Source organism: Stegostoma tigrinum, chromosome 1 (assembly GCF_030684315.1).
Source record: "Stegostoma tigrinum isolate sSteTig4 chromosome 1, sSteTig4.hap1, whole genome shotgun sequence".
Lineage (NCBI taxonomy): Eukaryota > Metazoa > Chordata > Chondrichthyes > Orectolobiformes > Stegostomatidae > Stegostoma > Stegostoma tigrinum.
The window spans coordinates 183,272,486-183,416,664 of NC_081354.1; the positions used below are offsets into that span (position 1 = coordinate 183,272,486).

The 144,179-nt window shown below is 44.0% G+C and overlaps 1 protein-coding gene and 1 long non-coding RNA gene across 2 annotated transcripts; one reads left to right on the top strand and one right to left on the bottom strand.

Moving 5' to 3' along the window:
- Positions 1-1,893: 1,893 nt before the first annotated feature.
- On the bottom strand, positions 1,894-44,844 carry LOC132210456 (uncharacterized). The gene is made up of 3 exons (XR_009446592.1): positions 44,523-44,844; positions 43,020-43,086; positions 1,894-2,810 (listed from the first exon to the last, which is right to left on the bottom strand). It is a non-coding gene; the product is annotated as an uncharacterized LOC132210456 (long non-coding RNA).
- Positions 44,601-99,185, top strand: pcgf1 (polycomb group ring finger 1). The gene is made up of 9 exons (XM_048538965.2): positions 44,601-44,723; positions 51,778-51,883; positions 72,091-72,243; positions 73,045-73,116; positions 75,929-76,034; positions 83,779-83,818; positions 90,573-90,662; positions 90,744-90,824; positions 98,119-99,185. Exons 1-9 carry the CDS (start codon positions 44,637-44,639, stop codon positions 98,167-98,169), a joined length of 786 nt encoding a protein of 261 aa, XP_048394922.1. The 5' UTR covers positions 44,601-44,636; the 3' UTR covers positions 98,170-99,185.
- The last annotated feature ends 44,994 nt before the right edge of the window (positions 99,186-144,179 follow it).

Consider the following 144,179-nt stretch of genomic DNA (forward strand, 5'->3'; position numbering starts at 1 on the left):
CAACCAAGTGGATAAGGTTGTTAAGAAAGCAAATGGTGTTTTGGCTTTCATTAACGGGGGGATCAAATTTAAGAGCCGCGAGGTTATGCTGCAGCTCTACAAAACCCTGGTGAGACCACACTTGGAATATTGTGTCCAGTTCTGGTCGCCCTATTATAGGAAAGATGTGGAGACTTTGGAGAGGGTGCAAAGGAGGTTTACCAGGATGCTGCCTGGACTGGAGGGCTGGTCTTACAAGGAGAGGTTGACTGAGCTCGGCCTTTTCTCTCTGGAGAGAAAGAGGAAGAGAGGTGACCTGATCGAGGCGTACAAGGTAATGAGAGGCACGGATAGAGTTGATAGACAGAGACTTTTTCCCAGGGCAGGATTGACCGCCAGGAGGGGTCATAGTTTTAAGGTGTTAGGAGGAAGGTATAGAGGAGACGCCAGAGGGAGGTTCTTCACCCAGAGAGTTGAGAGAGCATGGAATAGTTTGCCAGCGGTAGTCATGGAAACAGAGTCATTAGTGACATTTAAGCGACTGCTGGACATGCACATGGACAGCAGTGAATTGAGGAGAATGTAGGTTAGGTTATTTTATTTTTGGATTAGGATTATTCCACGGCACAACATCATGGGCCGAAGGGCCTGTACTGTGCTGTACTGTTCGATGTTCTATATCAATACTCCTACGGGTTCTGCCATTCACTGTATAATTTCCACCCATATTAGACCTTCCAAAACACATCGCCTCATGTTTGGCTGGATTAAAATCCATCTGAAAGTTGGAGATTACTATATAGCTGAGATAACAAGAGAGTTTTGCAGCTTGAAAGTATTAAGTGGTACACAGTTTTAGCTGTGCAAGACAACTTTGCTCTTGGAAAAATGGGATTGTTGCTTTATTGAAACCGAGCAGCACCAGGACTCCTTTTTGTGAGTTAAGGAAAAAAAAAACTGCCTGATGATAGCCCTTGGATTGATTGAGCTACAGCTTGCTCTAAAACTGTAGGTGCAGAACAGCCAGAGATATCCAGAACCTGAGAACAGAAAACACCCTGTTCCCCGTCCCCCCACCCTCTCTATGCATGTGTGTGAAAAGACAAAAATGTTTCAAAGAAATCATTCTAACAAGAAAAGACCTCAGTCCATGTCGGAGTTCAGGGATATGCAAGCTAGGTGGATGACCCTTTGGCAATGCAGAGGTACAGGGCTGGGTCTCGGCGGGACAATATTGGGAGTGTTAGTGTAAACTCAATGGGCCGAAAAGGTCTGCTTCCACGCTGCAGCGATTCTATGATTCTCTGACCAGATTAACTATCAAAGTGATGAACAACCGTCACTTTACAAACAACAATTTGTCGTCATTGCTTGAAATCAGAAGCAATTAAAAAGGAAATGTAAGAGACAACTTAAACAACACTTGTGAGTTTGAGTTGTAATCTTTAGAATTTTGTTTCCAGTCTTTTTTCACCCCAATATCAGTGTTAAATTGCCTGTCTTTTGTATGTTTTAATTGTATGAATGTGTGTGCATTTAGGGTTTTCAAAGGGTGACTCTCTCAGTCACATAGTAGTAATTTGCAATCCTTGTTTTTCTTTGCCGTTTGTTATGGTTAAATGTGTTGCAATACGTAGTTATTTTCTGTTAATGACAAAATCTGATGTGATTTGCTTTTGCCCTGAACAGCACTTTGCCAGACAAAATGGTCGTCTTGGTGATCTATTGGGATATCTATGCATTTTATGATGGCTTGTGCACCTTGATTATATAAACTGTAATAATTCATAACATTTATGAGATAATTTAGTACTGTGGGATACAATTCTAGTTTAAGCTTATCCCACTTTGTTGCTGTACGTACAAGGAGGATTGAAACAAGGTTAGGCAATCTTTATCTTTATTCTTGCAGGTTTTTGATTACTTTAATCAGGTCATGGACAAATGTGATATTTGAGCGTGGAATCTTCAGGGTTTTAACTGATGCATTCATGTTGCAACTGATGCAACTTATGAACTGTTCACTGATGGAACAACTACAACTGGGCTAGTCGTCTAGTTGTTTCATCATTCAGAAGGATTTCTGGTGTTCATCCAAAGGAGCAAAATTTCCAGTTAAGGCATCTAAGGGGAGGCAGTGACCTAAACGGTATTACCACTGGACTGTTAATCCAGAGGCCTAGGAAATATTCCGGGGACCTGGGTTCCAATTCTGCCACGGCAGGTAGTGGAATTTGAATCTAATGAAGACCGTGAATCCGTTGTCATTGGGAAAAAAACCATCTGGTTCACTAATGTCCTTTAAAGGAAGGAAATTTCCATCCCCTCCTGGTCTGGCCTACATGTGACACCAAATCCACAGCAATGTGGTTGACTCTAAACTACCTTCTGGGCAATTAGGGATGGACAGTAAATGCTGGCTCGATCAATGATTTTTGATTTGATTTATTTTGCCGTTGTCACATATACCTAAACACAGTGAAAAGTTTTGTTTTGCTTGCAGTACAGGCTGATCGTAACATACAAGGAAGTACCGATCATAGGGTGTTTAGGCAGAGTGAGGCATACAAGGTTATGGCCATCCAGGAGGTGCACAAATGGAAGGTCAACATTAGATTTGAAATTAGAACGGCCCATTCAGTAGTCCAAGAACAGTTAGGAGGAAGCTGTTCTTGAACTTTTTAGTACATGTATTCAAACTTCTGCATCTTCTGCCTGACAGAAGAGGTTGGAAAAGAGTATTAGCAGGGTGGGAGGGGCCTTTGATGATATTGGCAGCCGTTCCATGGCAATGAGAAGTGCAGGTGGACTCCATGGATGACTTTCAAGTCCTGTGAATGAAAAAACAAAAAACATCAGACCATAAAATGTGAGGCTGGATGAACACAGTAGGCCAAGCAGCATCTCAAGAGCACAAAAGCTGACATCTCGGGCCTAGACCCTTCATCAGAGAGGGGGATGGGGTGAGGGTTCTGGAATAAATAGGGAGAGAGGGGGAGGCGGACCAAAGATGGAGAGAAAAGAAGATAGGTGGAGAGGAGAGCATAGGTGGGGAGGTAGGGAGGGGATAGGTCAGTCCGGGGAAGACGGGCAGGTCAAGGTGGCGGGATGAGGTTAGTAGGTAGGAGATGGAGGTGCGGCTTGGGGTGGGAGGAAGGGATGGGTGAGAGGAAGAACAGGTTAGGGAGGCAGAGACAGGTTGGACTGGTTTTGGGATGCAGTGGGTGGGGGGAAGAGCTGGGCTGGTTGTGTGGTGCAGGTGGGGGAGGGGATGAACTGGGCTGGTTTTGGGATGCGGTGGGGGAAGGGGAGATTTTGAAGCTGGTGAAGTCCACATTGATACCGTTGGGCTGCAGGGATCCCAAGCGGAATAGGAGTTGCTGTTCCTGCAACCTTCGGGTGGCATCATTGTGGCACTGCAGGAGGCCCATGATGGACATGCCATCTAAAGAATGGGAGGGGGAGTGGAAATGGTTTGCGACTGGGAGGTGCAATTGTTTATTGCGAACTGAGCGGAGGTGTTCTGCAAAGCAGTCCCCAAGCCTCCGCTTATTTTCCCCAATGTGTCAGACCAGTTGTGTGCGGATAGCTCGTCCTATGTTGGTGGCACCACACTGACTAATTCCTGAGTCCATCTCACGTATGATGCATAAAAAGACGATTTTGACACTTGCATCAATATCAACATGAACAAAGTAAAAGCTGAGCATTGCTTTTGGGGTATATCACTTGACAGGAGGTAAAGGCTTCAGCTTTTCTGGACGTTGTCCATATGGTGTGTTGAATTGATCACTGGATAGACCGGAGTATAAAAGTTGTGACATTATAGATATTTCTTGGATTTCATTCACATGCCAGCATGCCATTGATGGAATTTTGGGAATGACTGTGATATGATTTCTTGGTTGATGCTTCTCCACAAACTGCACTTCAGTTTTGTCTAGACAATTGCGTTTTGTGCATGTTTTAGCCTAACATACCCTTGTAGAAAATAGTTTGCACACGCTGTGACATGCTGGTCTCTGTCTTCACTGACCACATTGATGGCTGCAACAGAGTCAAGCACCTAAGATTTGGCTGGGCTGCATCAATGGCTTCAAACATGTCTATTTGCTTATAATGCACGGGCCCTGTGTCCTTTGTGTTTGTCTAGAAGAGATTTCCTGGTGGATTTAGAACATAGGACATAACAACACAGTACAGGCCCTTCAGCCCTTGAGGTTGTGCCGACCTGTCATACCAATCTCAAGTCCAGCTAACCTACACTATTCCATGTATGTCCATATGTTTGTCCAATGATGACTTAAATGTACCTAAAGTTGGCGAATCTACTACCGTTGCAGGCAAAGCGTTCCATTCCCTTACTACTCTGAGTAAAGAAACTACCTCTGACATCTGTCCTATATCTTTCACCCCTCAATTTAAAGCTGTGCCCCCTCGTGCTCGCCGTCACCATCCTAGGAAAAAGGCTCTCTCTATCAACCCTTTCTAACCCTCTGATTATTTTATAGGTTTCAATTAAGTCACCTCTCAACCTTCTTCTCTCTAATGAAAACAGCCTCAAGTCCCTCAGCCTTTCCTCATAAGACCTTCCCTCCATACCAGGCAACATCCTAGTAAATCTCCACTGCACCCTTTCCAAAGCTTCCACATTCTTCTTATAATGCAGTGACCAGAACTGTACACAATACTCCAAGTGCAGCCGCACCAGAGTTTTGTACAGCTGCAGCATAACCTCTTGGTTCCGGAACTCGATCCCTCAATTAATAAAAGCTAAAACACTGTATGCCTTCTTAACAGCCCTGTCAACCTGGGTGGCAACTTTCAAGGATCTGTGTACACGGACACCGAGATCTCTCTGCTCATCTATACTACTAAGAATCTTACCATTAGCCGTGTACTTTGCCTTCTGGTTACTCCTACCAAAGTGCATCACCTCACATTTGTCTGCATTAAACTCCATTTGCCATCTCTCAGCCCAGCTCTGCAGCTTATCTATGTCTCTCTGCAACCTGCAGCATCCTTCGTCACTATCCACAACTCTACCAACCTTAGTGTCGTCTGCAAATTTACTAATCCATCCTTCTACACCCTCATCCAGGTCATTTATAAAAATGACAAACAGCAGTGGACCCAACACTGACCCTTGCTGTACACCACTAGTAACTGGTCTCCAGGATGAACATTTCCCATCAACTACCACCCTCTGTCTTCTTTCAGCAAGCCAATTTCCGATCCAAACTGCTATATCTCCCACAATTCCATTCCTCCGCATTTTGTACAATAGCCTATTGTGGGGAACTTTATCGAATGCCTTGCTGAAATCCATATACACCACATCAACCGGTTTACTCTCATCTAACTGTTTGGTCACCTTCTCAAAGAACTTAAGTTGTAGAGGCAATGACCAGTACATGAGCCTTTCAGCTCAGTCAGCGTCAGTGGAATCATACAGCTGTGGCACAGATAGTGAGACTTCTGTTTAAACAACTTAATCTGTGGAAGTATTGCAGTAAGGATGAATCATAATGAAAAGAAATGGTCACACAACTGTAGAGTATTGGCAGCAGGGTGAAGGAGAGAGCATGTGTTCTCAAAGTGATCGACCTAGTCATTTCAAATCATAAAGTTGCTTCATCATTGGTGCCTGCTACCGAGCACTATCTCACTGTGATTTTGTTGAGAATCTCAAAAGGATATTTTCAGTTCTGTAGTTGCCTTTGAATGCATCAGATACGAAGCAATCGATCAGATAAAGGCCCTCACACAAAACAAGCTCTTCACAGAATTATGTTCCCATGTATCATATTTCATTCTCCATTCCCTCCCTCATTCCAACTGTGCAATTTGCTCCTCTCCACTTCCGAATTTTTTTAAAACTAACCATCAACAGGACATGGGCATCATTAGCACAGGAAGAGGGGGAAACCCTGAAGCTGCCATGTGCCTCAGCCACCAGCAAAATGGATGTCAGCTGTGGCTTAGCACTCAGAGGAAATTAAGGGTCTAATCTAAGCTGATACTGCAACACAGAACTGAGGGAGTGTTGGGAATGGAATGTCTGAGACACTTTCTTAAGGATATGACATCAACCTCAGGCTCTGTCGGGCCTCTCAGGTAGTCTTAAAGATCCATTAGCACTATTTGCAACACAGACAGGACACATTATACGAATTAGATATTCAAGAGGAATGTTGGGAAACATTTCTACACATTCAAAGGGTAGCAGAGGGTTGGAACACTCTTTCACAAACAGAAGTGCATGCTAGATCAGTTGTTAGCTTTAAAATCGGAGATATATTTTTCCTAACAAGATATTAAATGATTTGGGCCAAAGGCAGGCATATGGATTAGGCCCTCAGATCAGCCATTAAATGGTGCAACAGGCTATAGGGGCTGAATGACCTACTCCTGTTCCTATATCTCAAAGTTTTTTCTATCAATCCCTTTTACTCAACCAACATCATTGCACATGGCAATACCCAGTCATTGTCACATTGACGACCATGCGACCATCACTGTATGTGTAATGCCTAGATAACAAAGCGTGGAGCTGGATGAACACGGCAGGCTCGGATTCTACAGCATCTGCAGTTCCCATTATCTCGTGTAATGCCTATCCCGGTTCTTAAATTACAACAGCAACGTGCATTTTTACAGCATCTTTAATATATTAAACTGTCCCAGGGTATTTTATAGGAATGTTATGGAAGAAAATGTGATTCTGTACTATTAGTACATTTTAAGGAGTGTCTTAAAAGTGAGATACAAAAGGGACTTAGGAGTCCTAGTTCAGGATTCTCTTAAGGTTAATAGGCAGGTTCAGTTGGTTGTTAGAAAAGCAAATGTAATATTTGTAAAAACAGAAAGAACTGTGGCTGCTGTAAGTCAGGAGCAAAAACAAAGTTGCTGGAAAAGCTCAGCAGGTATGGCAGGATCTGTGAAGGAAAAAACAGAGTTAATGTTTTGGGTCACTGGACCTGAAATGTTAGCTCTGTTTTTTCCTTCTCAGGTGCTGCCAGACCCAATGTAGTATTTGTGTTCATTTCAAAAGAGCTAGAATACAAGAGCAGAGATACACTATTGAGGTTGTGTAAAATCAGACTGTGTCTAGCACCATCTTATTTTTGACTTTTTGTAATTATCTCTCTGCCTCCTTTAATCAAATTATCGGTTATCCCTCCACTTGCTATTCAGCTGCTGACACTTTACTCACACCATCTGACCTGCAAGTACTTGTTATTTAGCTGGTCAACACTCCAATCACACTATTTGCACTATCTAAATTACCTGGAATTATTTTGCAAAGATCTCTCCACCTACAAATTCTGTGCCTGTGCACCTCCCTTCACTTCACCTGATGAAGGAGCAGCGCTCCAAAAGCTTACGATTTCAATAAACCTGTTGAACTATAACCTGGTGTCATGTGACTGCTGACCTAGTTCAAAGATGCACAGGTTAGATGGGTCAGCCATGGTTAAAACCCCTTGTGGGGTATTGGGGATGGGTTGGGTCAAGGTGGAATGCTCCTCAGAGGGTCAATGCAGAGTCGATGGGCTGCATGACCTCTTTCTAAATTGCAGTGATTTTACGAAATTCAGATAATGTGGAAAAGGTCATCGACCAGGAACATTGACTATTTCCCTCCTTAAACGCTGCATAACCCACTGAGTTTCTTCAATTTTGTTTACAGTTTTACATTCCCAGCACCTGCTGCATTTTGCTTTTCTTAAATCAGTCTCTGTTTAGCCCTAGGGAGTCTTAACACTAACAATGTTTTGCTTCACACTTATCCAAAGTCAGAAAAAGGAGTTGTCGGATGAGCTCAGCAAGTCTGGCAGCATCTGTGAAGAGAAGTCAGAGTTAACTTTGAGTCAAGTGGCCCTTCCTCAATGCTGCAAAGCTGAACTTTCCCAGCGTGGAGCTGGAGGAACACAGCAGGCCAGGCAGCATTAGAGGAGCTGGAAAGTTGACGTTTTGGGTCAGGACCCTTCTGAAACCTCAGCTTTCCTGTTCTTCTGATGCTGCCTGGCCTGCTGTGTTCCTCCAGCTCCACAGTGTGTTATCGCTGACTTCAACATTGGCAGTTCTTACTGTCTCTGAGCTTTCCTAGTAATTTCTGTTTTTGTGTCTGATTTACAGCACCTGCATTTCTTTCGGTTTTTATTGAAGAAAACTACAAAACTGTGGCTAAAAATGAAAAAAAAACACAAACAAACAAAAAAAAACTCAAAACAAATCTTCAACTCTCTGTCAACTGGGAACTGCTCAGGCCAGTGAGGAAATTGTTACAGTTTACTGAAGGTGTTCACTGCTGTTAACGTGAATGATCTTTTATCCAGGTTTTGTTTTGTTGCCGAATGTGATCTTCGAAAGCACACGGGTCAAACCCTCGAGTGTGTGCTCAAGCATGTGAAAAACAAACAGCGGAACTCAACATCCTCATTTGTGGCCACCAGAACTAGACCAGCTAAGCAAACCCATCTGTGGAATGCACCTCGGAGTCCTTTTGGGAGTGGTGCTGGCTCTCACCAGATTGCACGGGAACGTTGGGCTGCAAAAAAAATTTTAAAAGCCACAAGATTAAAATAAACGGATTAAAGAGGAATTCTGTTTGATGTTCAGGGTACTTTAACCTTCGTACATTTTCCCAAGTGTTTGAAATTTAATCTAAATGCAAGGAATTCACCCTCAGCACTTTTACAGTTCAGGCCACACTTGGAATGACAAGGTAAGAGACAAGTTCAGAACGGGTTAAAAGGAAAGTTGTTTTCCCCCTCAGACACATTGGTGCAGTGGAAGTGTCCCTACCCCTGGACTAGGAGGTCTGGGTTCAAGTCCCACCCGTTCCAGACGTGTGTAATTACAACTCTGTGCTGGTTGTTTAGGGAGGGGAAAAAGGAAAAATAGGTCAAATTAAAACCCAATCACATCAGGTTTGGGAAACTGCATGACAGTGATGGGTTATGCAGAATGAGGCCACCAGTAGTGTGTGATGGAGAGACAGGAGAATTAACTGGGCTGAATGGTCTTTCTTATCTGTGTGGATCTTTGTATAAATTCTTTTCATTTTTTTTAAAAAAAAGCTTCAACTGATAGAATTGAGAGATTGGTCTTGCAGAATTTAGCCAAGAGAGAAAAAGCAGGATGAGTGTTGAAAAGGAGCTGAGCAGGAGGTGGGGCGGGTGGGACCTGGTGAGATTTTGGGCTGACCTGATAGAGGGGGTGGGGTGCAATACCAGCACGAGGTGGACAGGAGCACAGGGAATGGGTGAGTAAAATCAGCAGGACCAGACAGATAAGGGTGTAAATGGAAAATGTGTGTGTTCGGGACGGTATTGGGTTGGGTAAGAGAAGGGTATTACAAGTTAGCACAAGGCAAGCTACAAGTTGGCAAGATAGGTACTAGGGATTGGAGAGGGTAAGTGAAGGTCGGAATAGAGGGTACATAATTACAAGCAGGAAAACTATAAACCATGATGGAATGAATGTGAACATGACCCTCCACAAATGATAAACAAAAACAGAAATTGCTGGCAAAGCTGAGCAGGTCGGGCAGTATGTGCTGACAGAACTCAGTTAACATTTCAGGTCAAGTGACCCTTCCTCCACAAATGATCTTGGCATATCTGAAAGTGAGGTTTAAAAGGATCTGCTGTACAATGTTATGAAGAAAATTCATACTGCACTCAAAACATAAATCGGCATTGCCTCATGCTCCCAAGAGGAGCTCAAACAGTTCATCCACTTCACCAACACCTTCCACCCCAACCTTAAGTTCACCTGGACCATCTCCAACACATCCCTCACCTTCCTGGACCTTTCTGTCTCCATTTCTGGCTACCATCTACAAACCAATGTCCATTCCATGCCCACCGACTCCCACAGTTACCTAGAATATGCCTCCTCCCACCCACCTTCCTGCAAAAATTCCATCCCTTGTTCCCAATTCTTTCACCTCCATGGCATCTGCTCCCAGCATGAGGCATTCCACTCCCGTGCATCCCAGATAGTCTCGTTCTTCAAAGACTGCAAAATCCCCACCCCCCGCCACAGTGGTCGAGAACGCCCTCGACAGTGTCTCCCACATTTCCCGCACCTCATCCGTCACACCCCACCCATGAAATAACTGCCGCAAGAGAATCCCCCTAGTCCTCACATACCACCCCACCAACCTCCGGATACAACGCATCATCCTCCGACACTTCTGCCATCTGCAATCTAACCCCACAACCAAAGACTTCTTCCCATCCCCACCCTTGTCTGCCTTCCAGAGAGACCACTCTCTCCGCGACTTCCTTATCCGCTCCATACTCCTCTCCAACACCCCACTTTCCCCTGCAACTGCAGGAAGTGCTACACTTGCCCCCCACACCTCCTCCCTCACCCCCATCCCAGGCCCAAGATGACTTTCCACATCAACCAGATGTTCACTTGCACATCTGCCAATGTGGTATACTGCATCCGCTGTACCCGTTGTGGCTCCTCTACATTGGGGAAACCAAGCGGAGGCTTGGGGACCGCTTTGCGGAACACCTCCACCTAGTTCGCACTAAACAACTGCACCTCCCAGTCGCGAACCATTTCAACTCCCCCTCCCATTCCTTAGGATGACATGTCCATCATGGGCCTCCTGCAGTGCCACAATGATGCCACCTGAAGGTTGCAGGAACAGCAACTCATTTTCCGCTTGCGAACCCTGCAGCCCAATGGTATCAAGGTGGACTTCACAAGCTTCAAAATCTCCCCTCCCCCCAAAGCATCCCAAAACTAGCCCAGCTCATTCCTGCCTCCCTAACCTGTTCTTCCTCTCACCTATCCCCTGCTCCCACCTCAAGCCGCACCCCCATTTCCTACCTACTAACCTCACACCGCCCCCTTGACCCGTCTATCCTCCCCGACTGACCTAATCCCTCCCTACCTCCCCACCTATCCTCTCCTCTATCCATCTTCGGTCTGCCTCCCCCTCTCTCCCTATTTATTTCAGAATCCACTCTCCATCCCCGTTTTCTGATGAAGGGTCTAGGCCCGAAACATCAGCTTTTGTGCTCCCGAGATGCTGCTTGGCCTGCTGTGTTCATCTAGCTCCACATTTTATCTGGGATTGTCCAGATCTGCAGTTCCCATTATCTCTGCTTCTCTCTCCACGTTGCCAAACATGCTGAGTTCCTCCAATGTTATCCATGTTTCAGACTTTCAGTATTCGTAGAATTTTGATTTTATTCGAATACAAAGATATCAATGCTCCAAAATTCTGGCCCTCAACACTTTTGTGATGCTAAGAGATAAGAAAGCTGAATACTTCACTTTTTAAAAAGAGTGAGGTAATTGAAAGATGATGCAGAAGACTATAGTCAGCTCCCTGCTGTGGGCAATGATTCAAACCAACGAAAGGTTGTGGAATTCTTCCTCAGAGCGAGAGCAATGAGGTCTAATGGAGGTGGTAGATTTGAAATTCTGGGACCATTTAAGAACCATTGCAACACTATGATGGAGCAAACCCTATGGGAGGGCGGAGGCAAAACTGGACAATAGGTTTTCTCATCTCCATCAAAACTGTGATCTTTGATCCACTCCACTTTACATACTGCAAACGTGAACCTAGCAACAGAAAGCTTTACACTAGCAAACTGTATGATTTTATGAAATAGGAGGAGTCGACCATCTGGCCCCTCAAGCCTGCTCCACCATTCAAAAAGATTATGGCTGATCTTTCCGTGGAGTCAGTTCCACTTACCTGCCTGCTCACCATAACCCCTTAATTACTTCACTGTTCAAAAATCTACCTATCTTTCCCTTCGCAACATTGACTGAAGTAGCCTCAAGTGTTTTACAGGGCAGGAAATTTCACAGATTCACAATCCTTGGGGAGAACAAGTCCTTCCTGAGCACAGTCCTCAATCTGCTTTCCCTTATTTTGAGGTTCTGCTCCCTAGTTCTAGTTTCACCCACCAGTGGAAACAACCTTCCTGCTTCTGCCTTACCTATTACCTTCATTAAGATTGTTGCAGTATCTCTATGCACACTCAACTTAGTCTGAAGTATGGTTTCTAAGTTTGGTCAGCCGTAGTTCAGCTGGTAGCACTCCTGCCTTGAAGGTTGTGGGTTCAATTCCCACTCCGGGACTGAGACACCCCTGCATTGTTGCAAGTTCTATCTTTCAGCTGTGATATTCAGATATAGACCTGCCTGTAACCTTTCAGGTGCATGCAAAGATCCCACCAGGCTCTGAGGAAAGGCAGGAGAATTCTCACCAGTGTCCTGACACTATTTCTCCCTTAACAAACATCACTGATAAACCCCAGAGAATGGGGCAGGTGACGGTGTAAGCTTGAGTGTACTTTACAGGTGGTGAAACTAGTCGTGGGTGCTGTAGCTGTGCAGTGTAAGTGTGAGCTATCACTCTGACTCTGCTCTATATGATGAGCACACGGAGAAGTAAAGAAAGATTAAAGTGTGCCTGCATAATGCAAGAAGATGAAAAGGAATGCAAGAATGATTTCAGTGACAGTGAGATACATTATTGATGGTCTCTAAGATATGGATTCCTTTAATCTGTCCTTGGAGATGGGTCCAGTGCACAAAGCCAGGAAAAAAAAACTCAACAGCAATAACCCAGGGTAGCTTCAAAGATGCCGTTATCTCCTACCTCTTGTTACAATTTATTTTGTTGTTCCAGTTGCCTTTCATATTTTTTTTTTGCTGTCTTATTAATCACCTCTGCTTTGATCTGCCGGTAGTACTTAGCAGGATTGCAGTCAGTACTAAGTGGCTTCAGATACAATGGTTTAACAGCCCATGTCTTCAGGTTGCTTTCGAGATGCTGTTTGTTCCAGAGACAACCCCCACTTCCCACAGGCCTTGCCCGCACCCAACGAATGCTGATGAGTGCAACCACACCTTCCCTTGCCTTTGAACGTGGATCCAGGATCGATAAGGCACAGAAATTCTTGAGTCCTTTCTAGCTTGTTTTTGGGAGCAAGACTATCACTAGATCCAGGACTTTCACTGGAATTAGACGACACAGTTTAAGCATAAAGGGAATTCCCATTTAAGATGGTGATGAGGATTTATTTCCCCTCTCTGGAGGATTGTTCATCTATGGAATTCTCTTCCCCCCCAAGACTAATGCAGGCTGGGTCATTGAATATATTTGTGGTTGAGATGTATCGTCTCCCTTGTCAGTCAAGAGTCTGAGATCTTCAGGGGTACACTGGTCACAAATCAGACCGGCCATGATCTCATCAGAAAAGGCTGTAAGGGCGAAATTCAGATTCGTACAATGCAGAAGAGATCTTTAGGGGTCATTTTAAAAACAAAAAAACCTGAAAGAACTGCAGATGCTGTAAATCAGGAACTAAAACAAAAGTTGCTGGAAAAGCTCAGCAGGTCTGGCAGCAGCTGCAAAGGGAAAAACAGAGTTAACGTTTCGGGTCTGGTGACCATTCCTCAGAACTGTTCCGAGAAAGGGTCACTGGAGTGGAAATATTAACTTTTTTCCACCCCCCCCTTCACAGATGCTGCCAGACCTGGTGGGCTTTTCCAGCAACTTTGTTTTTGTTCCTTGGGCTCATCAAGTCTGCACTAACATAGTGACCACCAAAAGTGCGCTAATCCCAATTTCCTACATTTATCCGATATTCTTGAATGTTATGGTATTTGAAGTACTCATCCAAATATTTTTTAAAGGTTGTAAGGTTTCTGGCCTCTGCCACCTTCACACCACTCAGAGTGAGAAGAGTCCCCCCCCCCCCCCCCCAAATCCTGTCTGAATCTCCTGCCCCTTACCCAAAAACTATTCCATCTCATGACTGACCCCTCAACCAAAGGGAACAGATGCTCTCTATTCATCCTGTCCATATCCCTCAATCTTATGCACCTCAAATCATGCCCCCTCTTGGTCTTCTCTGCTCTAGTGTCTCCGAATAGCTGAATTTCTCCACCCCAGGCAATGTCCTGGAGAACCTCCTCCATACCCCTGCCAGTGTTATCACATCCTGTAGTGAGGTGACCACAACTGCACACAGTACTCCAGCTGTAGCCTGGCCAACATGCTGTACGACCTCAACATTACCTCTTTGCTCTCGTGCTCAATGCCATGACTGACAAACGCAAGGGTCCCAATGCATTCTTAAGAATTCTATTCACGTGCTCTGCTGACTTCAGGAATCTGTGAATAATTACTCAAACATCCTTTGTGCACCTAATGACCTAAATTTGATCCTAATTTCTATGTCCATATATATCTATGCCTTTATCATTTTGTACGAATCTACTGGATCATCACAACCTCACAAGGATCAAAAGTAATGCAAGATTTTAACATGAGCCCCATTTTGGTGAATCGAAACAGTTGCTTCTCCAAGATCAGTATATCCTACCTGAGGTGTGGAGCCCAAAACTAAAACTCAAATTCCTCCAGGTGTCTCTGTAGGTCACACACCATCCCTAAGCAGACATAAAAATACTACAGATGTTGGAAGCCAATACTGGAAACAGAAGATATTGAGAATAGTCAACCCCATGTGATGGCAATGGGTACAATTCCATGCTCTTCTCCAAGGTGAGAATTTGACAGTTGAGGATCATATTGCATCTTATCACCTCAACCCCAATTGTATACAATCCTTCCCACCAGTGACACAACCTTCCTGCTCTGTAAAAGCCCAGTTGAAGGCCTGATCTCCCCATCATTGCTATTAACTTAATAAAAAGAGGTCATGGCTATCCACGTGAAGACCACAACAGGCAAGCTCTGGGATACTGACTTGCAGGAATTGTGGCAAGGGCTTCCCTTGTTTCAAAGGAATTCCAGTGTCTGTTTGAGGTTATTGGTATTGGAAAGGGGAAGCCTGTGTTAGCCAGCTTTTGCTGCTGATGTGTCTTTGCATCTCCCACCTGTAATGCCCTTCCTGCCATCACTCACATCTGCCCACCTCTCTCAATCCAAGGCGGAGGATGGTAGTACCAGCAGCCATCACTCACCTCCTGGCACTGCCAAGCCCAGGAGAGTTGCCAGCCTCTGACTGGTCTGCTGCTAGAATGTGGTGGGGCTTCCAACCTTGTGGTCCTTAATCCACTAGTTGGCCAAGTGCATGAGAGCTACAGGGCGTCAGGAATATTTGCTAATGGAGGCACAACATGGGGGTCTCTTAAACCTACCAGTTAATTGGCACTTAAAGACCCCTGTCACCATGAGCTCTCTTTCATGAGAACTGGAAGATGACGTGAAGATGTGGAAGCAGACGTAGGCCACTCAGCCCATCGAGTCTGCTCTGCCACTCATAGCTGATCCGGTAATCCTCGATTCCACTTTCCCACCTGCTACAGCCATTGTTTCCCTCACTGATTAGAGAAGTTGGAAATGCAACAGGTTTGAAAAAGAACACTCACCTCCTCAAGGGCAGCTGGGGAATGGGAATATATGTTTACCTGATGAGTGTAAATGAAAAGAGTGAGATATTTTATCTAAGAAAAAACCAACAACATCTGACCAAGTCTTTTATTAAAAATAATTTTCATGAGATTAAAGTGTTTTTAAAAGCTGCAGTCCATCTCATGTTGGTCACCCACAGTGCTGTTAGGGATGGAAACCCAAGATTTTGAACCAGTGACATTGAAGGAGTAGCGACATATTCTAAATCAAGGCAGCATGTGGCTTTTAAAGGAAACTAGCTATTAATGATATTTCCATGCATCTTGGTGGTGGGGGTCATGGATTTGGAAGGTGTTTGTGAAGAAGCCTTGATGATTTGCTCTGGAGCATCCTATAGATGCTTTGCATCAATGGTGAAGAGAGAATGTTGAAGATACAGTAAACAGACTGCTTTGCCTTAGATGATGTTGAGCTTCTCAAATGTTGTTGGAGATGCATTCCTCCAGGTGCCCTATAGGTCCTTGTCAGGCTCCGAGGAAAGACGAGTTACATGACACAAATTCCAAGTCTTAGACCTACTTTTATAGTTGTTGTATACGGATAGTTCTCCTATAACACGATAGTTATGTTCTTGTGTGACCTTGCACTATAGACAATTGCGCTATTGAAAATCACCATAGAAAACTGCGTTATAGGGAAATGGCTACAGAAAAATTACTACACTGTACAGTAGAAAGTTTGCATTTTCCAAACAGAGTCCACTATTCATCAATTGTGTTGCAACCAATTTGTGTTAACAAAACATGTTATAGCAGAAGTACCTGTATGTAACTAAACTAAATTCTGTAACACACCACGCAGTAGGTTTGTTGCCATCACCATCTTTTAGTATAGGGATCTACAGGGCCTGCTTGTCTACTGTGGTGGAACAAAACCATTTGGTTGTCTAAGTAGAAGAGTCTCTTGCATGTGAGCAACTTGTTACACGTTACTTGATATGACGGACATTATTACAGACAGCATGAAGAGGACCTCGATATTAGGCATCACACATTTGATGAGGGGTATCGCTGGCTAAGCAGCATTTATTGCCCATCCCCAGTTACCCAGAGGGAAGTTGCTGTGGATCTAGTCTCACCTGCAGGCCAGGCCAGGCAAGGATGGCAGTTTCCTTCCCTAAAGGGCAATAATGAACCAGATGGGTTTTCCCCCCCCGACAATCGATTCTTGGTCATTGTTAGACTCTTAATTCCAGATCTGCCACATCTGCCATGGTGGCATTTGAACTAGGGCCCCTAAAACATTTTCTGGGTCTCTGGATTAACAGTCCAGCGATAATGCCACTCGGCCATCACTCCCCTACGATCCGAATACATTCTGTGACCTAGTCTATATGACATGATAATATTAAGTGGTGTTAAGGCACACTTCTGAATTAACCTATTCAAAAAAAATCTTTGTATCACAATAGTATTTATTTATCTGGGCTAGTTGTATTTCTGGTCAACTGTAACCTCCAGGATGTTGACAATGGGGGAATTCAGTGATGGTGATACAACTGAATGTCAAGGGTCAATTGTTAGATTGTCTCTTGTTGAAGGTGGTCATTGTCAGTCACTTGTATGGCACAAATGTTACTTGCTATTAATCAGCCCAAATCTGGATATTGTCCAGGTCTAGCTGCATCTGTTTCAGTATCTGAGGGGTTATGAACAGCGCACAGTCATCCCCACTTCCAACCTTAGGATGGAGGACGATCATCGATAAGGCAGCTGATGAAGGTGAGGCCCAAGACTCAATACATCTGAAATATCATTCACTGCTCTTAACTGGAGATAAAGTATAGCATTAACCCTTTTGATAATGTTCAAAGTGATTAAAAAGAGACAAGACAGCACATATTCTGTTGCATCCCCTGAGAAACCAGAGATTCATCACAGCACTCATCTCCCATGTTGCAGAGAAAGGACCACATGTACCAGTTTGTTGACTTTCTCTTTTTTTCAAAAAAAAAAAATTGTTTCTTTCCCTTCAACACACAAACAGCAGTTGTGGAAAAATCTCCACAACAAACAATGCCCACATCCATGAATGAATAAAAATCTTTCATTGGGAATGGGGTGTGGTTAAGAAAGTGCAGTTAGAGCAAACATAGATCAGTACAGGGCAGCAACATGCCCTTCAGCCCATCCACGTGTGCACCGGCCAAGATGCTACGCTAAACTAATCCCATCTGCCTGCACATGGCCCATATCCCTCTATTCTCTGCTTGTTCTTGTGTCTTCTAAATGCCTCTTAAATACGTTATCATATCTGCTTCTACCACCTCCCCTGCCTGTTACAGGCATCTACCATTTTCTGGGTAAGTATAAAAAAACTTTTCCAAACATCTCCTTTAAAATTCTCACCTTATGCCCCTAGTATTTGACATTTCCACCCTGGGAAAGAGACACCAGCTATCCATCATTTCCATGCCTCAATTTTTTAAACTTCTATCAAGTCATCCCTTAGCCTCTGAAACTCTAGCAAAAACAATTCAAATTTGTCCAATATCACCTTCTAGTTAATACACTCCAATCCAGCAGCATACTGGTAAACCTCTTCTACACCCTCTCCAAAACTCCTCCTTATTATAGTGTGGCAACAAGAACCGTGCAATGTACTCTAAATGTGGCCTCACTACATTCATATACAATTGCAACAGGACTTAGCGACTTTTATAGTCGCTGGAAAAGTTCAGCTATGATATAATTAAATGGCAGAGCAGAATTGATGGGCCAAATGGCCTGCTCTTGCTCTTTGTAGAATTTTAAACACAAAGAGCTAAGACCATGATCTTATTTAATGTTGGAAAATGGCCAACTTCTACTCTTTAATTTGGAATAAGATGAGCCAATGGCCTAGTGGTATTAAATCGCTGGACTGTTAATCCAAATACCCAGATAATGTTCTGGGGACCTGGGCTTGAATCCTGCCATGGTGGGTGGTGGATAGTGGAATCTCAATTCAATAAAATAAATTAAGAATCTAATTTTCGACTGTCAGGAAAACACCTCCGGTTCACTAAATGTCCTCTAGGGAAGGAAACTTCCATCTTTGCCTGGCCTGGCCTACATGTGACTCCAGACTCACATCAATGTGGTTGACTCTGAACTACCATCTGGGCAACTAGGAATGGGCAATAAATGCTGCCTGACCAGGTACGCCCCTGTCTTGTCAATGAATAAAAGGAAAAAAAAACAAAGTTTGTGCTCCTAAGATGCTGCTTGGCCTGCTGTGTTCATCCAGCTCCACACTCTGGGAACTCTGCAGTTCCCATTATCTTTGGTCATCCCTTTATCACTTTACATACCATGAGGGAAGGTGATATCCTTGTGGTATTAATCGCTATACTGTTAATTCAGAGATCCAGATAATGTTCTGGGGACCTGGGTTCAAATCCCACCACGGCAGATGATGGAATTTGAATTCAATAAAATACCTGGAATTAAGAATCTAAAAATGACCATGAATCCATTGTCAATTGTCAGGGGAAAAAAGAAATGTCTGATTCACTAATGCCCTTTAGGGAAGTAAACTGCCATCCTTACCTGGTCTGGACTACATTCACAGCAGACCCACAGCAATGTGATTGACTCCTAACTGTCCTCTGGACAATTAGAGATGGACAATAAATACTGCCTAGCCAATGTCCTCATCCTGTGAATGAATAAAGAAAAAAAAAACCCATATCCTGTGAAAGAAGTTTTTTCAAATAAAAAAAGCAGATTTTCAATAACAAAAGTTTGTCACCAACTCCAGTGCAACACCTCTGGAGGTACTGTCTTTCAGCCAGTACATTACATCTACATAGCAGGTGCCATGATTCAAAATATCCCACGTATTTTGAAAATATATGTCGTCACGACTGACATTCATTCTGAGCCAATATTTCCCCCAGGGCATTGGAGGCGGAGGAGGTTTATAAAATCATGAGGTGTATGGAGAGGGCAAATAAACATGGTCTTTTTGTCCCCCTGGGTAGGGGAATCCAAAACTGGAGGACTTGGGTTTAAGGGTGAGAGGGGCAAGATTTAAAAAGGGACCTAAGGGGCAACGTCTTCATTGAGATTGAGTGTGTGTGTGTGTGTGTGTGTGTGTGTGTGTGTGTGTGTGTGTGTGTGTGTGTGTGTGTGTGTGTGTGTGTGTGTGTGTGTGTGTGTGTGTGTGTGTGTGTAAATGAGTTGCCAGAGGAAGTGGTATAGGTTGGTACAATTGTAACATTCAAAAGGCATCTGGATGGGTACATAAGTAGGAAAGGTTTAAGCGGGATATGGGCCAGAAGGTAGCAAGTGAGAATAGATGTATTTAGGATATCTTGTTGGCATGGACGAGTTGGACCAAAGGGTCTGTTTCCAAGCTATACATCTTTATGATTCTATCTGGTCATTATTTCACTGCTGTTTATGCTGACTTGTTCGAAGAAAATTGGCTGGTGCACCACTTTTATTATTTATTCATTCTCATGTTATTGCTGTTGCTAGCAAGGCAACATTAGCTGCCCATGTTCTGAGAAAGAGTCACCGGACCCAAAACGTTAACTCTCCCAGACCTGTGGAGCTTTTCCAGCAACTTCTGCTTTAGTTCCAGATTTAGAGCATCTGCTTTTTTTCCCCAGTTTTTAAATCAGTTGTCTATTCCCAGTTGCTCTAGAAAAGGTGGTGTTGAGCTGCAATCCTTCAAGAGCTGCAGTCCATGTGGTTTGCATTCACCCATGGTGCTGTAAGAACAGGAGTTTTGGGATTCTGACGCACAAACCATGCAGGAACAATGATACATTTCCAAGTCAGAAAGGTGCACATACTGGAGGAGAACTTGCTTGAGTGATGTTCCAAATGAACTGCTGTCCTTGTCCTTCTAGGTAGTGTCCAAAGGGCATGGGATTGGCCATTTATGGCAGATTTGAGGAGAAATTACTTCACCCGGAGAGTGGGGAGTCTGGAGTTTTTTGCCACAGGAAACCTTTGAGCCCAAATCATTGAAGACTTTGAAGCAAGATGTGGATATAATTTCTTAGGACTACAGGGATCAATGGACATGGAAGAAAATGGATTACAGTAATGACTGCATTTTGAAAGTATTTTTCCAGCTTCAGAGCACTTTTTGACATCCTAAAATCATTCATGGAGAGTTCTCTACAAAATGCAAGGCTTTCATTTTCCTTTTGTCTTCAAAAAGCAGCTTTGAGTAAGAATCACTCGACTGGAAACATTAACCCCGATTTCTCTCCACAGATGGTGCCCGACCTGCTGAGCTTTTCCAGCCATTTCTGTATTGCATTCGGATTTACAGCATCCGCAGTTTTCTCTGAAAGTCACGATTGAAGTTACTGAATACTACCACCAGATGGCGGTCCAACCACACATTTGCATAGTATGGGAGAGAGATTTTGCATAGTGTTTGGTTGAACCAGTCCTCACTCTTTTGCCTGGTTCCATCAGATACAACTTGCTCCGAACTCTCCACATTTCTGTACCAGTAGTCATCCTGAGCAGAGAAATAGGGCAATGTGGCAGGCCATTTATTCTAAACTGTCATTTCCTGTCAGCAGTGAGAGACACACAGTGACTGAAATCACCAAGGGTGAAATTGGTCTCAGGCTGCAGTGAGATGTGCTCGTAAGGAATCAGCAATCTGTAAAACACCACATCAGCTTCTGTTTTATTATTTATCTTCCAATGCCTTCAAAACATTTTTAATTTCAAGCCAAAGAACAGTGACAGGCAGATCAGGAAAAGAATGTCCAAAAAAAACAGCTCTCTGAACTTCTATGAAAAGCAGACTGGTTGTGATGAAATATAAAAATCAATTGCTGATTCACTACCAGCCAATTCTTTTCATCAGTTCCATTGATTCTACCCTCATCGTGTTTCAGTAGGGCCCTGTAGCCCAGTGGATAATCTCCCTGCCGCCAAGGCTCCGGGTTCGAGCCCCAGTCCCGGAGCTGTTGGCCGTGGAAGGTCCATTCCAAAGTGTGGCCAAACCTTAGTTCCTTCTGCGGGAGGAGCAAGCTGCTGCAGGTTGCTGGAATCTGGAACTGACAACTAAAAGATGCTGGAGATCACAGGTCAGGCAGCATCCATGGAGTGAAAGCAATCAAAATGTTTCAAACCTAGGCGACTCCTCTGATGAGACTGTTCTAGACTCTAAACGTTAGCTTCCTCTCTCCATGGATGCTGCCTGACCCGCTGTGATCGCCAGCATTTTTTTTTCAGTTAATTCCATCTGATATGCCGACATGAGTCACTAAGTGTGGCAGTCTCCTCATCAAACATGCTTGCTGGAGTGGCTTTCCCTTTTAATGTTATAAGAGACTGACAAGCTCTTAGAAAAGTCTAGCATGGAAACAGGCATAAGGTTGTACCACTAAATGGGAATTGAGGAGAGAAAAAGATACTTCAAAAAGGATGTCTCTCTCACTCTGAAGGCGGCTCAGTGGACTCGAGGTGTTGAGGATCCGCTTGCTCTCCACAGATGATAACAGCCCTGCTGAGTTTCTCAAGAATTCCTGCTTTTTGTTTGCTGCCTATCTCACTCGCTGAAAACTGGCACCATCTTGTGGGCATCAGGGGAAAAACAAAAAAAATTTAAGACAACAGCGTGAAGCTGGATGAACACGCCAGGCCAAGCAGCATCTCAGGAGCACAAAAACTGACGTTTCGGGCCTAGACCCTTCAAGGCCCGAAACGTCAGCGTTTGCTTCGGAGATGCTGCTTGGCCTGCTGTGTTCGTCCAGCTTCACAATTTGTTGTCTTGGATTCTCCAGCATCTGCAGTTTCCATTATCTCTGAAAAAAAAACTAAGACAGGCATTTTGGTCATACTCTCGTCTGCTACAGAGAATATATTCCTTTATCCCTTGAAACAGTGTTCTTGCAAACTGTCCTGATTATTGCAAGATGAAAAGCTTTGACCTGTACCTTCTTCAGCAATATTCAAAACTAAGATATTCTAAGTCAAAGGAAAGAAAAGTACTTTGCATTGGTATTCCCTAAAGCACTTTGCAGAAAATGAAATACTCTTGAGACAGAGGATGGCTTCACTAACATCTCATCTGAAAGACAGCACCTTGATAGAAGGTAGTGCACTGAGTAATGCATTAGGATTTTGTTTTTGTTGTTTGTGGGATGTGGGCATCACTCTCTGAGCCAGCATTTATTACTCACTCCTCTCTGCACTTAAGATGTTAGTGAAAGCCTTCTTCAGCCACTGCAGTGACCCTGAAGTTATTGGGGTAGCATTCATCCCATGTTACAAAAGGACTGGAGAATAAGAGTAAAAAGAGTATCCACGAGTACATTGTAACAATAAACCAACACCCTTATAGATTCAATCCAGAAAGATTTCCCTAAGTGAGGGGAGAGGCTAAGTTCATGATGAACAGAAAAGTTATTGAACTGAGTCATAGTAGCTCAAGTTCAGCTGTTGCAATAGTGCTGTATCTGGGATGTGTCCGTGTTGATTATCACAAAGTCAACATGGTAACAAGAAGGGACTCCTATCCTATTCCCAAAGTGGAGGGCTACATTGAATGAACTGGACATGCACAAATTGTCACAATAATCAACTTGCTAAAAGTATATAGGCAAGTTCCATTGATTGATACATCCAAAGAAATACCAGCTTTTGTAAAATTATCAATGCAAAGTCATTTGGAATGAAAAATGTACCAGCAAATGTTTCAAAGCTTAACCAATAAAAGTATTTCAAAGAATATGCAATGGTGTTGCTTATAGCAACAATAATAAGTCATACAGCACAAAAACAGCCCTTTGGTCTAACTCATCCATGTCAACCAGGTTTCCCAAACTAGACTAGTCCTATTTGTCTACATTTGGCCCATATCCCTCTAAACCTTTTCCATTCATGCACCTGTCCAAATGTCTTCTAAGTGTTATAAGTGTGTCTACATCTACCACTTATTCCAGCAGTTCATTTCATGTATATTCTCACCCAGTGTGAAAAAAATCGCACCTCCAGTACCTTTTAAATCTTTCCCCCCTCACATTAAAGCAATGCTGTCTAGTTCTGAATCCCCCTACCCTCGGGAAAAGGCTTTTGCTAGTCATCTTATCTATGTCCCCCATGATTTTGCCTTATCCATACCTAGGAAGAACATTTACACCACTTGACTGACTGTTCGATTAGCTGTGCAGAGCAGTTGCTGTAAAGATTGGAGATAATCTGTTTCTTAACATTTTAAAACTATGTCAGTTTAAGGAATTTACCTTTAACATTCCAGAACTGAAGTGTTTTGTTAAAACCCTAAAAAGGTTAATTGAATCTGAGAACATCTACATGCAAATTGTTCATAGACTCAATGAAGAGGCTATCAAATTCTCAGGACCAAGAATGGAAACATCTGTTAAGGTAAACCCTATGTGTGATAGAGTAAGTAATTCTTCCTGTTGTGAGCACTGGAAAGGACTGCTGTTGAGACTAATGGGATTGCATTTTATGGTGTGTTTCAAAATCTTTAAACTTACTTTACATGTAAATAGTTTGGCTTCTTTGACTTTATTCATTCCTTTTGCATCATAAACATTCTTTTAATTGTTAAAACTAAATCTGTAGCATTGTTTTTCATTGAAAAACCACTTTGTTAAAACCAAATAGAAACAAAAATGACCTATCTAGAACCGGTTAGGGAGGCAGAGACAGGTTGGACTGGTTTTGGGATGTAGTGGGTGGGGTGGGGGGGGGGGGGGGGGGGGGGGAAGAGCTGGGCTGGTTGTGTGGTGCAGTGGGGGGGGGGGGGGGGGGGGAGGGGATGAACTGGGCTGGTTTAGGGATGCAGTAGGGGAAGGGGAGATTTTGAAACTGGTGAAGTCCACAATGATACCATATGGCTGCAGGGTTCCCAGGCGGAATATGAGTTGCTGTTCCTGCAACCTTCGGGTGGCATCATTGTGGCACTGCAGGAGGCCCATGATGGACATGTCATCAAGAGAATGGGAGGGGGAGTGGAAATGGTTTGCGACTGGGAGGTGCAGTTGTTTGTTGCGAACTGAGCGGAGGTGTTCTGCAAAGCGGTCCCCAAGCCTCCGCTTGGTTTCCCCAATGTAGAGGAAGCCGCACCGGGTACAGTGGATGCAGTATACCACATTGGCAGATGTGCAGGTGAACCTCTGCTTGATGTGGAATGTCATCTTGGGGCCTGGGATGGGGGTGAGGGAGGAGGTGTGGGGACAAGTGTAGTCCCCACATCTCCTCCCTCATCCCCATCCCAGGCCCCAAGATGACATTCCACATCAAGCAGAGGTTCACCTGCACATCTGCCAATGTGGTATACTGCATCCACTGTACCCGGTGCGGCTTCCTCTACATTGGGGAAACCAAGCGGAGGCTTGGGGACCGCTTTGCAGAACACCTCCGCTCAGTTCGCAACAAACAACTGCACCTCCCAGTCGCAAACCATTTCCACTCCCCCTCCCATTCTCTTGATGACATGTCCATCATGGGCCTCCTGCAGTGCCACAATGATGCCACCCGAAGGTTGCAGGAACAGCAACTCATATTCCGCCTGGGAACCCTGCAGCCATATGGTATCATTGTGGACTTCACCAGTTTCAAAATCTCCCCTTCCCCTACTGCATCCCTAAACCAGCCCAGTTCATCCCCTCCCCCCCCGCACTGCACCACACAACCAGCCCAGCTCTTCCCCCCCCCACCCACTACATCCCAAAACCAGTCCAACCTGTCTCTGCCTCCCTAACCAGTTCTTCCTCTCACCCATCCCTTCCTCCCACCCCAAGCCGCACCCCCCGCTACCTACTAACCTCATCCCACCTCCTTGACCTGTCCGTCTTCCCTGGACTGACCTATCCCCTCCCTACCTACACTCTCTCCACCTATCTTCTTTACTCTCCATCTTCGGTCCGCCTCCCCCTCTCTCCCTATTTATTCCAGTTCCCTCTCCCCATCCCCCTCTCTGATGAAGGGTCTAGGCCCGAAACGTCAGCTTTTGTGCTCCTGAGATGCTGCTTGGCCTGCTGTGTTCATCCAGCCTCACATTTTATTACCTTGGAATCTCCAGCATCTGCAGTTCCCATTATCTCTGACCTATCTAGCCTAATTTTGAAAAATATTAACGGTATTTCCCTCACTGTTTTCTCCTCTCACTAAAAAAAAAACACACACTCCACTGTGAGGACCAGAAGCAGGGGGAAGGGAAAAGATCCAGGGAGCATCCTGGGAAAGTGAGTGAGGGAAGACCTACCTCAGGTATGTGCGGTGATTAGAAAGGCTAAGAGTTTCATTTTCTTAAACAGCTTGATTGCGGATAGAAGTATCAGTCAGTGGAGTTAAGTGCTGCACGTGAGGTGTGGGGTGTTAAAAAAAAAAGAGACTCCAGGGTGGTGTGTTGCCTCCCTGGTGCCAGGGTCCAGAATGTCTCTGAACAGGCAGAAAGCATTCGAGAGGGTGAAAAGCCAGAAGTTGTGGTACATATTGGTATTAACAACACAGGTAGGATGAGTGATGAGGTCCAGCAGCAGCAGTAGTTCAGGAAGTTAGACAGGAAGTTAAAGAGCAGGGCCTCCAAGGATGTAATCTCCATATTACTCCCTATGCCACGTGCCAGCTAGGCTAGAAATAGGACAGTACAGCTCAACATGAGGCTAAACAGATGGTGTAGGAGGGAGGGGTTCAGATATCTGGGCCATTGGGATTGATTCTGGGGCAGGTACAACCTGTACAAGAAGGATGGGTTGCATCTAAACTAGAGGGGGCACAAATATTCTGGCCACGAGGTTTGCTGTTGTCACTCGGGAGGATTTACACAAAAAATCAACAGCGGGGTGGGAACCAAAGCAAAGGTGAATTGACCAAAAGGGAGCTAGAGAATAGGGACAGTGAGAGTCAGGAAGAGCAGGCTGAGTGCAGTCGATAAACAAAGTAGGTCTGTGGGCTGAAGTGTATCCGTTTTGATGCAAGGAGTGTAACAAGTAAGGCAGATGAATTTAGAGCTTGGAAATATGATATTGTTGCTATTACAGAGACTTGGTTAATGGAGGGACAGGATTAAAGATAATGGGAACTGCAGATGCTGGAGAATCCAAGATAATAAAGTTGTGGAGCTGGATGAACACAGCAGGCCAAGCAGCATCTCAGGAGCACAAAAGCTGACGTTTTGGGCCTAGGCCTTTCATCAGACCATCAGCTTTTCTGTCTTTTAAGCTTCTGAGGCTTTCAAGCGTAAGTTACTGGGGACTCAGGACCGGCATGTTCCTGTGAGAATGAAGGACGAGTATGGCAAGTTTAGGGAATCCTGGATAACAAGGGATATTATGAGCTTAATCAAAAAGAAAAAGGAAGCATTTCTCAAGACTAGGAGGCTGGGAACACATGAAGCAAGGGTGGAATACAAGGAAAGTTGAAAGAAACTTAATCAGGAAGTCAAGAGGGCAAAAGAGGTCATGAGAAGTCATTGGCCAACAGGGTTAAGGAAAATCTGAAGGCTTTTATACATATATAAAGAGCTAGAGGGTAGCCAGGCAGTGGGTTGGCCCAAGGCCAGGTATGGGAATTTATATATGGAGCCAGAGGAAGTGAGCGAGGTGTACCATAATTCGGTTACGTTTAGTTTAGCAATGGAGGGGGCTAAGAACATGCCACACGGCAAGAGTTATAGATGGGAAAAGAGTAATTATAAGGAGATTAGGAAAGACTTAGGAGGCATAGAATGGGCTAGCAAAATGCAGCAGATGGGGTCAATGGAAATGTGGAGCTGGTTTAAGGAACAGATATTGCGTGTCCTTGATAGGTATGTCCCTGTCAGGCAGGCAGGAAGTGATAAGGTAAGGGAACCGTGGTTTACTAAAGAAATTGTATCTCCTGTTAAGCAGAAGAGGGAGGCTTATGTGACGATGAGACAAGTTGGTTCAGATGAGGTGATGGGGAGTTACAGATTAGCTAGGAAGGATTTAAAGAGAGATTTAAGAAGAGCAAGGAGAGGGCATGAGCAGACATTAGCAGGTAGAATAAAGGAAAACCCTAAAACTTTCTGTAGGTATGTGAGGAATAAGAGGATGACTAGGGTAAGAATAGGGCCAGTCAAAGACAGAAGTGGGAAATTGTGTGTGGACCCTGTGGGGATCGGAGAGGTGCTAAACGAATATTTCACATCTGTTTTCACTCAGGAAAAGGAGAATATTGCAGAGGAGATGACTGAGTTACGGGCTACTAGAATTGAAAGGATTGAAGTTAGTAAGGAGGAGGTGTTATCAATTCTAGAAGGTGTGAAGGTAGATAAATTCCCTGGGCCAGATGGGATTTCTCTGAGGATTCTCTGGGAATCTAGGGAGAAGGTGGCGGAACCTTTGGCCTTCATCTTTGAGTCCTCATTGTCCACAGGTTTAGTACCAGGGGACTGGAGGATTGCAAATGTTGTGCCCTTGTTCAAGAAGGGCAGTAGAGATGACCCAGGTAATTATAGACCAGTGAGCCTTACGTCTGTTGTAGGAAAAGTTTTGGAAAGGATTATAAGAGATAGGATTTATAATCATCTAGCAAGCAACAATTTGATGGAGATACTCAACATGGATTCATCAAGGGCAGGTTGTGTCTCACAAGCCTCTGAGTTTTTTTGAGAAGTGACCAAGCATGTGGATGAGGGTAGGGCAGTTGACGTGGTGTACATGGACTTCAGTAAAGCCTTTGATAAGGTTCCATATGGTAGGCTATTGGAGAGAGTACAGAGGCATGGGATTGAGGGAAATTTAGCAATTTGGTTTAGAAACTGGCTTTCTGTAAGAAGGCAACGAGTGGTGGTTGATGGAAAATATTCAGCCTGGAGTTCGGTTACTAGTGGTGTGCCTCAAGGATCTTTTTTGGGACCACTGCTAGAACATAGAAAAGTACAGCACAGAACAGGCCCTTCAGCCCACAATGTTGTGCCGACCATTGATCCTCATGTATGCACCCTCAAATTTCTGTGACCACATGCATGTCCAGCAGTCTCTTAGATGACCCCAATGACCTTGCTTCCACAACTGCTGCTGGCAACGCATTCCATGCTCTCACAACTCTGTGTAAAGAACCCGCCTCTGACATCCCCTCTATACTTTCCACCAACCAGCTTAAAACTATGACACCTCGTGTTAGCCATTTCTGCCCTGGGAAATAGTCTCTGGCTATCAACTCTATCTATGCCTCTCATTATCTTGTATACCTCAATTAGGTCCCCTCTCCTCCTCCTTTTCTCCAATGAAAAAAGTCCGAGCTCAGTCAACCTCTCTTCAGAAGAGAAGCCCTCCAGTCCAGGCAGCATCCTGGTAAACCTCTTCTGAACCTTCTCCAAAGCATCCACATCTTTCCTATAATACGGCGACCACAACTGGACGCAGTATTCCAAGTGCGGTCCAACCAAAGTTTTATATAGCTGCAACAAGATCTCACGACTCTTAAACTCAATCCCCCTGTTAATGAAAGCCAAAACACTATGCTTTCTTAACAACCCTGTCCACTTGGGTGGCCACTTTAAGGGATCTATGTATCTGCACACCAAGATCCCTCTGTTCCTCCACACTGCCAAGAATCCTATCCTTAATCCTGTACTCAGCTTTCAAATTCAACCTTCCAAAATGCATCACCTCGCATTTATCCAGGTTGAACTCCATCTGCCACCTCTCAGCCCATCTCTGCATCCTGTCAATGTCCCGCTGCAGCCTACAACAGCCCTCTATACTGTCAACAACACCTCCAACCTTCGTGTCGTCTGCAAACTTGCTGACCCATCCTTCAATCCCCTCATCCAAGTCATTAATAAAAATTACAAACAGTAGAGGCCCAAGGGCAGAGCCCTGTGGAACCCCACTCACCACTGACTTCCAGGCAGAATATTTTCCTTCTACTACCACTCGCTGTCTTCTGTTGGCCAGCCAATTCTGTATCCAGACAGCTAAGTTTCCCTGTATCCCATCCCTCCTGACCTTCTGAATGAGCCTAACATGGGGAACCTTATCAAATGCCTTACTGAAATCCATATACACCACATCCACAGCTCGACCCTCATCAACCTTTCTAGTCACATCCTCAAAAGAACTCGATAAAGGTTTGGTGAGGCATGACCTGCCCCTCACAAAGCCGTGTTGACTGCATTTGATCAAGCCATGCTCTTCCAGATGGTCATAAATCCTATCCCTCAGAATCCTTTCTAACACCTTGCAGACGACAGACGTGAGACTTACTGGTCTGTAACTGCCGGGGATTTCCCTATTTCCTTTCTTGAAGGCAGGAATTACATTTGCCTCTCTCCAGTCCTCAGGTACGACTCCAGTGGAGAGCGAGGATGCAAAGATCCTCGCAAGTGGCAAAGCAATTGCATTTCTCGCTTCCCAAAGCAGCCGAGGACAAATCTGGTCCGGGCCTGGCGACTTGTCAATCTGAATGTTTGACAATATTTTCAGCACATCAGCTTCCTCTATCTCTATCCATTCCAGCATGCACACGTGCTCTTCAAAGGTTTCATTCACTACAAAGTTCGTTTCTTTCATAAAGACAGAAGCAAAAAAAACTCATTTAGGGCTTCCCCTACCTCCTCAGACTCCACACACAAGTTCCCTATGCTATCCCTGATCAGCCCTACTCTTTCTTTGACCATTCTCTTATTCCTCACGTAAGTGTAAAATGCCTTTGTGTTTTCCCTAATTCATTCTGCCAAGCCTTTCTCGTGCCCCCTCCTGGCTCGCTTCAGACCATTTTTGAGCTCCTTCCTTGCCTGCGTGTAATCTTCTCTAGCTGAACTTGACTCTACCTTCTTCCTTTTCACAAGAAGCTCCACCGCTCTCGTCATCCAAGGTTCCTTTATCTTACCCATCTCAGAGGGACATATTTACTCATCACTCACAACAACTGTTCCTTAAACAGTCTCCACATGTCTATATTGCCCTTACCATGGAACAATTGCTCCCAGTCCATGCTTCCTAACTCATGTCTAATCGCGTCGTAGTTTCCTCTTCCCCAATTAAATATCCTCCCATTTTGCCTAATCCTCTCCTTCTCCATAGCTATGTAGAATGTGAGGCAGTTATGGTCACTATCACCAAAATGCTCTCCCACCACAAGATCTGATACCTGCCCCGGCTCGTTTCCGAGCACCAAGTCTAGAATGGCCTCTCCCCTCGTCGGCCTGTCAACGTACTGAGTTAGGAAACCCTCCTGAACACCTTACAAAAACAGCTCCATTCAAATCTTCTGCTCAAAAAAGGAGGTTCCCATCAATATTGGGAAAGTTAAAGTCACCCATTACAACAACCCTGCTACGTCTGCACTTTTCTAAAATCTGCCGACCTATGCTTTCTTCAATCTCCCTGCTGCAACTGTACAAACTGCTGTTTGTCATTTATAAAAATGACATGGAAGCAGGCATAAGTAGATGAGTTAGTAAGTTTGCAGATGAGACTAAACTCAATGGAGTGGTGGACAGTGTGGAAGAATGTTGCAGGTTGCAGGGAGACTTGGATAAACTGCAGAATTGGGCTGAAAGGTGGCAAACGGCGTTTAATACGGATAAATGTGAGGTGATTCACTTCGGGACGAATAATAGGAAGGCAGAATACTGGGTCAATGGAAAGATACCTTGGTAGTGTGCATGTGCAGAGGAGTCTTGGTGTCCATGTACATAGATCCCTGAAAGTGGCCACCCAGGTTGATAGTGCTGTTAAGAAGGCTTAAGGTGTGTTAGGTTTTATTGGTAAAGGGATTGAGTTTTGGATCGTGATGTCATCCTGCAACTGTACAGAACGCTAGTGCAGCCTCATTTAGAATACTGCGTGCAGTTCTGGTCATCCCATTACAGGAAGGATGTGGAAGCAGTGGGAAAGGTGCAGAGGAGATTTACCAGGAAGTTGCCTGGTCTAGAGCGCAGGCCCTATGAGGAAAGGCTGAGGAACTTGGGCCTGTTCTCATTGGAGAGAAGGAGGCTAAGAGGGGATTTATAGAGACATACAAGATGATCAGAGGATTAGATAGGGTGGACAGTGAGAGTCTTTTTCCCTGAGGATGATGACGTCAGCTTGGTCTAGAAGATTAAGTCATGCGGGATCCACAGTGAGTTGCTAAGTTGGATATATGGATATGGAGAAGAGGGAGGGTATTTGTGGCGTAGTATATTTCTGACTGGTGGTCTGTGACCAGTGTTATTCTGTTAGGGTCAGTGCAGGGATCTCTTGTTTGAAATACATATAAATAATTGGAATGAAAACGTGACTGTTCCGATCATAAGGTTTGCAGGCAACACGGAAATTGGTGATATTGCATATAGTGAGAAAGGTTGTCAAAGGCCACAGTAGGAGATACAGCAGTTGGATGGAGAATTGGCAGGTTAAGTTTAATCCGGGTAGGTGTGAACTGATGCATTTTGGATGGTGAAATGCAAAGGAAACAGTATGTAGCAGGACCTTTAGGAGCATTAATACACAGATGGACCTTGGGGTGAGAGACCGTTGCTCACTGAAATTGGCAACATAAGCAAGGCACACAACATACTTACCATTATCAGTTGGGGCACTGAGTATAAAAGTTGGCGAGTCATTTTGCAGACTTACAAAACTTCAGTTAGGCCACATTTGAAGTAGTGTGTGTGTTTCTGGTTGCGGCACTACGGGAAGGGTATGCAGCCTTTGGACAGGGTGCAAGAAAGGTTTATCAGGAGAGATTAGACAAACATGGCCTGCTTTCGCTAGAGCATAGGAGGCTGAGAGGAGGCCTGATAGAAGTTTATAAAATTATGAGGCATGGAGAGTCAAAAGTCATCTCATTCAACGTTGAATATTAGAGTGAACAGGTTTAACATGAGAGGGCAAGGTTTAGAGGAGATGTGTGAAACAAATTATTTTTACACAGAAGGTGATAAGTGCCTGGAACGTGCTACCAGCGGAGGTAGTAATGGCAGATATGATAACAATGTTAAAGAGGCATTTAGACAGACATGAAGAGGCAGTAAATAGAGAGATATGGACCATGTGCATGTGATGGAATTAGTTGAGAATTGCATCATGGTTGGCACAGACATAGCAATCTGAAGGGCCTGTTCCTGCATTGTACTGTTCTATGTTCAAGCCAGATTTCAACAATAGCACCAACTGGATTCATAACAGCAACAAGAATGTTTTTCTTTTATATTCTCTGTACTGAAGACAGGAGCAAAATGATTGTTTATTTCAACTGCCATTTTCTTATTATCTACTAGTAACTCCCCGTTCTAATTCTCTTGAGGATCAGCACTCACTTTACTCATTCTTTTCTTTTTTGAATATACGTGGAAGCTTTCGCTTTTCATTTTTATGTCCATGTTAGTATCTTACCATTCTCTAATTTTGACCATGTGATTAACATTATGTCATTACCTGCTGTATTCTGTCCAATCACCTGGCTTGTCTCATTTTCATGCCATTATATACTGCGTTGGATGAAGGGGGTGAATGTATAGTAGCTACATTTACTGATATATGGAAAAGCAATTTGTCAAGAAGACGTAAAAGTGTCTACAATAGGATTTAGAGAAGTGAATGGTCAAAACTGGTAGATGCAGGCGTGGGAAAATTTGAACTTGCCAACTTTGGGAAGCATTAAAAAAAGTATATTACTTAAATTGAGAACGATTGCAAAGTTCTGCAGTAAACTGGGATTTCAGTTCTCTACACAGTCATAGAGGTCTAGAGAGCAGGAAAAAAAAAAGGCCCCATCCACTCAATGGCTTGGCCTCCACAGCCATCTTCTGATGACATTGCTTCAGGAGATCAGAATGTAGAATTGGTTTGGGTGGTGAGGAGGAACAGGAAAGCAAAGAAGTCATGAGTGGGAATGGTCCAGAAGACTCCAAACAGTGACCACAATGTAGAAGTGTAAAAGAATAAAATATTTGACTTCCACAGACTCACCACCTGCTAGCTGAAGAAATTCCCCTCATCTCAGTTCTAAATAGTCATCTCTTCACTCTGAACCTGTACTTTGGGTTCTAGTTTCCCCTACCAGTGGAAACACCTTCTCCACATCAACCCTAACCAGGCCTCTCAGTATTCTGGAAGTTTCCATCAGATCCCCCTCCATCATTCTACACTCCATTGAGTACAGACCCAGAGTCCTCAGCTGTTCCATATATGACAACCCCTTCAGGAGCATTCTGGTGAATCACCTCTGAACCCCTGTAGGGCCAGCACATCATTTCTCAGATATGGGGCACAAAACAGCTCTCAACATCCCAAATGCATTCTGATCAGAGACTTATTGAAGCTCAGTTGTACGTCCCTGCTCTTGTATTCTCAAAAATGAATGTTCATAACTCATTAGTCATAGTCATGGAGGTCTACAGCACAAACAAAGGCCTTTCAGCCTATCAAATTTGCACCAGTCAAAAACAAGCAGTTAACTATTCTAAGTAACAAAGTGTAGAGCTGGATGAACACAGCAGGCCAAACAGCATCAGAGGAGCCTTCCTGCTCCTCTGATGCTGCTTGGCCTGTGTTCATCCAGCTCTACACCTGGTTACCTCAGATTCTCCAGCATTTGCAGTTCCTACTATCTCAGTTAACTATTCTTATCCCATTTTCGTGAATTAAAAATATGAGTAAGCAATTTCAACAAATTGAATCTTGCTGTTTATTTAAAAAGATATGGAATTTGGAAATGGGGAACTTTTATTACAGTTATACGGAGTATTGGTGAGACCATATCAGGTGTAGTTTATAAAATTTATTTATAGAATCCCTACAGCGTGGTGACAGGCCCTTCGGCCCAACAAGTCCACACTGACACAGAGCATCCCACCCAGACCTATTGCCTTAATCTACGCATCCCTGAACACCACAGGCAATTTAGCCTGGCCAATCCACCCTAGCCTGCACACCTTTGGATTGTGGGAGGAAACCAGTGCATCCAGAAGAAACCCACACAGACACAGGGAGAACGTGCAAACTTCACACAGACAGTTACCCGAAGGTAGAATTGAACCCTTGATACGGAGAAGGTGTTTCCACCAACAGGGGAGACTAGAACCCAAGGCACAGCTTCAGAGTGAAGGGATAACCTTTTAGAACTGAGATGAGGGAAATTTCTTCAGCTAGCTGGTGGAGAGTCTGTGGAACTCAAATATTTATTCCTATATACTTCTCTTACATTGTGGTCACTGTTCGGAGTCTATCGGGTCCCTGGTCCTGCAAGGCAGCAGTGCTAACCACTGAGCCACCGTGCCATTTATTTGAAAAGATATATTGCATTAGCAACAGTTCAGAGAAGGTTCATACGTGCATTCCTAGAATGAAGGACTTATCTAAGGACAGAAGATTGACAAGTTATATAGCTTGGAGGCCTTAAATCAGATTAGCAGACTATTAAATGGCAGAGCAGGCCCAGCAAACAAAATGGTCTCTTCATTCTTGAAATTTATAGGATGACACATGTATACAATTGGAGTTAGGAAAACTGTTGAGTGAAGGGTGCACAAACAAACAATAACTGAGGGACGATGATAGGTGTTTTTTTTCCAAAGTTCCAAAATAATGCAACAGCTCAAAAAAAAAATTATTGCTCCAAAGAAATCACCTCCAACACCAAAAATATCTCAAAAAAAGGAGCAGCTCTTACAGTCACAATATTCTTCTGTCCTCCAACTTGGATTACCTAGAATCCTTGCGAGGCATTAGTCAGCATAAAAGGAGACAGCAAATGTCAGCTTTTCTAAAGCCCTATGTCAAACTCAGGAGAATTCCAAATTAAAACAAAGAACACGGATGCTGAAGATCTCAATCAAAAAGCAGAAATTGCTAGACAAACTTCACAGGTCTCACAGAATCAGCAGAGAGCAGGGTTAATGTTTCGAAAGGGCTGAAGAGGGACAAGAACATCACATCACAACACTACCTGCAGATAAAGGGCCCATGACAGTAATACTGAATAAAAGCGATTACCTCTCCAAAGCACAGGCACTGCTCGCCGATGAAAACACACAGGCCAGTACAAACTGACCTAACACCACAACTAGGCAACAAAATCTTCTACACGCCAAAAAGACTTAGACAGGACAGATCAACAAAGCAGGCTTAAGAATGAAACCCGAAGGAAACAACATACCCCGATTCTCCGGCCTCCCGAAAGTGCACAAGCTGAAAATACTCCTTACACCCATAGTCTCCCTACCAGGCACTCCAACACACAGATCAGCCAAGGAACTACAAAAGGACACTCAGGCACCCAGTCAACAAGTCACCCCACTCAATCCACTCAGACCAAGACTTCCTCAAAGACATAAGGATAGAGGACAAGGAGACCATGATATTGTTTGATGTCACTGCCCTATTTACATGAATAGACATACCACTAGCAAGGGAAACAATGACAGCACTACTGGAACAAGAGCAAGACCCCAGTGAAACCATGTCCACAGACAAGATGCTCAAACTACGCCTCACCACGCACTTTACTTTCAACAGCCAAACACATGAATGGATCAATGGGACACCCATGGGATCACCTGTCTCTGAGCTCATAGTAGAGGCAGTGATGTGCAGACTAGAAAGGACAGCCCTTCTGTTAATCTAACCAAAACTATAGTTACGCTATGTAGACGACACCTTTGTCATCATAAAGCAGACCAAACTAGAGGAGAGACACAAATTAATAAACAACATCCTCATGGGAATAAAATTCACCAGAAAAGGAGGAGAAGAACAAACAGCTCCCATTCCTGGATATTATAGTGACCGCAAGACAAAAGGGAACTTCTAAACAAAAGTAGATAGAAAAGCCACACGGACCAGGTACTAAACTTCAACAGTAACCATCCTAACACACACACAAATAGTGTTTGCATACAACTCTAAGTAGACAACAATGCAAAACTACGCCAAGAGGAAGAAAAAATACCTCTTCCAGGTTTTCAAGGATAATGGATATTCAAAAAACTGGGTCAGAAGATGCCTACACAAACAAACAAACATCAGGAAGATACTACACACCCCAACTCACTCATCACACTACCCCTACATCAGGAACACATCGGAACTAACCACAAGGCTCCTACAACCACCGGGCATCAGAGTGGCACACAAGCCAATGTCAAGCCCACAACAAACTGCTCACCCAAACTAAAGACCCACTCCCCACCATGGCCAAGACCAATGTCATCTATAAAAGATCCCTTGCAGAGACTGTGAGAAACACTACATTGGACAAACACAAAGGAAATTAACAACAAGAGTATATGAACACCAACTGGCTACAAAAAGACACGACCAATACTCACTCATCTCAATCCACGTGGACAAGGAGAACCACCAATTTGACTGGGACGACACCAAAGTCCTGGGACAAGCCAAGCAGAGGCAGGCACAGGAATTCCTAGAAGCCTGGTACTCCACGAACAAAGTCATCAAATAAACAGAGAACTCAACCGCACATACACTCCGCTACGAAGGAGAAACATAAGTGAGGCAATCCAGCTCAATGCACCCCAGAGTTTAAAAACCAGGCAGAAGAACGCACTGGTGTTTCATCGGAGGCTGCACTGATGACATTACCCAGCAGGGTAATGAAACATCTGCGGAACAACAAACCAGCTCGGCGAGCCAACCAACTTCAACACCCACGACCCAAGTTACAAATCTACTCCAAAACCATAGTACTTGCAAACTGTTAAACAGACGTCATGACTTACCTGCTGATACCCTCATTTAGCTCACGTGAATTTTAGCAGAGGTCATGAATTCAAATCGTGGCTAAATTATCTCCTGTATGCAAGGAACTGCGGCAAAGTGCAGATCTAGAGAATCCCAGCACCACCACTGACTTAAGTTGAAAACTAAATGTCCCAGCTGGGTTTTGTGATTTAGAACACCATCAGTGGTAATAGGATTAAATTATGAGTGCAAGGTTTGTAAATTAGTTCAATTTCCCTTTAATATCGATTTATAGAGTAATCTAATTTGAGATGATAAAAGGAGCTTGTGGGGCAGTGCTTGTGTGACCTAGAAGTCCTGGATTTAAATCCCACCTGCTTGAGACATGTGTAATGACATCTCTGAATGGGTTGATTAGGAAAATAGTAAAGGAGATGATGGTGTTGATGGAGAGAAACTGTTTCCTCTGGTGGGGTGGAGGGCTCCAAATAAGGGTGTGGCTTTGAAAGTGGAACTTGGTCTTTCCTGAGTGCTGTCAGGTGTCACTTCTTCACATAAAGACTAGGCAATCTAAAAGTCTTATCAACCCCAATAAAAACTCTCGAGACCTGTTTAATAAAAACAAACCTGGCTTTGTCAGATTTTAATGTCAAGGTTGTGTATTAGGGGTTAAAAGTTACAGAACCATGATGTACTAACAGAGTTAAGGTGTGTTAGCCATGATTGAATTGAATAGTAAGCTAGGCTTAAGAGGGCTGAATGCTCCACTCTTGTTTCCATGGTTGATACAGCCATTCCACTGACTGCCATATGCTCCAGTCCATTTCTTGCAACAGTTCAATCAACCCAATAGAGTTCAGAAGAGACAAGGAGTGACCCCGTAGGACCTGAAGACTGATGTGTATTTTAAGTCCTTTGGCTTTATGCCCTTTCTCAAGGGGTGTGGACATGCGACTAAGTCCTATGATTCCAGGTTCTGTTAAAATCACCCATGAGGTCAGTATTATCCATGTTCTAGTAATTTAGAGGGCAGGAATGGTGGTAAAAGTTTTAACTCAGCTCCACTAATCTAATGTTATCCTCACTTGCTTCTCTGGAATGACAATGAACTTTTCCTGTATTTAATTTCCCAGTTCACTGCAAATTCAGACCAAAACACACAATGTTATCCAACTGGCTCAGATTGCTGTTTATGCATTTTAAAAACCTTTGTCCTTTCCTTTCTCCTTGTGTTTATCTGGCTTCTCCTTAAATGTATCTATAGTACTCGCCTCACTGTTGTTGGCAGGGATTTCCAGATTTTCACTGCTGCTTAGGTCAAAGTTTCTCCTGATATTTTCCAACTCGATCTATTGGTGATGACTTTGTATTCATGATCTCCGCATCTGGTCTTCTCTCACAAGTCAAAAGATCTCTTTCACTATCTTATCAATGAGAAGTATACACAGAGGGATCTGGGCATACAGGTCTATTAGATCCCTCAAAGTGGTACCACAGGTGGATGATGTAGTCAAGAAAGCATACAGCATGCTTGCCTTCATTGACCGAGCATCAAAAATAAAAGCCAGCAAGTTATGCAATAGCTGTATAAAACTTTAGTTAGCCACATTTGGAAAATTGCATGTAGTTCTGGTTGCCACACTACCAGAAGGACATAGATTCTTTGGAGAGGATGCAGAGAAGGTTTACCAGATGTTGTCTGGTACGGAGTGTTTTAGTTACAAGGAGACTTTGGATAAACTTTGATTTCACCTTAAAGATGGAGCCAAGGGGCAACCTGATAGATGCCTACAAAATTAGGAGAGGCATAGGTAAGGTGGATAGTCAGAAGTGGTTTCCATAGGAAGAGTTTAGAGATATGGCCAAATGCTGGCAAATGGGACTAGAATAATTTAGGATATCTGGTTGGCATAGCTGAGTTGCACTGAAGGGTCTGTTTCTGTGCTGGACTGTATGACTCAATAACCTCCTCGCTTCTGACCTTTCTGATGGAGGGAATGTCATTGAAGCAGCTGAAAATGATTGGGCCTAGATGCTACCCTGAGGATCTCCTATGGGGATGTCCTGGAGGTGAGATGGCTGACTGCCAGTAATCACAATTATCTTCTCTTGTGCCAGGTATGACTCCAGCCAGTGGTGAATTTGCCCCCTAATACCCATTGATTCATTTTGTTAGGGCTCCTCGAGGCTACACAAAATCAAATGCAGCCTTGATGTCAAGGGCTGTCAATCTCATCTGGAATTCAGTTCTGTTTTCTACGTTTGAACCAAAGCTGCAATGAGGTCAGGAGTTGAGCGGTCTGAGTGGAACAGTCATATGATACAGTTATCAATTTCAGTACCTGCATGGGCCCAAGCTATGCCTGCCTCTTTGTAGGTTATGTGGAACGGTCCCTCTTTTGCACCTACACTGGCCCTAAACCTCACATCTTCCTCCATTACATTGATGACTGTATTGGCGCGGCCTCATGCTCCCAAGAGGAGCTCGAACAGTTCACCCACTTTGCCAACACGTTCCACCCCAACCTTAAGTTCACCTGGACCATCTCCAACACATCCCTCACCTTCCTGGACCTTCCTGTCTCCATCTCAGATTACCAACTACAAACCGATGTCCATTTCAAGCCCACCGACTCCCACAGCTACCTGGAATACACCTCCACCCACCTTCCTGCAAAAATTCCATCCCCTGTTCCCAATTCTTTTGCCTCCATGGCATCTGCTCCCAGGATGAGGCATTCTACTCCGGTGCATCCCAGATGTCCTCGTTCTTCAAGGACTGCAACTCCGCACCCCGCACCCACAGTGGTCGAGAACACTCTCGACCATGCCTCCCTCATACCTCGCACCCCGCCCCCACAATAACCGTCAAAACAGAATCCCCCTAGTCCTCACATAACACCCCACCAACCTCCGGATACAACACATCATCCTCCGACAATTCCGCCATCTACAAACTGACCCCACCACTAAAGACATTTTTCCAACCCCACCCTTGTCTGCCTTCCAGAGTGACCACTCTCTTGTCCGCTCCACACTCCCCTCCAACCGCACCACACCCGGCACCTTCCCCTGCAACTGCAGGAAGTGCTACACCTACCCCCACACCACCTCGCTCACCCCCATCCCAGGCCCCATGATGACTTTCCACATCAAGCAGATGTTCACCTACACGTCTGCCAATGTGGTATACTGCATCCGCTGTAGCTACCTCTATATTGGGGAAACCAAGCAGAGGCTTGGGGACCACTTTGCAGAACACCTACACTAGGTTCACAATAAACAACTGCACCTCCCAGTCACGAACCATTTCAACTCCCCCTCCCATTCCTTAGATAACGTGTCCATCCTGGGCCTCCTGCAGTGCCAGAATGATGTCACCCATAGGTTGCAGGAACAGCAACTTATATTCCGCTTGGGAACCCTGCAGCCCAATGGTATCAATGTGGATTTCACAAGCTTCAAAATCTCCCCTCCGCACCCCCCCCCCCCCCCGCATCCCAAAACCAGCCCAGCTCATCCCCGCCTCCCTAACCTGTGCTTCCTCTCACCTATCCCCTCCTCCCACCTCAAGTTGCATCTCCATTTCCTACTAACCTCATCCTGTCCCCTTGACCTGTCCGTCCTCCCCAGTCTGACCTATCCCCTCCATACCTCCCCACCCATACTCTCCTCTCCACCTATCTTCTCCTCTATCCATCTTCGGTCCACCTCCCCCTCTCTCCCTATTTATTTCAGAATCCTCTCCCCATTCCCCTTTTCTGATGAAGGGTCGAGGCCTGAATCGTCAGCTTTGGTGCTCCTAAGATGCTGCTTGGCCTGCTGTGTTCATCCAGCTCCACATTTTGTTATCTCAGACAATTGGGTCCTCTCATTGTCTGCTACATTCAGTCCCACACTCTTCACACTGCCCTGTGGCTTACTCTGTTTCACCAGTGGTCTCTTTTTAAAGTGCAGTGCTCTACCTCAGCTATTCCTTGTACAGGATGCTGTAGTCCAAAAGACATTTCTCTTATTCACCATGTTACCAAATCTTCTTCACTGAAATCCCAGAGGAATGCTGTGTTCTTTATGACCTTGAACAAAAGTTGCTTTTTTTTGAGAAATCTCCAATAAATCTCCACTTACATCTTCTCCAATACTCCCAGTAAGGAATTCATCTTGTATCTCTAATGTCTGATGCATGTTACCCTTCAATCTCCATAGGTTCTTATGTGTATTTGCCATGTATGTAATTTGTGAAGTGTATGTTTTCCTGTAGTATGCACGAATGCCGTGCCTGACTGCAACAATGCTCACTTGGTTGTAGCTTGCTCTCTGGTGAAATAGATGATGGAAGGAAACTTGTGGTGAAACAGCTGAGGATTATCAGGGCCAGGACACTAACCTGAATTAACTTATTACTGTCACATGTATCTTTGTACAGTGAGGTTTTGTTTTGCACGTAGTGCAGCAGATCATAATACAAAGGCACAAAGATCATTGTATTCCTTGCTCTGTTCAATCATCCAAAGTCGCGGCTGCAAAGCAAGTGTGCAAAAAGCAAGGTCAACATTAGATTTGAAATTTGAGATGTCCATTCAGAAGTGGGTAGCATGGTGTTCAGTGGTTGGCACTGCTGCCTCACAGTACCAGGGGCCTGGGTTCAATTCCACACACTAGCGACTGTCTATGGAGTTTGCACATTCTTCCAGTGTCTGTGTGGGTTTCCTCTGGGTGCTCCAGTTTCCTCCCACTGTCCAAAGGATGTGCAGGCTAGGGGAACTGGCCATGCTAAATTTCCCCAAAGTGTTCAGGGATGAGTAGATTAGTAGGGTTATAGGGGGAATGGGTCTGGGTGGGATGCTGACAGAGTCTACGTGGACTTGTTGGGCTGAAGGGTCTGTTTCCACGTTGTAGGGAGTCTAAAATCAAGTCTAATAACAGTGGGGAAGAAGCCATTCTTGAAACTGTTGGTACGATGTGTTTAAGCATTTGTACCTTCTACCTGACTAAAGAGGTTGGGAGAGTTTATGCCCAGGGTAGGAGGGGTCGTTGCCTTTCCACAGCAATGAGGCGTAGATAGAAGGCTGCTTTGCATGATGGTTTAGGCTGTATTAACAACTTTCTGCAGTTAAAGTCCTGGGCAGAACAGTTGCTGTGGCAAGCTGTGATGCATCCAAAAAGAATGGATTCTATGGTACATATGTAGAAGTTGGTGAGGATCCTTTATGGTCTTGTCAAATTTCCTTAGTCTCCTGAGGAAGAGGCATTATTGTGCCTTCTTGCATGTCACATCAACATGGATGGTGGTCCAGGTCAGGGTGTTGATGACTGTCACTCCTAGGAACATGACATTCTCTGTTATCTCCACCTTGGCTCCATCAATGCAGATAGAGCACAATGTTGTTCTTCAGCCTCTATGGTGCAGTGTTAATGTCCCTACCTTTTGGAACAGGATGCTCAATTCCTGAGGTGTATAATCTACTGAGGAATACCCGCAGAGAAAACCTGGACCTGACATAGCTGACCGCCAACCACCACCTTTATATGCCAGGTATGATTTTCAACACTGGAGAGTTCTTCCCAATTCTCACTGACTCCAGATGTGTTTGAGCTTCCTTTAAAACTGAATGATCATAATCAGTATCCAGCTGAAAATGAAACTGGATAAATAAGTGATGTTGAGAAAGTCACATGTTGTAGATAAGCAGCTTGATGCATGAAATGCACGCATGCAATTCCTGCTTCACCTACCTCATGCATACATAAGTCACTGTCATCTCATCTGCTGAGCATACAGCACATGTGCAAAAGGTTGCTGTCCAGATAACTGCAACATGCAGAGTGACTCCCTGATGGCCCTGAGGAACAACAGTGGAGCAGCCCAGTCATGGACTAGTGAGCTGATAACACAATTCACTCATTTCCCCCGGGCCTAAAGGACAGCCTGGCCTCACCAACAAAGTTCTTCAGTTCAGTCACATGACCCAAAACGTTAACTCTGATTTCTGCGCACACATGCTGCCTTACCTGTTGAGCTTTTCCAGCCAGCACAAAAGCTGATGTTTCGGGCCTAGACCCTTCATCGGAGAGGGTTCTGAAATAAACAGGGAGAGAGGGGGAGGTGGATCGAAAGATGGAGAGAAAAGAGGATAGGTGGAGAGGAGAGTATAGGTCGGGAGGGGATAGGTCAGTCCAGGAAGGAGGGACAGGTCAAGGAGGCAGGATGAGGTTAGTAGGTAGGAAATGGAGATGTGGCTTGAGGTGGAAGGAGAGGATAGGTGAGATGAAGAACAGGTTAGGGAGGCGGGGACAACCCCTCACCCGTTCCCTCCTCCCACCTCAAGCCACACCTCCATTTCCTACCTACTAACCTCATCCTGCCTCCTTGGCCTGTCCGTCCTTCCTGGACTGACCTATCCCCTCCCTATCTCCTGACCTATATTCTCCTCTCCACCTATCCTCTTTTCTCTCCATCTTTCAGTCCACCTCCCCCTCTCTCCCTATTTATTTCAGACCCCTCCCTGCCCCCACTGCATCCCAAAACCAGCCAGCTTGTCTCTGCCTCCCTAACCTGTTCTTCCTCTCAACTATCCCCTCCTCCCACCTCCAAGCTGCATCTCCATTTCCTACTAACCTCATCCCACCCCCCGACCTGTCCATCCTCCCCCGGCTGACCTATCCCCTCCTTACCTCCCCACCTCCCCGGGCTGACCTATCCCCTCCTTACCTCCCCACCCCCCCGGGCTGACCTATCCCCTCCTTACCTCCCCACCCATACTCTCCTCTCCACCTTCAGTCCACCTCCCCCTCTCCCCATCCCCCTCTCAGATGAAGGGTCGAGGCCCAAGACATCAGCTTTTGTGCTCCTGAGATGCTGCTGGGCCTGCTGTGTTCATCCAGCTCCACACTTTGTTATCTTGGATTCTCCAGCATCTGCAGCTCCCATTATCTCTCTCCAGCCACTTCAGTGTTTGTTTCTCACTGTCAAGCGAGGCCTTGATGTCAAGTGCCGTCACTCTCAACTTACTACTGGAAGTCAGCTATTTCTGTCTATGTTTAAAAGAGGCGGGTTCTTTACACAGAGAGTTGTGGGAGCATGGAATGCGTTGCCAGCAGCAGTTGTGGAAGCAAGGTCATTGGGGACATTTAAGAGACTGCTGGACATGTATATGGTCACAGAAATTTGAGGGTGCATACATGAGGATCAATGGTCGGCACAACATTGTGGGCTGAAGGGCCTGTTCTGTGCTGTACTGTTCTATGTTCTAAACCAAAACTGTGTTACACCACAGTGAAGAGCTGTTAAATCTTGTGACAGTCCTTTGTTTCTGCCCCTGCTTCCCAAAGTGATATTCTTCGTTATTTAAAAAACTATATATTTGAGAGTGCTCCGTGCACTGGCATACTAGACAGCTAACTCAGTGCTCCTCTCCTCAGTCTACCCTATTGCCTATTCTATGATCCTCCACTGCATTCCGACCCGTCTGTGTAGAGCTGCCCATTCTGACCTGCACTGAACCCCCGTCCCACCTCTCCTTCACATTGCTGCCTCTTCTCTGATCTGCACTGCACTCTGTTCCATGCTCTTGTCCCACGCGGTGACGTAAGGCGACGTGATGACGTAGACCCAGGCTCAGGGCGACGATGGCGGTTGACGCTCCTATGGCGAACGCGATGCGGCTCCGGAACCAACTCCAGACTGTGTACAAACTGGACCCGCTGCGCAACGAGGTGAGAAATAAGGCCGGCCTGTCCTTCGGGCCCCGAGGGAAGGGGTGGATCGCGCTACCAGCTCGCCGACGGGCGACAGAGGATGCCCTGCTGCTCCTCCTCCTCCTTCTTCAGGGCCGCGAGGGTGTGCACCACGCATGCGCGGTTACCCGGGCAGCGACATGCTACGCCTGCGCTCGGCGGATGAGACTGGTGTCTGTGCATGCGTCTAAAGCACCAAGCTGTTCGTCTTCAATGCGCATGCGGCTGTCTGATTATTTGTTGATATGAAGTCCAACAGGTTCATTTGGAAACAAAAGCTTTCTAAGCGTTGCTCCTTCATTACATGTAGTGAGAGAGGCATCAAGCCAGACTTTTTAAGTAAAAGATCATACAACTGATGCGAATAAACCTAAGGCTGACTACCTCCTGTTATTTCTTTTATCAGTTAGGAAGGAGATGCAGGTTTCGATTGATTCGAATGCAAATCCCAGAATTGCCTGGGATTCAGTGCCCGAGATAACTAAAGGGTTTATGAGAGTATACAACAAGTGACAAAGCAGGACTTTATAAAATGCCCAATTGACTGAGTGTCCACAAGCCGTGTGCTTTTTGAATCAAAGAGAATGTATCGATAAATACAAAGCTGCAAAAGCAAATTCACTCCATAGATTTATGTGTGCGCGTGCATGTCTGTATGTGGGGGGTGAAGGGGAGAGTTACTGTGTATGTGTGTGTCTGGAAAAGGAGAGAGAGTGAATGCGACATGAACCCAAGATCATGGTTGAGGCTGTCCTCATAAGTACCAGGCTTGGCTGTCAGCATCTGCTCGGCAGCTCTCTGCGTTGTTGTGTATCTTGAAGTATGCCTTCAAGGACGTTTACCTGAAGATCCAAAGCCAAATGCCCTCGACCACCCCAGTGGAAGGGAATATCCCAGTCTGGTGACTGTTGCGCCGTGTCCGTTCATCTGTTGCCACAGTGTCTGCATTGTTTTGGCAATATAATATGCCCTGGGGCATCCTTGCCTGCAGCGTAAGAGATAGACAACATTGGCTGAGTCGCTTGTATCTGCCGTGCATGTGGTGGATTGTGTTCCCAGGTGTGATAGTAGTATCCATATCGGTGATCTGACATGTCTTGCAGAGGTTACGTGATGTTGTGGTCAATGTTGTCCTGAAGGCTGGGTAGTTTGCTTCAAACAATAATCTGTTTTAGGCTTGGCAGTTGTTTTGAAGGTGAGAAGTGAAGGCATAGGGAAGATCTTTAGAAGGTGCTCATTGTCATCGATAATGTGTTGAAGATTGTAACAAGCAGAGCATGGTTTCTCCACTCCAGGGAAGCACTGGATGATGAAGGGTACCCTGTTGGTTGTATCCTGTGTCTGTTTTCTGAGGTGGTCATTATGGTTTTTCCCCTGTGTCCTGTCAGAACTGACTTTTGATAAGTTCAGCATTGTACCCTGCCCTTATGAGGGGGTCCTTCAACTGCGTTCCTCCTCATCTGAGCAGATCCTGTGACTGCATCAGGCTTGTCTGTCTGGGATGCCTTTTTAATGTGTTTAGGATGGAAGCTAGAGGAGTGCAGCCTTGTGTGGTTTTCTGTAGGTTTGTAGTAGGGTGAGATATCGAGGTATTTGCCCTTGATCGAGATGCACATGTCCAAGCGTGAAACTGATTCTAAGAGTAGTCCAAGGTATGTCTGATATTGGGATGAAACTTGTTGATACCTCGATGTAGTTTCAGTGATTCCTCACCATGAGTCCAAAGAAATAAAACGTCATCAATGTATCTAGTGTATAAGTGGAGGTCCTGCGCAGCAAGGAAGCCTTGTTTGAACTTGTGCATGAAAATGTTGGCATGTTGGGGGTGTCAAATCTGGTCCCCGAGCCTGTTCTGTGTGCCTGGATGAAGAACTGGTTGTCAAAGGTAAAGATGTTGTGGTGGAGATCATTTCTTGTTTATCCAGTTGCAAATTCAACTGGATGTTAATTATGGTAAGAACTGTCAATGCTGAAGTCAGAGGTGAATGTGGAGCTGGAGGAGCACAACAGGCCAGGCAGCATCAGAGGAACGGGAACGTTGACATATTGTGCAGAAGGGTCCTGACCCAAGCCTGCTGTGCTCTTCCAGCTCCATACTGTTATCTCTGGATATTAATTATTATTTTTTTAAAAATGAAGTAGCTGAATTGCAATTTTTTACTTCCCAATAATTTTTCTCAAATTGATGCAAATTGTCATGCTGTTTTGAGATTTCTGTAGTCTCTACAGTGACAGAATTGTGTTCACCAGGAAAAGTCCTACTATGGCTCAAAACAAGAACAAAGAAAGGTCACTGGACCAGAAACATCAACTGATTTCGCTCCACGATGCTACCAGACCTGCTGAACTTTTCCAGCAATGTCTATTTTTGTAAACAAGATTTAACTTGTTGCATACACGTAGCCTTGCACAAGTGGAATGATGCCAATAACATGAGAGAAGGCTTGGCACTTCAAGCCAGCCCTGCCATTCAGTGAAATTGTAGCTGATCTGATTGTTACCCCAGTCCACCCCCAGCGTATGTTGTTGATGAACAAGGGTGTTAAACAATTTCTGGGTCAAAAAATCAATGACTCTGTCACCTCCTGGCTATGCAACTGAAGGTCGTCTGAGATTAAAATAAATTCTCCTTATTCCCAGCTTGTAAATACACGATCCCTTGTTTTTAAATAGTGTCTCCTAGTTTTAGTCTGGCCCACGAAGGGGATCATATTCTCAACATCTGCCCTGTCAAGTCTCCTCTAGAGTTTGTTTCAAAAAGATCACCTGCAATTCCTCTAAACTGCAGTGGGTATGGGCCCAATTTGTCCAGCCTCTCCTCGTAAGATAATTCCTCTATCCCAAGTATCAGAGTCAAGTAAACCTCTGAACTGCATTTGTAGATTTCCTTTTAAATAAGGGATCAAAATGGTACGCAATGCTAACCAACCACCTGTACTGTGTAATAAAATACCTCTACACTAATCTTTCTGTGCCTTGAGGGGGGGGAAAAAACGTATTTCATTTGCCTCCTGAATTCACTTGCTGCAGTAACGAATGACCTTTGATTCGCATACCAAGACACCCAATTTTACTATACCACAGAGTTCTGCAATCTCCCACCGTTTTTTTTTCAAAAAAACCTACTTATTTCTGTTGAGGTGAACTGAAAAAGCATGTTAATATTTACATACATTATACTCACATCTGCCAAACATTTTCTTGGTGTGTTAATCTTTCTCATAAGCCTTTGCAGATTCTTATATCTTGACAGCTAGCTTCCCCATCAGTTGACAGCACACTAGAAAATTTGATCTCTTCATCTGGCTCATGAAGGAAAATAATAAATGGTTGTGGCCTTAGTTCTGATCTCTGGAGTTCCATTCATTGATATCTGGCCAACTTGAGAATGACTAATTTACATTTTCCATTTATATGGACTAACCAATCCTTCACCTCGATGTCATCAACTATTTTATGTAGTAAGCTTTCTGGTATCTTTTTATAAAATGCCTTTGGGAAATCTAAGGTTCAAAGGAGGGTCTCTTGATCCGAAACATTAACTCTGATTTCTCTCCACAGAGTCTCCCAGTCCTGCTGAGCTTTTCTGGCAATATTTGTTTTTATTTCTGATTTACAGCATTCACAGTTTTTTGTTTTCTGTGGGTTTCTCCTTATTCACAATTTTTGAACAAGAGGTAGTCTTATTGAAGCCTAAAAGATCCTGAGGGGTCGTAACAGGATGGATGCTGATAGGATGTTTTCCCCTTTTATGGGAGAGTCTCGAGTACATAGTTTGTCACTTCACATGACCTAGACAAATGTGTACAACAAGTACTTCTGACAGCAGGAACCTGAGCAGTGGTTCAAGCTAAGTTTTTCTTCTTTCCTTTCTTCTGCGCCGACCTCAGAGGTCTGTGCACAGCAGCAACTTCCAAACCACAAGTCAATGCTGGGAATGGCTTGGCCATGACAACTGGATTGTGTGGACACTTGGAGTGCAGCTTAGAGAAATTATTGTCCGTGAGGCTGAGAGCTACGTGGATAACACATTTGAGAGAGGATCAACTCACAGGTTAGGGGTGTGAATGCAGACAGGAAATGGGTGACTGCCAGACAGTGCAAGAGAATGTTGAGTTCCCTGAGATTTGCTCAAGATTTTTTTTGTTCTTCTTGATCGTGGTGAGGGTGATGACACCTCCAAAGGAGTACAGCAAGTGCCAGACCCATAGACCAGCTGTACAAGAGGGAAGGGAGAAGAGTGAGAATTGTTGTAATAGGTCTTTTATTAGTTGGTGAAATAGACAAAGAGCTTCTCCATCTGTAGATGTTAGAGTGATGGATTTGTTGCCTCCTTAATGCTGAAGTCAAGGCTATCATAGAGTAGCTGCAGGACATCCTTTTAGGGGAGGGTAATCAGCCAGAGATTGTGGTCACAGGTACCAACAATTTAGGTAGGAAAGGGATGTACGCCTGCAATTGAATTTGGAGTGTTAAGTAGAAAATAAGCCAGAGGACCTTTTAAAAATAATAATCTTCAGATTGCTCCCAGTCCCACGTATAAGTGGGTAGAGAAATAGATGAATAAAAGACTAATGCATAGTTTAGATGATGTGCAGGAAGGGGGGATTTAAATTTCAGATCCAAACAAAAACAGACATTGCTGGAAAAGCTCAGTAGGTCAGGCGGCATCTGTGAAGAGAAATCAGTTAACGTTTCGGGTCCATGACCATTCCCTCAAAATGGAAAGTCGCAGGACCTGAAACGTTAACTCTGATTTCTCTTCACTGATGCTACCAGACCTGGAGAGCTTTACCAGCACCTTCTGTTTTTGCTTCTGAATTACAGCATCCACAGTTCTTTCGGCTTATATTTAAATTTTGGACAAGTAGCTGAATCATGAGCAGGACTTTTTTATGTTAAATTGGTGCTGGAGATTGATGGAATGATGCTGATTAAACAGATGTTCATATAGAAAGCAGCCAACCAGGCTTTGATGCATGTTTTGACAACAAGGACAGATGGTGCACCTGTTGACCTGACACCAAGATCTGGTGAGTGATCTGACAGTAAAGCCTCCAATATTTTGCCCATCTCAAACAGTGGTCCGCGTTCAGTGAGCCCCACATTCTCTGTTCAAATATATCTCACCATGTCCACAAATGGACTTTGAAACATAATTCATCATGCAACTGTGGCCACCTGGAGAAGACTGCTCACCACATTGTGAATGGATGTGGTTTAGGAAAGATATACTAGCATTGGAGATAGTTCGGAAGAAGTTTGATTCTGGGATGAGGGGATTGTCATATGTCGAGCCGTTGAGGACTCAGTGTCTGTACTCAATGGAGTTTAGAAGGGTGGTGGGGGCGGGGGGGGGGGGGGGCGATCTGTTTGAAACTTGGAGAATGTGTTTCACTGGTAAAAGAGACTAGGATCTGAGGGCACAGCCCAGTAAAGGTCTGTCCCTTATAGACCAGACCCTTACAGAACTGATGAATTTCTTCTGCCAATGGATGGTGAATCTGTAGAACTCATTGTCACTGAAGGCTGTAGAGGCCAAGTCAATGAGTATATTTAAGACAGCGATGGGTTCTTGATTTGGTATAGGGAGAACGTAAGAGAATGGCGTTGAGAAACATGTCAGATGTGTTCAAACTCTGGTTGAGTGGCCTAATTTTGCTCCTATATCATATGGTTTTATAGTCTTTGATAATTTGCTGCAAGATTTAATACAGTCCACTTAATACAGCTATGACTTGACAATCCACATCGCTACAAGTTATCACATGCACATAGTATAACAGCTGTGGAAACTGAAAATGATGACCTTATGATAAATACAGTATTACATCCATGTGCTTTGACTATGATGTAGCAGAATTTCTGCTTTTTCCCTTCTGAACTAATTCAACAATTTCTTTCATGGTCATTAGAACTGGATGTATTGGAGTTCAGTTTGACCTCCAATCAAACAGGCAGCTCTGGTCTGTTCAATGTTGCACTTCTAAATGTCCACCTTGGCTAATTTACTCCACTTCTGGTGTTGAATCCGTGGTTTATGTTAAATGAATCATAATATATGGAACACACATCTGCACTACTACACTGCAGAAAAACAAACCTTTTGTTTAAATCTAGCCTGTATGTGGTTGAATAATAACTGTGACCTAGTGCCATTCAGGATGGATGGCTTGCCGATAACACTCCCATTTCAAATGAATAAAATTTCTACTTTGACTGTTGTGTTCCGGCCACTACCCTGAAGGGCCTCCCATATTTTTTCTTGGAATATCTTCATCTAGAATATCTGTAGTCATGTCATTATAAATGATCTTCCACTTACATGATCATTGACTGTTTGACTGGCTAAATGCACAGCAGCAGGAAAAAAAAAGGCCCAAGTAATATTTTTGATGTTACAGAAAGTACGTACTCTTAATTTTAAACGGAATTTGTACCATCCACTATTCACCATAGAACACCTCCAAGGAAGTGGGATTCCTCTTTTGTAGAGTTACCAAAACCTTCTCAAGGGTAATTGTCTCATATGGTGACATTTGAATTCAATAAAATGTAGAATTGCAAGCTAGTCTAATGGTGATCATGTAACCAATGCCATAAATAAGCATTTGGTTCATTTAATGTCCTTTTAGTTCTTGCCTACGTGTGACTCCAGAGCAATGTGATTGACTCTTAGCTGCTCTCTGAAATTACCAAAGAAGTCACTCCATTCAAGGGCATTTAGAGATGGATCACAAAGTCCAGCCTTTGCCAGTGATGTCTGCCATCCCATATAAGAATATATTTTAAAAAGCACAAAAGAAAGTCCGTGTTTTAATCCATGACCTCAAATGGTTTTGTTGTTTTCTACTGAGACATATGACAACTTCTCTCCTCTGGTTCATCAAACTATTGAACCATTTAGCACAGATAGATGTCATTTGGAAACATGCATGTTTTTTCTTTTTATTTGGTCTCCTGAATGTGTACTGGCTCTGACCTGAACATGAACAGTTACGTGACTAGTGAGGCTGTGTTTTATCATTGGCAGGAAGAAGTAAAAGTGAAGATTAAAGACCTGAATGAACATATCGTCTGTTATCTGTGTGCTGGCTACTTCATAGATGCAACCACTATCACGGAGTGTTTACATACATGTGAGTTTTTGAAGCAAATATATTTTTTATAAGGAGGTACTACCTTGGTGGAAACGTAACATTAAAGGGTGACAATAGGTGCAGGAGTAGGCCATTTGGCCCTTCGAGCCAGCACTACCATTCATTATGATCATGGCTGATGGTGTGTTCAAAACTTGTGGGATCTGAAATAGATAATCTCAAAAGAGAGGGGAAAGAAAGAAAGTACAAAATTCATTCTGTAACTTAATTTTCAAGTGAGGAATATTTGGACACAAACCTGTTCATATGCTGAAGACTTGACCACCAGCCCCACCATTTGAGGATGTTGGCCAGATGTTTTCTCTTGTCGCTGCCTCCTCCTCCTCCTCCTCCTCCACCCCACATCCCTCCCCCCAACCATCTCTCCTATCCCCACCCATCCAACATGGCAAGTAGAGTCATGGAAACAAACCCTTTTAGTCCAACTAGTCCACACTGGCTATGTTCCCAAACTAAACTAATCCCACTTGCATGCACTTTGGCCCATATCCCTCTGAATTTTTCCTTGTCGTGTACGTATCTAAATTTTTTTTTAATATTGTAACTGTACCTGCATCCACCACTTCCTCTGGCAGTTTATTCCAGCTTCTGTTTTTATAAAACAAAAAATTCGCCCTTGAGTCCCTTTTTTAAGTGTCTCCTCTCACCTTAAAAATATGCCCGATAGTTTTGAAATCCCATCCTAGGGAAAAGACCTTGGCTATTCCCCTTATCTGTCCCCCTCATGATTTTATAAACCTCTATAAGGTCACCCCTCACAACCTCCCATGCTCCAGTGAAAAAGGTCCCAGCCTATCCAGCCTATTTGTTTTGCTCAAACCCACCATTCCCAGCAACATCTTGGTAAATCTTTTCTGAACTCCCTCCAATTAATACTCACCTTCCCATAGCAGGGTGACCAGAACTGCTCGCAGTACTCCAGAAAAGGCCTCACCAATGTCCTGTACAATCAAAACATGACGTTCCAACTCCTGTCCTCAAAGGCCTGACCAATAAGGCCAGTGTGCTGAATGCCTTCTTAATTACCCTGTCTAACAGTGGTGCAAAGTTCAAAGAATTATGTGCCTGAACCCCTAGAGATCTCTGTTCTACAACACTACCCAGGGCCCTACCATTAATTGTGTAAGTCCTGCTCTGCCCTTGTTTGTTTTACCAAAATACAATACATTGCACTTATCCAAGTTAAACATCATCTGCCACTCCTCAGCCCATTGACCCAATTGATCAAGTTTCCTTTGTAATCTTAGATAATCTTCTACACTGTTCTCAATGCCATGAATTTTGATGTCATCTGCCAAATTACTAATTATGCCTCCTACATTCTCATCCAAATCATTTGTATAAATGACAAACAAAGGTGGATCCAGCACCAATCCCTTGCCAATACCTCAGCCTTCTCTGTCTTAATGCTCCCACAACAGTCAACATGTGCTCCATTATGGTCTGACTCTTTTGCTCTCCTCACAGCAATCTCAGTTTTAAAATTAAGACTAATGTTTTGTTTTTCACTCTCCAAGCTGATGTTCACCAGACTTCCAAGAATGTAGATTTCCTCCTCTAAGACTTTTTTCTTTTTTTTTAAAATCCTATTCACAAGCCTAACATGTAGTATAAATAAAAGTTCTTTGATTATTTGGCCCAAAACTTTAGACACTGACGATTTCCTACTTTAACTTCACACTTGAATGCAGGTACAGTAGCAACAAGTTTTTAGTCCAGGCTTGCAGGATTTTTTTTTCCTATTCTTTCGTGGGATGCAGGCACCTCCAGCTGGCCAGCATTTCTTGCCCATCCCTAGTTGCCCTTGAGAAGATGATGGTTAACTGCCACCTTGAAGCTGCAGTCCTCCTGCTGTAGATTAACCCACAGTGCTATGAGGGAGGGAATTCCGGGATTTTGACCCAGCGACAGTGAAGGAACGGCGATATGTTTCCAAGTCAGGATGGTGAGTGGCTTGGAGGGGAACTTGAAGGTGGTGGTGTTACCATATGCCTGATGCCCCTGTCCTTTTTGAGATGGAAGTGGTCATGGGTTTAGAATGTGCTATCTGAGGATCTTTGGATTTCTGCAGAGTGTCTTTTAGATTGTACACACTGCTGCTACTGAGCATCGGTGGTGGAGACAGTGGATGCTTGTGGATCTAGTGCCAGTCAAACAGCCTGCTTTGTTCTGGATGGTGTTAAGCTTGAGTGTCGTTGGGGCTACATTCATCCAGGCAAGTGGGGAGTATTCCATCACATTCCTGACGTCTACCTTGTAGACGGTGGACAAACCTTGAGGAGTCAGGAGGTGAGTTACTTGCCACAGTATTCCTAGCTTCTGACCTGCTGTTGTAGCCAAAGTGTTTATATGGTTAATCCAGTTGAATCTCTGATCACTGAGAACTCTCAGGATGTTGATAGTGGGGGATTCAGTGATGCTGACACCATTGAATGGCAAGGGACGGCGGTTAGATCGGTCTCTTAATAATTATTAGTCACCAGTTCAAAGCCCATCTTGGCAACTGGAGAATTTTAAATACAGCCAATTAAATAAATATGGAGTAAAAAGCAAACATCGTAGAGTTACTCGATTATTGTTTTTAAAAAGGCTTGTTTATTTGGGGGAGGAGATCTGTTACCCTTACTCAGAATGGCCTGAATGTAAGATGACACCTGCAACGATGAGATTAGCTCCTCACTGCCCTCTGATATGGCCTAGTGAACCACTGTGGTAGGGTGGCTCACCACAACCACCTTGAGGGTAACTGTGGAAACAGAATAAATACTGGCATTGCCAGTAATACCCAAATAACGTGAATAAATTAAAATCAGTTGTGGGCAATCAGCATTAGAATGTCGTCTTGAAGTGCTACTGTTTGTGTGGTGAGTGTGCTCCCATAGTGTTCTGAGAAAGGGTCACTCGATCCGAAATGTTAACTCTGATTTCTCTCCATAGATGCTGCCAGGTCTGCTGAGCTTTTCCAACAATTTCTAATTTGGTTTTCTGATTTACAATATCCGTAGTTCTTTCAGTTTTGTAATATTAAATTCAGGTGGTATAAACAGAAAGTAAAAGAGAAATTAGATTTCCATAGTTCCTTTCATGACACCCCAAAGTTTTTTGCTACCAATGCAGCCTTGTTGTAATATAGGAAATGTGGCAATTTGCGCACAGCAAACTAGCACATCCAAAAGTGTGATGATGATAAGACAATTTTAGTGATGTTGGCAAAAAGATAAATACTGGCTGGGAACCATGAGGATTCTCTGCTTTTAATGCAGTGCTGTAAAACACTTAATGGCCTGAAATGGAAGACAAGGCCTTTGTTTAACACATCTCTGAAAGACCATTGGGAGCATCAGCTCCTCGTTTGTGTTAAGTTCCTGCAGGGCTTGAGTCCTTAATCTTCTCTCCCTCTTTGAGGTGAGAGTGTTATGTACTTAGCCAAAGCTGACACAGGTATAAAGTTATTATACATTAATGTCAGTGTGTTCCTGGCATTTTAGAATTCTACAATTTTCTTTATGGTACTGGGTGGCAAAGGAATCTGCATCATTGCCCTGGGATTGTTAAGTTAGAAGGCATGCTCTGACATTCTGACCTGAAAGTGCTTGGTGCTGACACTGCTTGCTTGCAGTGCAGTGTCTGTCTCTAGTACTGATGTCATCTTGTTAAACACAAACATTTCATGCAAACTTCTCTGTCAATCAATTAAAATGTTCTCCATATGTGAACTTAACCTCTCATAATAAACGCTGCTGATATGGTCATGTCTTAGCAGTAATTGAATACATTGTAAATCTTAATGTAATTGTGCCTTTTATTGATGCACTTAAATCCCCATATTTCTGGACAGAAAAGAGATGACTGTAACAGATTTTTGGAGAATGGTTGTGAAATTTAATCAGGGTTATAGATGATAAATGTTCTTTTGGAGTAAATGCTGAGTAAAATGTAGAGTACGGTGTTTATTTGAAAGGGGAGGGTGAGGTCAGGGTCCTAAACTAGGATGACAGTTGATGGACTACAACTTGATTCCGTATCCCATGGTGTAGGGAACAGTGATGGTATACCATCCAACGTTCCCATTCACCAGAGCCTTGTGTGTATAAATTGACTGTGGACAGCCCAAGACTGAGCCCCAGCTTGTGGTTTTGTTTTTCTTTTCAGAGACTTGCAAACATAGCTAGAAAAGTCAGTATGGGTTATCCATCCATAATTCCCTTTGAGGTGGTGCTAAACTGCATCCACGAACCACTGTTGTCTGTATGATTAAAAATGTGTGCTCTCAGTACTGTTCGGGGAATTTCATAACCTTCACCCAGAGACCATGTAGAAATGGTTTACACTTCACGAGGTGTGTGGCTTGGAGAAGGTCTTGCAGATGGTATTCCTATGCATCTGCTCTCCATGTCATTCTGTATGGTGAAGATTGCAGGTTTGGATTATGCTATCAAAGGAACCTTAGTGAATTGTTGCAATGTATCTTGATGGTGCACGCTGCTGTCACAGTGCATTGGTGGTTAAGTTGGTGAATGGTTTGCCATTTGAGTGGACGGCTTTGTTTCGCTTGGTGTTGAGCTTGTATTGTTGGAACTGCATGCATGCCAGTAAAGAAATTCCTCATTCTCCTGGCTTGTGCCTTGTATTTGATGGGCAGTTTTAGGAGTCAGCAGTGGTTACTCGCTGAACAATCTCTAGCCTCTGAACCTATTCTTGTTGCCATGCTATTTAAATGGCTGGTCCAGTTCAGGTTCTAGTTAATGGTAAAGGCATTGAATGGTTAGGATCTCTCTCATTGGTGATGGTCATAACTTGCAAACAACATCTGGACTACACAAGCGGTAAGTAATCAGCCTGGACCTAAGTGTTGTTCAGATTAATAATCTACTGTCATTTGCAAATGTGAATTCTAAAATAGACAACATCATATGTAAGTTATTGGTTTGCACTTCCATATCTTGTTAAGAGGGGAAACCATTTTAGTGGTAATGGTTTGTTTAGAAAGTCATTTACACATATTTATAGACCAATGCTTTTGAAAGCAAGGGGAGAAGAGAAGGAAAAAAATGGGCCAATACAAATGCCCGACAACTCAGAAGCAGAAACAAATTTTCCTTTTTTAAAAAAACATAACTAGCGAAAGGGACTGAAATAGTATCAGAGATAATGGGAACTGCAGATGCTGGAGAATTCCAAGAAAATAAAATGTGAGGCTGGATGAACACAGCAGGCCAAGCAGCATCTCAGGAGCACAAAAGCTGACGATTCGGGCCTAGACCCTTCATCAGAGAGGGGGATGGGGAGAGGGAACTGGAATAAATAGGGAGAGAGGGGGAGGCGGACCGAAGATGGAGAGAAAAGAAGATAGGTGGAGAGGAGAGTATAGGTGGGGAGGTAGGGAGGGGTTAGGTCAGTCCAGGGAAGATGGACAGGTCAAGGAGGTGGGATGAGGTTAGTAGGTAGATGGGGGTACGGCTTGGGGTGGGAGGAAGGGATGGGTGAGAGGAAGAACCGGTTAGGGAGGCAGAGACAGGTTGAACTGGTTTTGGGATGCAGTGGGTGGAGGGGAAGAGCTGGGCTGGTTGTGTGGTGCAGTGGGGGGAGGGGACGAACTGGGCTGGTTTAGGGATGCAGTAGGGGAAGGGGAGATTTTGAAACTGGTGAAGTCCACATTGATACCATATGGCTGCAGGGTTCCCAGGCGGAATATGAGTTGCTGTTCCTGCAACCTTCGGGTGGCATCATTGTGGCAGTGCAGGAGGCCCATGATGGACATGTCATCTAGAGAATGGGAGGGGGAGTGGAAATGGTTTGCGACTGGGAGGTGCAGTTGTTTGTTGCGAACTGAGCGGAGGTGTTCTGCAAAGCGGTCACCAAGCCTCCGCTTGGTTTCCCCAATGTAGAGGAAGCCGCACCGGGTACAGTGGATGCAGTATACCACATTGGCAGATATGCAGGTGAACCTCTGCTTAATGTGGAATGTCATCTTGGGGCCTGGGATAGGGGTGAGGGAGGAGGTGTGGGGGCAAGTGTAGCATTTCCTGCGGTTGCAGGGGAAGGTGCCGGGTGTGGTGGGGTAGGAGGGCAGTGTGGAGCGAACAAGGGAGTCACGGAGAGAGTGGTCTCTCCGGAAAGCAGACAGGGGTGGGGATGGAAAAATGTCTTGGGTGGTGGGGTCGGATTGTAAATGGCGGAAGTGTCGGAGGATGATGCGTTGTATCCGGAGGTTGGTAGGGTGGTGTGTGAGAACGAGGGGGATCCTCTTAGGGCGGTTGTGGCGGGGGCGGGGTGTGAGGGATGTGTTGTGGGAAATACAGGAGACGCGGTCAAGGGCGTTCTCGATCACTGTGGGGGGAAAGTTGCGGTCCTTAAAGAACTTGGACATCTGGGATGTGCGGGAGTGGAATGTCTTATCGTGGGAGCAGATGCGGCGGAGGCGGAGGAATTGGGAATAGGGGATGGAATTTTTGCAGGAGGGTGGGTGGGAGGAGGTGTATTCTAGGTAGCTGTGGGAGTCGGTGGGCTTGAAATGGACATCAGTTACAAGCTGGTTGCCTGAGATGGAGACTGAGAGGTCCAGGAAGGTGAGGGATGTGCTGGAGATGGCCCAGGTGAACTGAAGGTTGGGGTGGACGGTGTTGGTGAAGTGGATGAACTGTTCGAGCTCCTCTGGGGAGCAAGAGGCGGCGCCGATACAGTCATCAATGTACCGGAGGAAGAGGTGGGGGTTGAGGCCTGTGTAGGTGCGGAAGAGGGACTGTTCCACGTAACCTACAAAGAGGCAGGCATAGCTGGGGCCCATGCGGGTGCCCATGGCCACCCCCTTAGTCTGTAGGAAGTGGGAGGAGTCAAAAGAGAAGTTGTTGAGTGTGAGGACGAGTTCAGCTAGGCAGATGAGAGTGTCGGTGGAGGGGGACTGGTCGGGCCTGCGGAACAGGAAGAAGCGGAGGGCCTTGAGGCCATCTCCATACGGAATGCAGGTGTAGACAGACGTTAGATTTGTTACTGGGTAATGAGCCCAGCCAGGTGTTAGATTTGGAAGTAGGTGAGCACTTTGGTGATTAGCGATCACAATTCTGTTATGTTTATTTTAGTGATGGGAAAGGGATAGGTGTATACCACTGGGCAAGAGTTATAGCTGGGGGAAAGGCAATTACAATGAAATTAGGCAAGATTTAGGGAGCCTAAGATGGGGAAGGAAACTGCAAGGGATGGGCACATTAGAAATGTGGAGCTTATTCAAGGAAAAGCTCCTGTGTCCGAGATAAGTATGTACCTGTCAGGCAGGGAGGAAGCTGTAGAGCGTGGAAGCCGTGGTTTATGAAGGAAGTGGAATCTCTGGTCAAGACGAGGAAGAAGAAGGCTGATGTTAGGATGACGAAATGTGACGCTGGATGAACACAGCAGGCCCAGATGCTGCTGGGCCTGCTGTGTTCATCCAGCCTCACATTTTGTTATCTTGGATTCTCCAGCATCTGCAGTTCCAATTATCACTGATGTTAGGATGAGATGTGAAGGCTCAGTTAGGGCACTTGAGGGCTATGAGGTAGCCAGGAAAGACCGAAAGAGAGAGATCAGAAGAGCCAGGAGGAGACAATGAGAAGTTGTTGGTGGATAGGATCAGGGTAAACCCTAAGGCTTTCTATAGATATTTAAGGAATAAAAGAATGACGAGAGTAAGATGAGGGCCAATCAAGGATAGTAGTGGAAAGTTGTCTGTAGAGTCAGAGGAGATGGGGAAGTACTAAATGAATATTTTTCGACAGTATTCACTCTAGAAAATGACAATGTTGTCGAGGAGAATACTGAGATACAGGCTACTGGACTAGGTGGGATTGAGGTTCACAAAGATGTAGTATGAGAAATTCTACAGAGTGTGAAGATAGATAAGTCCTCTGGGCCGGATGGGAGTTATCCTAGGATCCTCTGGGAAGCCAGGGAGGAGATTGCCCAGCCTTTGGCATTGGTCTTTAACTCGTCATTGTCTACAGGAATAGTGCCAGATGACTGGAGGATAGCAAATGTGGTTCCCCTGTTCAAGAAGGGGAGTAGAGACAACCCTGGTAATTATAGACCAGTGAGCCTTTCTTCAGTTATTGGTAAAGTGTTGAAAAAGGTTATAAGGGATAGGATTTATAATCGACTGGAAAAGAATAAATTGATTAGGGATAGTCAGCACGGTTTTGTGAAAGGTAGATCGTGCCTCACAAACCTTATTGAGTTCTTTGAGAAGGTGACCAAACAGGTAGATGAGAGTAAACCGGTTGATGTTGGTGTATATGGATTTCAGCAAGGTGTTTGATAAGGTTCCCCACAGTAGGCTATTGTACAAAATGCGGAGGAATGGAATTGTGGGAGATAAAGCAGTTTGGATTGGAAATTGGCTTGCTGAAAGAAGACAGAGGGCGGTAGTTGATGGGAAATGTTCATCCTGGAGACCAGTTACTAGTGGAGTACCGCAAGGGTCGGTGGTGGGTCCACTGCTGTTCGTTATTTTGATAAATGACCTGGATGAGGGCGTAGAAGGATGGGTTAGTAAATTTGCAGACGACACTAAGGTTGGAGTTGTAGATAGTGACGAAGGATGTTGTAGGTTACAGAGAGACAGAGATAAGCTGCTGAGCTGGGCTGACAGGTGGCAAGTGGAGTTTAATGCAGACAAGTGTGAGGTGATGCACTTTGGTAGGAGTAACCGGAAGGCAAAGTACTGGGCTCGGGGTAAGATTCTCAGCAGTGTAGATGAGCAGAGAGATCTCGGTGTCCATGTACACAGATCCTTGAAAGTTGCCACCCAGGTTGACAGGGTTGTTAAGAAGGCATACAATGTCTTAGCTTTTATTAAGTGAGGGATTGAGTTCCGGAACCAAGAGATTATGCTGCAGCTGTACAAAACTCTGGTGTGACCGCACTTGGAGTATTGCGTACAGTTCTGGTCACCGCATTATAAGAAGGATGTGGAAGTTTTGGAAAGGGTGCAGAGGAGATGTACTAGGATGTTGCCTGGTATGGAGGGACGGTCTTACGAGGAAAGGCTGAGGGACTTGAGGCTGTTTTCGTTAGAGAGAAGAAGGTTGAGAGGTGACTTAATTGAGACATATAAATTAATCAGAGGGTTAGAAAGGGTGGATAGGAAGAGCCTTTTTCCTAGAATGGTGACGGCGAGCATGAGGGGGCATAGCTTTAAATTGAGGGGTGTAAGATATAGGACAGATGTCAGAGGTAGTTTCTTTACTCAGAGTAGTAAGGGAATGGAACGCTTTGCCTGCAACAGTAGTAGATTCGCCAACTTTAGGTACATTTAAGTCGTCATTGGATAAGCATATGGACGTACATGGAATAGTGTTGGTTAGATGGGCTTGAGATCGCTATGACAAGTTGGCAGAACATTGAGGGCCGAAGGGCCTGCACTGTGCTGTCAGGTTCTACGTTGTATGTTCTATGCGTGTTTGGACAAACTTGGACTGTTTTTGTCAGAACATTGGAAACTGAGGGATAACCTTATAAAAGGATATAAAATTGAGAAGCATGGATAAGATCGGACCCAGAGTGGAAATATCAAATATTCGGGTTAGGGTTTAAGGTGAGAGAGGAAAAGGGCAAAGGAGCTGCGTGAGGCAAATTTTATTTTTTACGTGGGACTGTAGGAAGGTGCTGCCAGGGGAGGTGACAGAAGCAGATACATTAGCAATATTGAAGAGGCATTTAGACAGACAGATGAACAGGCAGAGAATGGAGGGATATGGACCATGTGCAGTCAAATGAGATTAGTTTAGAATGGCATCATGCTTGCCACAGACATAGTGAGCCAAAGGTCCTGTTCCTGTTCCTTACCATTTTATGTTGTGTTATTTCCAAGGTAGGATGGTGAGTGGCTTGGAGGGGAAATGCAGGTGGTGATGGTCCCATGTAGCTGCTTCCTGATGGAAGGGGTTGTGGGTTTGCCAAGTGCTATCTAAGGATCTTTGGTGGATTTCTGCAGTGTGTCATGTAGACAGCACAAACTGCTGCTCATGAACATTAGAGGTGAGGAAAAGGATGTTTGTGGACGTGGTGTCAATTCAACAGGCTGCGTAGTTCTAGGTGATGACAAAGTGTGGTGGTGAAGGAATCCAGCAGGCCGGGCAGCATCAGGGGAGCAGAAAAGTTGATATTTCAGGTCAGGACTTTACTTCAGAAATGAGGAGGGGGAAGGGAGCTCAGAAATAGAGAGAAGACGGTGGGCCTGGGGAAGTCGGGTGGGATGGTGATAAGTGAGTGCAGGTAGGGAGTGGTGGGGATTTGGTCACTGAGATTGCAGGGGAGGATAGGTAGGAAAGAAAATGGACAGGTTGTTTCAGGTCAAGGATGGAGGGATGAGAGGGAGAGTTGGACATGGGATGGGGAGATTTTAAAACTGGCCTCAGCATGGATTTCACTATCAGGCTGTAGGATCCTGAAGTGGAATGCGAGGTGTTGCTCCTCCCAGTTTGCAGGTGGCATCATTGTGACCCTGGAGGAGGTCCAAGATGGACATGTTACCCAGGGAGTGGTGGTGGGGACTGTTTCTGAAGAAGGATCCTGACCCGAAATGTGAATTTTCCTGCTCCCCAGATGCTGCCTGGCCTGCTGTGTTCCTCCAGCTACAAACTGTGTTATCCCAGATCCCAGCATCTGCAGTTCTTGATATCTCTTAGTTCTGGATGACGTCAAGTTTCTTGAGTGGTGTCAGAGTGCACTCATTGATGCCAGGGGAGTATTGCAACACACTCCTGACTTGTGCCTTGTATATGATAGATAGATTCTGGGGAGTGGAGTAATTTGCTCCAGCATTCCATGCCTCTGACCTGCTGTTGTCATCACTGTACTTGAATGGCAAATCTAGTTGGTTTCTAGTCAATGGCACCCTCCAAGATGTTGATAGTGGGGGATTCATTGATCAAAACGCCATTGAATGTTGAGGGGTGGTAGTTAGATTGTCTGTCTGTCTGTCTGTCCGTCTGTCTTTTTTTAATCCATTCATGGAATGTGACTGTCATGGGCCAGGCCAGCATTTTATTGCCCATCCCAGAAGGCATTTAAGAGTCAATCATATTGTTGTGGGTCTGGAGTCACACGTAGGTCAGATCAGGATGGCAGTTTCCTTCCCTAAAAGAGATTAGTGAATAAGATGGTTTTTCCAAGAATCGACATTATTAGACTCTTAATTCCAGATTTTTCATTGACTTCAAATTTCACCATCTGCTGTGGCAGGATTTGAACCCAGGCCCCTAGAACATTACTTGGGTTTCTGGATTAATAGTCTAGTGATAATACCACTAGGCCATGGAGATGGTCATTGTCTGGCATTCGTGTGGCATGAATTGTTCTTGAATGAGACTGTAAGATCACTGGTAGCCATGTACTGCATGTCCAGAAAGGGAAAGATCAAAAGTAAGTTGGAGTTGAGTAGAGAAGTACTTCCCATCTTATTGCCTTTCCTACCTGTTGTCCTTAACTGAGACTTCAAGCAGCAATCCAACTCTTTGTTTCAGCATCACTGACTGGATAGGCTAGGTTTGTTTTCCTTGGAGTGGAGGAAGCCCTGATGTCCTCAATGGACAAAGTGCAGATAAGTGGGCTTAGTGTAATTTGGTGTTTGTTAATTGGCATAGACACGACAAGCTGAAGGGCCTGTTTCTCTGCTGTATGAGCTGATTCTTTGTTGCCAGATAGAAATTATAAGGCTCAAATTAGTGACTGACTTTAGATTGTATAGTCATAGAATGTTAGAGAGTAGCACTATATCCATTGACATGTTACAGCACACAGACCAGTCAGCCTATCAAGCCTTTACCAGCTGAATAAGGTAGCTGCCTATTTTATCCCACTTTCTGGCACCCAGCTTGTAGCCTTTAGCCCTTCAGTTGCAGACTCAGGTTCCTTTAAAATGCATTTAGAGTTTCTCACCAAAATCACCAAACTGACCAGTGAATTCCAGATACCACAATCCACATGTTTCTCTAATCTTTCTAACAATCATATTAAACCCCACACCACCCTGCCCTCTGTAATTGACTCCTAGGGGAAACAGGTCTTTCCTGTCTATTCTATCCAAGCCCCTCATTATTTTGGACACTTTAAGTCACATACCCCAACCCCACACCATATCCTGTTCGAAAGAAAACAGACCCAGCCTACCCAGTCTTTCCTTATGCCTCCAATTTTCAAGCCCAATCAATAATCTTGTAAATCTCCACTGTACTAACTGTAGGAGGTACATAATGTGATGATATTTATGGCTTTAAGAGGTGTATTTTGTCCTGGTTTTAGTTAAAGCGAGGTTTCAAGACAAAGGTGTCAAGCAATCTATTGAAAACCGTTAAAGTAAACGGCCTATTAAGCAACAAGGTGTAGAGCTGGATGAACACAGCAGGTCAAACAGCATCAGAGGAGCAAGAGGGCTGACATTTCGGGCTTAGACCCTTCTTCAGGTGTTTTTTTTAATGAAAGTTGGAACAATAGGACCTTCCTAAATGGGTGGGATGTAGGCAGGCCACAGATCCAAGATTTATTTTGTGTTTTCAGTACTTGTTACTGAGTCTTGAAGCTGCAGTGCACTCTCCCTGCCACTCTGAGTTCTCTCTCTTGTTTTTTTTTGTCCATTTTAGTTAATGATGCAATTCGTCTGGCCCAGGTGATTTTATCCTTCAAGAGGGTCAGTCTGTCCAGTACTTCCCTTTTCAGTACACTTTTATTTTACCTAGTAATTCATACTCGTCTTAACTAGAAAGTCCACGTCATCCCTCTCTATGAAGATTGAGACAAAATACTCATGAAGAACCCTGCCCACAAGCTGCCATATACATCGCCTGATAAGTCCAGTCTTCTCCTTGGTCATTCTCTTCATCTTACTACTTTAGTAAACTCTCTGCAGATTTTCGCTAATTTCACATTGCCCATAGTGTTCATATTCTCCCATTGCCACCTTAAATTTTTTTTCACTTCATCCCTGTACTTTCTGTCCTTCTCCAAGCTTTCTAAAATAATATTACTTTTGAAATTGTTTAATGCTGTATTTTTCTGCTTTAACTCTCACTGTAGAAATCTGGATAATTAGGGGATTCCAGATTTGGTATTACCACCCTTTTTCTTTGGTGGAACATGTTGACACTGAGCTGTTAGGACCTGCTGTTGAATGCCTCCCACTGATTTCCTCAATCCTTCACATGGCTGTAACCAGTCCAGTCTTGCCAGATCATCTCTTGGCTTTGTAAAGTTTGCCATTGCTGAATTTAAACTTTTTACTCTTGTTCTGTATTTTTTGCCTTTCCAAAATAATGTGAAGTCTTTGATCAATATTTCCTTAATTCTGTATATCCAAAGGTGCTGAGCTGCCACCCTTAAACCAAGCTTTTATTTTCCAATTTATACCCAACATATCCTGCTTTCATGTGTCTGTCCCTCTTCTCCGATCATATATTCATTATATTACATAGAACATTACAGCACAGTACAGGCCCTTCGGCCCTCGATGTTGTGCCGACCAGTCACACCAATCTGAAGCCCATCTAACCTACACTATTCCATGTACGTCCATATGTTTGTCCAATGGTGACTTAAATGTACCTAAAGTTGGCAAATCTACTACCGTTGCAGGCAAAGCGTTCCATTCCCTTACTACTCTCTGAGTAAAGAAACTACCTCTAACATCTGTCCTATATCTTTCACCCCTCAATTTAAAGCTGTGGCCCCTCATGCTCGACGTCACCATCCTGGGAAAAAGACTGTCACTATCCACCTAATCTAACCCTCTGATTATCTTATATGTCTCTATTAAGTCACCTCTCAACCTTCTTCTCTCTAACGAAAACAGCCTCAAGTCCCTCAGCCTTTCCTCATAAAACCTTCCCGCCATACCAGGGAACATCCCAGTAAACCTCCTCTGCACCCTTTCCAAAGCTTCCACCTCCTTCTTATAATGTGGTGACCAGAACTGTATGCAATACTCCATGTGCGGCCACACCAGTTTTGTACTGCTGCAGCATAACCTCTTGGTTCCGGAACTCGATCCCTCTACTAATAAAAGCTAAAACACTGCATGCCTTCTTAACAGCCCTGTCAACCTGGCTGGAAACTTTCAAGGATCTGTATACATGGACACCGAGATCTCTCTGCTCATCTACACTACCAAGAATCTTACCATTAGCCCAGTACTTTGCCTTCCGGTTACTCCTACCAAAGTGCATCACCTCACACTTGTCTGCATTAAACTCCATTTGCCACCTCTCAGCCCAGCTCTGCAGCTATGTCTCTCTGCAACCTACAGCATCCTTCGTCACTATCCACAACTCCACCATCCTTAGTGTCGTCTGCAAATTTACTAACTCATCCTTCCACGCCCTCATCCAGGTCATTTATAAAAATGACAAACAGCAGTGGACCCAACACCGACCCTTGCGGTACACCACTAGTAACTGGTCTCCAGGATTAACATTTCCCTAAACTACCACCCTCTGTCTTCTACCAGCAAGCCAATTTCCGATCCAAACTGCTATATCTCCCACAATCCCATTCCTCCGCATTTTGTACAATAGCCTATTGTGGGGAACCTTATCGAACGCCTTGCTGAAATCCATGTACACCACATCAACCGGTTTACTCTCATCTACCTGTTTGGTCACCTTCTCAAAGAACTCAACAAGGTTTGTGAGGCACGACCTACCCTTCACAAAACCGTGCTGACTATCCCTAATCAATTTATTCTTTTCTAGATTATTAAAAATACTATCTCTTATAACCTTTTCCAACACTTTACCAAAAACTGAGGTGTGGCTCACTGGTCTATAATTACCAGGGTTGTCTCTACTCCCCTTCTTGAACAGGGGAACCACATTTGCTATCCTCCAGTCGTCTGGAATTATTCCTGTTGACAATGACGAGTTAAAGATCAATGACAAAGGCTCGGCAATCTCCCTCCTGGCTTCCCAGAGGATCCTAGCATAAATCCCATCCGGCCCAGGGGATTTATCTATCTTCACTCTCTTTAGGATTTCTAATACCTCTTCCTTGTGAACCTCAATCCCACCTAGTCTAGTAGCCTGTATCTCAGTATTCTCCTCAACAACATTGTCATTTTCTAGAGTGAATACTGTTGAAAAATATTCATTTAGTGCTTCCCCTATCTCCTCTGACTCCACACAACTTCCCACTACTACCCTTGATTGGGCCTAATCTTACTTTCATCATTCTTTTACTCCTTAAATACCTATAGAAAGACTTAGGGTTTACCCAGATCCTATGCGCCAACAACTTCTCATGTCTCGTCCTGGCTCTTCTGAGCTCTCTCTTTGGGTCTTTCCTGGCTACCTCGTAGCCCTCAAGTGCCCTAACTGAGCTTTCACATCTCATCCTAACATAAGCCGCCTTCTTCCTCTTGACCAGAGATTCCACCTCCTTCGTAAACCACAGCTTCCGTGCTCTACCGCTTCCTTCCTGCCTGACAGGTACTTCCTCATCTAGGACACACAGGAGCTTTTCCTTGAATAAGCTCCACATTTCTAATGTGCCCATCCCCTGCAGTTTCCTTCCCCATCCTATGCTCCCTAAATTTTGCCTAATCTCATCGTAATTGCCTTTCTCCCAGCTATAACTCTTGCCCAGTGGTATACACCTATCCCTTTCCATCACTAAAGTAAACATAACAGAATTGTGATCGCTATCACCAAAGTGCTCACCTACTTCCAAATCTAACACCTGGCCAGGCTCATTACCCAGTAACAAATCTAACGTGGCTTCGCCCCTTGTTGGCCTGTCTACATACTGTGTCAGGAAGCCCTTCTCCGCACACTGGACAAAAACTGATCCATCTATCGTACTCGAACTATAGTGTTCCCAGTCAATGTTTGGAAAGTTGATGTCCCCCATGACAACTACCCTGTCTCTCTCACTCTTATTGAGAATCATCTTTGTTATCCTTTCCTCTACATATCTGGAACTATTCGGCAGCCTATAGAAAACACCCAACAGGGTGACCTCTCTTTTTCTGTTTCTAACCTTTACCCATACCACCTCAGTTGACGAGTCCCCAAACATCCTTTCTGCAACTGTCCTTGACCAACAATGTCACATCTCTCTTCCCCGCAACCCCCCCCCCCACCCCCCCGCCGCCGCACCTTTACCATCTTCTCTGTTCTTATTGAAACATCTAAATCCCGGAACCTGCAACAACCATTCCTGTCCCTGCTCTATCCATGTCTCTGAAATGGCCACAACATCGAAGTCCCAGGTACTAACCCATGCTGCAAGTTCACCCACCTTATTCCGGACCCTGCTGGCATCGAAGTAGACACACTTCAAACCAACTTCTTGCTTGCCGGTGCCATTTTGCGTCCCTGAAACTTGATTTCGGACCTCCCTACTCTCAGCCTTTTCTATACTCAAACTATAATTTTGTTTGCTATCCCCCTGCTGAATTAGTTTAAAGCCACCTGAATAGCCTTCGCAAATTCCTCCCCCCCCCCCAGGATATCAGTACCCCTCTAGTGCAGGTGAAGACCATCCTGCTTGTCGAGGTCCCGCCTACCCCAGAAAGAGCCCCAATTATCCAAGAATCCAAAACCCTCTCTCCTGCACCTTCCCTGTAGCCACGTGTTCAACTCCTCTCTCTCTCTCCCTATTCCTCGCCTCACTAGCACGTGGCACGGGCAACAAACCAGAGACAACAACTCTGTTCGTCCTAGCTCTCAGCTTCCATCCTAGCTCCCTGAATTTCTGCCTTAAATCCCCATCTCTCTTCCTACCTATGTCGTTGGTGCCAATGTGGATCACGACTTGGGGCTGAAACCTGTCCCCCATAAGGATCCCAAAAACATGATCAGAGACATCACGCACCCTGGCACCTGGGAGGCAACACACCAGTCTCTCTCGTCCCCACAGAACCTCCTATCTGTCCTCCTAACTATGGAGTTCCCAATGACTAATGCTCTGCTCCTCTTCCCCCTTCCCTTCTGAGCAGCAGGGACAGACTCTGTGCCAGAGACCTGTGCCCCACTGCTTTCCCCTGGTAAGTCGTTCTCCCTCCCTCCCCCCCCCAACAGTATCCAAAACGGTATAATTATTGTTGAGGGGAATGGCCACAGGGTTCCCTGCACTGCCTGCTGGTTCCCTTTCCGTCCCCTGACCGTAACCCATCTGGAGTGACTACCTCCCTGTAACTCCTCTCAATAACCCCCTCTGCCTCCCGAATGATCCAAAGTTCATCCAGCTCCAGCTCCAGTTCCCTAACACGGTTTTCAAGGAGCTGGAGTTGGGTGCACTTCCCGCAAATGTAGTCAGCAGGGACACTAGTGGTGACCCTTAACTTCCCACATTCTGCAGGAGGAACATTCAACTGCCCTGACCTCCGTTCCCATTGTTCTAAATTCCCAAAGAGACTGTTTAAAAAATAAAGAATAAAAAATAAACTTGTTCCTTACCAATCAGGCACACAGAAACTTTTTTTGGTTAGAGGAGGAGGATGGGTGGGAGACCCCACCCGAGTAGTGTTTCAGGTAACGCAACCACACAAATATATTAACTCACTTACTCACCATTCTGGTGTCGGCTCCTGCTCAGTGTACCTCCGCCTATTCGCGAGGTAAGCTTTTTATAGATTCAAAAACAGTGACTCACCGGCTTCCCGACATATTCCTAGCATTTACATAGAGTTTGCACAGAGCTAGCCAGTTTAATCTCCCACACCAGTACTCTTTTTAATTTGTTTCTTTTTTGGGCCAAAATTTAATCATTGAATCAGTACAGTGTGGAAACAGGCTATTCAGCCCATTGAGTCCATGCTGACCCTCTGGAGAGCTTCCCATCCAGACTCAACCTGTTATCTTATCCCTGTCATCCTGCATTTCCCATGGCTAATCTATCTTGCCTGCATGTCCCTGGATGCTGTGGTCAATTTAGCATGGCCAATCCACCTAACCTATGCATCTTTGAACTGTGGGAGGAAACTCGTACAGACACAGGGAGAATGTGCAAACTCCACACAGACAACTCATTATTCAACAATAATGGAGCATTTACAACATGGATTGATACCAAATAAGGGAAACGAACCCATCTAATGGTGGTGAATGTTAGGAAACATGGGTTTAAAGTTATCTGTACCTCCCAAAGCATTAAACTTGGTACATATCATATTTCTAATTATTTTAATATTGCACCTCAAAATCCTATATTATATACTCCAGTTGGGTAGGCGATGGCCTAGTGGTATTGTTGCTGAACTGTTAACCCAAAAACCTGGATAACATTTTGGGGACCTGGGTTCGAATCCCACCATGGCAGATAGTGGAATTTGATTACAATAAATATCTGGAATTAACAGTTTAATGATCATGAAATCCATTGCCGATTGTTGGAAAAGCCCATCTGGTTCATTAATGTCCTTTCGAGAAGGAAACTGCCACCCTTACCTGGTCTGGTCTACATGTGGCTCCAGACCCACAGCAATGTGGTTGACTCTTAATTTCCCTCTGGGCACTTAGGGATGGGCAATAAATGCTGTCTAGCCAGCGACTCCCTCATCCCATGAATGAATAGAGATGCTGCAATTTCACAACTGGCTATAAGTGGCCTGATAGTCTGAGAGTCGTGAAGGCACAATGTAAATGAAATTCTTTGCTGTTTCTCAATTTTGTATGTCAACAGCAGTACAATGTCACATCTGAGGGGAAACTAGATATTCTGGAAATATGGCAGGTCAATCAGCACATCAGAGAAAAGATAATTTTTTGTTTGTATGAAGAGAAGCTTCTGGTTGAGTGCATTTGGAATATTTGTTATGCAGCCCTTTTGACCTGCTCCATCACAACATAGATGATGGCTGATCTGTATTACCACCCCTCCATTTCACCACTCTGTCACTCCATACCCTTACCTAATGAGCAGTTTTGATTCAGTTTCTGCCTGAAACATGAGCTTGTTTTTTTTTCCATTCGGTAGATCTGAATGCATTTTCTGCTTCCAGTATTCGTTGTGGATTTAAATTTCAATTGATTGCTTGTAGTTATTGATTAACACCACCAGGTGATGCTGTTTTTCCAGTAATATGCTTTCAATTGGCCCAAGAGTGAAAGGAAGCTGAAGTGGTTTCAGACTTAGTTCAGACGATGGATGTTGTACTGGGACCAAAAAGTACAATCATAAAATCACTCAATGACTAATTCCCTATGCTGTGCAAGGAGAGTTTTGATTAAACAATTAATGATTACACATTCAGTGGCATTGCTTTCCCACCCACCTCCCCAACCACTGACGCAAAGGAAAGATGTTCCAACATATGGCACCAGAACTAGCAGCCATAAGTATTAGATAGTCATGGATAAATTCAGTTGTGAATTCAAGGAAAGATACATTATTCAGAAGGTAGCTCAGAATATGGAACTTGACACTGCAGGGAGCAGTTAAAGCAAATAGCCCAGTTGCATTTGAGAAGTATCGGACACTTGAGGGAGGAGGGGAAAGAAAGAACTGTGACGGGGATTAGATGAAAAGAAGCTTGTGAGGAGCATCAACATGGAATGGATCTGTTAGGCTAAGTGGCCTGTTCCTGTGTTGTTCTCAGTGGGACATCTGAGCATTAATTGGCATTGAACAGTCAGTCCCTGTACTCAATTGCCCCTCCACCCGTAGTTACCTGTTCCCACCAGTATCGAAGTAAGTAACTGCAAAAGTCAGCCTTGATGGAATTGGCAAAAGAATTTCATTGGGGGCATAATGGGAGATGTGAATGTAGGTTCTATGCAGTGAGCCATGGTGATCTGGAATGAGCTGCCTAAAATGTTGGTGAAAGCCACCATTGGGTCAGAATACCAAAACACGCTCTTCCACTCACAGCTTTTGTGCAAAGACCAAATGGATTGCAGTGTTCCAAGCAGCAACTCACAAGTAGCTTCTTGAGGGCAATTGGGGATGGACAATAAATACTAGCCCAACCAGTAAAGCCCACGTCCCAGAAATGATTGAGGAAAATGCAGATTGAACAGTAACTTTCAAAGGGAAGTTGAATCGATGTTTGAGAAATACTCAAATTGCAGACCTGTGTGGATAAACTGGGTGGGGCAGGGGTCTGGGACTATTTGGAAAGTTTGGCAGAGGTGGAACACTGTATGCTGTTGTGCTTTAATGAATAATTGACACTGTGTCCCCAGATCAGTGGGTATTCTATCTTAATAATGTCTTTTTCTTTCTAGTCTGTAAGAGTTGTATTGTGAAGTACCTACAGACCAGCAAATACTGCCCAATGTGCAACATAAAAATCCACGAGACGCAGCCTCTTCTTAATCTTAAGCTTGACCGAGTGATGCAGGATATTGTCTACAAACTTGTACCAGGTCTACAAGAGAGTAAGTTTTAAGCATGTGTAGACGGTAAATTCTCATTATGCCAGCTTGATGCTCACTTGGTTTTACAAGTAATAAGTGTAAACTGGTTAAAACCACAAGCATTTTTTAAAAAATCTAACTTCAAAACCAACTGCAATGTAGAAAGAATGATAAAAATCTGGAATAATTGGATAGGGAGCAGAGATGAAGGCCAACACTTCTGACCTGCACCCCACCAGTGCCAGTCAGGAGTGACTCACTGTACTTCAGTCCTGGCACCAAGCTACCAGTTTGCTTCAGAAGCTCTTATTTGCTGTTGTAGGCTGTTAACGTTGCCTGTCTAAATCCCAGCAGATATCAGTCACTGGGGCAAGACTAGCATCTGCATTACTGACTGATACCCTGGCTGCTGTAACTATGCAGGTCCAACTCTGCCCTTCCTCTGTCATGCTGTAATCTAACTGTTCTTGGAGGAGGGATGGGCTATTGAGGCTGTTTAATTATTGGATGTTAATCTAGGAGGATGATGTACTGGAGGGAGAATATTTATTAGGCTATACGACCTCTTCACTTGCAGTCAATTTAACCATACATGGATTGTATTGACTACTCCCTCTCCTCTGCAATGTGAATATGTCACAAAATGTTGTCATTCTTATATCTGTGTCTCTTTAGTTTCCTCTCAGCAGTGATTCTGATTCCCTTGCAATAAATTTCTGTGTCCTGACCCCCATGGCATCTCATTTATAATCTTCATAATATTGGATTAATCTTGCCCAATTCAGTTTGAAACTGCATGAAATATGTTCCTTCTTTTTACAGGTGAAGAGAAACGAATTCGAGAATTCTATCAGTCTCGAGGGTTGGACAGGATCATCCAACCAGTTAATGAAAGTATGGAAATGAGAGAGACTGCGAGTTCTTGTACTGTGCAGAACTTCAGCTAGAGTGCAGCATATGTCATTGCAATTCAGTTGTATATTGCACTATGACTAGGGATTGATTCGTGTCTGTGCAAAGTGTGGTTTTGTCATCTTTTCCTCACAGCCATGTCTTAGGCCTGTGTCCTATCTTTATTTTCCATAGGCTGTGGATACAACTGGCAAGTATTGCTTTGTTGAGCAGCTGGTGACATCAGTCAAATCACCCTTTTGCCACAGGTCTGGAGTCCAAGCCATGTAAACTATATCATGCAAGGACACTAGATTTGCATCCCTCGAGCATACCAATAATTCTATAGTTTTGAGGTCACCAGTACTGATATTAGATTTTATTTTGATATTATCGATTAGTAAACAAATTTGAATCCTAGCCACCATGGAGGGATTTGAACTTGCATCTTTGGATCATTTGTTTAGCTCTCTGGATTACTGATCCAGTAATGTGACCAGTCTGATTCTACTTCCCCCTTTTGTCTCTCCCAGAGCTACATCTGGCATTTCTTCAGTGCAGACAGAGCCTTGTCAAAGTGCAAGCATATAGCTGTTGGCCCAGGTGCAGATTCAAGCTGCCAGCCCTCCAGAGTTGTCCTGGAATTCCCAGGAATTGAGGATTAATTTCCTGGACTCCGGCTGCAAACAGAAAAAGCAGTAGGGACAGTTCAAAATAAAAACAAAAGGCTTTATTTTCTTTTGAGTGATTCAGTTTGTTCTTTTGAGGTGACTTAAAAGGCTGTTTGGCAGGTTGAAGGTGGCAGATCATGTAATAATAACTCTAAGAATACATCCAACTGGAACGGGAAACTCTAGGTAAGGATTTCATTGTGGCTCGGCTGAGGCTTCCCAACCCATACAGTGGAAGAATCCTAAACAAAAACCGAAGTTGCTAGAAAAACTCGGTAGGTCTGGCAGCATCTGTGAACAGAAGTCAGAGTTAATGTTTCAGGTCTAGTGACCCTTCCTCCAGTTCTGAGCAAGGGTCACCAGACACGAAACATTAACTCTGGCTTCTCATCATAAATGCTGCCAGACCTGCTGAGCTTTTCCAGCAACTTCTGTTTTTGTTTCTGATACACGACATCCACAGTTCTTTCAGTTTTTGTTTAGTGGGAAAATCCCATTGACACAATCTGTAGCATTAGCCTTTACACTGAGCAAGGGGCTCGAGTGGGAGAACAGCAACAGAGTGGTTAGAAAGTGAAATTTGCAGCTATGTGAAACTATTGAGGTAAGTAGCAAGGATGTATGTGAAGGAAGAAGAAATATACTGCTTCGGGGAAGTGGCTCGTGGAGAATAACACCAGTGCTTAGCTTTTGGGCTATATGGCTTATTTACATGCAATGCATTTTACATATGTGCATGTGGGTACATTTGAAGCTGCTGGCACATGTTGGGCGGGATTTATATTGGCAGGAATGTGGCAAAGATATTCATAATTGGCTTATCAGCTAACTGAGGCTGTTGGTAAGGCGACATAAGGGGAAATGCTCAGTGTCGTGTATGTGTGACCAGCAAACTAAAGACTGAAGCAATGATTGCACTTTTTTTTAATATTAAAGGGCAGTGCAGAGTACAGCTGACTGACAAAAACCACATTATTTGTCTTAAAAGTAATGCACGGAGTTCAGTTGTGAAGGATAATAGTATGCCAGAACAGTCATATTTAATTCCAGCGCAGGACTGGAGGAAAGATGAAAGATTACCTGAAATAACTCTGCAGAGGCCAATATCTCATCATAAAGTCTCCCTTTATTTACGCATGGACAGTCTTTGAATTTAGTACTGTATTGTTGAGAATCAGGTACAAGAGTGTCAATATCTCGGATGCTCACCCTTTTTAACATGTCAGCTAGGGCTCCCTGATTGGTTCAGATTAACAACCCCAAATGGGAAGCTCTTATTCTGTGAGGAACAAAAGTATAAGTTGCTGGAAAAGCTCAGCAGGTCTGACAGCATCTGTGAAGAAAAGCCAGCGTTAACGTTTCGAGTCCTCAGACCCTTCCTCCGATGAGGTCCATCAGCCTGATTTTATTACAATGACTACAGTGTCAGTGCAGTATAACAGGGAGGAGAAAGGGTTAAGTATTAGACTTTATAGACAAGTTGTTGCTGTTGGTATCTGAGGACTTGTATAGAGAATTTGGGTGCTGCCACTTCTGTTTAGACAAATACCTACAGACTTCACCACAAATCATCCCACCAGATTTCTTGGCCTCCCTCTGTCCACTTCCTATCTCTATATTATGTTCTTAGTCCCTTACCTCCTAAGTTTCAAATTGGATTTTTTTAAAAGCTGACTTCTGGAAGTATATTGCACTCAGTCAACAAATGCCTTTTTTTTATTTTGACTGGAGACCCTTCGATTTCCCATTAGGTTGCTCCTCATGGGAAGTTTACTATTTTTCTATTTGTATGCAGTCTGTCTGACTTGCTGGGTGTTTCCAGTTACTACTTTTGTAAAAGCCCTAATATTGGATATTATCCACCAAACAGCAGGTTTGGCTCGGGATTTTAGATACTCTGTCCCCAGCCGTTCAATAATAATTTTAAAAAAAAACAGACGATTGGCCATGATGACTTTGAGAATTTAAAAGGCTCTGAGGGATTGGTGTGTGTCTGTTATCTATAGAATGACATGAAACGTATAGCACAGTAGCAGGTCATTTTAAACTAGCCAGTCTCTGTGCATGTTTGTCTGTGTCTGATCAATACCTGCTGGTGCCTGTCAATGTATGTAAACAGTTATTTTTCTCCCCTGTTTTGTCAGCTATGTCACCGGACCTGACCAGTTCTCCCTACACAACTTTCGATCACTCCAAAGCCCACTACTACAGATATGATGAGCAGGTTTCACTATGTTTGGAGAGACATGGGTGAGTTTTTTTTCATAATTATAATGCTAATAGGTCCCACGTTTTCTTCTTTTATAAACTGTTTTCCAACTCGTGGCTGTACTAAAATAATCTGGAAGGAATGTCATGGGAGTCAGTGAATGGGTGACATTGGATGAGGAACAGTTTTCAATATAGAAGAGAACAGGATTTGGCCATATGGCCCCCTTGTGCCTCCTCTGCCATTCATCATGGCTCCTGATCCAACTCAATAGCTTGCTCCTGCCTTTCCCCCAGACATTTTGACACATTTTGTCCAAGAGTTATAGCCAACTCCTGCTTGAAATCGTACAATAGAGTCATAGAGATCTACTGTACCACACAAAGGCCTTCTTGGCCCATCAAATTCACACCAGCTAAAATTACAACTGAACAATTCTTGTTCCATTTTCAATGTTCTAGCCTTGACTGGTTTCTGTGGTAGTGAATTTTCCAGGCTGACCAGGGTGAAGAAATTTCTCCACATCAGTCTTGAATGGTTTACCAGTATTCTTGGACTGTGACCCCTGATTCTGGACTCCACCCATCCTGACGCTCCCTCTTGTTAGGGATCGATCTAGTTTTCTCTGTCTCTAATTGATCCCAGAAACTGCCAAGCGCTTTTGGAAGATTTTGTCTACAAGGCAATTGGGCCTTGACTGAGACAAGTGGCCATGGGATCAGAACGCCTTTGCCAAGATGCAGTCCTCCTCTACCTCCTGCGCTGTGCTGAGGGAGTTAGACTAGCAGAGGTGCCACCTTTATCAGATGGTGGATGTAAAAGATTCCACTCTACTATTTCACAGAAGAGCAAATGAATTCTCTGTTCTGTTCAATGTTTATCTGTCTACCAGCATCTGAAAAACATACCATCTAGCCATTATCATATTGCTGCTTGTGGGAGCTTGCTGTGTACAAACTAGCTGCCTCATTTCCTACACTACAAAAATGACTACACTTCAAATGTACTTAATTAGCGTACAGGACTATGTATATAAATGCAGAATGCTCTATTCTGTTCCTGTCCTGTTATTGGGTTGGAGGGCACAGAATCTGCATCAGAAAGGGCAGGCTGGTCTCGGTTACCTGAGGGCTTTCACTTTAAGCGTCTGCCCTGAATGCTGGAGGGAGACCAGGTGGCAAGCTTCAGTTCAGTGTCTGGATCTTAAGCAGCGATATTCAAAAAATATCATCTTCAGTGCTGAAAATATTCAACAGCTTGGGCAGTCTCCGCGACCAAGATGACACATTAATGTTTTCAGTTATAAGAGATAATGGGAACTGCAGATGCTAGAGAATTCCAAGATAATAAAATGTGAGGCTGGATGAACACAGCAGGCCAAGCAGCATCTCAGGAGCACAAAAGCTGACGTTTCGGGCCTAGACCCCTTCAGTTAAATGCTTTTGCAAAGTAGAAGGTGGGAGGGGTTTGTTGGTTTCCACGCAAAATTTTACCCACCCCATTCTCCCTTCTTAATACTACTTCTAGATAGAAGTCATAGGGCAAGGGTCACTCATTGGCAGCAATTTAAGAGAAGCAACACGGACAGGCGCACACACAATCCCAACCAGTTGGCCGGTGTTGTACATGGTGTATTGCTTGGGTGAAGTACTACAGTCCCCTTGTGGAAACAGTGCAAGTTTGTGTAATCTGGAGATATTAGCAAGTAAGACAGTCAGGGTGCATATGTTTCTTTTCTAATTGTTTCATCTTGTTCTTAGCCCCACACCTTTTTCACCCTGGAAATGCTGCTGAATATAGAGGTTTATTGGCTTGATAAGTTTCCCTCTCTACTTGAGAGGGTTTATCAGATTCAGGCTGGTGTTAGACTGCCTTGCGTCATCTTCAGTTAGGGTGGAGTGAAGGGACACTGAAAAGGAAGCTTACATTCACATAACGCCTCACTATAACTCATTTATTATTTCCAAGTGAAGCTTTTGCAGTGAATTGCTTCAATAACGTGCTGCGTCAACATTTTTGCGCAGAGCAAAATCTCTTCAAGAACAAAAGGAACAGGTGGCTCCAAGCTTGTGGCCACACTTCTTTTGCCTCTTAACTGACTTGCCATGAACCTTGGTTTGATTACATGTCAATGAAATGTCTATTTGTGATAACCTCTTAAATGCAAGTGATGCTTCACCCTTGGCCAACCTGAAAGTTTTATTTTGCTCTGCTTACATGAGTATCACCTACAGCAGCATATCTACCCTCTTTGTCTATACGGTACATTAGTATTTTTGACCTGAGTATAACTATTACCTGCATTGATTTTAATTATTGCATGAAGCACTTGTGTGTTACCTTGACAGCGGAGAGGGGATCAGGGGAAGAGAGAGAAGGGTGAGCTGGTGTTGTACAATGCAGAAGGCAGGGAGCATGTTCAATCAATACACAAAAGGGAAAAAATGAAAAATTCCTATCGAGCGGCTTGTCCGAGTCCAGATTCATCACTCAATCTGGTGAATTTGCAGCAGCTGGAAGGCACTGGGGTCGATACTAATTTTAAAGCAATTAGTTTGGATGTGTTGCTATCAGCAAAGCTTGCGCACAAAGCTGTTGAAAACTCTGATAAACAGTTTACCAGTAGTGTTTAAAAAGACTGGTTCTCTTTCTGCCTGTCAATAATTTCAGATGTGCTTTCTTTTTGTTTTGAGAGAAACAAAGTGATCCCAGCAAATGTTCTTTTTAAAGAACAAAGAATAAAGTACTGGTTTTCCACTAGTCTGCCTTGTACAGGTTAGAAAGAGTCATCTCTTCCTCATTGCAGCACCCCCTTCCCAATTTTAAGTCAGATGTCAGGCCACATCCACCTCCATTCAGCTTGAGAATTTAGTTTCAATGTATTGTTGATTTGCTTCATGTGCTCTGCTGCAACAAGGCCTTTAAAGAAGTGAACAGTGAGAATTTAAGAATGGGACAGAAGAACAGCAGACATAGGGGCAAAGAATGGATAAAGAGCACAAGAATGGGACAGGAGAAGCATGAGACTAGGAGCAGAGATGAGCGGATTCTAGCAGTGGAATGGATAAGTAGCCACCGAAGGGAATATTGGGTAATACAATGTGAGGCTGGATGAACACAGCAGGCCAAGCAGCATCTCAGGAGCACAAAAGCTGACGTTTCGGGCCTAGACCCTTCATCAGAGAGCGGGATGGGGTGAGGGTTCTGGAATAAATAGGGAGAGAGGGGGAGGCGGACCGAAGATGGAGAGAAAAGAAGATAGGTGGAGAGAGTATAGGTGGGGAGGTAGGGAGGGGATAGGTCATTCCAGGGAAGACGGACAGGTCAAGGAGGTGGGATGAGGTTAGTAGGTAGATGGGGGTGCGGCTTGGGGTCGGAGGACGGGATGGGTGAGAGGAAGAACAGGTTAGGGAGGCAGAGACAGGCTGGACTGGTTTTGGGATGCAGTGGGTAGAGGGGAAGAGCTGGGCTGGTTGTGTGGTGCAGTGAGGGGAGGGGACGAACTGGGCTGGGGACCGCTTTGCAGAACACCTCCGCTCAGTTCGCAACAAACAACTGCACCTCCCAGTCGCAAACCATTTCCACTCCCCCTCCCATTCTTTAGATGACATGTCCATGATGGGCCTCCTGCAGTGCCACAATGATGCCACCCGAAGGTTGCAGGAACAGCAACTCATATTCCGCTTAGGAACCCTGCAGCCTAATGGTATCAATGTGGATTTCACCAGTTTCAAAATCTCCCCTTCCCCTACTGCATCCCTAAACCAGCCCAGTTCGTCCCCTCCCCCCACTGCACCACACAACCAGCCCAGCTCTTCCCCCCCACCCACTGCATCCCAAAACCAGTCCAACCTGTCTCTGCCTCCCTAACCTGTTCTTCCTCTCACCCATCCCTTCCTCCCACCCCAAGCCGCACCCCATCTACCTACTAACCTCATCCCACCTCCTTGACCTGTCCGTCTTCCCTGGACTGACCTATCCCCTCCCTACCTCCCCACCTATACTCTCTCCACCTATCTTCTTTTCTCTCCATCTTCGGTCCGCCTCCCCCTCTCTCCCTATTTATTCCAGAACCCTCATCCCATCCCCCTCTCTGATGAAGGGTCTAGGCCCGAAACGTCAGCTTTTGTGCTCCTGAGATGCTGCTTGGCCTGCTGTGTTCATCCAGCCTCACAATTTATTATCTTGGATTCTCCAGCATCTGCAGTTCCCATTATCTCTGAAGGGAATATTGGGGTTGAGTTGGCAGCGAGGAGGCATAGGACTGAGGTGTCAGCAGGCGATGTGAGATATGAATTGGGGGGAGCAGTAGTGTTCCAAGGACAGTCAACCCAAGAGTTGGTGAATGGAATGGGGAAAAAGAAAAAGTTGGAGAAAGGGGAGTTTAACAGGGAAAAAGAGCAGCTTTGGAATCAAGAAGGAATGTGATGCTGGAAAGCCCAAAATAGAAAGAGAACCGAACCAAGTGAGTATGTGTACCCATCTGTTCATTTCCACTTTCATAGAATCAAAGAATCCTTACAGTGTGGAAACGGCCCCTTCAGTCCATCGAGTCTACACTGACTCTCTTAAAATCATCCCACCAAATCCACCTCCAACCCCCTACCCTATATTTTAATAACCCTGTATTTCCATGGCTAATCCCCCTAACCTTTCACTTTAGATATTGTTGATGTAATCAGTAATTAACTTCCAGTCCTTTTTGTTAGAATGAATATAAATTCTTTACTGTGCAATACAAAATATGGATTGAAATTTGCTGCCTATTAGACCAAAAGATGTCGGAGCAGAAGTGGACCTTTTAGCACATCGAATCTTCTCCATCTTCATTGTGATCATAGCTAATCAGATTCTTCAACTCTATTTCCTTGCTTTTCCCCATAATCCTTGATTCTCTTTCTGGTTAAAAATCTTTATCTCTGTCTTTTTAATGCCATTACTCAACCTTAACAGCCCTCTGTATTTAAAAAAAGTCTTCCGATTTGACTATTTTCTGAGAGAAGAAATTTCTTCCTTACCCCTGTCTGAATTGGCACCTCCTGAACCTCAGAATCTCCTCGAATCTCCCACAAGATGAAGCAATCTTTCCACAACTACTGTCAAGCTCCTAAGAACCTTGTGTTTCCAAAAGTCTCCCCTCAATTTTCTAAGCTTAAACCAGTATAGGCCCAACTTATTTAACCTCTCTTATTAGGACAGACCCTTCATACCCAGGATCAACCAAGTGAACCTTCTCTGAACTGCCTCCAAACTTTGCTAAGATATTGTTGGATATAAGCTTATGCATATTTTATCCTGAAAATAACTGCTGTTTAAAGAAAAAACTTGCATGTACACAGATGCTTTCACAACCTCTGGGCATTTCAAAACATTTCACAGTCAATGACATGCTTTTGAAGTGTAATTGCTTTTCTAATATAGACAATGCAGTAGATCAAAAGAGGAGGAAATTAATGATCAAGATTTTTTTTAAGAATGTAATGACATCAACCAGGTGGACATAATAGAATGAGGTCCCTGATTTGACCAGGTTAACAGCCCCAATCAGATACCCTGGCTGACAGATCAAAAGATCAGTGTCAGATATTCTGATACTCTGTTAGCTGAGGGAGCAGGGCCAGTGTCAAGGACTTTCCACATGTAAACAAAGGGCAACTTAGTGATGGGATGCTGGCCTCTGTGGAGTTATTTCAACTTCTCTTTTCTTCAAAAAAAAATTACAATAGGATCTTTTCCCATCCACCCAAGAAAGCAGTTTAATATCATATTTGAGATGAGCACCATTCTTTAGTGGTTGAGCTCAAAACAGTGAGTGCCAACATTGGATTACATCCAATTCTAACTGGATTTTGAAAGGCATTTCAGAGAATTCTAGTCTTAGTTGCGAACTGTCCAGGCACGAATGGTCAAAATGACTACCTCCTGTGTTATATCAGTCCATGGTTTGATTCAACTACTTAGGGTAGCTGGTACAGCACTCTTGGCTGATTATATATTTCCTATCTCACCCTGAGGCTGATGCTTTGCCAAGGAGGTGGAGAGGAGGAGCCAGTTACTTTTTCGTCTGAAATCCCTCTTCAGTGGGAAACTAAAAGTTTGAATTTTCACAAGGGAGAGCCTTTAATTGGTGAGGATACTGGTTTCCTGTGCAAGCCCGCATTGAAAACAGTTATCACCCAAGGAACCCAGTGAGGCTGCTGGTTGTCATGAAGAAAGTGCGATGTTACAGGAGCTGCAAGCCTGGCACTCATTAGGCGTTTGGAGGGTGTTAGCCTGCAAAATATCAAATTTATTGAACTCAGTTTTGTAACTTTGATTTGACTCTTGCCCTCTGGATATCTCATCTGTTAAAGACTACCATACTTGCAAGCTGCAGTCATAAAATATCATTGATTTCTGTACATACTTCACGACTTTATGACATCCAAAACACTTTACAGCTAACGCACACAGTGAGACCATGCAGTCATCAAAATGATAATAATCAAACCTGTTAATTGTGGGTGTTATTTGAGCAATACCTATCAGTTTTGCTTTTAAGGGTAATTACGCCACAGGATTTTTTTTTCCCAAATGTTCCCTTGATGAGGTAGAAGGGGCCTCAATTCACACACCAACCTCAGCAAAGACTACTTTGCCACGGTGCTAAAATTGTCAGCCTTGGCTCATTGGCAGCTTTAGTTTAATGGTAGTCAGAAGGTCAAGCTTTACTTTTTCTTTTTCTTTTATAAAGTTGGCGTGTAAATGTGCCCCTTAATTCTATCCAGGTGCCACAGCGAACTAGCGCAGACAAAAGCTCAGGTTGTAAGCGGAGAAGTGAGGGAATAGCTTAGTACCAAATTTCATTAGAGATATTGAGTTAACACTTCCACCAAAATAATGAGAATTGATGCTGGCTGTTTTATTCATGAAACAGGGTTAACCTTGTTGGGACTCGGGCAGCTTGATGTAAATCTGCTTATTATTCAACTATTGCACATGGGATAAAATGTTTCGCATAATAGAAAGAATAATTAGAGGGTCACCATGATCTGATTGATCAGCTGCATTGAGTTTATTGGGAGTGCATTAAGGAAATAATTCATTTTGTAACCATTATTGCTGCAAGTTTAAGTAGTGAACTTTATTTGAATTTTATATTTTGTTTCCCTGTTCCCATGATGATTGTAGCCTGATGTTTGCTTTTTTCAGTGTTTTCCCTTCGATTTTTGTTTTTGTTTTCTTTTCTTCCCTGTTCTCGTCTCTTGTAAACGAGTTATTAACTGCATATGGCTTCCCACGTGTACAAGTAGCCTTCCACTGTTGCCTACCTGCCGCCTTTAGACTTTTTGCCCAGCAGCATGTACACTGAGAAGATTGACTAAACCAAAATCAAACTAGTTTGTAACCAGTCCTCCTTCAGTGCAGGAGGCTTCCTAATCCATTGGTGGCGTTTAGAAGTCGTGATCTACTTTGTAAAACAACTGAGCCAGTTCAATTGGTTAGCTTTAAATTGTGATGCATTGGAGCACGCTGCAACTAGGGCCTGCTTGCTGTCACAAATTTGTCACATATTTACCGGGCATGTGCACTAGCACTGCTAGCAAGAGGGGCTCGCATTTGTTCTAGGCTATTTGATTTCCATCGACTCAGGCCTAGACAGTGTAGTACTAAAGTCAGGTGCCCAGTATGTTCAGATTGGTAAATATTTTGGGGGCTTTTGTTTTTACTGAGTTTGGTTTTTTGGAGATGAGAGAGCCTGTATACAGACTTACGTTTTTCTATTTTGTTTTTGTTATCCTGCAGTTCCTCCCTGGGTAAAGAGAAAGGGAAGCTTGTGTTACAGGTAAGAGACTAAGCTGGGCCATGTTGGTCACCAATTGCTGTATTTATTTTGCATCTGACACTTCCCAACAGTAGCTTTTGATGTAGATTTCGATACTTGCACATTCAAATCCCTGTTACCTTGCCTCTTCCTGTCTCTAATCAGCTTGAGTCCTACTGTCCTCGGATCTCTGCACTTCTTCAATTCTGTTCTCTTGATTCCCCCAATTTCTACCACTTCACCATTTTGGCCATACTCTCAGCTATTACTTAGCAGCAGTAGCCTTACCAAGTGCAACAATGTTGCAGGTTATTTGTACCTGGAAATTTTCTAGTTGCTGTGCCTACAATTTTGGTTGACCTGCCAACAGATGGGTTAAGCATATTTTGAGGCAAGTTGGGCCTAACAGCGTCGGCCCGTGGACAGCTGGCAACAGTTCTACGTGGTCCTATGGCTAGGCTGCTTGACAATCTGAATGCGTGGTTAAGAACATTTCACTGTACCAACCATGACAAAAAAAACATGCGCAATCTCCCTGGTATTGCTACCAGCCCACCAAAGTAGACAGAAGTGAAGGAGAAATAACAATGTCTCAGGTTGAATGACTTTGTCATCAACGAGGATAATAGCAGTAATATTGACAAGATTCATGGTCCAACCCCTTTCCTTTTGGGGTGTGGACAATACTGCCCTAGTCACAATTATTAACCATGTTTCGTCGTCCAAGGAAAGTTGTGGCAGATGCAGAACATTGTGTTGACGTTAATTGACATTTCAGTCAAAGTGAGTGCTTGACTTCTCTAACAGTATTAAGTGACTTTGACATTAGTGAGGCTTGATCATGAAGGTGATGGAAGTTCTCTCCCTTGAAACCACTGGCATACCGGTTCGGGATTTTTTTCCAAGAATCCAGCTGAATTATTGAATTCGTGGTGGGATGTGTAATGTGAACTTCTGCATTGAGAGGGTAGAATACAAACCACATAATGACCCACCGCCTTGAAAGTCAATTTCTTCAGGTGGATGAGAGAGTAGAGGTGTTTCACCAGTTGGTTAATGAACTTTGTAGGCAGCCCTGTGTGTCTTATGTTCTGGCAGAATACTCTGAAGTCATTCAGCCTGTGTGCTGCTCTGACACAATTCCCAGATGCAGAAGGTGTTTTATTCTCTGTGTCTGTTCTAATAGCCAGACCTTCAGTAAATCCAAAACATATTTAACATGAAGTAGATACAAAGCCTGCAGTTAATGCAAGGGCTCAAGGGTCACGAATCATTTCACATCACTACACTACAGCAGATGGGGTCTATTGATTTTTTTTTCATCGTGTGTTCTCAGATCATTGAAGTAGAATTCAATTATTCCCACTCTTGTCAGAAAACAGTCTGTGTACCCCTCCTCCCTTTCCCAGTGGACACATGCACAGAGTAAATAACACTGGAGTTGTTAAATCATGCAATGTGATGTCAGGTGAAATTCAGACATTACCTGCTCCCGTTGGCAAAAATTGATGTTGTACAACTTCTGTTTCAAAACTTTTCTTCCTCCTCTAAAATCCAGAATTAGGTCACATGTTTTCAAGGTATTAATTGATGTCTATGTGCTGCAAGCCTTTATTAAACTTTTTAAAAACTTGGATCCTTTTCTTTTTCAAATATCCTTCTCCCAGCGCTCAGCTATAAGTTGTGTGATAACAAGATGTGAACCACGGCTCACTGGATAACATTCTCTCTTATCATCAGAAGGCCTTTGTTCCATGTTCTACTCTGGAAATTTTTTTTGAGCACCAGAACCCAAGCTGACACTGTTAGTGCTGAAAGGATGAGGCATTAAACCATTTATACATTCTTAAATGGAGGCAGAAGATCCTTGGGCTCCAGTGCCAATAAATGTCCCAAGCTAGATCATCTGGACATTATCACCATGCCATTTCTGAGAGCTTGTTCTACACAAGCAGGCTGCAGCACTCTCCTGTATAACAACATGGCTAGATTTCAGAAGTAGTGCACTTTGAAACAGGCTGAGACTCCTGAAAGGTGTCAAATAAGTGAACATTTTTTCTATTGTTGTTTTCTTTCTGTCTCTTGATCTATTCTTTTACCTCTTACTTCAAAATATAAGAAATACAAATGGATCATGCAACCTGTCAAAGCCTGCTTCAGCATTCAGTGCGATCCTACCCATTATTCTGCACCATCTCCTTTCTCACTTCCCATAGTCGCTGTATTCCCTTTTGAGGTCGGAATTCTATCTGTTTCAGCCTTAAATATATTTAACAATGTAGTATCTGCATTAGAAAGATTCACAATTTTTGCACTTGGTTTCTTACATTATAAACAGACAAATGCTATTACTGGAAAATTTTGAGACGTTCACTAGTTGTAAAGATGCTTTATACAATGATCTCCGAGTGATTGAGAACTCTGGGTCTGTACTTGGAGTGTAGGATTGGGGGGGCGGGGGGGAGGTGGGATCTAATGGAACATTCAAAATATTGAGAGGTCTGGATAGAGTGGACACGGGGATAATGTTTCCAATAATAGGAAGATGCGGACTTGAAGGCACAACCTCCGAATGAAGGGTTGACAGTTTAGAACTGAGGAGGAATTTCTTCAGCCAGTGTGTGGTGAATCTATGGAACTCATTGTCATAGAGGGCTATGGAGTTCGTCACTGAATGCATTTAAGACGGAGAGAGATTTTTAATTAGTAAGGGGATTAAGGGTTAAGGGGGAGAAGGCAGGAGAATGCCTCTGAGAAACATATTAGTTGTACGATCACAACAGAGCAGATTCAGTGGGCTGAATGGTCTAAATCCTGATCCTATATCTTGTGAAATACAAGTCATTATTTCTTCCCAACACTTTGTCTTTTTCTTGTGTTCCTGCACAAGATTTTTCTTGTTGACGCTTTTGTGTCCACATGCTCCCCTCCATATTCTCTGTCCCCCTTGTTCCCACACTTATGCTCTAGCAGGCACTCCTGCACCTGCTCTACCACTCACCATGTCATGCTGTTACCTACCAAACTTATTCAAATAGAATTGTTGCAGCACAGATGGATTCTGTTTTGTCCTACCATGTCCCTTTAAAAATCTATTCATTTTTGTTCCCTTTCTCTCCATGCCCTTCTTTTAAAACCAAAAGCAATTATGGATTTTGCGATTGCTCTCAGAAGGATAGGGTGGATGCGATTGAGTGGATGCAAAGGCTGGTGGCTGAGAGCAAAGGAAGAAGCCAACAAAGTTTCTACTTCTGTTTGGAGGAAATAGTGGTGTTGTGGTAATGTCACTGGACCAGTAAGCTGGAGCTCATGTACTGGGGTTATGGGTTAAAATTCCACCATGGTGGCTGGTAGATATTTAAATTGAATTAATATGAATGGAATGTAAATGTTAGTTTCATTTACTGAGTCTATTAGCTGTCTCAGTTTAAGGGCAATAAAGAATAGATGACTACTGCTGACCCTAGTAACAATGTCCATGCCCCACTAAGCAATGACGAAAAGAATGTTATCAGGATCTAGTATGAATAATACAAGCTGGAGAAACTTCAGAAGGACAGCAATGCTCCCACCAGCAAAATGGAACAAACTGCAAAAGAAACAAAGTGGAACATTAATAGATTCATTTGATGTACAATTTGCAAATTGTACAATGTTCAATCCAGAAGGATGCCAATAAAAAAAATCCTTTACAAGGATTTCTCTTGTGCAGAATATTTTCCCCTTTTATCTCTTCTTTTCTGTGGTGATAGCTTGCCCAAGTGCTTCAGTTCTGTTGAAGAGTCATCTAGAGTTGAAACATTAGCTTGTTTTATCCCCATGGATGCTGTCTGACCCACTGTGATCTCCAGCATTTGTTATTTTCAGTGCAGCTCATCTTGATTCAGTTTTGTCCCATTGTAAGAGGAACATATGCCATGTGGCCATGTGTAGAGGAGAGGAGGTTCTGGCTCTGATTATTATTCAGCAGTAGTCTTGATGTTTGTATATGTTCTCAAAATTGTGGGACCTAGGAGAGTATGAGGAGGATTAAGCACTTAGATTGGGATGTGGTCCTCCAGATTCTACAACTTGAACCTGGTGCATGTGTTTGGATTGCAACTTGTGTCCAGAACCCAGCTGCTCACTTGTATTCTAATAGTACTGAGATCTGCCACCCATGCTATAGTTAATTTAAAGTGCACCTGCACACAAGTGAGATGTGGATTGCACTGCTGTTGCATTGGACCCCAGTTCTAGTTTTCATAGAGGCAAATTATCTAATGCTACTAGATATAAAGGTAAATGGAACATTAGAGGGGGCTTTGGCAATGATGTGATGCTAATGTAAAATAAACTGACCGCACTGATAAAGGATATCTATGAAAATCTTCCCGGAAATTACCTGGATGCTCACCTATTTGTACTGAAAATGTCTTGTTTGGGATCCGGAAAAGTGTGAGTAACCCAGATTCACTGATTGCCAGAGCTGCCTCCATCTTGTGTAGAATATCACCACCTGATGAATTATTAGACCTTGCACTTTTTCCCCTCTCTTACCTTAGCACAAAACCAAGTCTAGTTGGACCAGTGGTCCATCAACTACTGAGCGTAGCCATGTAACAAAGCGGGGCTGGATTTATACAGTTAATGGTAGGATCCTGGGGAGTGTTGCCAAATAAAGAGACCTAGGGGTCCAAGTGCATAGTTCATTGAAGGTGGAGTCACAAGTCGACACGGTAATGAAGGTGATGTTTGGAACACTTGCCTTTTAATGGTTAGGGCATTGAGTGTAGGAGTTGGGATGCCATGTTGCAACTGTACAGGACAATTTTGGAATACAGCATTCAATTCAGATCTCCCTGCTACTGGAAACTTGAAAGGACGCAGAAAAGATTTATAAGGGTGTTGCCAAGTTGGAGGGTTTGTGCTATCGGGAGAGGCTGAATAGGCTGGGGTTATTTTCCCTGGAGCATTGGAGTTTGAGGGACAACCTTACTGAGGTTTATAAAATCATGAGGGCAATAATAGGGTGAATAGCCAAGGTTGTCTTTGTAGGGTAGGGAAATTTAAAACTAGAGGGCATAGGTTTAAGATAAGAGGGGAAAGATATAAAAGGGAAGTTAGGGAAGTTTCTCATGCAGATGGTGGTGTGTGCATGGAATGAGTTGCCAGAGGAAATAGGGGAGATAGGAACAATTAAACATTTAAAAGGTAACTAGCTGGGTACATGAATAGGAAGGGTTTGGAGGGGTATGGGCCAAAGGAGAATTGCAAGGCTTTTTATGCATGTATTAGAAGAAAGAGGATAGCAAAGAAAAGAGTAGGCCCCCTCAAGGACAAAGGAGGAAATTGTGCACGGAGCCACAGGAAGTGGGAGAGATCCTTAATACGTACTTTGTATCAGTATTCACTGAGGAGAAGGACATGATGGATGTTGCAGTCAGGGATGAGTGTGTGAATACTCGAGAGAATGTTAGTACAGTAAAGAAGGAAGTTTTGAGTATCCTAAATTGCATTAAGATAGACAAGTCCCTGGGGCATGGAGTACAAGAGTTGGCAAAACCTGTCGCAGCTACATAAAATCCTTGTTAGGCTGCATTTGGAGTATTGTGTGCAGTTTTGATTGCCACATTACCAGAGGGACATGGAAGCTTTGGAGAGAGTGCAGAGAATGTTCGCTAAGATGTTGCCTGGTCTCAAGGACATTGGCAATGAGGAAAGGTTAAAAAGGATTGTTTTCACAGAAAAGACGGCAGCTGAGAGGAGACCTGATAGAGGTCTACAATGTTATGACAGGCACAGATAGTGGATGGTCAGAGGATTTTTCCCACCATTGAAGTTTCAGTTACGAGGGGGCACAGGTTCAAGGTGAGGGCAAAGGTTTAAGGGAGATGTGTGTGGGAGATTTTTCATGCAGAGAGTAGTAGGGGCCTGGAATGCACTGCCAGACGACGTGGTAGAAACAGGCACATTGGTGACATTTAAGAGGCATCTGGATGGTTACGTGAATAGGGAGGGAATAGAGGGATGCAGACCGAATAAGGGCAGAAAGTTTGTTTTTTTAGTTTAGTCAGAGCATGATGATCAGCACAGGCTTGGAGGGCCGAAGGGCCTGTTCCTGTGCCATGTTTCTCTTTTGTTCATTGTAAATGCTGGCAAATGGCGGAGGTGATGGTCCAGTGGTATTACCGCTGAGATGTAAATCCAGAGACCCAGATAACTCGGGGTGTGAATCTCACCATGGCAGATGGTGGAATTTGAATTCAGCAAAAATGCCTGGAATTAAGAATCTGATGATGACCATGAATCCATTGTCGAATGTTGGAAAAACCCCATCTGGTTCATTAATGTCCTTTAGGGAAGGAAACTGCTACCTTTACCTGGTCTGGGCTGCATGTGACTCTGGACCCACAGCAATGTTGTTGATTCTGAACTGCCCTCTGGGCAATTAGGGATGAGCAATAAATGGTGCGTGGCCAGTGACGCCCTCATCCCGTGAATGAATAATAAAAGTAAGGCTAGATTAATTTAGCATATCTGGTTGGCATGGACAAATTGGACTGAAGGATCTGTTTCCATGCTGTACAACTCTGTGACTATCATCAAACCTGAGGCCTCTGGGGTCTGTATGGCTTTGTGTTTTCAATTCCTTGATGGAGTTTTTTTTATAATAGAAGGGACTAATTTGATCATATCAAGAAAATGAGCCTGATACTTTGTGTCCAGGGGAGTGAAGTGAGAACCAAGCCAGACCACTGAATATTTTTTCTCTTTTTTTATTTAATACTTGCAGCAAAAGTACGTCCGATGTTCAGTCCGAGCAGAGATCAGGCACTTGAGGAGAGTTCTATGCCATAGAATTAATGTGCTTGATCAGCAACAGGTAAGCTAGGGAGGGCTAGCAAGGAATTGATTTGTTTCTTTGCCATGGTTTGCAAAAATATAATGGACTTTCTTTCTGCAGGTGCAAATATTGTTTGACAATGAACCTTTGCCAGAACACATGACCATGAAACAGCTCTGGCTCTTGAGATGGTATGGGAAGGTGAGTGATGAGTATGCAAGTAGCTGCTTGAGTACTTGAGGGAGAAAGACAGAGAAGGATCCCTAAACAAGGCCAGATTAAAATAGGGAGAAACTTGTATAGCCTATGAATGCTGTGGTGTCGTCTTATTCCTGATTTTTAGCAGTGGAAACAATTTTCCCTTATTTACTCTATCAAAACCTTTTTTTAAATCATTTGGAACATGTCTTTTAAATCTGCCCTTAACCCTTCTACTTTTTGGAGAACGATCCCCAAGTTTCAAAATCTGCTATAGTTCCCTTATCTGAGTTATTTTCCTTTTCACCACGCCTCTTGTGGTGCCAACCATGACTTTCTTGAGAACACATCAACACTAATGTGCATATTGATGACTTGGACAGCAAAGAGCAGGAACTCAAACACTGAATGCTGTAAAACCCTGATGGAAACTGCCTTCCAAATTGAGAAACTTCCCACTACCATCATTGGTGATAGCAGGAACTGCTGATGCTGGAGGGTCTGAGATAACAAGGTGTATATTGGATGAACGCAGCAGGCCAGGCAGCATCAGAGGACCAGGAAAGCTGACGTTTCAGGTCTGGATCCCCCTTCAGAAAGGGTCTGAAGAAGTGTCCCGACCTGAAATGTCAGCTTTCCTGCTCCTCTGATGCTGCCTGGCCTGCCATGTTCATCCAGCTCAACACCTTGTTATCCCACTGTCGTTATCCTCTGCTCCCTGCCTGTCAGGAATTTTGGATCCAATGTGCCTGTTTGCTATATTCATTCTTACTTTCTTGACCCCTCTCCTGTGAGGGACTTAGCCAAAGCCTTGCTAAAGACCAGGCAGGCTACATCAAATGCATCAACCTCATAACCCTCATGGTTACCTACTTAAAACATTTGATCAAATTTGTCAACCATTACCTTCTTTTAACAAGTTTATGCTGATTAATTAGTATCTGTCCAAGGTGAGGTATATGCTGTCCCTTAGATTTTTTTCCTAATAAATTCCTGACCATTGAAGTTCAACTGACTGGCCTGTAATTTCCAGCTGTACCCCTTCCAATGATTTTCAATAATGGGACAACATTAACAGTTCTCTGGTCCTCTGGAACTTAACCTGCAGCCAGAAAGGATCTGCACATTACTGCCAGAGCCTTGATAGCCTGGGATTGATTTCATCCAGGGCTCTCTCTGTCTCTGTCTCTCTCTCTCTCTCCCCCTCTCTCTCTTTCTCGCGCTCATTTATTCTAATATTTCATAGTCCTCTAACCTGTTGTCTATACCTGCATCATAGTTTTCCATCGTAAAGATTGATGAAGACTATTCGTTGAGGACTATGCTCACACCTTCCAGATCCACACAGTATTTTTATCATCCCTAATGAGCCCTACTCTTTTTTTTCTTAATTATTCTTATTCTTTACCTATTTTAAACTCCTTTAGGCGCTCCTTTTATTCCAATTGCCAATGCGTTGTCATGCAATCTCTCAGCTTTTACAATTTTTTGTTTTTTCAAATACCCCTTGTGCTTTTCATATTCCTTAAGGACTCCATCATATTGAGCCCACTGATATGGTTTCTGTCTGCTCCTGCTCAATGCCGGATATTAAGTCCAGAACTGCCCCTTCTTGTTAGGCTTTGTACATACTGACTAAAATAAATTTCCTGGATATTATTGAAGAATTTTGCGCCCTCTCTACCTTGCATACAAAAGCTGTGCCAGTTAATATTTGGTTAGTTAAATTCTCTTGTAATTAGAGTCATCAAGGTGTACGGCACAGAAACAGACCCTTCGGTCCAACTCGTCCTTACTGACAAGATATCCTAAATTAATCTAGTCCCATTTGCTGGCATTTGGCCCATATCCCTCTGAACCCTTCCTATTTATATACCTATCTAGTTGCCTTTCAAATGTTATCATTGTACCTGCCTCCACCACCTCTATTGCTGCCTTATTATTCTTGTACTTCTCTGAAATTTGATTTTTTTGCATTTGATTAGATTAGATTCGCTACAGTGTGGAACCAGGCCCTCCGGCCCAACAAGTCCACACCGCCCCTTGAAGCATCCCACCCAGACCCATCCCTTATAACCCACACACCCCTTAACGCTACGGGCAATTTCGCATGGCCAATCCACCTAACCTGCACATCTTTATTTCAAAGGGAATGATGTATAAAAGTAGGGAGGTTTTGCTAAAATCATGCAGGGTGCAGGTCAGACTACAGCTAGAATTCTGTGAACAGTTTTGGGCTCCTTATCTAAGGAAAAATGTACTGTTCTGGAGACAGCCCAGAGAACATTCTCTTGGCTGATGCCAGGGATTTTGTTTTTTGAGGACAGTTTGAGTAAATTTGGGCCTGTATGTGTTGGACAATAGAAAAAAAGCGGAGGCAACTTTACTAAATTAGAGAAACAAACAAGAAACCTACAGCACAGGAACAGGCCCTTCGGCCCTCCAAGCCTGCGCCGATCAAGATCCTCTGTCTAACCTGTCATCTATTTTCTAATGGTCTGTGTCCATTTGCTCCCCGCCCATCCATGTACCTGTCCAAATATATCTTAAAAGACGCTAACGTGTCTGCATCTACCACCTCCGCTGGCAACGCGTTCCAGGCACCCACCACCCTCTGTGTAAAGAACTTTCCACACATATCTCCCTTAAACTTTCCCAAGAAGATTGATGCACATTCCAGGCTTTCATTATGGGATGGAATTGGATACTTCAGGGAGAGTGAGACATTGACGCGTAGGGGATAACATACTTAGGTGCTGTCTCCGGTGCTCATAAGATAGCTCTGTCCCGCATCAGTTGGTATTGAAATTTTATTTGGGTTACAAGATTAAAACAGTCATATTATTGACTGGCTGAATGGTTTTTGTTGAGATCATTTTGTTGTCTGATTGTGAAACCTGTGATCCTTGTGTAGGTTGTCACTATAGTGACGAAGGATGCTGTAGGTTGCAGAGAGACATAGATAAGCTGCAGAGCTGGGCTGAGAGGTGGCAAATGGAATTTAATGCGGACAAGTGTGAGGTGATGCACTTTGGTAGGAGTAACTAGAAGGCAAAGTACTGGGCTAATGGTAAGTTTCTTGGTAGTGTAGACGAGCAGAGAGATCTCGGTGTCCATGTACACAGATCTTTGAAAGTTGCCACCCGGGTTGACAGGGCTGTTAAGAAGGCATACAGTGGTTTAGCTTTTATTAATAGAGGGATCGAGTTCCGGAGCCAAGAGGTTATGGTGAAGCTGTACGAAACTCTGGTGCGGCCACACTTGGAGTATTGCGCACAGTTCTGGTCACCGCATTATAAGAAGAATGTGGAAGTTTTGAAAAGGGTGCAGAGGAGACTTACTAGGATGTTGCCTGGTATGGAGGGAAGGTCTTACGAGGAAAGGCTGAGGGACTTGAGGCTGTTTTCATTAGAGAGAAGAAGGTTGAGAGGTGACTTAATTGAAACATATAAAATAATCAGAGGGTTAGATAGGGTGGATAGGGAGAGCCTTTTTCCTAGGATGGTGATGCCGAGCACGAGGGGGCATAGCTTTAAATTGAGGGGTGAAAGATATAGGACAGATGTCAGAGGTGGTTTCTTTACTCAGAGAGTAGTCAGGGAATGGAACGCTTTGCCTGCAACGGTAGTAGATTCGCCAACTTTAGGTACATTTAAGTCGTCATTGTATAAACATATGGACATACATGGAATAGTGTAGGTTAGATGGGCTTGAGATCGGTATGACAGGTCGGCACAACATTGAGGGCCGAAGGGCCTGTCCTGTGCTGTAATGTTCTATGTTCTATATGTTCTATAAGATTCTTGGGATTTGACCAGGTCAATACAGAAAGATTGTTTTCCATTGTAGGAAAGTCTGGGGCCAAAGGCCATAATCCCAGAATAAAGGTCACCCGTTTAAGTAGAGTTGAGAGGAGTGGATTTGTGAAATTCTTAACCACAGAGGGCTATCGAGGCTGGGTCATAAATCTGTCCACCTTAGCCTTGAATATACTTCATCAGTAAGGGAACCAAAGACATTTTTCCCTCCCCACCCTTGCCTGCCTTCCAGAGGCACCACTCTCTCCGTGACTCCCTTGTCCGCTTCACATTCCCCCTCAGCCCCACCATACCTGGCACTTTTCCGTGCAACCGCAGGAAGTGCTACACCTGCCCCCACACCACCTCCCTCACCCCCAACCCAGGCCCCAAGAAGACTTTCCACATCAAGCAGATGTTCACCTGCACATCTGCCAGTGTGGTATACTGCATCAACTGTTCCCATTGTGGCCTCCTCTACATCAGGAAAACCAAGCGGAGGCTTGGGGACCACTTTGCAGAACACCTATGTTCTGTTCGCACTAAACAACTGCACCTCCCGGTCACGAACCATTTCAACTCCCCCTCCCATTCCTCAGATGACATGCCCATCCTGGGCCTTCTGCAGTGCCAAAATGATGCCACCTGAAGGTTGCAGGAACAGCAACTCATATTCTGGTTGGGAACCCTGCAGCCCAATGGCATCAATGTGGATTTCACAAGCTTCAAAATCTCCCCTCCCCCACTGCATCCCAAAACCAACCCAGCTCATCCCTGCCTCCCTAACCTGTCCTTCCTCCCACCTCAAGCCCCATCACCATCTCCTACCCACTAAACTCATCCCGCCCCCTCGACCTGTCCGTCCTCCCTAGACTGACCTATCTCCTCCCTATCCCCCCACATACACTCACCTTTACTGGCTCCATCCCCACCTCTCTAACCTGTCTGTCTCCTCTCCACCTATCTTCTCCTGTATCCATCTTCTACTGGCCTCCCACTCTCTCCCTTTTTAGTTCAGAAGCCCCTTCCCCTCCCCCATTTCTGAAGAAGGGTCTAGGCCTGAAATGTCAGCCTAACTGTTCCTCTGATGCTGCCTAGCCTGCTGTGTTCATCCAGCTCTCCATCCTGCTATATCAGATTCTCCAGCATCTGCAGTTTCTATGATCCCAGGGAATCAAGGGTTATGGGGAAAAGGCAGGAAAGCGGCATTGAGGATTATCCGATCAACCATGATCTCATTGGCACTACAGCACTGATCACTGAATAGCCTACTTTTGCTTGTATGTCTTATGCTTTTAAGACTGGAGAAATGAACGTGTCAATCTATGACTGGTGCAGTTGAAATTGGTTCCAGTTTGTTGGGAGCAAGTATTGGGAAACTGAGGCTGGTCTTCAAGTGAGCTTGTAATAAGGGACCTAGATTGAGTTTTAAACTTAGTAGTGGGAGCAAAGAATCAAATAGGATCAAAATACTCCAGGTAGGATCTATCCAGGGATTTTCTATCCAGTATAGTTGCAGCATAACTTTTATGTGGTTATGCACCAGTAGGGACAAGGCAAGAGAAAAACATGTTAAGGGAAATGATAAATAAACTGTGGCATGAATGGATAGTGTAGAAATTGAAGAGTAAATCAACAGACCAAGTGGACATGGTGTAGTTCTATTGACTAATTATGGTTTTTGGATACTAGCAAGGAATGACCTGAGTTCAGGGAATCTAGATGTGGAAAAAGATTTATGTAACATTGAGAAATGATAAAAGCGAAAAGTAACTTTTGTAGATGGTGTGCAGGTTCCCTCAACAGTTTCACTAGGATTCGGTATAAGGAAGGTAATATTAGGAGTTTGTCAGAAAGGTATGGTAAACAAATGATGACCGTGATAATGAGAAATGAATTTTTGGGGGTGTTGAAGGAATATTGACTAGTACCCTGGGTAGATCTCCCTCTTCTCCTTGAAGAAGTAGCATGGTATTTTTTTGCATCCACCTAAGACACTACACAGCCCCTTTCATTTACCATGAAAGATGGCTCTTGTGGCAGTGCAGCATCCCTTTTGATTCTGCACTGAAGAGCAGTTCGCAATTTGTTTCAACCTAATGGAATGAGTCATGAACTCACTATCTTCTAAACTCTTGAATTCCTATCTTCGACAATTTACCTTCCTACCTGCAATAGTGAAATTTGCCAGCTGGTTTGCAATTGACAGTGTAATCTCAGAGGTGGGTGATCAATGCCAAGGCCAAAAAGCTAGTGTTATAGTGTAAATGAATGTGAGAAGTCAAGTGGGAAAGATCCAAAGTGTGGGGCACAAAGGTTGAAGTCTACACTTCTTCATTGTTCTGTAATAACGACCCAATTTTGGAAACTGTGTATGGCATATGTTGAGAAACCTGGTAGTGACATTGATGAATAGCTTTAGGAGTTGGATTTTCTGTTATTTTCTATTGCTTGCATTGAGGCAGAGTTTTCAGAACAATGTAAGTTCTATGAATGCAGTTTCTCTCTCTGGCTTGGGGGAAGGGGTGTAAATGTTGCATTAGTGACTGGCATCACTTTGCAAAAGAACTCTCACCAGTAATTGTGTAACTCACTTAATCTGCTTCCTATTCACTTCAGCGGGAACTGATCTCCTTAATTTCTACAGTGGCACATGCTGCTAAATTTTATTCGTAACCTTGTCTCATCATGCTTTTATTTTTCAACAACAGTTTGCATTATGTTGTTTCTTTATAAAGCCAAATAGCCAGGAGTTTCATTAACAGCATTATCAAACAGAAATTGGTACTGATCTGTAAGTATGGATTTTGTGCCCAAGTCTCTGGTATGGGACTTGAACCCACAACTTGCAAACCTGGTTGGCATTCTACTTGCTGTGCCATGGCTGCCATAAGAAAATAGATCAGAAGATATAGGCATGGCATCCTTTGAATAGTGGCACTAGAGTCAACAACTTTGGTAGGCAGACTGGGAAAAGATGGCTTTAAAAGTTATGAGACTAGTTAATGTTGCTCATCAAAGAATGTGGAGATCCACATGCATGGATTATTACATTTAATATTCAGCTAAGCAAGCAACTAAAGCAAATAGCATGTTAGCCAGAGGTGTTGGTGTATGAGTAAGGATCTTGCTGTATTGTATAAGGCTTTGGGACTACATCTAGGTTATTGTGTACATTCTGGGCCATCTTATTAAAAGAAGGACATATTGGTCTCTAGGTGTAGTAAAGGCTCATTGGAATGATGCCTGGAATGTGAGAGTTGGCTGAATCTGGTTCGTTATGTTCTTGAGTTCACAAAAATGAAAAACTACTCGAGTGAAACAAAAGTCTGAATGGGTTTAGTAGAGTAGAAGAATTGTGGAAGCAGGCCATTTTGACCCATCAAATCCAAACTGACCTGAAGAGCATCCCGCCTGCATCCACCACACCCTCTCCTATCCCTGTAAACCTGCATTTTCTCATTTTACTGTTTAACTTCACTTTCTGCTTTTTATTTCAGCCAACACCAATGGTCCTTCACTATAGCGTGAAAGAGAAGCGAGGAAGGTGAAAGCAGAGGCCGACAAACAACTCTTCCAGTGTGTCAAAGTGTGCTGTCAGTGTTTTTAGAAAGCAACCTTGTGTGCTGAGCAAGCCTGGACTTTGGAAAGCATTAATTCCTACCTACAACCATATGGTCTATGCATCTCTGCCTAACAAATAGACTGTGTCCAACCAGTTTAGATCTGCTTGTGAATTTAAGGCAACCCCTCTGTAGCCTGGTGGTAATTTGTGAAAGTGCCAGGTACTCTGTCACTATTGCCATCTATTCACCCTCACTGGTCTTTCAGTTGTCTCCAGTTGGGCCAAACAGTGACTGTGGGCTGGCCTCAAGGAGGGTATTCAAGACAAATGTGTTTTCCGCACACACTCTTCTGACAGACACACTTCATCTAAACGTCATGCTCTTATCCATCTTTACAGCAGCAGTGTCCAAGCTGATGGTAACCCTGCAAATGCACGATAGGACCTCATCATCTGCTGTTTGTGAATCAGCTCAGAACCAAGAAAGGCAGCCAGAAGTGACTATTCAACCTGTACAGTTGGCTGTTTGTATGCTTATTTATTCCTTTTTTTTGATGGGGTATGTAGTGTATTTAAAAAAAGTGTCTTTCAGTGAAATTTGCACTAACAGAATGGCTTTTTTAGCCAATGTGTTATGAAATGATAAATGTATTCATGTGTCCCAATAAAGTATTGGGTTCTACTGCATACTGTTTAGGGGGTGGGAGAATTTTACACATTAAAACCTCTGTAATTGATATCAGTAGAAATTGGGATCTGATTGTTTTCCACACTGCAGCCAATTTTGGCAGTGTCGTATCGTCCATAATTGCTCAAATTTACAAAATTTTTTTTTAACAAAAGGTATTAGAGAATTGTGTGCTTTTGCAACATCTGTACAGGTTTGTTCTGTATTGTTGTAAACCTTTGGATTCTTTCAAGTATTCAGTGCCTCCATGTAAATTGCAAAAGTGAAAATGATATCAAGCTTGAAATCTAAGCAAATGGAATTTTGCAGTTTATTTCTCCCTGAACTGAATTTTCTCCTCCTTCCCTCTATCCTAGCTCCCTAAATAGGATGGGGTGTTCAATCCTCCAACTACATTAAGGATGGGCATATTGGTACCCTTGTGGTCTCTTTCTCATGGGTATGCCTGAACAGAAGCTGTTGGCATAGGTGCTGAACAATTTGCTAAATTAGTTTATTGAACCATCCAGGGCATTGCAATTTATCGACCAATAATTAAGTGCATGAACTCATTTAAAAATACTTATGGAAGCCTTTCTCGGACTGAATGAATGATTACATTGTCACATATATTTTATAGTGGAGAAGAAAAACAGTAAAATACAATTAAAGGCTTTTCCAGAGTTGCCATAATCAGGCACCATTTTAAACAATTTAAGAAAAAGAAAAGGAAAATGGAAAGATATAGCTTAAAGAGTCAATCAGTCTGGGACCAGCTCGTTACCACAAACTATGCTGTCATTCCTCGGGTACCATTTTTTGCCACTGGGCTGACATTGCTGGTGTAGAAGCTGCCAATTCTGATGTTCACCCTGGAAAGTAAAGGCCCACTATCCTCTGCTGTGGGCCCGCTCAAGATCTGCGCTGGGCTCTCACTGTCAATGCCATCTGTGCTCAGGACAAGCAGTAAGTAAAGGAAAATAGAAAAAAGACAAGGGGTGGGGGGGAAGCAAAAAAAAGTGGTTGCAGTGGACAGGTTCCAGCTCAGGACCCCTGCTTCACCACTATTTTGAGTGGCACAAATGCCAGGGCTGGGAAGAGCCAGAATACAAGGGGTCACTTCCTCCCTCTACATGGACAGCTGTGGTTCAAAATAGTGGCTTAATGCAACTTTCTTGAAGGTACTTGGAAACCGGCACATAAACACTGCCTCACATCCCAAGATTGAATTTTATATTAAAAGGAAATTCATGCTTTCTTTTTGTTGGTTTTAAGTAGCGATCTCTATGAAACTTGGTGACAAATCATTAGCAGTTTTTTTTTAATTTGTGCTCTCTCACTTGATTGGAAATGTTCCTGGATGCTCTTGCAGTTCAGTGTGAGCTGGCATACCTCCCAAGAAATGAAAGCAGAAGAGCTTTGCTGCACTGTTGTGAAATCTGCTGAAGTGCCAAAATGGAGTGAATGTGTTAGCCCTTGACATCAAGGCTGCATTTGAAAGATTGTGGCATCAAGGAGCCTTCACAAACTTTCTCTGCTCATTAGAGTCATACCTTGGGCCGAGGACAGTACCCTGAGGAACTCCTGCAGAGATGTCCTGGAGCCAAGATGCCTAAAGCCCAACAACCACAACCATTTTCCCTATTTACAACCATTTTCAACTGCTTTGTCAATGACCTTCCCTCCATTATAAAGTCAGAAATGGGGATGTTTATTGATGATTTGTACAATTGTTCAACACCATTCATGATTCCTCAAACATTGCATTCTAACATGGACTGCTTCAGCAAGATCCAGACGATATCCATGCTTGGGCTGAAAATGACAAATGACGGTCATGTCTTAAGTTGCAGGCAGTGACCATCACCAATAACAGATAATCTAACCACCATCCCTTGACGTTCACCAGTGTTACCTTCACTGAATCCCCCAGTATCAACATCCTTGGCTTACCATTGACTTGAAACTGAACTGGACTCGCCACATAAACACATTGGTTACAAGAGCAGGTCAGAAGCTTGGCATGTTGCAGACAATAGCTCACCTTCTGACTCCCCCAAAACCTCTCCTCTATGTCTAAGGCATGTAATGGAATACTCCCCACTTTTATGGATGAGTGCAGCTCCAACAACACTCAAAAAGCTCAACGCCACTTAGGATATAGCCTGCTTGATTAGCACCATATCAACAAGCATTTAGTTATTCCAGCACTGATGGTCAGTAGCAGTACTGTATATCATCAACAAGATACCCTGAAGAAAATCCTTATGACACAGGAACATAATTAGACCATTCAGCCATTCCAGTCTGCTCTGATGTTCACTCATGGCTGATATGTTTCTCAAACCCATTTTACTACCTTCTCCCCAAACTCTTGATCCCTTACTAATCTAAAATCTATCTATTGCTGTCATAAGTGCACTTGATGACTTGGCTGCTGCAGCCCACTGTACAATAGGTTTTACAGATTAACTGTTCTGAACGAAGAAATTCCTGTCAGCTCAGTTCTAAATTATCATTCCTTCACTCCAAGGCTGTGCTCTCAGTTCCTAGTCTCTCCTACTAGTGCAAATATCTCCAAAACCCAGATCGCCAAGGATTCCTAGACAGCACCTTCCAAACCTATAACCGCTTCAATCGAGAAGGCCACAAGCAGCAGATACATGGAAACACTGCCACTTCCAAATTCCCTTGAATCCACTTTCCACCCTGACTGAAAATATAATCACCATTTTTTTCAGTGTTGCTCGGTCAAAATTCTGGATTTCCCCACCCCCAGCAGAGGGCATGATAGATGTACCTACAGTTCATGGATTGTATCAGTTCAAGAAGGCAACTCACTGCCACCTTTCAAGCACTAGTGATGAATGGCCAGCCAACAGCAAAAATGTTCCACGTCCATAAAAATAAATGCAGCCACTTGATATTGTGACCAAAGGAAAGAAGTGTCTAGAAGTGGCTTATAGGCTGTGTTGAAGTGTAAGGGCCTGCCTAACAGAGAGCTTCTGGCTGTGATCGGAAAGTTGGGGATAGATGTATGGTAACAGGAATGCACAGCTTAATCCCTTCGGCCTGTTTCTGGCATTCAAAGAGATAGGTGACCTAACTCCTTACACCCATCTTTGTTGCATATCACTTAATAACTTTGGCCACAAAGAACTCTTGTTACTTTGCTAAGATTGACATCTGACCCAACTTTGGAACACCGCTGCACAAACAAAATTCAAAATTCCATCATGCTTTGTATGAAGTGTTGATCAACTTCACTCCCAAAATGTTCTGCTCTAATTTTTAGACTATCCTAATAGTCATAGCCTTCCCAACCGGTGGAAATAATATCTGCCTATCTATTCCCCTTTATTTCAAACCTCAATCAAGTTGTAGAATAACTATGGAAGTAGGCCCTTCAGCCGATCAGGTTCAGGCCAATTCTTTTCAAGACCACCTTGTCTAATCCATCTGCCTGTACTTTCATGTTGTCCTGAAATTCTCTTTTTATGACCAATTTTATTTGCTACAGTGCAATAAGATCCATGCATAGTAAAACTCAATGTAGAGTCATAAAGTTCTATACCATGGAAAAGACCCTTCAGCCCATTGCATTCCTGTCGGTCAAATTCAACCACCGACCTATTTTTCAGCATTTGGCCCACAATGTAAATACTTTTTAAATGTTATGAGGGTTTCTGCTTCTGCTACACTTAGACACAGTGGGTTCCAGATTCCCTCTGGGGAGAAAAGCTTTTGGTCATATCTCTTCTAAACCTTCTGTCCTGTTATCTACATCTATGCCTCTTAGTCATTGATCCCTCCATCAAGGAGAGAAAAGTTACTTCCTGTCTATCTATGCCATTTGTGATTTTATACATCTCTATCAATTCTGTCCTCAATCTAGACTCCTCTAAGGAAAGCAATCTGTCCAATCTCTTCATCACTGAAAATCTCTAGCGCAAGCAACATCCTGGTAAATCTCCTCTGTATCATCTCTAATGCTAGACAACAAAATGTGAGGCTGGATGAACACAGCAGGCCAAGCAGCATCTCAGGAGCACAAAAGCCCTGGCCCCCAACACCTCATCTTCACCATGGACGTCCAGTCCCTATACACCTGCATTCCGCATGCAGATGGCCTCAAGGCCCTCCGCTTCTTCCTGACCCGCAGGCCCGACCAGTCCCCCTCCACCGACACCCTCATCTGCCTAGCCGAACTCGTCCTCACCCTCAACAACTTCTCTTTTGACTCCTCCCACTTCCTACAGACTAAGGGGGTGGCCATGGGCACACACATGGGCCCCAGCTATGCCTGCCTCTTTGTAGGTTACGTGGAACAGTCCCTCTTCCGCACCTACACAGGCCCCAAACCCCACCTCTTCCTCCGGTACATTGATGACTGTATCGGCACCGCCTCTTGCTCCCCAGAGGAGCTCGAACAGTTCATCCACTTCACCAACACCTTCCACCCCAACCTTCAGTTCACCTGGGCCATCTCCAGCACATCCCTCACCTTCCTGGACCTCTCAGTCTCCATCTCAGGCAACCAGCTTGTAACTGATGTCTATTTCAAGCCCACCGACTCCCACAGCTACCTAGAATACACCTCCTCCCACCCACCCTCCTGCAAAAATTCCATCCCCTATTCCCAATTCCTCCGCCTCCGCCGCATCTGCTCCCACGACAAGACATTCCACTCCCACATATCCCAGATGTCCAAGTTCTTCAAGGACCGCAACTTTCCCCCCACAGTGATCGAGAACGCCCTCGACCGCGTCTTCCGTATTTCCCGCAACACATCACTCACACCCCGCCCCCGCCACAACCGCCCAAAGAGGATCCCTCTCGTTCTCACACACCACCCCACCAACCTCCGGATACAACGCATCATCCTCTGACACTTCCGCCATCTACAATCTGACCCCACCACCCAAGACATTTTTCCATCCCCACCCCTGTCTGTTTTCCGGAGAGACCACTCTCTCCGTGACTCCCTTGTTCGCTCCACACTGCTCTCCAACCCCAACACACTCAGCACCTTTTCCTGCAACCGCAGGAAATGCTACACTTGCCCCCACACCTCCCCCCTCACCCCTATCCCAGGCCCCAAGATGACATTCCACATTAAGCAGAGGTTCACCTGCACATCTGCCAATGTGGTATACTGCATCCACTGTACCCGGTGTGGCTTCATCTACATTGGGGAAACCAATCGGAGGCTTGGAGACCGCTTTGCAGAACACCTCCGCTCAGTTCGCAACAAACTACTGCACCTCCCAGTCGTGAACCATTTCCACTTCCCCTCCCATTCTTTAGATGACATGTCCATCATGGGCCTCCTGCACTGCCACAATGATGCCACCTGAAGGTTGCAGGAACAGCAACTCATATTCCGCCTGGGAACCCTGCAGCCTAATGGTATCAATGTGGACTTCACCAGTTTCAAGGTCTCCCCTTCCCCAACTGCATCCCTAAACCAGCCCAGTTCATCCCCTCCCCCCACCGCACCACACAACCAGCCCAGCTCCTCCACTCCACCCACTGCATCCCAAAACCAGTCCAACCTGTCTCCGCCTCCCTAACCTGTTCTTCCTCTCACCCATCCCTTCCTCCCACCCCAAGCCGCACCCCCATCTACCTACTAACCTCATCCCACCTCCTTAACCTGTCCGTCTTCCCTGGACTGACCTATCCCCTCCCTACCTCCCCACCAATACTCTCTCCACCTATCTTCTTTTCTCTCCATCTTTGGTCCACCTTCCCTTCTCTCCCTATATATTCCAGAACCCTCACCCCATCCCCCTCTCTGATGAAGGGTCTAGGCCCGAAACGTAGCTTTTGTGCTCCTGAGATGCTGCTTCGCCTGCTGTGTTCATCCAGCCTCACATTTTGTTGTCTTGGATTCTCCAGCATCTGCAGTTCCCATTATCTCATCTCTAATGCTGTTACATGACTCCAATAATGTGGATTCCAGAATTGTGTGCAATAATCTAGCTGTGGCCTAAACAACGTTTTCAAAGAACCATGGAATCCCTAGTTCCAGCATAACCTTAGATTCTATGCCTCATGAAGTAAAGACAAGTCTCCCACATACCTTCTTACCTTACATACCTTCTTATCCAACTTTCTCAATACCTTGAGGCACCAGTGGCCATGTACACCAAGCTACCTTTGATCCTCAGTGCTTCCCAGGGTCCTTCCCAGGGATCATGTATTCCCTTGCCTTGTTTATCCTGCCCGAATGTCATCTCACTTTTGCCCAGATTGAATTCTATTTGCCACACAGTAATTAATCTGACCAACCTGCCTATATTCTTCTCTAATCTAAGGCCATCCTTTTCATTTGCTACCCCACCAATTTTGTATCATCTGCAACTTACTGATTACTCTCCGACATCCGTATCTATGACTTTAGAACTTAGATCTTACTGTATTCCTTTCGCTTGGTACTACTGATCTCTGCCAGTTTTGTGCACTTTAAGGAGAAAAGATAATGTTGTATTCCAGTTTCTATCCCCTGATATGTTTGTTTAAACCCTTCCAACACTTGCAAGCTAGTCCATAAATTTCTCAGGTCCACCTCTACTCAGTACAATCCACCGACCTGTATAAGTGTAACTATCCCCACAATAGTATCAACAATGCAGGAATCTGAAGCCTTCCCTGCTGCACCATGTCCCCAGCAACACACTAATCTAATCAATTATATATCAGATTTTTCTACTCACTAGTTTGCGAAAAGGGGAGTAGTTCATACACTGTCTTTGAGGGTCTGCTTGTCAATCTCCCATAGACTGTATGATGAACCTCTTCCCCTTTGGGGTATCCTGCAATTATTCTGTGGCATAATTCACCTAATCAGAGAGGAAACAGCCATTCATCCTACATTCAAGCTGCAGAACTGCCTCCTGTTCCTATATTGCAGAATTATTATCCTTGTTGCTTTCCCATCTTCTGGCTGAAAACTTGCTGATGAATTCCATATCATCAGGAAAATCCGGCTTGACTTCCCTGGTCATAGGAACATATACATATCCTCCTGTTTGATTGTCAGCCATGCCCTCCCTTGCTTGTGAGGCATTAATGTTGCACATTGGTCACATACAGAAAGGCATCACCCATCTACTTCTCAGCCTTTCAGATTTCGGATGATGCCCATGGCTACTCAGGATCCAAAACGCATTCTTGGGGTACTCCATTGCATATGCCATTGGCAAGATACTTTCTGGAGTTCTCATGTGGAGCATGAGTGCTCCCAATGGGTCTGAGGTCATCCTTCCATTTATTAAACTTACCAGAAATAAGCTAAGGACTTAAGTAAGACATATAATGTCACAAAAGATCTGCACAAGCCGCTCTGGGCTGTCATTGTAATCTCCAGCAACACTCCGAGATGTCTACTCTTCTCCATTCTAGCCGCTTAAGAATCTCTGATTTCCACTGTGCCATCATTTTCCATAAGAAACTAGGAACAGTTGCAAACCCTTTGAGCCTGCATCCCGAATGGTAGTGCCTTTAGTTGCTAAGGCCCATGGTCTTGGAAATTCCTCCACAAAATCTCTCATTGCTCCACCTCTTTTAAGATAACTCTTATAAGCATTGACCGTGCTTTTGGTCAGTTATATTGATAAATCTTTAACTGTTTCGGGGTCAAATTTTCTTTTGCACTTCTCTATAGCGCCTTGGGAAGCTTTACTGTTAAAGATATTATGAGAATGTCGGTTGTTGTTGGTCAAATAATACAAAGTGGTCAGAGACAAATAATACACATTGTCTGATGTGGATATGTGTCAAACAGAGAAAAACTACAGGTAAATGGCTGAAATCCCACAGCAATTTGCATTAACAGAGCTATAGTGTCTACAGCCTACATCTGTACGAAATCACAGTCTTTGTCATGTGTAGGCATTTGTAAAAGCTAAATACTTGCATGTCTATAGTGCCCAGGATGGCCTCAGGAATCGCAAAGTACTTTACAGACAATGAAGTACCTCTTGGTGGCCTAAGTATCATAATACAAACATAAGTAGAATGTCTATCCTTGGCACAATAGTGTTCATTATCAGTGTCAATAGACACACTATGATATCACATAAAGAGCAATGTGATCAACGCTCTGAAGGGCTTTCCCATTTATAGTGCAGTACTGCTTCATTATTGCACAGGATATCTTGCCTTTGATTGTAGTTTCAAGTCTCTAAGGTTAGAATCATGAGGCATCGGGACAGAGTAGATAGAAACAGTTCCCACTCGGTCAATATTTAGAGGATCGAGAACTAGAGGGCAAAGATTTAGTGTTTTCCAAAAGAAGCAAATGCAAGGTGAGTGCGCTGACGGGAAGTGTGCTGGAAGCAGGATCAAGTGAAATGTCCAAGAGCCATGAGGTGTTTCTGTAAGTAATAACATCATGCAGGGTTATGGGGAAAAGGGAAGAGACTGACACCAAGGCCCAATGCTCAGAAAGCTGGTGCAGATACAATGGGCTGAATGGCTTCCTGTTGAGCTTTAAAAATTCTGTGAGGTCTGAATCTATTAATTTCTTCCCCAGAGGAAAGAAGTCTCTTGCTGAACCATGATAGACAGCTTGCAAGAGATACCCCTGTTGGTGTTATGTATGGAGTCCCCAAAGAATCTATCCTTGGCTCCATAGCACCAAATGTATGTAAGACTCCCAGATCAATCCTACTATTACCTTGAGCCTTAATCTCTGAGTTGACTAAGCAATTGTGTAAAATATATTGCAGGCTGAACAGAAATTTCCTCCCAAATTAGAATGGTCAAAGACATCTTCTTCAGCCCTGATACAAACTGTGGCCCCTGGCCACCAATCGATCCCTCTTGGTGACATCTGTTTGACATTAAACCAGATCATTGGACCAGGCAGCATCAGAGGAGCAGGAAAGCTGACGTTTTGGGTCGTATCTTTCTTTAGAAAGACCCTGAAGAAGGGTCCCGACCCAAAATGTCAGCTTTCCTGCTCCCCTGATGCTGCCTGGCCTACTGTGTTCCTCCAACTCCACACTGTGTTATGTCTGACTCCAGCATCGGCAGCCCTTGCTGTCACCAAACCAGATCATTGACAACATTGGTGTCATATTTTACCCAAAGATTTACTCACAACTTTCAACCAAGACCACCGAGTTCCGCCTTAGTAACATTGCTTGATTCATATCCTGCCTCAGCTCATTTGCTGCTGAAAGCCTTACTCATGACTTTCTTATCTCTATTCTTGGCTAGCCTACAGACTTCTGCCTTCCAGAGACTTGAATTCATCCAAAGCAGGTATGTCCTCACTCACAACAGGACGCCTCGCTTGGCAAAGTCAAAATTCTGATCAATGTTTTCAAATTCCTCTGTGATTGTGCACATAATCATGCTCTAGCTACCCCTTGCCCATCAATCTTTGTCACCAGGTGATGGCATGGTGGCTCAGTGGCTAGCAGTGCTACCTCACAGCGCCAGGGACATGGATTTGATCCCACTCTCAGGCGACTGTCGGTGTGAAGTTTGCACTTTCTCCCCATGTCTGTGCGGTTTTCTGCTGGGTGCTCTGGTTTCCTCCCATAGCCCAAATATGTGCAGGTTAGGGGGATTGGTCATGCTGAATTACCCATAGTGTGTAGGTGCGTTGAATTAGTCTGGAGAATGCAGAGACAGGGCAAGTCTGGGTGGGATGCTCTTTGGCAGGTTGGTGGGAATTGGATGGGCTGAATAGCCTGCTTCCACAATGTAGTGATTCTATGATCTCCTCCAGTGGAGAAGCCGCAGAGTCATTGTGCTCCTCCAATTCTAGCACCTTTATCATTCCTAATTGTACACTCTCTGTCATCGGTGACCATGTCTTTATCTGTAAAAAGCACAAAGAATGCTGGAGAAACTCAGCAAGTACAGTAGGAACTGTGGAGAGATAGACATCGCTAATGACCTAATGGTACTGTCGCGAGGCTATTAATTCAGAGACCCTGGTAATGTTCTGGGGTCCCAGGGTTAAATCCTACAATGGCAGATGGTGGAATTTGAAATCAATAAAAACCTGGAATTAAAGACCTAATATAGACCATTAAATCTTTGTCAAATGTCTTTTAGGAAAGGAAAAATGTCATCCTTACGCCATTCTGACCTACATGAGATTCTAGACCACAGCACTGCAGTTTACTCTTGTCTACCCTCTTGCCAATTCGAGATGGGCAATAAATGTTGTAGAGTCAATGACACCCACAACCCATGGGAATGAATGAAATTAACATTTTGCGTTTGATATGACTCCTTTATCAGAACACTGAGGAATGATAAATACACAAAAGTGGGGAAGTTAGAATTCAATAAAATCTGGAGTTCTAAGGCAGGGTCACTGGACTTGAAATGTTAACTGTTTCTCCATCCACAGATCCTGCCAGACCTGTTGAGTTTCTCCAGCACTCACTGCGCTTGATTCAGATTTCCAGTATCTATAGTATTTTGCTTTTCTTTACATCCTTAGCTGCCTCGACCCTAAGGTCTGGAATTCTGTCCCTGCCTCTGATTTTCTTTCCCCCTTTAAAAGGCCCCTGAAAACTCACCTCTGGTACCAAGATCACCTGGTCCCATATCTGTCCTTATGAGGCCCTATATTCCATTTTATCAGATAAGCTGAGAAGTAACTGGGGATGTTTCGCTATGTTAAAGGGGCTACATAAATGCAGTTGTGGTCGGCGGTTACCTTTCACTGCTCAGCTGCAACATAAGTGCCAGTGAGAGGTCATATCTTAGATCCTTAATGGCATTTTTGTGCCAAGAGTAAGCCACTTCTATCTTCACTAAAATAAGGTAAAGCAAAACTAGGATGAACCAAAATGAAAGTCAGTTGGTGGTTTATTGTAGCAACATGCATTGTGGCACGGTGGCTCAGTGGTTAGCACTGCTGCCTCACAACACCAGGGACCCAGGTTTGATTCCACCCTTGGGCGACTATCGGTGTGGAGTTGGCACATTCTCCCCGTGTCTGCGTGGGTTTCCTCCCGGTGGTTTGGTTTCCACCCCCAGGCCAAAGGTGTGCAGGCTAGGTGGATAGACCATGCTAAATTGCCCATAGTGTTCAGGAATGTGTAGATTAGGTGAGTTGTAGGGTGATGGGTCTGTGTGGGATGCTCTGAGGGTCAGTGTGGACCTGTTGGGCCAAAGGGCCTGTTCCCACACTGTAGGGATTCTGCGATTTCACTATCCGGTTTATGATGTTACCATGAGTATCTAGTTGGACTGCAGCACCATCTGGTGGATAGGAGCATCTTTAACTTGGTTGCTGCTGTTAATGCTCCTGCATTTTCAGTATAAGTTATATACAATTTTGTGAGTCTACCTGGAATTGTTAGGCCATTTCTGAGGGCAGTTAAGAGTCAACCACATTGTTGTGGAGACAAAGTAAGAATGGCAGATTTTGTTGCTTAAAACACATTAGTGAACCAAATGGGATTTTGCAATAATCAATGCTAGTTTCGTGGTTCACTAGTCACTATTACTGAGACTAACTTTCAATTCCAGACGTATTCATTAACTTTATATTTATATTTTAGCTTTTGTGCTCCTGAGATGCTGCTTGGCCTGCTGTGTTCATCCAGCTCCACACTTTGTTATCTTGGATTCTCCAGCATCTGCAGTTCCCGTTATCTCTGATATTTTACCAAGTGAGATTTGTACCTATGTCCCCCACAGCATTAGCCTGGGGTTCTGGATTAGTAATTAGGCCTCTGGATGTTACCACTCAATACTCATGTCCCCTAAATTTTTGACAGGCAAGTGAATCAAGAGCAACAAGGTGCAGACAGGAAAGGGAGTTGAGACTGCAACTTGATCAGTCATGATCTATTGAATGGTGGAGCGGTTTGAAGAGTTGAATGGCTTAAATCCAACACACAACCAAAGAATTTAAATTTGTCATAAGCATAAATACATCTCCCTGAAGCTAATGCATCATTCAGCAAGATTATAGTCACTTCTCCACCTCAACTTCACTTTGTTGCCTGCTCACAATGTTCCATCAATCTCAGCCTTTAACACATGCCATAATAGAGCATCCATACATCTCTGGGGTAGAGAGGTGCAAATGTTCACAACATTTGAAGTGAAGACATTTATCCCTATCTCAGTGGCAAATGACTGAACCTTAATCCTGAAACTATGATTTTGGGTTCTAAGCTCTCCCACCAGGAATCAACAGCTTATCATTTTCTACCTTGTCAAAATTTCTAACGGGATTAATTCTGATTCTTCAAGAGAATAGGTCCAATCTGCACAATTCCTTGTTTAAGAAAAACTTATTTTTAAAGTCATAGTATGTTAGGCCAAGAAAATGCACTAGCTAACCCCAGGAATTAAATATTTCTTGTATTAGGATACAAGGAAGCTCAGAAGAGCAGAGAGATCTTGGGGTATTTGTCCACAGATCCCTGAAGGTGGCAGGACAGGTTAATAGAGTATTAAAAAAGGCATATGGGACACTTGCCTTTATTAGTTGAGGCATAGGTTATAAGAGCAGGGATATTATGTTGGAGTTGTTATGCTGGAGACTTTGATTAGGCCATTGCTAGAGTACTGTGTGCAGTTTTGGTCACCACAGCACAGAAAGGATGTGATTGCACTGGAAGGAGTGCTGAGAAGATTCACCAGGATGCTGCTTGGAAATGACGCACTTCAGCGCTGAAGGGAGGCTGGATAAGCTCGGGTTGTTTTCTTTGGCGCAGGGAAGGTTGATGGGGGGACCTGATGGAGGTGTGTAAGTTTATGAGGGCAGGGTGAATAGAAAGCAGCTGTTCCCCTTTGCTGAAAGGTCAATGACAAGGGACCATGAATTTAAAGCAAAGAGCAGGAGGTTTACAGGGGATTTGAGGAAATTCCTTTTCACCTAGAGGGTGAGGAGGGTCTTGAATGCACTGCCTGGATGGGTTGTTGAGTTGGATAGCCACCCTGACTTTAAATGTGTAATAACATTTGAAGCTATGGGTTGAGTGCTGGAAGGTGGGACCTGTGTAAATTTAGTGTAGTTTTGGTAGTACAGACTTGATGGGCCAAAGGACCTCTTCTATACTGTATGATTCTATGATTTACTCCCGAGATATCAGATGCAATCAACATCCAGGATCACAATAATTAGATGTTAATCAGAAAAAAAATCTGTGTACTACACTTACTTTGAACTTCTGTTTTATTTCAAAATGGAGACGGAGAGGAAAACAAGTGGATAGTTGGCTCAGTGGGTCGGAAAGTCAAGGCAACCTCATTGAAGGTGGAACTTAGCAAATGTTCCGGCGAGGCATCGGTCCACATGCTATGTTATGCTGCCACCAATGGAGGGAGCTCTTGCACCATGTAAAATTGAGCACTGACCTTGTCAATTGGACTAATAAAATGTGAGGCTGGATGAACACAGCAGGCCCAGCAGCATCCCAGGAGCACAAAAGCTGACGTTTCGGGCCTAGACCCTTCATCAGAGCTCTTTTTTCTCATCTTTTTCCTTGTGAATCTCCTCTCTAGTGCAATCACATTCTGCCAATAGTGTGGTGACTAGAATTGCAAACTTTTCTCCAGCCGTGCCTAACTAACGTTATATACAGCTCCATTATAACCTGTGATAATGGGAACTGCAGATGCTGGAGAATCCAAGATAACAAAGTGTGAAGCTGGATGAACACAGCAGGCCAAGCAGCATCTCAGGAGCACAAAAGCTGATGTTTCGGACCTAGACTCTTCATCAGAGATAATGAAGGGTCTAGGCCCGAAACATCAGCTTTTGTGCTCCTAAGATGCTGATTGGCCTGCTGTGTTCATCCAGCTTCACACTTTGTTATCCATTATAACCTCCCTGGTCTTGTATTCAATGCCTTGACTGATAAAGCCAAGTATCCCATGTGGCTTTTTATTCACCTAATCTACCTGTTGTGCTATCTTTAAGGATCTAAGGACATATGCGCCAAGGTTCTTTTCATCCTCTGTACTTCCTCAGGTCATAACATCAATGTGTACCACCTTACCTCATTAGTTGTCCAAAAATACATCCCCTCATACTTTTAAGGATTAAACTGAATTTGCCACTGTTCAGTCCTCTGACCAAACCATCTATATGATCCTGTTGTCTAAGGCTTTCCTCTTTGCTATTTACTGCCCCGCCAATTTTCATCACATCTGTGAACTTACTGATCATACCCCTAATATTCATGTTCAGATCACTAAAGTACACTACAAACAGCATAGGACCCAGCACTGAGCACTGTGGTACGCCACTGAACATCAGTTTCATGTCACAAACCACCTATCAAACATTACCTCCTGTCACAAAGCCAATTTTGGATCCAACTTGTCAAATTTACCTGGATCTCATGGGCTCTTAGCATCTTAGCCAGCCTGCCATGTGCGACCTGGTCAAAAGACTTACTGAAGTCCACGTAAAATACATTAAACTGCCCTTCCCTCATCTATTTCTTCCTTGAAAATTTCAGTCAAATTTTTCAGATATGATTTCCATCTCCCTCAAAACCCTGTTGACTATCTTGATTAATCTTGCCTCTGATTAGTTATGACCCTCACACTTTTCTCCAACAGTTTCCCTGACATTAATGCTAGTTTCACTGGCCTGTAGTTTCCTAATTTATCCCTCCCAACCTTCTTGAATAATGGGACCATATTAACTATCCTGCAGACCTCTGGCATCCCACTGGCAGCCAGAAATTTGAAAATTAACCTCAGAGACCCAGCAGTCTCCTCCCTTGCCTCCCACAGCAGCCTGAGATACATCTCATCCTGGGGATTTATCCACTATTAAGCCTGCTAAATCTGTGAATACTTCCTGTCTTTCAATGCTAATTCATTTTGGCATTTTAACTTTCTCTTCTCTGATTTCTATCCCTACATTGTCATTCTCTACAGTGAATAAAGATGTAAAGTGCTCAGTTAAAACCACCATCAGTGTCTTCCAACTTCATACACAGACTGCCACTTTGGTCTCTAATGGGCCCTGATCTTTCCCTGGTTACTATTTTGCCCCTAATATACTTATAAAGCAATTTTTGATTTTCCTTAATGTCGATTGCAGTGTTTCCTGTATCCCCATTTTGTTCTCCAGGTTTCTTTTTTTAAAGGAACCCCCTGCACTTTCTGTACTTCTTCAGGTATCTGCTGTTGTGTGACTTTGGTATCTGCCGTAAGTTCCCTTTTTCTCCCCCTTTATCCATTGCTGTGTATCCGTTGACATTGAGGATTTTCTGGGCTTGTTGGTCTCAAACTCCACCTTTACAGGAATATGACGACATTGAACTCTGACTCTTACCCCTGTTTAGATTAGATTAGATTCCCTACAGTGTGGAAACAGGCCCTTTGGCCCAACAAGTCCACACCAACCCTTGGAGCATCCTGCCCAGACCCATTCCCCTATAACCCACACACCCCTAAACACTATGGGTAATTTAGCATGGCCGATGCACCTAGCCTGCACATTTTTGGACTGTGGGAGGAAACCGGAGCACTCAGAGGAAACCCTCGCAGACGCAGGGAGAATGTGCAAACTCCACACAGACAGTCGCCCGAGGCTGGAATCAAACCCGATCCCTGGCACTGTGAGGCTGTAGTGCTAACCACTGAGCCACCGTGCCACCTGAATGTTGATTAGATTTTATGACAAGTGGTTACTTTCAGCCCATTTCGGCCAGATCCTGTCTTATTAAAATTGGTCTTCCCTAATTCCTTAATTTCCAGTTCATCTTTGTCCTTATCCACAATTACCTTAAATTTTACTGAATTATGAGCACTTTTGCCAATATACTCCCTGACTATCACATCTACCGCTTGGCCAATTTTCTTTCCTAAAATTAAGTTCAGTATTGTGTTCTCTTTTCTAGGACTCCCAGTGTGCTGCCATGAAAAGATCTCCTGGATGAACTTTTAGAATTCTGCTCCCTTTAAGCCTTTTACACTTGATATATTCCTATGAGTACTGAAGAATTAAAATCCCATACTATATTGTTTTTACACTTCTCTGAAATTTGTTTAGATATCTCTATCTATGTACACTCCCAGCAAAGTAATTGTTCCTTTTATATTCTTGGGTTCTACTCATTTGGCCTCAGTTAAGGAACCTTAAGAACTGAGCTATAATCCCACCTTATTGTACATTCTCACCTGTGCCCAGTAACTTTCGATTTATTTCAGAACCCTCTCCCCATCCCCCTCTCTGATGAAGGGTCTAGGCCCGAAACGTCAGCTTTTGTGCTCCTGAGATGCTGTTTGGCCTGCTGTGTTCATCCAGCTTCACACTTTGTAACCTTTGATTACCCTGCCTAGCAAGAACCTATCCACGTCTGCATTACCAATACTCAATGATCCTTCCTTCCGAGGCTCCACAGTCACACAATCCTCTGAGCGAAAAGACAAGGTTCTCATTTCTGTCCTGAAAGGGTGACCTCTAAATTTTTGAAACATTGGGATGCCAGAGGACTGCAGGATAGCTAATATAGTCCCATCATTCAAGAAGGGTGGGAAGGATAAACCAGGAAACTACAGGCCAGTGAAGCTAGCATTAATGTTAGGGAAACTGTTGGGGGAAAATAAAAGTGAGGGTTATAGCGAATCCCAAGAAAGTAGATGTCTTTTCCACACCCACATTGTGAAAACCATTCAGGATCTCATACACTTAATCAAATCTCCCCTCACACTTCTAAACTCCAGTGGAAACAAGCCTAATCTGTCCAACCCATCCTCATAAGGCATCCCACTCATTCAGTTATCAATCTGGAAAACTTCCTCTGAACCTTCTCCAACACATTTACATCCTCCTTCAGGAAGGAGACAAAAACTGCATTCAGTATTCGAGATGAGGTCTTTACACATACCCTGTACATCTGAACCATAACACCCCTTTTCTTAAGTTCAATTCATCTTGTAATAAAGGTTTCCATTAGCCATTACATGCTAGCCCTGCAACTACATTTTCCCAACTCTTGCACCAGAACATCAAAATCCCTCTGCACCATTATCATTCTCCATTTAAATAAAATTCTGTTTTTGCATCTTTCTTGTCAAAGTGGACAGCTTCATATTTTCCCATATTATTTCCATCTGCCAGATTTTTGCCCAGTTACTCAGTCTATCCATGTTCATCTACCTCGTCCTGATGTTCTCTGTACAACACCCTTTCCGACCAGTCTTAATGTCATCAGGAATTTACCCACCTCACCTTCACTTCCCTCAGCTAGGTCATTGGTGTAAACTCTAAAAGGTTGAGGGCCCAACACAGATGTCTGCAAGACATCACACTTGCATTCAGCCAATCCGAGACAGAGCCTCAGGGAGGGGATTCCAGGATTTTGACCCAGTAACATTGAAGGAACAGTGATGTATTTCCAAGTCAGAATGGTGAGTGGGTCAGAGGGTAACTTGCTCTTGGTGGTGTTCCCATATATCTGCTGCCTTTGGCCTTCTGGATAGAAGTGGGTGTGGGTTTGAAAGATGCTGTCTAAGGATCTTTGGTAGATATCAGGTAGTAATTGATAAGAGGCATCAACCAATATTTACCAACAAACTAGTCATGGGGATGTCAAGAAGGGACATGAAGGGACCAGAGCTGGGACATGGGAGATGCACATTGATTCAGAGCATGGTGTAGGAGTAATGATTGTAATTCAGTGTTATGGAAGCAGACAGTGAGAAATGAAACTCTCACAACAGGGAATGTGGTTGACACTTAATTCCTGGGCAATTGTAATTTTTTTTTATTAGGAAGATATATAATTACATGCACATAACAACAATCCTAAATGAAATAGCTAATGCCGTTCCTACAGCAAAAGAGATAGAATAAGTGCGGGTAACTATAGACAAATCAGCGTATTGTAGTGGTGAAAAAAGATATTGGAATGTTCATAGTCGAAGGTGTATAGAAAAATCATCTAGAAGTTGTAAACAAAATAAAGCTGCCAAATAGATTTCACAGAGTAAGGCTATGCTTAATCAGCCTTTGAAGAAAGCAGGGTAAATAAGAATATTTGTGTAGAAATAATCAACTCAGACTTTGAAAAGGTCTTCAATAAGTCATGCATTGTAGACTCAACAATAAGGTCAGAACGTATACAGCCAAAGGGCAAGTTGCAAAATAAATAGTCAACTGATTACGAGAAAACAGAGTGGAGATTAATGGTTAAAGGGAATTCGTCAGATTGGAAAATTATGGATAAAAGTGAAATACTGTAGATGCTGAAAATCTGAAACAAACACACTGAATGCTGAAGAAAACTCAGCAGGTCTGGCAGCATCTGTGAAGAGAGAAATAGGATTAGTTTTGTGTCCAGCATTTTGGAGCTTGGTGCTTTACATAGACCCAAGTGGACCTGATATTGCTCACCATTTACGTGAACAATTTGAATTCGGGACTCAGGAGGCCAACTTCAAAGTCTGTGGATGTCACCAAATTGAGCTGATGCAGAGGAGAAGGACATCAATAAAATACACGAATATGTGAATTAACTTGCATAACAGGCGTGTAGTCTATAGATAAACCTCTGTGCTTATCAATGCAAGGACATTATGTTGGTAATAAATCTGACGAGTGAGTTTTGGCTTCAATCAGCTGATTGTTATGTATGAAACTTTCATGGACTGAAACTTTTTTTTGAGAATGGGAGGAGTGTGGACCTAAAGTGGTTGCTGTGGCCACCTAATGACTGACTGGGGCAAGCTTTGTGAGATTCATGTGGAATAACAAAGCTGTCTACACTGGCATTATCATTTTTAAATTTAAAAACTTCAAGGCCAAGTAGCTGAGAATTTCGTATCTACAGTTTAATTCACATGTACTGGGCCATGAAAGGCTTGTTTACCATTTAAGATAACAAAGTGTGGGGCTGGATGAACACAGCAGGCCAAGCAGCATCTTAGGTGCTCCTAAGATGCTGCTTGGCCTGCTGTGTTCATCCAGCCCCACACTTTGTTATCTTGTTTACCATTTAGCCAGCTTGAAAAGACAATGGAGCCAGACTCTGAAGCACACATTGAAGTGTATTTTAACAGCTGCTTTTGAGCAGCAGAGCCCAGGGGAGGAAGATGACACTGTGACAAGAAGAAAACTTCCTGTTTCCCTGCTTGTTTCTCTCAGCTTTACAGATTACAAACACACAGTTCACTAAGGATGCAAAGATATCTATAGATTCCACTACTTAGTCCAACCTTGAACAATTGTTATCTCAGATTAAGAACCTAAAACCTCAAGGACTCTTAAAGAAAAGTTTAACTAGATAATCTTTATTTTCCTGGTCTGTTCTGGATACAATCCCATTTAAATTTATTACCCCTGAGTATGTGTTAAATTTATGACCTGTTTTTGTGTTAAACTTATTACCTGTGTGTGCATTTGACGTCACATTTGCACCATGTCACATGCTCAACTAGACTCGCCAGATAAACACAGTGGCTATAAGAACAGGCCAGAGGCTAGGAATACTGCAGCAAGGAACTCAATTCCTGACTCCCAAAGGCCTGACCACCATCTACAAGTCAGGAGTGTGATGGAATACTCCCCACTTGCCTGGTTGGAGGCAGCTCCAACAACACTTCAGAAGCTTGACACCTTTCAGGACAAAACAGGCCATTTGATTGGCACTCTATCCACAAGCATCCAAACAATTGTTGTGAACCCAATTGTGACAAAGGTAATTACTTGTTAGGATAGAAAAGGAGGGATCATAGTCATTGGAGAATAAATGGGCAGGCAGGTAGAGGAACAAAAGAACATAAGAACTAGGTGCAACAGTAGGCCATTCAGCCCCTCTAACCTGTTCCATCATTTAATATGATCATGGCTGATCTCACCTCAGCTTCAAATCCACTTTCCTGCCTACTACCTTCAAACCACTACTAACTAAAAATCTATCTCCTTGTTACATTTACTCAACTTCCTAGCATTCACCACATTCTGGGTAATGGGTTTCACTGAAACACAGAAGCAACTCTTCCTCATCTCTGTTTTAAATCTGCTGCTAACCCTTATCCAAAAACAAAAGTCTCTCATTTTAGATTTCCCCACATGAGGAAACATCCTCCCTATGTCCACAATATCAATCCCCTTTAACATTTTAAATATCTCAGTTAAATCTCCTCTCATTCTTCTAAACTCGACTGAGTATTGGGCGACACTGTTCAATCTTTCCTAATAAGGGAAGCCTTTCATCTGTGGAATTAATCTAGTATACCTTTCTGAAATATCTCCAGTGCAATTACACTCTTCCTCAAGTGGGCCAAGACCATACACAATCCTCCAGGTGCAGTCGCAACCAATGTAAGGTACAGACGGATGGGTGGGTACAGATGGACAGAACATTAAATGTAGCAACACAGATTAGCAAGGTGACAAAAAGACAGGGCAAACCATTGGGTTTCACCCCTAGAAGCATCAAATTGAAGAGCAAAAGGTGCAACATTTCTGTTCTGCCTGATCCAAAAAAGACATGAAGGTACTGGAGAAGATGCGAAGAATATTGACTACACAGGGTGGATAGCAAGAAGCTTTTTCCCAGAGTGGGGGACTCAATTACTAGGGGTCATGAGTTCAAAGTGAGAGGAGGAAAGTTTAAGGGAGATATGCGTGGAAAGTTCTTTACGCAGAGGGTGGTGGGTGCATGGAACACGTTGCCAGCGGAGGTGGTAGACGCAGACACGTTAGCGTCTTTTAAGACATATTTGGACAGGTACATGGATGGGCAGGGAGCAAATGGACACAGACCCTTAGAAAATAGATGATAGGTTAGGCAGAAGATCTCGATTGGTGCAGGCTTGGAGGGCCGAAGGGCCTGTTCCTGTGCTGTAAGTTTCTTTGTTCTTTTCTTTATTCTTTGTGCAACAGGTTTGATCCATCAGGGATGATTGAACAGGTTGGGAGAATATTTAATTTGAACCATGAATGGAAGATAGACAAAAGAAAATCTGAATTGGGAATTTAGAAGAAACATATTTGTCTGCTGAGTGGGTGGGTTGTGGAGTTGTCTACAACACTGAGGCCAATAGAAAGGATGCTTTTAAAAAGAAGTTGGACAAACAAGGGAGAAAAGGATAAAAGGAGTTTTGATGGATTTATTTGAAAAGGTGGGAAGAGACTTGCATTGAGCTTAAACACCAGTGCAGAGCAGTTAAGACAAATGAGGAAAGGTCACTGGACTCAAAACATTAATTCTGACATTTTCTCCACAGATGCTGCAGACCTGCTAGGTTTCCAGCAACTTTTGTTTTTGTTCCTGATTTACAGCATCTGCAGTTCTTTCAATTTTTGTTGAGACAAATGGTCTGCTCCTGTGTTGAAAACGCTTTGCGTCTATTATGGGAGGAGCAGAGATTGACGGGGTGATAACAGATAGTCCAGTGTTACAGGAGCAGAGGGGTCAGATAATGCAGAATGGAAATGGAGATTACCATGTACCTGAGATGGAGGCCATGATTTATAGCTGTAAATGGCAGTTAAAGCTACAGGTGAGTTAAGTGCTATCTTGAAGACAGTACACTGGAAGTAGTGGTTGATGGAAACAATGCAGATGTTTGGACAAAACTCACTGTGGAATACAGTCACAGAGACTTAGATGCAGGGTGAAAGCAAGAGGTTGGTTCTTGAAAGTATTAGGCAAACTGGAACAATAAAGATCTGTTTTTGAACAGACAGAATGCACATTTAGACTTCATAATATATCTTAATTTGTGTGATATTCCTATTTGTAGATACAGTCTCCCTAGCTGTGACTCTCCTATTCCAGTGCTCCCATCAAACCCCAACCCCCTCCCTGTACACACAGACTACACCTTCATCAGGAGTGCCGACTATCAACTAGAATTTGATTAATATGCAAATTCCAGGCAATAGCAGCTCAAGAGGAGGGTAATTAATCACTAGTTAAAACAAATTAATACATACATCAGTTTTGTCAGAAACACGCTTTGGGTTAATCGTCCGTAAAATTGGAAGGTCCAAAGGATGAGGTGTGGAATAATGTTGTGAATAACGTATTCAAATCCCGCCCCTCTCTTTCTCTATTCCCTGATCAGTCACACTTCAACTGCTCACTTATTACAGGCACACACAAACAGAGAGAGAGAGAGACAGATACACAGACACAAGCACACACAAACATACCAACACACACACACACACACACACACACACACGCATGCACACACACACACACACACACACGCGTGCACACACACACGCGCACACACGCACACACACACATGCACACACACGCACACACACAAACACACACACGCACACACATGCACTCACGCGCGCATGTGCACATACACTCACTCACACACACACACGCATGCACACACGCATGCACACACGTACACACACGCATGTGCGCATACACTCACTCACACACGCACACACACACACACACACGCACACACACACACATACACGCGCACGCACACACACAAATGCACACACACGCACATGTGCACGTACACTCACACACACACACACACACACACACACACACACACACACACACACACACACACACACACACAGATAGATAAAGAAAGAAACACACACACAATTCCACGCCACAGGAGAGATCCTGGAAAGAATTTTCTGTACAGTGTTAACGTCCTCAGCTGGTCTGTGACATTAGACTGCAGCATTGTCAGTACAACCTCATCAAACAACTTTTAACGTCCCTTTAGGTTTCACTTAGTGAGAATTTCAGATGGGAAACTATGATACTATCTATTCATCTACCTATTTATCTATCTAACCCTGTGCCTCCCTGTTCAACTATCCAAGTATTTAACCTCTGACTCTATCTATTCATCAGTCTGTTCTTATCCCTCTCTATCAATCACATCTCTAACACTACCTCTATGTGTCTCTGTCTATCTCTCCATCCATCACTATCCCCAGCCTTTTATAACTCTGCCTGTATGTCTGTTTTATCTAATAAAATGAATATATCGACCTTCATATGCCTGGCTCTCTAATGTTCTGTAAGTACTTATGTGTTTCTTTAATTTTCTTTCATACAGAATAGAGTAGCACTTTCTTCTAATAGCCTGTGAGCTGATTGACTGGGTTATCACTGTATGCTTATGAAATAGTTTGATTGTTGGTGGGTTGGAGTTGGTTGTCTCAGTTGGCCAGTTAGTGAACATTCGTTGTAGATAAATGCAGGCTCAATCCTCATACTGTCTGTGGGAGCTCATGGAGGTCAGTCTCCTCACCTTGCCCCTTGCTGACAGAGTTGCAGACCTGAAGGTATAGATAATCAATTGTCTCTTACCAATAGAGAAAGACACCCATGGTCCTTTGTCGCGATTGAATTGATTAGGATTGTATTCATTTTGTTTAGAAGAATGAGAGGACGTAAAGTAGAAACTAGCCTGGGTAAATTCAGGAAGGATGCTCTCAATGACCAGGAACTCCAGAACCAGGGGTGACAGTCTAAGGGCATGTCATTTTGGTAATTTTCCAAAATTTGCGAGACTCTGGGCATTTCTAGCAAATTGGAAAACAGCAAATGTGACGCCATTGTTTAAAAAAGGAGGTAGGCAAAGATGGGGAATTATAGGCCAATTAGCTTAACTTCTGTAGTGGGGAAAAATGCTTGAATTTATTATCAAGGGAAAAAATAGCAAGACATCTAAATAGAAGTTGCCCCACTGGGCAGATGCAACATGGGTTCATGAAGGGCAGGTCATGTTTAACTAATTTACTGAAATTCTGTGAAGACATTGCGACATGCCGAAAACTGATGGCAAGAAGGTTATAGCAGGTGAGTACTAGAAACTATCATTATCACTAAGGAGGCAGTGCTGGGCAAGCTAATGGGGCTGAAGGTAGACAAGTCTCCTGGCCCTGATGAAATGCATCCCAGGGTATGAAAAGAGGTGATGGGGGAAATAGCAAATGCACTAGTAATTATGTACCAAAATTCACTGGACCCTGGGGTGCTTCCTGCAGATTGGAAAACAGCCAACGTGATGTCGATGTTTAAAAAAGGAAGTAGACAAAAAGCAGGTAACTGTAGGCCAGTTGCTTAACTTCGGTCGTGGGGAAAATGCTTGAATCTATCATTAAGGAAGAAATAGCAAGACACCTGGATATAAATTATCCCATTGGGAACACACAGCATGGGTTCATGAAGGCTAGGTAATGTTTGACTAATTTGGTGGAATTCTTTGAGGACATCACTTGCATGGTGGACAATGGGGAGCCTGTGGATGTGGTGTACCTGGATTTCCAGAGGCATTTGACAAGGTGCCACACCAAAGGCTGCTACATTAGATAAAGTTGCACAGTATTACAGGTAATGTATTGGAATGGATAGAGGATTGGTTGACTCATAGAAAGCAAAGATTGGGGTAAATGGGTGTTTTTTTGGTTGGCGGTCGGTGGCTAGTGGCGTGCTTCGGGGATCAGTGTTGGGACCGAAAGTGTTTACAATTTACATCAATGATTTGCAATTGGGGACTAAGTGTGGTGTGTCAAAATTTGCAGATGACACTGAGGTGAGTGGTGGAGCAAAGTGTGCAGAAGGCACTGAAAGTCTACGGAGGGATATGGACAGTCAAACTGAGTGGGCAAAGGTCTGGCAGATGGAGTACAACGTTGATAAGTGTGAGGCTATCCATTTTGGAAGGAATAACAGCAAAATGGACTATGTTTTAAATGGTAAAAAATTGCAGCATGCTGCTGTGCAGAGGGACTTGGGTGTCCTTGTTCATGAATCGCTAAAAGTAGGATTGCAGGTGCAGCCGGTAATTATAAAGGCAAATGGAATTTTGTCTGTCATTGTTAGAGGGATGTTATGCTGCAGCTGTATAGGGTCCTGGTGAGGCCAGAGTACCATGTACAGTTTTGGTCTCCTTACTTGAGAAGGGATACAAAGAACAACGAAAATTACACCACAGGAACAGACCCTTCAGCCCTCCAAGCCTGCATCGATCCAAATCCTCTATCTAAACCTGTCGCCTATTTTCCAAGGATCTGTATCCTTCTGCTCCCTGCCCATTCATGTATCTGTCCAGATACACCTTAAATGCTGCTATCGTGCCCGCCTCTACCACCTCCACTGGCAACATGTTCCAGGCACCCACCACCCTCTGTGTAAAGAACTTTCCACGCATATCTCCCTTAAACTTTCCTCCTCTCACTTTGAACTCATGACCCCTAGTAATTGAGTCCCCCACTCTGGGAAAAAGCTTCTTGCTATCCACCCTGTCTATACCTCTCATGATTTTGTAGACCTCAATCAGGTCCCCCCTCAACCTCAGTCTTTCTAATGAAAATAATCCTAATCTACTCAACCTTTCTTCATAGCTAGCACTCTCCATACCAGGCAACATCCTGGTGAACCTCCTCTGCACTCTCTCTAAAGCATCCGCATGCTTTTGGTAATGTGGCAACCAGAACTGTACACAGTACTCCAAATGTGGCCGAACCAAAGTCTTATACAACTGCAACACGACCTGCCAACTCTTGTACTCAATACCCCGTCCGATGAATGAAAGCATGTCATATGCCTTCTTGGCCACCCTATTGATCTGCGTTGCCACCTTCAGGGTACAATGGGCCTAAACACCCAGATCTCTCTGCTCATCAATTTTCCCTAGGACTTTTCCATTTACTGTATAGTTTGCTCTTGAAGTGGATCTTCCAAAATGCATCACCTCGCATTTGCCCGGATTGAACTCCATCTGCCATTTATCTGCCCAACTCTCCAGTCTATCTATATTCTGCTGTAATCTCTGACAGTCCCCTTCGCTATCTAATACTCCACCAATCCTAGTGTCATCTGCAAACTTGCTGATCAGACCATCTATACCTTCCTCCAGATCATTTATGTATATCACAAACAACAGTGGTCCCAACACAGATCCCTGTGCAACAGCACTGGTCACAATTCTCCATTTCGAGAAACTCCCTTCCACTACAACTCTCTGTCTCCCGTTGCCCAGCCAGTTCTTTATCCATCTGGCTAGTGCACCCTGACCTCCATGTAACTTCACTTTCTCCATCAGACTACCATGGAGAACCTTATCAAATGTCTGACTGAAGTCCACATATATGACATTTACAGGCTTTCTCTCATCTATCAACTTTGTCACTTCCTCAAAGAATTCTATCAAGCTTGTAAGACATGGCCTTCCTTGCACAAAACCATGCTGCCTATCACTAATAAGCCCATTTTCTTCCAAATGTAAACAGATCCTATCCCTCAGTATCTTCTCCAGCAGCTTCCCCACTGCTGATGTCAGGCTCACCATTCAATAATTACCTGAATTATCCTTGTTACTCTTCTTGAACAAGGGGACAACATTAGCAATTCTCCAGTCCTCCAGGACCTCACCTGTGCTCAAGGAGGTTGCAAAGATATCTGTTAAAGCACCAGATATTTCCTCTCTCGTTTCTGTCAGGAACCTGGGATAGATCCCATCCGGATGTGGGGACTTGTCCACCCTAATGTCTTTTAGGATACCCAACATTTACCCCCTCTTTGTGCCAAGTTGACCAAGAGTAATCAAACATCTATCCCTAACCTCAACATCCGCCATGTCCCTCTCCTTGGTGAATACCAATGCAAAGTACTCATTAAGAACGTCACCCATTTTCTCTGACTCAGCGCATAACTTTCCTTCTTTGATCTTGAGTGGGCCAAACCTTTCTCTAGTTACCCTCTTGCTCCTTATGTATTAATAAAAGGCTTTGGGATTTTCCTTAACCCTGTTTGCTGAAGATATTTCATGACCCCTTTCAGCCCTCTTAATTCCTTGCTTCAGATTGATCCTATTTTCCCAATATTCTTCCAAAGCTTCATCTGCTTTCAGTCACCTACACTTTATGTATCCTTCCTTTCTCCTCTTTACTAGTCTCACAATTTCACCTGTCATCAATGGTTCCCTAATCTTGCCCTTTCTGTCCCTCATTTTCACAGGGACATGTCTGTCCTGCACTCTAATCAACCTCTCTTTAAAAACCTCCCACATATCAAATGTGGATTTACCCTCAAACAGCTGCTCACAATCCACATTCCCCAGCTCCTGCCGAAATTTGTTATAGTTGGCCATCCCCCAATTCAGCAGTCTACCTTTCAGACCACTCTCGTCTATGTCCATGTGTATTTTAAAACTTACGGAATTGTGATCACTATTCCCAAAGTAATCCGCTACTGAAACTTCAACCACCTGGTCAGGCCCCTTCCCGAGTTGGACTATTTGCATACTGCTTTAGAAAACCCTCCTGGATGCTCCTTACAAATTCTGCTCCACCTAAACTCCTAACACCAAGTGAATCCCAGTCAATTTTGAGAAAATTAAAATTTCCCATCACCACCGCACTGTTTCTCCTACATCTTTCCGTAATCTGTCGACATATTTGTGCCTCTATCTCACGCTGCCTGTTGGGAGGCCTGTAGTACAGCCCCAACATTGTTACCGCACCTTTCTAATTTCTGATCTCTTCCCACGTTGCCTCACTGCTCGAGTCCTCCATAGTGCCCTCCTTCAGCACAGCTGTGATATCCTCTTTGACCAGTAATGCAACTCCTCCACCCCTTTTACCTCCCTCTCGATCCCGCCTGAAGCATCTATACCCTGGGATATTTTGTTGCCTATCTTGCTCTTCCATCAACCAAGTCTCAGTAATGGCTATAACATCATACTCCCGGGTACTAATCTAAGCTCTAAGTTCATCTAGCACTGGAAGCGTACAGAGGAGATTCATTCGGTTGATTCCAGAGTTGAGAGGGTTGGATTATGAGGAGAGATTGAGTAAACTGGGATTATACTCATTGGAATTCAGAAGAATGATGGGAGATTTTATAGAAACATAGAAGATTATGAAGGGAATAAGGTGGAGGCAGGGAGGTTGTTTCCGCTAGCAAGTGAAACTAGGACGAGAGGGCATTTCCTCACAATAAAGGGATATTGGACTGAGGTCAGGAGGAACTTCTTCACCCAAAGGGTTGTGAATCTGTCGAATTCCCTGCCAGTGAAGTGGTTGAAGCTACCTCACTGAATGTGTTTAAGGCAAGGCTAGATAAATTTTTGAGTAGTAACGGAATTTAGGGTTACAGTGAATAGGCAGGTAAGTGGAGCTGAGTCTCAAAAAGATCAGCCATGATCTTACTGAATGGCGGGGCAGGGTCAAGGGGCCAGATGGCCTACTCCTGCTCCTAGTTCTTATGTTCTTGTGTAGTGGACAATGAGGACCCAGTAGACGTGGTGTATCTGGATTTCCAGAACGCATTTGACAAGGTGCCACACAAAAGGCTGGCGCATAAGATGAAGGTGCACGGCGTTATGGACAAAGTATTAGCATGGATAGAGGATTGTTTAACTAACAGGAAGCAAAAATTAGGAATAAATGAGTGCTTTGCTGGTTGGAAATCAGTGAATAGTTGTGTTCCTCAGGCATCTGTGTCAGGAACGCAATTGTGTATAATTTACAAAGATGATTTGGAGTTGGGGGCCATGCGTTGTGTGTCAAACTTTGTGGATGACACTAAGATGAGTGATAGAGCAACGTGTGCGGAGGACCCTGAAAATTTGCTGAGGGATATAGATAGTCTAAGTGAATGGGCAAGGGTCTGGCAGATGGTGTGCAATGTTAATAAATGCGAAGTCATCCATTTTGGTCTGAATAACAGTAAAAGGGATGATTATTTGAACAGTAAAAACTTGCAGCATGCTGCTGGGCAGAGGGATCTGGGTGTCCTTGTGCATGAATCACAGAAGGTTGGTTTGCAGGTGCAGCAGGTAATGAAGAAGGTAAATGGAATTTTGTCCTTCATTGTCAGAGGGCTGGAGTTTAAAAGCAGGAAGGTTATGTTACAGCTGTCTCGGGTGCTGATGGGTACTCACCTCAAGTACCACATGCAATCTTGGTCTCCTTAGTTGAGAAAGGATGTCCTGGCACTGGAAGGGGCGCAGAGGAGATTCACTCAGTTGATTCTAGAGTTGAGAGGGTTGGCTTATGAGGAGAGACTGAGTTGGCTGGGGTTATATTCATTGGAATTTAGAAGGTTGAAGGTGAATCTTATAGAACCATCTAAATAATTAAGGGAATAGACAAGATAGAAATAGGGAGGATGTTTCAGAGATAATGGGAACTGCAGATGCTGGAGAATCTGAGATAAGAAAGTGTGGGGCTGGATGAACACAGCAGGCCAAGCAGCATCTTAGGAGCACAAAAGCTGACGTTTTGGGCCCAGACCCTTCATCAGAAAAGGTGGATGGGGAGACAATTCTGAAATACATAGGGAGAGAGGGGGAGGGGGATAAAGGAGAAGATAGGTGGAGAGGAGATTATGGGTGGGGAGGTAGGGAGGGGATAGGTCAGTCCGGGGAGGATGGACAGGTCAAGAGGGTAGGATGAGATTACTAGGTAGGAAATAGAGGTGCGGCTTGAGGTGGGAGGAGGGGATGGTGAGAGGAAGAACAGGTTAGGGAGGCGGGGGTGAGCTGGGCTGGTTTTGGGATGCAGTCGGGGGAGGGGAGATTTTGAAGCTGGTGAAGTCTACATTGATACCATTGGGCTGCAGGGTTCCCAAGCGGAATAGGAATTGCTGTTCCTGCAACCTACGGGTGGCATCATCGTGGCACTGCAGGAGGCCCAGTTAGGCATGTCGTCTAAGGAATGGGAGGGGGAATTGAAATGGTTCACGACTGGGAGCTGCAGTTGTTTCCATTGGCAGGTGAAACTAGAACTAGGGGGCATTTCTTAAGGGCGAGCAGATTTAGGACTCATTTGAGGAGGGACTTCTTCACCCAAAGGGTTGTGAATCTGTGGAATTCACCACCCAGTGAAGTAACTGTCACTTGTTCATTGAATGTTTTTAAGGCTAAGATAGATAATCATTTTGAACAGTAGAGGAATTAAGGGTTATGGTGAGAGGGTGGGTAAGTGGAGGTGAGGCCACAAAAAGATTAGCTATGATCTTATTGAATGTTAGAGTGTACTTGAAGGGCCAGATAGCCCACTCCTGCTCTCGGTTCTCACATTCTTATGTATTTATTTAGGACTAAGATGAGGATAAATTTCTTCACCCAGAGGGTGGTGAACCTGTGGAATTCACTGTCACAGGAACAGTTGAGGCCAAAACATTGAATGATTTCAAGAAAGAATTAGATATTTTGCTTAGGGCTAAAGGGATCAAAGGGTGTACAGAGAAAGCAGGAAGATGAACTGAGTTGGATGATCAGTAATGGTCAAATTGAATGGTACAGCAGCCCTGAGGGGCCAAATGGCCTACTCCTGCTCAATTTTCCATTCCTAGGTATCTGTCGAGAAATTAAGGATGAGCAATGAATACTGACTCAACCAGCAACATCGGCACGCAGCGATTGAGTTAACAAAAAAGTATCCATCACTCTTAGTGCACTGATACATTTACTTCGTCTCTTGGAAGTATGTCAGGTTTTTGCCCATTGAATTTCTTCAGTTCAGAGAGTGATTCAAACACAAAGAGAAAATTTTAACAGCACTGTATTGATGGACCATGCAATGACATAGATCAGCAAGCTTAAAGGACGATTGGTAAAGAGAATGTAGAGTTAACATGTAGAACAGGAAGTTGATGTACGAGCAAAGAATTTTGGATGAGCTCAATCTTACGATCCAGATTAATTTATCTATTGACTCGTTGGCTCAGAATTTTCTGTCAAAACAATAGTGAATCTATCGTCAGTCTCTCCTATTTATATGTAAATAGCACAGTAACATCAGACAAGGAGAAGATGTGATGTTAAATGGGAATGCAATAAAACTGCTATCTAAATCTTCCCATTAATTTTCAGAAAGCAAGTCCACACTTTGTGCTTCAGAATAGAACCCATTAACGAGAATGAATCTCCTGTCATTGCCCATAAGAAGGCCATAAGAAATAGAAACAGGGGTAGGCCTTTCAGCCCATTGGGGCTGCTCTGTCATTCAATAGGATCAGACCTAATCCTCAATAAGTAAAGACTCAACTCACTGTGGAACATTACACAAAATCACTTCAAATTGAATGATCTTGAAACATAAATTAAATCTTGGATGCTGCCAATTAATCTTACTAATGTAGAAAATGAAGGTTTGGTTTATGAGGAGAGATTGATCCAACTGGGACTCTACTCAGTGGAATTTAGAAGAATAATGGGATTCTTGCAGCAATGTATAAAATTATGAAGAGAACAGATAAGATAGAAGCAGGGAGGATGTTCCCACTGGCTGGTGAAGCTAGAACTCGGGAATATAGCTTCAAAATAAGGGGGAGCAGATTTAGGACTGAGGTGAGGAGGAACTTAGCTGTGAATCTGTGGAATTCCCTGCCCAGTGAAGCAGTTGAGGCTTCCGCATTGTGATCAGAGATAATGGGAACTGCAGATGCTGGAGAATCCAAGATAACAAGGTGTGGAGCTGGATGAATACAGCAGGCCAAGCAGCATCTTAGGAGCACAAGATGCTGCTTGGCCTGCTGTGTTCATCCAGCTTCACACTTTGTTATCGAGGCTTCCTCATTGAATGTCTTTAAGGCGAAGGTAGATAGATTTTTGAACAGTAAAGGAGTTAAGGGTTATAATGAACAGCTGGGTAAGTGGAGCTGAGTCCATGAAAAGATTAGCCACAATCTTATTGAATGGCGGGGCAGGCTCGACTGGCCAGATGGCCTACTGTTGCTCCTATTTTGTATGTTCTTATGAATGAGTCTCGTTGCCTCAAGTTTTAATTATTGTTGTGGATTCATTTTTAAACATTTAAAACAATTCTATTTTTCCACTCAATCTTCTTTTGTCTCTCTCTTGTTCCAGTCTATTCTTTTCCCTTTTCTTTATTTAACTTTTGTCTCAAATTTGATCTTTACACTGACTTTTGCGGGAGATGCTGGAAGTCTGGACTAAAACTGATACGGTCAGCAGAATCTGTGAAGATGGGAGTAGAGGGAAACAGTGTTAATGGTCTGAATTTTGCAGCAGGTATTTGGCCACAAAGGAATGCCTGACAGCCCATATTGTCAATGTCACCTGCAGGCACAAACTTCCCAGAGGCTGCTTCCACACTTCCTGTGCTATTGCGTCTGCTAGATAGGTTCCCTGCGTAATATGGTCAACCAGAGGGCTGGTTCACGAGCCTTTGGAGAGAGGTGGGCATTGAAACGGGAGGCAGGCAAGTTGTAGGGCACCTCAGTGATGTGGCCCTCTTGACTGACTGCAGAGAGGTCAGGGTATAAGAAGGCCTAAAGTTAGCGCAGCCACTGATATGGAGAGAGAACTCAAGCACACAAAGACTCCTAACAAACAAGGTGGCAGCCTACAAAGCCTGCAGCCCTGCTTTTCAGCTCTAGCTCTGAAAGCCATCACTGCCTTCAATGGGCAGCCTTCACACGTGGTTGGAGCTTTTCTGACAGTGGGAACCAATCCCAGAGCGGGAAGGTACCAGCACCATTTCCAAATGGCCCCCAAGTGGAGCATTAGTTGCTCTCAGTGGCTGCTGACCATTAAAGGGAACAGCCGACCCAAATCTCAGAATGTCTTTGGAGAAGTCACCCCCAGCCTCCCTCAAGAGCAGGATGCATCATTGTAGCTTTTCTGACACAATTTCTGCCTTTCCCCCACCCTCCTCATCACAGAATCTATCTCCACAATTGGGGGTCATGAATATTCAGAGCGATGTTTCGGGCCAAGGGTCTTTGAATAGACCTTTTAGTTCCTGCTGAGTCCTTTTACTGTTTGCTCTACAATCCTTTCGTCAGGTGTTATAATCTGCCCAGTTCTTGCGGACCGACTTGTAACTTATTGTTCTCATCTCCAGCTCACAGCTACTTTCGAGGCAGAAACATGTCCAACGTTAATCGGATGAGGACAAACTGAATTAAAATCAGGCACCATTCACTGTATTACTGCAATAAATCCCGGGCCAGTGTATTACAAATCTCAACCGTGTTCAAATTAGGAAAGTGTGATAAACTGTTTCCAGTGGCAAAAGGATTGACAATCGGAGGGCATGGATTGGCAAAGGAGCAAGAACTTACATGAAAGGAAACTATTTTTTTTAAGAGAGTCAAATTTGAAATATGTTTCAGAGATAGTAGGAACTACAGATGCTGGAGAATCTGAGATAACAAGGTACGGGGCTGGATGAACACAGCAGGCCAAGCAGCATCAGAGGAGCAGGAAGGCTGATGTTTCGGTGATAATGGGAACTGCAGATGCTGGAGAATCCAAGATAACAAAGTGTGAAGCTGGATGAAGCTTTTGTGCTCCTGTGATGCTGCTTGGCCTAATGTTTCGGGCCTGTTTTTTGGAAGAAGAGTCTCGGCCCGAAACGTCAGCCTTCCCGCTCCTCTGATGCTGCTTGGCCTGCTGCGTTCATCCAGCTCTACACCTTGTTATCTCAGATTTGAAATATGTTGTATCATGTGACAATGGATACAGATTCAATAATTCTCTTCCAAATGGGACTGGATAAACTTCGAAGCAGATAATATTGTAGGGATGTGAGGAACGAGTGAGACTGTGGAACTAATTGGACTGTTCTTCAGAGGAACTGGCACTGTTGCAACAGGTTAATTGACCTCCTTTTTGTGTTGCATAGTTGTGTGGTTCTAGTTGGGTCTCTTTGCAACTCTGTCATCTTATACTGGCGATTAGTACCACTTCCTTAGCTTGGGTATTGTGGGCTGGGAGTTCATATTGTGCTTCTGGTACAGCCTGACCAGAACATTGCACAGGCCTGTTATTGTTGGCACACCTTTAGTTCTGTTTGGTTTTAACAGCGAGAAATTATTTACATTTCTAAATTTTAATCAGGCCAACTGTGGCCACAGCCACCTTGTTAGTCAGTTTATTTGAGTGTATGAAAGGGCAAACCCAAACCTACAGCCATCAGCTCAACAAACACCAGTCAGGGTGGAAGTGGTAACATATAGATAACTAGCTGTGGCTCTAAGGGGATGAGCTTTCTCTTCGCTATTTCTTTTCCACGTAAATGACATCTCTACAAAAGTATCGCAGTTGCTATAAAACAGCCTGGGAAATCCTGGAGTAAGAAAAATGTGACATCAACACAGGACAAATTCTACAATTCATTCATCTCTCATTGTATAGATATTGAGGTCTCACTGCACCCCCCCCCCCACCCCCAACCCCACCACCCTGTAGATGAGCAAATCCATGAAAACAAGAGTAGGTCACTTGGCTGATCTGATTGTTCCACATTCCTGCCTCGCCATGATGACTTTCCGACCCTTGCTTTGCAAAAATCTAACTCTGCCTTAAAAATATTTTTTAGAAGCCAAAAACCAGGGTGGCACAGTGGTTAGCACTGCCACCTTACAGCAGCAGGGTCCCAGGTTCAATTCTGCCCTTTGGTGACAGTCTGTGTGGGGTTTGCACATTCTCCTGTGTCTGGGTTTCTACTGGCTTCCTCCAACAGTCCAAAGGCATGCAATTTATGTGGATTGACTATGCTAATTGGTCCAGGGGTTGTGCATGGTAGGTGGATTAGCCATGGGTAAATGCAAGGATTGGGGGGTAGGCTGGTTGGGATGTTCTTCAGAGGGTCAATGCAAGGATTGGGGGGTAGCATGGTTGGGATGTTCTTCAGAGGGTCAATGCAAGGATTGGGGGGTAGGCTGGTTGGGATGTTCTTCAGAGGGTCAATGCAAGGATTGGGGGGGTAGGCTGGTTGGGATGTTCTTCAGAGGGTCAGTGTGGATCTGGTGGGCCAAATAGCCTGGTTCAACTCTGTAGTGATTCTATAATTCAAGACCAAGAGATTTCTCTCTGTCAGAAGAACATTCTCCTTATTGTTGTCTTAGATGGATTTCCCCCCTTTTTTATAAACAGAGATGCCTAGTACTGGAGATAGTAGGAACTGCAGATGCTGGAGGATCTGAGATAACAAGGTGTAGAGCTGGATGAACACAGCAGGACAAGCAGAATCAGAGGAGCAGGAAGGCTGATGTTTCAGGCCAAGACTGCTACACCTGCCCCTATACCTCCCCGCTCATCCCCACCCCTGGCCCCAAGAAGACTTTCCACATCAAGCAGATGTTCACCAGATGGTGTACTGCATCCGCTGTTTCTGTTGTGGCCTCCTCTACATTGGAGAAACCAAGCGGAGGCTCAGGAACCGCTTTGCAGAACACCTACACTTGGTTTGCACTAAATTACTGCACCTCCCAGTCACAAACCATTTCAATTTCAATTCCCCCTGCCATTCCACTGACGACATGTCCATCCTGGGCCTCCTGCAGTGCCACAACGATGCTGCACAGGCGTTACAGGAGCAGCAACTCATATTCCGCTTGGGAACCCTGCAGCCCAATGGTATCAATGTGGACTTCACCAGCTTCAAAATCTCCGCTTCCCCCAATGCATCCCAAAACCAGCCCAGCTCGTCCCTGCTTCCCTGACCTGTCCTTTCTCCCACCTGTCCCCTCCACCCACCACAAGCCCCACCCCCGTCTCCTACCTACTAACCTCATCCCAGCCCCTTGACCTGTCCATCCTCCCTGGACTGACCTATCCCCTCCCTACCTCCCCACCTACACTCACCTTTATAGACTCCTTCTCTGCCTCTTTGACCTGTCTGTCTCCTCTCCACCTATCTTCTCCTCTATCCACCTTCTATCTGCCTCCCCCTCTCTCCCTATTTATTTCAGAAACCCCTTCCCCCCCTCATTTTTGAAGAAGGGTCTTGGCCAGAAATGTCAGCTTTCCTGCTCCTCTGATGCTGCTCGGCCTGCTGTGTTCATCCAGCTCTACACCTTGTTATCTCAGATTCTCCAGCATCTGCAGGTCCTACTATCTCCTTAACAGTTCCCATCTGTAATGCCATGGAGGGAAGTGACCCATACTCCACTCACATGGTCTGAGAATTTGGAAGAGTTAGTCTGGACTGAATAATAAAGTCCCAGTATTACGCCCTTGATGAATTTTCTTATCCATACAATGTTGACTGTATCTTTTTTATTCATTCGTGGGATATGGGCATCACTATCTGGGCCAGTGCTTATTGCCCATCTCTAGTTGCTCTTGAGAAAGTGATGGTGAGCTGCTTTACTTAACAGCCGCGTCCGGTTACTGTAAGTAGGCCAACACCACCCTTAGGGAAGGAATTCCAGGATTTTAACCCAGTGACAGTGAAGAAAAGGCAATATATTTCCAAGTCAGGATGGTAAGTGGCTTGGAGGTGGTGGTGTTCCCATGTATCTGCTGCTTTTGTCGTTCTAGACACAAGTGGTTGTGGGTTTCAATATTCTTATAGATAGCATGCACTGTTGACCCAGCAACAGTGAAGGTACAACAATATATTTCTAAGTCAGGATGGTGAGTGACTTGGAGGGGAACTTGCAGGAGATGGTGTTCCCATGTGTCTGATGCCCTTGTCCTTCTAGATGGAAGTGGTGGTGGGTTTGGAAGGTGCTGCCTGAGGATCTTTGGTGAATTTCTGTAGTGCATCTTGTAGATAGTACACACTGCTGCGACTGAGTGTCGGTGATGGAGGGAGTGAATGCTTGTGGATGTGGTGCCAATCAAGTGGCTGCTTTGTCCTCGATGATGTCAAACGTCTTGAGTGTTGTTGGAGCTGCACCCATCCAGGCAAGCAGGGAGTATTCCATCACAATCCTGACTTGTGCCTTGTAGATGGTGAACACGCTTTTGGGAGTCAGAAGTGAGTTACTCGCTGCAGTATTCCTAGCCTTTGACATACTCCTGTGGCCATTGCATTTGAGTGGTGAGTCCAGTTGAATTTCTAATCAGTGTTGACTCCCAGGATGTTACTGGGAAGTCTGAAGTTATTTGCTTACAGTCCACCCCTCCATATACCATTGCCGTATTACCAACTCCTGCCCATTCCCTGGTAACAGCCTCAATAAAAGCTGTTTTCTGCTTTCTTTTTCTAGATGAAAACTGGCTTTGATTTCTTCCTTCACAACATGGGGAGAGGCAGCGTTGTAGTGGTACTTTCACTCAACTAGTAATCAGGAAACCCAAGCTACTGCTGGTTTTGAATTTCACCATGGCAGATGGTGAAATCTGAATTTAATTAATACAAAATCATCAATGAGGCAAGACAGCTTAATGGTCAATTGTTGTAAAATCCGATTGGCACCCTCACCTAGTCTGGTGTACTTACAACTCAGATCCACAGCAATGCAGTAGATTCTGAAATGGCCTACCAGCTTACTCAGTTGTATCTCTCTGCTACAAAATACAATAAAAAGAACGGAACTGGAAAGAACACCCAACATCAGCCAAGGCACCTGAAATAACAGCAACCTGTTGACCATGTGAAAAGTCCTGCCGATCTGGAGGCTTATGCTAAAATTAGGAGAACTTCACACAGGTTAATCAAGCAACATGCCGACATAGTCAATCATCTCAGGGAACTTCACCACCCCTGGGTATATCATATCTCTTCTACAGCACAAATCCAAGAGTAATGATAGGACGGTGGTATACAGTTGTGAAGGAGTTGATCTGGGGGCCCTCGACATTGACTTTTCATGGCATTAGGGCAAATGTGGGTAAAAAGATTCCTCCTGCAGATTACCACCTACTGTAGAATCAATATTCCTTACAGGTGAACATCACTTGAGGATGGTAAATGCGCAGCATGTACTCTGGGTGGAAGATTTCAATATCAATTAATGAAACTGGCTTGATACTTCCACTATTGACTCATCAGGCAGAATACAAAAGGACATAGCTGCTAAACTGGATCTGTAGCACAGGAAACCAACCAATATGGGGAAATCCATATTTGACCTCATCCACACCAATCTACCTGCAGATATACATACCTACGCCAGGTTTGGTAACAGTGACCACACACCGAGTTTTTCTGGAGAAAAAGGCCTGCCTGCACAGTGAGGATACCCTCCGTCACACTGCACAGCACTACCACTGTGCTGAATGGGACTGATTTCATATAGGTCTGCCAATTCAAAGTCAGAAGATATAAAGCACTATGGATGATCGTCAGCAGTCAAATTGTATTCAATCACAACCCGTAACCTCAGGGAGGCACGGTGGCTCAATGGTTAGCACTGCTGCCTCACAGCACTAGGGACCCAGGTTCATTTCCACCCTGGGGCGACTGTCTGTGTGGTGTTTGCACATTCTCCCTGCGTCTATGTGAGTTTCCTCCAGATGCTCCAGTTTCCTCCCACACTTCAAAGGTGTACAGGCTAGGTGGAATAGCCATGCTAAATTGCCCACGATGCTCAGGGATGTGTGGATCATAGGGGGATGGGTCTGAGTGGGTTGCTCTGTGAGTCGGTGTGGACTTGTTGGGCCAAAGGGTCTGTTTCCACACTGTATTGATTCTATGTTGATAGTGGGGGATTCAGTCATGGTAACACTGTTGAATGTGAAGGAGTAGGGGTTTGACTGTCTCTTATTGGTGATGGTTGTAGCTTGGCATTTGTGAGTGCAAATGTTAATTGCTACTTGTCAGCCTGAAGCTGGATATTGCCCAGATCTTGTTGCATTTGAATATGGACTGCTTTGTTATTCAATCTGCCACTTTTTTTGCCTATTCTCCTAGCCTGTCCAAGTCCTCTGCACCCTCCCCACTTCCTCCACACTACCTGTCCCTCCGCCTGTCAGTGTACCATCTGCAAACTTAGCAACAGTGCCCTCACTTCTTTCATCCACATCATTAATGTATAATGTGAATATTTATGGTGCCAACATGGACTTTTATTTGGCCGGACCTTGGTTGTTGGTAAGATTATAAATTTCATTTTTAGCAATGAAATTACAAAGTATTTGGAAGTGCATAGTAAAATAGGGTGGAGGGTGCACGGCTTTGTCAAGGAGAGATCATGCCTGACACAACTGTCAGAATTATTTGAGGAGGTAATGAGTAAATTAGGCAAAGGAGAGCCAGTGGTTGGTGATTTATTTGGATTTCCAGAAAGCCTGTAGCAAGAGGCTTCTAAATAAGATAAGAGACCATGGTGTTAGGGACAAGGTACTGACATGGATAGGAGGATTTGACTGACTGGCTGAAAACAGAGAATAAGGATAAAGGGGTCTTTTCTCAGGATGGCAGCCAGTGGCTAATGGAGTTCCAGCATCTCTTTCTCAAACGGCAGGGTGAACTCTATCATATTGTGGTCACTGCTCCCTAGGGGTTCCTTCACCTTTAGCTCCCTAATCAAGTCCACTTCATTATACATCGCCAAATCCAGAATTGCCTGTTCCCTCATGGGTCCAGCTCCAAAAAAAATGCCTTGCAGACATTCCACGAATATGTTTTATTCAGACTCACTGCCAAACTGATTTTCTCAGTCCACATGCATGTTGAAGTCCCCTATGTTTATAGAGACGTAGAGTCATACAGCATGGAAACAGACCCTTTGGCCCAACCAGTCCACGCTGACCATGTTTCCAAAAGAAATTAGTCCCATCTACCTGTGTTTAATGCGTTAATAATTCTTACATGCCTCTTCTATCTCCTGATTTATTTTCTGCCCCACATCCTGACTCCAGCATAGAAACATGTACATAACTCCTATCAGGGTCTTTTTCCCTTTGCTGTTCCTTAACACAGATTCTACATCTTCTGACTCTGTATCACTTCTTGCTATCAATTCAACTTCATTTCTTGCCAACAAGGTGACCTCACCCCCTCTGCCTGTCCTTTCGATAGAGCATGTATCCTTGGATATTTAGTTCACAGCCCTGATCCCCTTGAAGCCACATCTCTGTGATACACACAAGTCATAAATCTTGTGAAGTAAAGGATTGGGCTGTGTCATAGTATATTTGTTCGATGTCATGTTTGCAAAATTTATTCTCTCTCCTTAATTCAATCACACATTTACTTTTGTCTGGTTGTAGTGAGAGATAGCGGCAATGGGAGGTGGGTTTCAGGATCTTTTGAGTAAAGTTCAAACAGAGCGTTCTCTGCATTTCAGTGAGGGAACAGATGTTTCCCTCTCTAAGGGGCACCAATGAACCAGACAGGTTTTTACAACAACCTAGTGGTTTTATGATCACCATTTCTGATACTCACTTTTCATTCCAGATTTGTTTGAATAAGTGATTTAAAAATCTCCAGCTGTCATGGTGGGATTTGATCTTCTGTTTTTAGAGCATTAGTCCTCGTCTCTGGATTATCAGTCTAGTCACATAACCACATAATCACATACTCTCACATAATACTGCGTGTGCTTCTGGTACAATGGAATGTGTACCGATATACAGCCTCGTGGTTATGTTATTAATTGCCCTTTCAACAAGCAATGACTTACTGCTTTGGCCACTTTAAAATAGAATGACAGAATCAAATAGCACAAGGGAGGCTATTCAGACTGACATGCATGTGTCAGTTCTTCGAAAGAGCTATCAGATTGTGCCACTCTGCCTTGTTTTCCCGGACAGCTCTGACGTCTGTCTGGCTCTTTGTTCTGTCCTCCTCTCTTCAGAATGGGTGGCAACACCTCACTGAGGCTTCTCAGAAATCTTCTCAGAAATAAAAACACTCTCGGCTAGAATCTACTGCAACTTACAACCCAAGCAATTTCCAGCTCTTTTAAATGAAACAGGTGCATTATATCCAGAGAGGCATGGTAGCTCAGTGATTAACACTGCTGCCTCACAGCGCCAGGGACCTGGGTTCAACTTCACCCTCAGGTGACTGCCTGTGTGGAGTTTGCACATTCTCGCCACGTCTGTGTGGGTTTCCCCTGGGTGCTCCAGTTTCCTCCAAAGATGCACAGGTGAGGGTGGGCTGGGCATAGGAAATTGCCCATAGTGTCCAGAGACATGCAGGATGGGTGGATTAGCCATAGGAAATGCAGGGTTACAAGATTTGGGTGGGGCGGTTGCTGGGATGCTCTTCAGAGGGTTGCTAGGCTGAGTAGCCAGCTTCCACATTGTAGGGATTCTATTCTATGGAGATTGCTTACATTGCCCAGGGGTGTGCAGGCTAGATGGATTGGCCAGGGCAAATGCAGGGTGGTGGGGTGTGGGTGGGACTGGGGTTGGAGTGGACTGGATGGGCCAAATAACCTGCTTCTACACAGTAGGGATTCTTTAAGGAAAAAAAGTCTAAAAGTGCCTGCTATTTGAATTAATTGGACATGGTCATTCCTAATATACGATCACAATGCTTAACTTGCCTGATTTATCATTCCCAGCTGAGAGTACAGAATGGGAACTTAATGAATGAGGACAAAAGGCACATATCAAATTAGGATACACAGCACAGAAAAAATGCCATTTGGCCCATCCAGTCCATGCTGGCATTTATACTCCACTCAAGCATTTTGTCTTATATAAATCTATCTTGCTATCTATTCCTTTCTGTCCCAAATGATTGTCTAGCTTCCTCTTAAATGCATTCTTTTTTTAATGTCAGTCATTCCCTCTGATAAGAGCTCCAAACCCTTACCACTTATTGGGTGAGGAATTTTCTCCTGACTTCTCTATTTAATCTCTTGTTATTTATTTTATGCTGATGGCTTCTAATCATGCTCTTCCCCTCACAAAGAAACATTTTGTCTGTATCCATTCTACTAAAACTTTCCATAATTTTAAAGATCTCCATTAGATTACCCCTCAGCCTTCCCTTTTTTACAATACCATCTCTGATTTCTCTGTAATTTTTTGAAAAATATGACATTGGGCATGAAATACTCTACATGTCGTCTAACCATGGCTCAAATCGATCTAATAATCATGCTCAAGTGTTCCCATTAGCCAAGATAGTAATAGATTCCACAAGTAGTCAACGCTGATGAGTAAAATTGAATTGAGTTAAAATTGTCTTGCCTTCTCCCACGGCCAATGGAACCCCTAAAATAAATTCAGTCAATACGGGAACACTGTGCAAGTCTCACTCATATTATGGTTGGCTCCGTGAGTATGCAAATGGGTGTGGGTGTTTGTGTGTCAATGTATCCTGAGTGTGAATGTGTACCTGTGGACACACAAGTGAAGAGCAGTAGTGGGCCATTCATCCTATTGTGCCTACTGCCTTTCGATTAGATCACAGCTGATACAATGATGATCACAACTCCACTCTTCTTTCTACACATTATATCTTTTTACTCCCTTATTAGCCAAGAATCTATCTTTGCCATAAAATATTCAATGATCCTACCTCCACCAATGGGCAAGCACTGCCATGGTTCAAGAAGGCCACATTCTCGACGACAACTAGAAACTGACAATAAATACTGGTCTAGCCTTCCAATGAATAAATAAAAACTAAATATTAAAGATGTAGTATAAATATTGGCTGTTGGTGTTGTGAAAGTGTGTATTTACATTTTAGTGTATGTGAGTGAACGGATTAGATTTTAATAGTACGTGTTTGCATGTGACTTTGTGTGCTATTATTTGTTCATTCATGGAAATTTGAGCTGGTCAGGTCCTAAAAGACATAGCTGCTAGACTGGGTCTGCAGCAGGTGGCGAGGGAACCAACAAGAGGGAAAAACATACTTGACTTCATCCTTGCCAATCTGCCAGCTCAGATGCATCTGTCCACGATAATATCAGTAAGAGAGACCGCTGCACATTCCTTGTAGAAACAAAGACCCTCCTTCATATTGAAAATGCCTTCCATCGTGTTGCGTGGCACTATCACCGTGCAAAATGGGACAGACTTTGAGCAAATCTAGCAACTCAAGAGTGGGCATCTATGAGGCTCTGTGGGCCATCGACAGGAGCAGAATTGTACTCCAGCACAATTGTAACCTCATGACTCTGCATGTCCCCCATTCAACTATTACCATCAAGCCAGGGGGTCAACCCTGGTTCAATGCAGTGTGCAGGAGGACATGCCAGGACCAGCACCAGGCTTACCCAAAGATGAGGTATCAACCTGGTGAAGCTACCAAACAGAACCACTTGCATGTCAAACAACGAAAGCAGCAAGTGATAGACAGAGCTAAGAGATCCCCACAACCAACAGAGCAGATCTAAGCTATGCAGTTCTGTCACATTCAGTTGTGAATGGTGGCAAACAATTAAACAACTCACTGGAGGAGGAGATTCCACAAATATCCTCAATGATGGAAGAGCCCAGCACATCAGTGCAAAAGATAAAGTAGAGGTTGTTACAGCAACCTTCAGCCAGAAGTGCTGAGTGGATGATCCATCTTGGCCTCCTCCAGTGTTCTACAGCATTACAGATACCAGTCTTCAGCCAATTGATTCACTCCACGTGATATCAAGAAACAGTTGGAAACGTTGGATACTGCAAAGCCTAGGGGCCCCAACAGCATTCTGACAATAGGACTGAAAACTTGAGCTCCAGAACTTGCGCCACCCCCTCCCCCCCCACCCCCCCCCCCCCCCCCCTGCCCCAGCCAAGCTGTTCCAGTTCAGTTACAACACTGGTATCTACCCGACAATGTGGAAAATTGTTCAAGTAGGTCCTGACACAAAAAGCAGGACAAATCCAACCTGTCTAATTACAACTCCATCAGTCTACTCTTGATCATCAGTAAAGTGATGGAAGGTGTCAGTAACAGTGCTATCAAACACCTGCTCAGAAATAATCTGCTCAGTGATGCCCAGTGTGAGTTCTGCCAGGGCCACTCAGCTCCTTGCCTTAGTACAGCCTTGGTTCAAACAGGGACAAAACAGCTGAATTACAGAGGTGATGTGAGAGTGATAGTCCTTGACCTCAAGGCTTCATTTGACCGAGCGTGGCATCAAGGAGCCCTGGCAAAACTGGAATCAATGAATATGAGGGGGAAAACTCTCCAGTGGTTGGAGTCATACCTGACACATAGGCAGATGGTTGTGGTCGCGGGAGTTCAATCATCCCTGCTCCAGGACATCTCTGCAAGAGTTCCTCACAGTTGCATCCTCAGCCCAACCATCTTCAGCTGCTTCATCACTGACTTCCCCTCCATCATAAGGTCAGAAGTAGGGATGTTCACCAATGATTATGCAATATTCAACACCTTTCATGACTCTCACTCCTCAGATACTGAAGCAGGCCACGTTCAAATGCAAAAAGATATGGACAATATCCAGGCTTGAGCTGACAAAGGCAAGTAACATTCATGCCACACAAGTGCCAGGCAATGACCATCACGAATAAGAAACAATCTAACCACCGCACCTTGGCATTCAACAACGTTACCATCACTGAATCCCCCACTATCAACATCCTGGAGGATATTATTGGCCAGAAATTCAACTGGGCTCACCACATAAGCACAGTTGCTACGTGAGCAAGTCAGAAGCTGGGAATGCTGTGGTGAATAACTCACCTCCTGACTCCCCAAAACCTGTCCACCATCTACAAGGCACGTCAGGAGTGTGATAGAACACTCCCCACTGGCCTGGATGGGTGTAGCCCCAACAACACTCAAGAAGCTTGACACCATCCAGGACAAAGCAGCCGCTTGATTGGCACCACATCCACAAACATCCATTCCCTCCACCACCGACACTCAGAAGCGGCAGTGTGTACTATCTACAAGATGCGCTGCAGAAATTCACCAAAGATTCTCAGACAGCACCTTCCAAACCCACAAATACTTCAAGCCTGAAGGACAAGGGCAGGAGATACATGGGAAAACCACCACCTTCAAGTTTCCTTCCAAGCCACTCACCATTCTGACTCGGAAATATATATTCCTTCATTGTCACTGGGTCAAAAACCTGGAATTCCCTCCCTAATGGCATTGTGGGTCAACCCACAGCAAGAGGACTGCAGTGGTTCAAGAAGGCAGCTCACCACTACCTTCTCAAGGACAACTGGAGACAGGTAATGAATGCTGGCCCAGCCAGAGATGCCCCCATCCCACAAATTAAGTAAATAATAGTACATGTCCTGTATTTTAAAAAAAATGCAAAGAGAAAATAGCATAAATGATAAACAAAAATATTTTGTGTTGAATACATTAAACTCTGGCTGCTGTAGGTGAGTTTATTATTGCTGTTCCATATTAGCTGAATGAAAAGCAGCCCAGCTGCATTGAATCCCCGAAACCAGACTGGATCTAAACATTGTTATCTATTACACTGGCATAGTCAGAATCTTTGTTACAACACCCAATAAAACAGCAACTGACATGCCATCCTTCTCACCTTGGTTTATAAGTTTGAGCGAGGTTTCCCAATCTCAGGATGAAGTAACGTTATACCCCTTATGTCAATGTGTCCATTTTGAGTTTATAAAGTTAAATTTTATAAGTGATGGAACCGCAGATACTCATCAACTCATTAGAAGACATAAAGACTAGATTTGCTTTTGTGACTGTGTAAATGGAATGAGCAAGAATAAATTTAAAATTTTCAACATTGGTCCAAATCCTTCCATAGCCTTATGACTGTTCCATCTCTGTGATCTCCTCCAACTCAGCAACCAATATT

Coding starts and splice junctions, on each gene's coding strand:
- pcgf1 (XM_048538965.2), top strand. CDS start 44,637: ATGGCGGTTGACGCTCCTATGGCGAACGCGATGCGGCTCCGGAACCAA. Junction 44,724..51,777: donor TGGACCCGCTGCGCAACGAG/GTGAGAAATAAG, acceptor TATCATTGGCAG/GAAGAAGTAAAAGTGAAGAT. Junction 76,035..83,778: donor CTATGTTTGGAGAGACATGG/GTGAGTTTTTTT, acceptor GTTATCCTGCAG/TTCCTCCCTGGGTAAAGAGA.